This window comes from Betta splendens, chromosome 5, assembly GCF_900634795.4.
Source record: "Betta splendens chromosome 5, fBetSpl5.4, whole genome shotgun sequence".
Classification (NCBI taxonomy): Eukaryota; Metazoa; Chordata; class Actinopteri; order Anabantiformes; family Osphronemidae; genus Betta; species Betta splendens.
In genome coordinates this window covers 6243503-6387681 of record NC_040885.2, presented here as the reverse complement: position 1 = coordinate 6387681, position 144179 = coordinate 6243503, and the positions used below count along the sequence as shown (strand labels likewise).

General features: G+C 40.9%; 7 protein-coding genes across 41 annotated transcripts in view; 4 read left to right on the top strand and 3 right to left on the bottom strand.

Annotated features, from left to right (window-relative positions):
- The window catches only part of zbtb40 (zinc finger and BTB domain containing 40), a 5090-nt gene extending 1682 nt beyond the window's left edge, over nt 1–3408 (top strand). Inside the window, exons 5-12 of the mRNA XM_029150894.2 lie at nt 32–242; nt 328–723; nt 804–1010; nt 1177–1341; nt 1484–1698; nt 1798–1954; nt 2292–2497; nt 2833–3408. Of these exons, the coding sequence (XP_029006727.1) occupies nt 32–242; nt 328–723; nt 804–1010; nt 1177–1341; nt 1484–1698; nt 1798–1954; nt 2292–2497; nt 2833–3000 (1725 nt within the window). The 3' untranslated portion in view covers nt 3001–3408. The remainder of the gene's footprint in view (nt 1–31; nt 243–327; nt 724–803; nt 1011–1176; nt 1342–1483; nt 1699–1797; nt 1955–2291; nt 2498–2832) is intronic.
- LOC114855605 (probable transmembrane reductase CYB561D1) lies at nt 3077–7196 on the bottom strand. Of its 2 annotated transcripts, XM_029150897.3 has the most exons (3): nt 6558–7070; nt 6011–6048; nt 3077–4895 (listed from the first exon to the last, which is right to left on the bottom strand). In XM_029150897.3, the coding sequence occupies exons 1-3, from the start codon at nt 6712–6714 to the stop codon at nt 4392–4394; spliced, it is 699 nt and encodes a 232-aa protein (XP_029006730.1). In that variant the 5' UTR covers nt 6715–7070; the 3' UTR covers nt 3077–4391. The 2 variants fall into 2 exon arrangements, with proteins under 2 accessions (XP_029006730.1, XP_029006731.1); XM_029150898.3 differs by lacking the exon at nt 6011–6048 and having other exon boundaries at nt 3077–4855; nt 6558–7196.
- A 376-nt stretch (nt 7197–7572) lies between these two features.
- atxn7l2a (ataxin 7-like 2a) lies at nt 7573–18116 on the bottom strand. 2 transcript variants are annotated; one of them, XM_029150896.3, is made up of 10 exons: nt 17958–18116; nt 16925–16993; nt 15663–15996; nt 15084–15340; nt 13536–13618; nt 11989–12200; nt 11142–11322; nt 10578–10699; nt 8825–9773; nt 7576–8110 (listed from the first exon to the last, which is right to left on the bottom strand). In XM_029150896.3, exons 1-10 carry the CDS (start codon nt 18085–18087, stop codon nt 8093–8095), a joined length of 2355 nt encoding a protein of 784 aa, XP_029006729.1. In that variant the 5' UTR covers nt 18088–18116; the 3' UTR covers nt 7576–8092. The 2 variants fall into 2 exon arrangements, with proteins under 2 accessions (XP_040926708.1, XP_029006729.1); XM_041070774.2 differs by lacking the exon at nt 16925–16993 and having other exon boundaries at nt 7573–8110; nt 17958–18111.
- A 9321-nt stretch (nt 18117–27437) lies between these two features.
- sypl2a (synaptophysin-like 2a) lies at nt 27438–35981 on the bottom strand. The gene is made up of 6 exons (XM_029151438.3): nt 35766–35981; nt 35459–35533; nt 31230–31345; nt 30409–30607; nt 29406–29582; nt 27438–29023 (listed from the first exon to the last, which is right to left on the bottom strand). Exons 1-6 carry the CDS (start codon nt 35778–35780, stop codon nt 28898–28900), a joined length of 708 nt encoding a protein of 235 aa, XP_029007271.1. The 5' UTR covers nt 35781–35981; the 3' UTR covers nt 27438–28897.
- Nucleotides 35982–36752: 771 nt separating this feature from the next.
- On the top strand, nt 36753–44728 carry zc3h11a (zinc finger CCCH-type containing 11A). 6 transcript variants are annotated; one of them, XM_029150869.3, is made up of 17 exons: nt 36758–36873; nt 37167–37230; nt 38330–38400; nt 38650–38789; nt 38902–39021; nt 39255–39378; nt 39480–39662; nt 40178–40243; nt 40345–40521; nt 40786–40944; nt 41162–41224; nt 41331–41834; nt 41951–42018; nt 42097–42610; nt 42885–43039; nt 43211–43401; nt 43622–44728. In XM_029150869.3, the coding sequence occupies exons 4-17, from the start codon at nt 38736–38738 to the stop codon at nt 43842–43844; spliced, it is 2601 nt and encodes an 866-aa protein (XP_029006702.1). In that variant the 5' UTR covers nt 36758–36873; nt 37167–37230; nt 38330–38400; nt 38650–38735; the 3' UTR covers nt 43845–44728. The 6 variants fall into 6 exon arrangements, with proteins under 6 accessions (XP_029006706.1, XP_029006704.1, XP_029006702.1 ...); XM_029150873.3 differs by lacking the exon at nt 37167–37230 and having other exon boundaries at nt 36753–36873; nt 38654–38789; XM_029150871.3 differs by lacking the exon at nt 37167–37230 and having other exon boundaries at nt 36753–36873.
- A 664-nt stretch (nt 44729–45392) lies between these two features.
- Nucleotides 45393–47408, top strand: LOC114855588 (zinc finger protein 250-like). The gene is made up of 2 exons (XM_029150874.3): nt 45393–45683; nt 46497–47408. Exons 1-2 carry the CDS (start codon nt 45497–45499, stop codon nt 47270–47272), a joined length of 963 nt encoding a protein of 320 aa, XP_029006707.1. The 5' UTR covers nt 45393–45496; the 3' UTR covers nt 47273–47408.
- A 1833-nt stretch (nt 47409–49241) lies between these two features.
- On the top strand, nt 49242–139596 carry nfasca (neurofascin homolog (chicken) a). 28 transcript variants are annotated; one of them, XM_055508755.1, is made up of 36 exons: nt 49257–49397; nt 69597–69708; nt 85916–85964; nt 91640–91800; nt 99950–99967; nt 101377–101482; nt 103677–103873; nt 103971–104093; nt 105355–105525; nt 106487–106534; nt 109036–109147; nt 109245–109429; nt 109594–109725; nt 110574–110723; nt 111011–111122; nt 111246–111412; nt 116216–116363; nt 116558–116682; nt 117276–117320; nt 117785–117886; nt 118072–118269; nt 118425–118495; nt 118598–118820; nt 119000–119115; nt 119213–119423; nt 119621–119743; nt 120278–120451; nt 121381–121407; nt 123863–124126; nt 124707–124829; nt 127782–127931; nt 128670–128798; nt 129226–129258; nt 129665–129734; nt 131025–131066; nt 135077–139596. In XM_055508755.1, exons 4-36 carry the CDS (start codon nt 91707–91709, stop codon nt 135303–135305), a joined length of 4218 nt encoding a protein of 1405 aa, XP_055364730.1. In that variant the 5' UTR covers nt 49257–49397; nt 69597–69708; nt 85916–85964; nt 91640–91706; the 3' UTR covers nt 135306–139596. The 28 variants fall into 28 exon arrangements, 25 of the variants coding, with proteins under 25 accessions (XP_055364729.1, XP_055364733.1, XP_055364736.1 ...); XM_055508754.1 differs by lacking the exon at nt 69597–69708 and having other exon boundaries at nt 49242–49397; XM_055508756.1 differs by lacking the exon at nt 69597–69708 and having other exon boundaries at nt 49257–49490.
- Nucleotides 139597–144179: the final 4583 nt, after the last annotated feature.

Here is a 144179-nt window from a genome sequence, read left to right as displayed (position 1 = left end):
AAGGAAATAATAAAACATCTGCTCTGGCCAGGTTGTGATTCACTGCTGTAACAAGGCAGATCCCAGCTCAGCGTTGGAGAGCCTCATAAGCAGAGTGAAAGAAGGGAAGGTCAGTGAGGGAGCACTCTGTAAGCTGCTACAGACTGTCCAGAACAACGCTTTTTCCACCTTCCCTCCATCACTGGTTCCTCTGCTCAAGGACAAGGAAAACACACAAACGCCAATCAGTGACGAAACGAAAGGTGAGGAAGTGCACAATGATGTTGAATTCATTTGTTGTTTTGGGGGTACTGCTCTGAATCAGTTGTGTAATCTTTTATTCTATAGTGGAGTCAGTTCAGCAGAATGGATCCACCAGTGAAATAAATCAGATGGAGGAGGGAGAAGAAGCAAACACCAAGGAGGATACCGGAAATGAAGACAAAGAAACAAACTCTGCATCAGACTCCTCTTCGCCTCCTCCATCTTCGTCCCAGTCGTCCTCCAAACCTTTCTCCTGTCGCTGGTGTAAGAAGGATTTTGCCTACAAGTGTCGGATGCTGGCCCATGTGAAGCGCTGCTCCATGTCTCAGGAGCGCAAGCAGCAGTGTCCACAGTGTCCAAAGAAGTTGCCCAATCCCCGCGCCCTGCTGCGCCATCAGGTTGAAGCTCACCGCAACACTGCTCGTGTCAAGAAGAAGGTGGCCTGTGACCTGTGTGGGCGCACCTTTGCCCACCCCTCAGGTAAGAACAAGCTGCTTTGGAAACCGCAAAACCTGGAACACAAACTTAAGTTGCTGTCGGCCCGTCCCATCACGTTGCAGGTATGATTTACCACAAACGAACTGAGCACTTTGAGGAGAAGCCATTTGTCTGTGAGGAATGTGGTGCAAAGTTTGGTGCCAACTCATCCCTGAAGAATCACATGCGTCTGCACACTGGAGAGAAACCGTACCACTGCAAACACTGCGACATGAGCTTCAGCGTGGCTGCAGCGCTCGCTTACCACACCAAGAAGAAACACTCAGAGGGTAAAATACACACACCAACTGCAGTCTACCGTCCCAGTTAATTGTGATGATGTGTTAACTTTATTTATTTCAGAACTAAATCTGTGCATTGAGCCATGTCTTGCCTGTAATATTTGTACTTGTCCAGCCAGTGCTGATGCTTACTTTACTTTTGCATTACTTTAAGGGAAGATGTACGTGTGTCAGTACTGCAAGGCCGTCTTTGCCCAGTCCATTGAGCTGACGCGTCACGTGCGAACACACACCGGTGATCGGCCTTACGTGTGTCGGGAATGTGGCAAAGGATACAGTCAGGCCAGTGGACTCACTGTTCACCTGCACACGTTCCACAGTACGAGCGCACAATCACTCATTCATTTGTCACATAAATTAGAAAAAGGAGAAAAAGAACAACAATATTATATTTCACATAAATTTCTAAACACATGTGAATAGTAATACTGTTTGATAACCTGGTGCCCACACATTTTCAGACTTGTCAGAGCCCCACGACTGTCAGAAGTGCTGCTTCAGCTTCTCATCACTGGAGGAGCATCGGCAGCATATTCAGGAGTTCCACCCGAAGGAGTTTCACAAATGCCCCATCTGCAACAAGGTGTTCACCAGCGTCAGTCTTCTCGACAAACACAAGGTCACACACATGGGAAACAAGCCCTTTAGCTGTGACATCTGTAACAAGTCCTACCAGGTGGGTTGCACTTGCTCAGCCTCATTGCCAGGTTTTACGTTAATCACACAAAGCATTATGTTCTTTCATCAATATGTTTGTCCCTCTGTTTTACCACAGCAACTATCAGGTCTGTGGTATCATAACAGGACCAACCACCCTGATGTGTTTGCTAACCACACTCGGCAGCTCAAGACCCTGGTCCAGTGTGATGTTTGTTTCAAGTTCTTCCCCAGCACTGCCAGTTTGGCCAAACATCAAGCTGCTGAGCACCAAGGTGAGGACAGGCAAGCTTTTACCACAGGTCCACATAATACTGATAAAGTATAACAGTTTGATAACTGAGAATTATATTAATCAGACCGTTTTAGGCTGTTGTTTTAATACGAGAAGCTTGGCTTCTGTACTTTTATTATAAGCTTTGTTGAGCCAAGAGGTTCACAGTTCTCAGCAACTGATGACTTCTTCACTTGGGTCCTTTTTGTATCAACTGATCTGAGACATAACACCGGAGGCATTACAATGAGATGTAATAAATCAGATGGATACTTATGATGGAACCGTATTCAGTAGACGGTTCTTACACAGCAGCTGTTCTTCCCTTACTTATCCAGGCTCAGCTACATCAACGGGCAAAGAAGAGGAGATGCAGGAGCACAACAGCCAGCACCAGAGCCAGAGTGGAGATCCTGTAAGGTGCCCCCTCTGCCCTATGGCACTCACGTCCCAATGTGAACTGCAGAAGCACCTGCTCTGCTGCCACGTGGAGACCCAGGAGGAGCCGGAGACCACGGAGGAGCAGGCTTCCACCTCCAGCACCGTAAGGAACTCTGTCTGCACTATGTATATACAACTTCAAAAATCTTGTTTAACCAGTGGCTCAAGTGCTAGAGCAGCCTCTCAGCAATTATAGAACCTGTGTTCAGTTCCTTTTACAGTTCCGCTGTTCATGAGGTAAAGTGTCACTGGGCAGGACACGGGGGCTCCAAGAGGCCCCAGTGTGTCAGGCTCTATAATCTGTGTGAATGCATGGCTGCTTGCATGTATGAGTGGGTGAATGAAAAGCAGTGTCAAAGGCAGAAAAGTGCTACATACTGTAAGGTACACCACAGACCGCATCTAATAGAACATCACGATTTTGTCTCACTTAAACAGGTGAATTCAGCAGATGATGGCGGGGCGGTCATTTCTGAGGAGCATGTGCAGCAGGTGCTAGTAGCCCTGGCAGGTGCAGGAGAGAGTGGCTCATCCACAGAGGTGGTGGAGGTCAACATGTACGACCTACTCAACAGCTCCGTCACCTTCATCTGTCCCACCCCCTGAACAATGAGCTTTGACCTCCGGAGCATCATGTTCTGTATCATCTCCTTTGATTACAAATGAACTGACACAGACTGGCTCATTGTTTTCTGCACTTTATTGGCTTTTTGACTGACCTGGATTTTCTTTGTTGTGTGTGATGCTAAATGTGAGGGAAAAATACAAAATACTACCTTAAAATGATACCAGCAAAACTAAAAGGAGTGTGGTGAAACAGGGTGGCTATAGGTCCATATTTTAAATATTACAATTGCAAATGTATTTTATTGTTTATTACAGAAGCCAAGGTCTAGTAGCAACCTGCTTAAACAGAGGAATAAAAACCTATAGTTTCAAACTGTCTGTGGGATATATTCACATGAGCAGGTTTAGGATTCACACTAGAACATTAAAGACTGATCTTTGACAGGAGTTTGTCTCTCTATATGTTGTACTGAAATGCTAGATGTGAAGCCCAGTGTTCATGTATATAATGCTGAAGGTTAAGGAAGACAAGGTTTTACAGATATTACATGTCAGGGTTGGTCAGAAACAAAATGATGACCTGTTTGCGGCAATAGCATTTGTGCCTTTGGCTCTTTAACAAGCACCCGTGTTGTTTCCTCAGATAATAAAACCAAACAAGTGAGGAACATGGGTCAGATGTGGTGACACCATGAACCCAAGGTATGCTGTGTAGTTTCCACGGTTTATTTCAAGGTGTATCCTTTACATCAACCGATCCCACAGAACCCCTCTTGTGTTCATAATAAAGGCTTACATCCTTTGTTAAATGATGTAAACTTTCTAAAGAAATTGCTGATATAAGCAGCTCTTGCATATTAAAACATGAAAACCCACCGACTTTGACACGAGGAAACTGATGAACTAATGTTCGGGCTTGATGACAAAAGAACCAATGTAACTGTACTCGTAAAAGGCTTTACATGGCAGCCATAAGTAGTCAAAACACAAACCAGCCTCATCACAGATAGATAAATAAGTACAAGGTACAGGCTGGAATAGAAATACGGTTCCAAAGCTTGATTCACCCTCAGAAACCAGATTACACTTAGTAATTAGTGCAAATATGTGTCTGGACAGGCAGCTGACTCTACCCTGGGCAGGAACCATGACAACCGTCCTCTGTGAGCCGTTTTCTAGCACAGTAACCTGTGTCTGTACTTATTTCAGCAAAGTTTAGGTTCTTCACTGAGCACTATGTGGCGACTCCAACTAAACTATTCAAGAGTCCAGGAGGAACATGAGCAATACTATGAAGCATTTGGGTACAAAACATCCATCAACCTCAAGATTTCAACCCAGAATGTATTAGCCATAACATGCTTATTGCATTCTCCTCATCACTTGATGCCACAGTAACAGATGAAAGCGGATGTCCTTTTCTGTGCTTCTTAGGTGGTTATCTTCTTGCGGGGCAGGTAGGCATTAGTGATCTGGGTCATCACCACCAGGGCAGGAAAAAGTGGGAGGAGGAGGAACGCCCACCAAGCAACCCCTCGCACGGTCGCCTGGAACCAGTCTGAGAACATGGCCAACATCACTGTCGCCGTGGCCAGCAGATAGACGACCAGGCCGCAGGTGGCGTGGTACAGCTTCAGCCGGGGCGGAGACGACGGGCGCAGCAGCTTGGGGAACAGCACGCACATGCCGCACGCTGCCTGGAGCACGGTGGCAGCCAAGGTGCACACGCCCAGCAGGCTGTGCCAGCTGACCAGGTGGGAGCGCTGGGACACGTTCTTACTGGCCACCATGAAGCCCAGTCCGGTGGCTGCAGCTATCAGGGCCAGAGCCTGGCAGAACCAGTGGAGGCGGATTTTACCGTTCCGAGATCTGAAGCAGAAGAGAGCGCCCTCCACTGAGAAGAGGAGGACACCTTCAGTCATACACAGGCAGTACTGCAGGAGGGAGAAGAAAGGACGCGTTAACACACTGTGTCCTTTAAGGCTCCCGCAGGTCATTATTACACAGGAGACCTGTGCTCAGAACTACGTCCAGTGTGTTTTACTTGCATTTTTCCATCATGTCTATTTGTTTGATCTTTCAGTGAGTCAGAAACACACTGTGTGAACGCGGTGGTTACAATTAAGGAATTTAATTAGGTGCATTGAAAAACACTGAAACAATAACACTTGTGTAAGTTATACCACCTTTTACACATTTCAAATATGGAGAAATGGCACCTCCAAGTGGAGCTGTCACAGCAGCCCATCAGACACAGGGTCAGAGGTCAGTAGGAGTCAATCAGGCATAATTGTCTTTTACTATAGATGATTTGAAGAAAGGCTGATATGTCAAATGTTTACACCTTAAAAGGAAGAACGGTTTCCACATGTGATCCGCCAACCTACTGTGATGATGCTCAACTGCAGTGGCTAAAGCATCATCACATTGGACTGTAGTGTAACACTATCTGACAATGATGTAACACGACCGGTTGCACTCTCTTCTATCTATTATTCAAAGTGGAAAAAAGACACATGAGATGTAAAGTTTTACAGCTTAGACTTTGCCTGAGGAAATACTAGTTGACATGTAAAAGATAAAACTATATGCTAAAAAAAATATCAATAGTATTTATTTTCAGCCAGTGTTTAATTAGTTTTATTTAGCTGTCAATTCAGTTTAATTCTCTTGTTTGATACTCATTTTAGTAAACATCCATGAGACAAAACTACGTCCATGCCCTGTCTACAGGTGCAGAACCAAACTTGTTAACATGGGACCAGATTACAGTCAATATTATATTATGAAAGTATCTTTCTTTCAATTACACTGATACGAGCCAGCAACGTTTTTTACTGTGGTCAACATGCTGACTCTTGAGGCAGATCTACAAAGAATGCAGAAGTAGAAAATATGAAGTTAAAGCAGGTTATAAAACCTGCTAGTTTAAGACGGCGGGTGAAAGCAAGTTAACACGGGTGCAAATGACCCACTACATATAAACTGTACTATAACATCAATATACCGTCTGTACGTGATAATGGGATACGGAGTAACGTGAACTTACAGCTACAGACATACACACTGGATGCCAGGAAAACAGGCCTGCAACAGAGAAGAATATCAGTATCAGCAGCTTCAAGTAGCTACAAAAGTGTTGAAAGTTGAGAATCCAGGTTTTCTACAAGATAAAAGGCTCCATTAACATTTGATCACCTAAGGGACAATCACAATACCTTCAGAACGCGACCACACTGCTGAAGGAACAGTGGGAGCAGGTTTCAAGTGACTGCACATCATCTCGAATGGCACCTTGTGCCCTAATTGCATGAAGCTTCACCACCGTTCACGGATCCAAACGGGAGAAGGGTTCAGTTGCTACTTACTGGGATAAGAACCATTGTTTAAGCCCAATGAAAATAACTAATTAGTTCCTAGAACTTGACATATTTAATGGCGTTTCAAACGATGCACTGAACAAATCCAAAATACGCAAGCGGGTTCGATTGCTTTAACTTCAGTGTTCTTATTACTCGCTCTTAAAATGACACACCGAACCTCCGCATGCGTCCGCCCGTGTGCTGGTCATCAACTCAAAGCGTGTATTTACTCACTGGTTCCAGGTCTAGACAGCAGAGAGACTGTGAGCGTCAGGCCCAGGCCGGTGACATGAGCCGCGACCACCGCCGCCCTCCGCAGCCACACGTAGAGCCAGAACTCCCGCATCCCCAGCCCCTCTCCCACCGGACTGTACGGGACGTCGGACCGCATCCCGCTGAGCCAGCTGAGGCTACCTGCCGCTAGCTGCGCGTGCGCGAGGCGCTACTGCTGTAGAGGGACTCGACAATAAGCTGCACGAGCTCCATGATCACCCAGCGTCCTCAATATGAGTGTGGACCTACGGCACATCCGTAAACAACAATTGTCAAGCTGCAAACTTTACTTCCGGTATGGTGCGTTTGCGTTCATAATAGTGCTGCTCTTGCCACACAATTCCACAGCAAGTAAAAATAGGATGTTTATGGGAGAGTTTTCTTTACAATGATAATGAATTTGCCATCCTAGATTTCTGACAAGTCTAGTTAGGAAACAACGCTGGCAACGCAATCAAGTCCAGTTTTACCGGATTGGCCGGTTTGACACACGTCATCACGCAGAGACGAAAGAGCGCGGGATCGTACGCTGCCACTGCGAGCAGGTCGAACGTCTCCGAGTCAAACGCCGGCTGCTCTCCGACATCCCTTTCCTGATAATCGTGCGTATATTTCGGACTTTTACCAGGTGTATGTATATATGTAAATGTATATTTAGTAAATCTGTTTGTTAACCAGGACGATGGTCTTATTAGGTAGTTTGTTATACGTCCGGTGTACGTATTTGCTAAATCTTGTGGCATAAAGATTAACTAATTAGTATCTGCATTTTGATTGTTTGTCAAAGGAATGTTAATGGAATAAAGTATTAAAAACACAAAATTATTCACCTCTATATTAACTTAAACACATTTTAGTGAGTTAACCAGCTCATAAGCATCTAAAGGACATATTTAATTTTGTGTAGACAAAATCGATGAATAATAAAAATCTGCATGAAAGGTGATAAAATTACTAGGTAACAAATGTACTAACAGCTGCTCTAATGATATATCTCCTTAACCCTTTTAAGTTTACGGTGGGAAAAGGCTTAAAAAAATCTTTCCCAAACAGCTTGAATAAAGTGAGCTACAAGTGTGTGCTAAAAAATTAATAAGTAACTTACTACGAAGGCGTAGGAATCTAAAAATAAGACACAAAGGGCAAGTGTAAAGGACATTTTAATTCATTTTTATAAACCAACATTTTTAATTTAGCAGCATAACCGATGGTCTTGAGGTATTTCTAAATCCTTACTCAGAATTTAATCCCACCCTCCCACTCCCTGTTCTCCCACATTCATCCAGACAACAGCAAACACACACACACAGACCCACACACCTACTGTGATTCACACCCACAGATCCAAACTCTGCACATACAGACACCTGAAATACTCATACTTGAGCTTGTGTTCAATAGACAAAAGAGACACACGCATACATTTGAGTCCTGTTGCCTCAGTCTTGAACTGAGCAGAGCTGGCTCCCTTTTAGTGGCTTGTAAGGCAGGCACACTTAATGGTGCAATTTTGGCTGTGGGGAAAAAAAATTAAAAGTTGTAATTACGTTAAATATACATTTACTTTCTGAACTGAAAATGCGAGGAAAGAAAGGTGATATCCAGAATCAGATACGTGGAAAAACACATTTGCTTCACATTGAGCTGATATTTAAAAGCATAAAAACAAAACTTGGAAATTTAAAAACTAGATATGAGAGGTACAGAAAAACCTTTAGGCTCTGCTTAGCAGGAAGTTAACGTTACTATGTTTTGCATATGTTAAACGTATTTAGCAGCAAGACTAATGTTGGCATAACTGGAGTCATTACGCTTTAAACAGTGGCTCACAGGCCACAAAGCACATATTCACCTTTTTTAATTAGATGAAAAAAAAGTAGGAAATTAATTGTAGTCATGCAATTACTATTAATTTAATTGTTAAATGTCTGTGCTGTTTATGAAACTTGACAGTCTACCCTTTAAATGCTTTTTGATTTCTACACCTCCTAAAGTGGGGAAACATAGAAGAAAAACCTAGTAATGTTTTGAACAGATTAGTTATACTTACAATCCAGGAAAAGGCAACACCTAAATGTTATTTAATTGTACTCACTGGTTGTCTCTTCTCTGCCCAGAAAAGTGTGACATTGACTAATTTTCAAATGTCATGTTCACCTTGGAACTTTTTATCAAACAAATAAATACATTTTTTATCACCGTGTGATTTGTCACTTCCCCAAACTCACCTTCTGTGTGCCCAATTTCTTCTCCACGCATCCAGTCAGGCCCCCACCTTTACTATCCTTCCAAGAGTAGAAGTTAGAGCGTGGGGACGGGGAGGGGGCAGAGCTGGAGGAGGACGAGGGCAGGCGGTGCGCTGAGGGTTTGGAAGGAGACAAGTGCTCCTCCATATTTGCCGCTTTGCGTTTCTTCATCAACCCCTGGTGCTCAAAGCCCCTTCCACTGCCCTGTCCGTGCAGTCCTGAGTCCCCCACAGCAACCCGGCTATGAGAGTTGTTGGTGGAGGCAGAGAGGTCTGGGGGCGATGAATGGCCAAAAGCAGAGTGTGTCCGTTTATAGGTCCAGACTGCCTTGGCAGCTGATGAGTGGGACTCTGAGGGAGAGGGCTGGAGGCGGGGTTTGCTGCCAGGGGAGAGTGTGCCGTTAGTTTGTCCGTGTGGGAGAGATGAGGGAATAGGGGCTTTAGAAGAGGATGAGGGCGTGGAGGTTGAGGGTGGGCGGCCCCTGTCTTGAAGGATGATGCAGTTCCTGTCAGGGCCAGAGTGCTCCCCTTCCTGGGAAGGGGCCTTTCGCTTGCGAAGAGCGGCTGCAGCAGCAGCCTCCTCTCGTAGCTTCAGCATTTGCTTGCTGGGGCGCCCAACCGGGTTTTTGGGTCGTCCAGGACCCACCTGACGAACTGCGACTGGCTTTCCTGGGGACACTAAATGACCACCACCAATGCTGCCGCCACTGGTCCCACGGTTCTCTAACTGTACAGCTGCTGGGGGTCTACCTGGACCACGACTGGAAGAAGATGAAGAAGTCACTTTGAGGGAAGAACTTATGTGACTTCCTGTGCGGACCTTAGGATGTAATGAAGATGAGGACATGGCAGATATGGAGGAGGTACATGGGGAAGGAATGGCCTTAGCTGAGAGAGGTGAAGACTGAAGATCTGTGGCTTGAGGTATTTTCCTGGATAGAAAGGAAAAACGATTGTTAGAGAAACAATTTCCCCTCTATAAATCTTAATCGCACCTAATTTATGACAAAATTATAAACAAGGATCCTTTCATGTCCTTTTATTTTAGGTAATAATAAAAGGTTACTTGAATTTATAACTATCTTAGTTTAATGATGATAATGATGTGCAGAGGAAATCAGTTTTTTTGGACGTGTACAGTACTGACTGAACAGCCTTGTAAACTTCTGAAAACATACTGTACAGAGAATTTAAAATAAAAATTTACTACTCTACTACTAAAGGCTACTGTCACAGCAGTTTATACACATGTCTCAGTTGACCAAGCAGAATGGTTCCCTGTGCAGAATAAATTATTAAGACCTGGTTCATATGTCAATATTTCAGACAAAGGCATAAAATGTATTAAAACATGTGTTTGAATGTTTTCTATATTTTAATTTTGTTAATCAAACAAAGACTGACTTCAAGAGCAGAGACCTACATAGTGTAGGTCTGATACTCTAGTTCACTAATCAGTTTTGTGGAAGAGCGGTTTTTAGACCTTATTTCTTAGGTTTAAACAAGTATAAGGATGACAAAATGCTACGTTAAAATATTCAAACTGCTGCTTTATGTCTTCTTTACATGATCACTACACCTAGATTTAGGCAATTCAACAGCCAAGGTCCAACAGACTGGACGGAAAGTGTCTTAACTGTAACCTTCAGTTTACACCATACATGTTTTTTGAGGATGAAGTCATAAAAAAATAGTAGTTGTCTGTGCTCAAATCCCCTATGAGCAGACTGTCTTACTTCCAAAGATGGGCGCTAATGTGCTGCTCCAGCATGCTACTGAGGGCCGACCTCAGGTGGTGAAGTCTCCTGTCGAACGTATAGATGCCGTGACCCAATGCATGGCTGCCAAATGAACACACCTGGAAACACAAGTTGTAAAGATTTCTTAATAATAATGGGTACTATGTAACTTAGCATATAGGATAACAATGAGTATGTGTCCTTTTAGACTATTTACTAAAAATGACTTTTTTCTAGCTGTGTACTGAGTGTGAACAATTTGAGGACAATGTTTTCCAGGATTTTTGCTGGTTTGTTGTAACATCTCAAAACTGTAGTAATATTTTCACCATGCCTGTCAACAGTTGCAATTGTGTTCTTTCAATGAGCTAAATACCATAGAATTTTTAATTGTACGTGGATAGAAAATATGGACCAGAGTTTGCACAAGAGAAGATGCTTTCAACACTGCCACTTATAGAGCTCAGAAAATGCTTATGGCAGCTTTTAATAATCAATCCAGATTTTAATGGCGCATCAACTATGTTCTATTAAAACAAACCTCACCCTTGAACTACTTACTGCTAAAGGTTTGGGATGTGCAGTAGAAAAGGGGAGCTCAATGGGCTCCTCAGGTCCTTCTGCATCACTTTCATCACTGGAAATTCTTCCTTGGACCAGAGGAGAAGGAGCTTGGGGGCCCCCTTCATCCTGACACTGCTTCTCCTCCTCTGGGGTGCAGTTTGATACAGCTGTAGATCGACTGTGAAATAAACATATGTAGCTGTTGGTTATCCCTCTTTCACTAATGCCATGTTCACAACATTATACATTGCCCATTAGACCTTATATGTTAAGACTAAAACATGTGAGACATGTGGCCTGGTAGCTCACTAGGTAGCGCATTGGCCTGGAAAGAACTTTGATCCCCTACTCGGGCACCAGGTGTGTCCTTGAGCAAGACAAGTCACATTAGTTACCTGGGCGCTGCACGCAGTTCTCAAGTAATAATAAATTATTAGAATTATGTTAACTGCTTACCTTTAAATTGGCAATCTAAGATTTTGCCTAATTACCTTCAATCAGCCAAACATCTAATAAATAAATAATGTGGTCAGCCTGTATGTCTCTACTGCCAGTGGAATTTTACCAATTCCTGTGTGGCTGGTTGTAGATTAATCGCTTATACACTAATATTGACATTTCACATTGCCCACAACAGGAGAAAAAAAAAAAAGAGAATGACTGTGTCAAAGTACAAGAAAAAGTAGCTAAATGGCAGTCCTTATGTAATGTAATGGTTTAACAGTAAATTGACTGGGAGAAGAGTTCAGATGAATTTAACCTAGACAGTTTATAATGTCTTGAATTGCACTTGTGATCACATTGAACATTCACGTATGTATTAGCTTCAGTAAAGCTTGCTAACCTGAAAGCTGGAAGGCTAGCCAAAGGTCTTCTGCAGTGGGGAGCCCCAGCCTGCTCCCTGGGCGCCTCTGGGCTGGGGGATCTGCCTGTGGAGGTGCTTCCATCCAGCAAATGGGTGCCTTTCTCTCGAACTTTTGTTTTGAGTTCAGCCACCAGCTGGTCAAAGTTCTTGCTGCGGCCCACCACCTTCCTCCGCTGATGAATGGAATGGATCTGAAGATCAGAACACAGGCAGTTAGGCTGGATGCAAAGGGCAGACAGGCGTCATGCAGTATCATAGAGAAAACACTGATTTAAAGTGGAATTAATTTTAAACAGAAGCCCAAGGGTCCATGAACAGAAACAGTGTCACCATGTTACTGCAGTAAATTCCCCCAATTATTTGGACTAGATTTTTAATTTTACAAGAATTATTGTTATTTTTGTTAATTTTATTGGAATACTGAATTGTTTAAATGTAAACCTTCCTGGTAACAGATAGATGTTCCTCTCAGTAACACGTATAGGATCCAACCCACTTTTCTTGTCACTCATCTTGTAGATTTTCTGCACGTGGCCTCTTTCACCCACTTCCTCCTTTACACACTCACCATAAAAGGGCTCTTCCTGTGAAGGGAGCTATTTCATTGCAGTAACAGGAAGGGGCTGTAACTACAGCTTCATTCATTCCAGAACATTATCTTGCATTACTGTGCTTTGCTCTTCCAGTGGTTGATGTCGATTCTATTTTTCCTTTGGTGTGAACCTTTGATCTTATCCAGCCATATAATTTCACCCCAAGTAAAGGATGTGTGAAGTGTCACTATCCACCCACTATCACATAATCAGGAGTGTGAAGTCTAGACTAATCATGAGAACCCAATAATCACACTACACAGGCCTCAGAAATGGCTTAATTCTTTTAGTACAAAATGATACATGTTAGCATGTAGAGATAGCCCAGGTCAACCTTACACTATCATTATGACCTGCTTGTTCGACTGCATTTCTGTAGTTACATACAATTGTCAGTAAGCTACAGGTGTGTACGTACTTAAAGCTTGAAATTTAAAGCAGGATCCTGCAAAGGACATCTGTAAATTGGCAATGATCCGTTGAGCTATTGCCTGCATTATCTCACCGATTCCTTTTAGTTCAAAGTCTAGTAAAAAAAAAAAATCCTTTATCACCCTTATCGTGCAGACTATGATGTAGAAGTAATGGGACAACGTGAGTCAGTTCAGCTGATCAAAAAAAAAGGGGGGCGCAGCAGGAATGGTTTAGTTCACATGCTTTTCAATTTAACACAATGGTCCACTTAAGGACTAGGAATAATTCTTATTTTTATTATGGTTTTATTTGATCAATTTTTCAAATGTTGCCTTGTTGTAATGTTTGGTTAATGCATGAAAACATGAAAATATGACAGAAAATCTTGAAGACTTAGTAAGCCACCTCTTCTGAGTCTATGCATTCAATATAATCTGTGAACTCGAAATTAAGATCAAAATAGAGTAGAAATGAGATTACACTTCTGCTGTATATAAACAGGGTGTGTTTGAAGCTTACGTTGCAAGTCAGGAGGCGTGTGCAGACTTTCTTTCTGTCAGGGTCGAGGACACCACAGTGTTTGTCCAAGTCACACTCCCTTTCTAAGGGCACAAACAAAGCATCTTAACAATAATCATCACGCAAGCTAGAACCAAACTTTTTTTAAAGACATGTCAACATTTCTTCCAGTGTAGATGCCATTGTTATGGAAGGATGGATGGATGTTTTTGACTCCTTAGTATTGGCAAATGGGAAATGGTTGTCCAACCCTAATGTCACTGGTTTGCGACCAGTTGCCTCGCTGCCATTTGGCCAAGTGTCCCTAAACAAGACACTAAACCCCTGTGGTAACTTCCCATTCAGTGCAATCTAAGTAAAAACTAGGGTTGTGCTCAGATGCTTGGAAAAATTCACTGTCTGCATTAAATGTATTGAACAGAAAGTTGTGTTAAAAAGAAAAGATTTTAAACATTCAATCATGCATACAGGTTGGTGGATGATTTTCTTTTTTTCCCCACGTCCGTCCTGGGTGTTGACGTGTGATAACACTGCCACAGATCAACATATTTATTTTATATGCATTTATTGAGAGATAATAAAAAGGACTTAAAAAGCTGAAAAAGGCAGAATTTTTTTTTGCAGAATACCTTAGAATAATGAAAATCTAAAGGGTAGTTCTTCATTTCACTAGCAGTGTTGTTAACCAGTTTTATTTAATTATTGATGGTTATCAATATAATTCTTACTAATAGCACATGATAGGTAAAGGACTAGGTAAAAGTGATGCTTTGTTGCCTGTAACTGGTGTGAAAGGAGTGAGAATGACAGTAAAGAGGGCTGTGTTGAGTGTAATTGCCAATCTTGAGAGAAGCAACCCAAAAAGCACCACATGACAGACCCACAAAAGGCAAACAACTAATTACTACAAAAATAAACAGCACCATCATTCTTGAAGACTTTTGTTTGTAGCTCATCAAATTTAAAATGATGACATGCTTTGAAAATCCAGTTCCTTATAATTCTTGTCTCTTTAAAAGTTGTGGCACCTTTCCTATTTTCTCACATGCAGAGTCTGACTGTGTACCTAGTGAAGTTCCTTTTCACCTGGCTCATTCTTTTCTCCTGCCTGCTGTCTGATAGGTAGACGAGCTGTGATCTCCTATGGTTCTTAGTGCAAAGACAAAAAAAGTCTGCAGCACAATCACTAAAACTGTGTTGTCATGTCAGCTGCTGTGTTTATACTGAATTTTTCACTTTGCCTAAAATGTTAGTCTCTGTCTATTTGGCAGATTGCAAGATTTTAGAACTGACAGTTAAGATGACAATGGTAGCTTGATCCATGGTGATACAATGTAGACACAAGCTTGGATCAAGAGAGCAAAGTGCACCTTTTGCCTGACTAAAACTTAGATTTGAACACAGATCCTACCTTTTGAGAAAACTAAATAGTTATTAGACAGGTAATCTGAACAACAACAAAGAACAAAGTACACAACAAATACTCCTATACAGCTCATTTGATTTCATCATGTACCTGTATTACTGCAGTGCTCCATCTGTACTCACTTGAGGCCACTTTGTTGTAGGGTCTTGGAATGCGATGGCCTGGGACCACAGAAGATAAAGAATCCTTCCTCTGGCTCTGGGTGGGGGGCCTGTCACTGTGGGGAAGCCTACCAGGTGGGGTGGCTCCATGTGGCCAGGGGGGATCTCTGAGTGATGGAGGTGGAGAGCTCATTGGTGGCTCCAGAGGAGGTGGTTGCTTGAATACTGATGGTTCTGTATGGCTGCCCTGGGAGGACAATTTTTCCAGTGGAGAATGTCTGGATTATGGGAAAAACAAGCACAAAATACAGACATTTTTGAAAGGTTTCAGAAGGAACAAAAACAGCCTATCTGTTTACCTACATTTTAAGTCTCAATATGAAGCCCGATGTTTACTGGATAATTTTCTTTCAATTTAAGTCTCCGTGCCCTACTATGTTTGTTCCCTAAATGCTACAACAATTTAAATGCAATTCACTATAACCTTTTTAAGGTCAGCAGATTGATTGTAGCACGTTACATGTGTATCTAGTTCTAGTACGAAGTGTATTTTGTGACCTCACGTATATTTCTCCCCCGGTCCCGTCAGTCAGCTCTTACCGTAATCCATCCTTCGAGGATTTGGAGTGTTTGTACTGGGGAGGGGTAGAAGGTGAAGGCGGGGCTGCCCGTAGTTGCCCAATGCCCTGGCCTCGACTTTCCCAGGATGAAGCAGCGTTGGTTCCATGGGAAGGAGAATGACTGTGGTGAGACCTCTGCTGGGGCTGAGGTGCAGGAGTGGGAGAGCGTAGCCTGGCGTATAACTTAGCCAGAGGGCCGTGTCTCCGCTCGCAGTGCTTCTCAAATGCCTGTGGCTTCACTACTTGACTACAATGGCTGCAGACCACCAAGTAGAAGTCATCATGGCCAGGATACAGGCCAAAGATGGACATGTCTGGGGGAGAGACAGAAGTAGTGACAACAGAAATGAATACAGTGGACACACACTGAACTGAAGATGATGCCAATGCAATTCCTCTCTTCATAGCTGATATCTGTTTTGAAAAAAAAGCCTACATTTGGCTGCAAAAATTGTGATGAATTAATATCTGGCTTGACAGAAAAAAGGAAGTAAAAACATGCGTCGAAGTTAAACTAAACAAACTTCAAATGTAAATGTGTTGACTCCAGCTTATTTGTCCAGATTGCAATGTCCATGACTTTCTTGTCTTTGGCTCTACACAAATAAATAGAATACAGGCTACAGGCCACAGTTCGTTCGAATCAAACTCTAGTCTCTTTCCTTCATGTATACTGCTACTTTTGTTTAGTGATCGCACTCAAATCGCCAATATAACCAGTCTGAGACCCCCCACCCCCAACGAAAGGTGATCTGGATTGGAATCATTGTGAACTCTGGTGCGGTCTTCCTGTTGAAAAAACATACCACAGCAAAGGCACAATGGGGGGGGTCATTGGAATATATGTGAACTATATATGAATAACATGCTACAGGATCATTTGCAAACAAGCACAGCTTCAAGTGATCCATGTTGATACATTCGGAACACTTAGTTAGTTCTATTTTCAAAAACAAAGAGGAAAATGCTCATTTGGACCAAAGCAAATACACAAAGGTGTGAAATGGCTTCAGACGAGGTGCCAGAAGGTACCTCAACACGACACAATCTGGCTTGTATGGTTTCTGTGGTACTGTAACTATCACTAAATGTGTCTCAACAAGTATAGAGACCAAAGGCCAACAAAAGAGGAGTTGATTTTCATGCATACATGCACAATAATGTGAGGACACACATACACAAAGTGAATCAGTTTGTGCTCTCTTTTTTTTAGATTGTATATACATCCTATATGTGACTTACCTTCTTTGCTGAGTGACATGGCCTCAGCAGCCTTTTTGCCATTTTTGCTGTAGTCATCCAAATCAGCCCCTGAAACACCACAGTTTTAGGTACACATTTGAAAATCCATTTGAGATTGAGTGTTTTCCAAAACTTCTCTGTCAGGATCAACCCAATATTCTGCACCTAAACAGACCTTTAGGCTGTGTTATGTGATTTTCAGATCAACTGCTTTTCTACTGACTACTGCTGGTCAGTGTTGAATGCCTTAGTTTGCTAACAGGAACTAGCTTAGGGTGGTGGTAGAGGACTTTATTTTCTACTTATGAGCAGAGTGGCACTTGAAGGAATGCCAGACAATGAGTGAGCGCACATACTTAAATCTGGGAAAAGAATGAGCACTTTTGAGGCAGAAGTCACAGTTGTGTTGTTTCCTGACGCATAAAGAAATGTTAGGAACAGTTCAATGGATGCTATTCCGTTGGTAGTCAAAGAAGATAATGAATATGAAGCGCATAAAACAGAGTAACGTTGGCGAATATCAAAGGCTGGGCCGGGATTTACATGGTGGCAACAGCAGCAGACTCCTCCTCCGTCACCGGCGTCTACTCTGAATCCTCCCGCTGCTACCGTTAGCATGCTAAAGCTAAACCTCCTCGTCTCGTCTGGCTTTTTGCTAGCTGGCTAGCTAGCTTTCCACAGCAAGAAGTTGCTCGCCCAACCATCCACACTGCCCTCCTTCCGCTCTGATGCCATCGCTAACCGGCTAATTTTCCTCAGAATTAAACGCTGACAGCTTGAGTCATGGTCACAACTTTAGGGCACACAATGTAATAACTATATCTTAATAATTATCACTTATATCTCTTGAACACAGCGTATACAGACAGACCTGGGAAGGAGCAACATGTTACCCACCCAGCGCTAGGACCCGGCAGGGTCTTTGTTTGGGTAACATGGTTAGCTCGGTCCTCCGTTTCCACGAAAATAAACCCAGCTGCTTTATTTAAATTGTTTTGCCGTTGTCAGCGATTGCATCAAGTTGTTTCCTTACCATCAGCCGCTGACACGCCGGCCCACTCGGCCCAGGCAGTCCAGCTTTGACCCACGAAATCATCGAGGCTGGGCACCCGCCGATCCAGAGCAGCCATTACTTTTGCTGCGCGTTCACGCACCGCCATCATCACTGCGCGGCAAGCCACTTACGTCATATCTCGCGTTCTCGACAGGATGGGAACTTCCTGCGTGCGCGTTCTTGGGACACCCACACAGATGCTGGAACCTGGAACACAAAGCTTCTTAAATTATATCATTGTTGTCGTTTTAACCACTTTAATTAACTTACCATTTAAAAACTCGGTCCAAAATGCAAGTTGGCTAATAGGCATAATATATATATATATATATATATATATATATATATATATACACACACTCTATTCTCACCCTCCGCGGGTGGTCTCATCCACTTTCCAAGCTCGGGTCCTCTACCAGAGGCCAGGGAGCTTGAGGGTTCTGCGCAGTATCCTTGCTGTTCCTAGGACTGCACTTTTCTGGACTGAGATTTCGGATGTTTTTCCAGGGATCTGTCGTAGCCACTCCTCCAGTTTGGGGGTCACAGCCCCTAGTGCTCCGATCACCACAGGCACCACTGTGGCCTTCACCTTCCAAGCCTTCTCCAGTTCTTCTCTGAGCCCTTGGTATTTCTCTAGTTTCTCATGTTCCTTTTTCCTGATGTTGCCATCGCTTGGTATTGCCACATCCACCACTACGGCTTTCCTCTGCTCTTTATCCACCACCACAATGTCTGGTTGGTTCGCCATTACCATTCTGTCAGTCTGGATCTGGAAGTCCCACAGGATCTTGGCTCGCTTGTTCTCTACCACCTTGGGAGGTGTTTCCCACTTTGACCTTGGGGTTTCCAGTCCATACTCCGCGCAGATGTTCCTGTATACTATGCCAGCCACTTGGTTATGGCGTTCCATGTATGCTTTGCCTGCCAGCATCTTACACCCTGCAGTTATGTGCTGGACCGTCTCTGGGGCCTCTTTGCACAGTCTACACCTTGGGTCTTGTCTGGTGTGGTAGATCTGGGCTTCTATGGCTCTGGTGCTCAGGGCCTGCTCCTGTGCAGCCAGGATGAGTGCCTCTGTGCTGTCCTTCAGCCCAGCCCTTTCAAGCCATTGATAGGATTTGTTGAGATCAGCCACTTCAGTTATGTTCCGGTGGTACATCCCGTACAAGGGCTTGTCCTCCCATGATGGTCCCTCTTCCAGCATCTCATCCTCTGTTCTCCACTGCCTGAGACATTCACTCAGCACGTCATCTGTCGGGGCCTTATCCTTGATGTACTTATGGATCTTGGATGTTTCATCCTGGATAGTGGCTCTCACGCTCACTAGTCCTCGGCCTCCTTCCTTGCGGCTAGCGTACAGTCTCAGGGTGCTGGATTTGGGGTGGAACCCTCCATGCATGGTGAGGAGCTTTCGTGTCTTAACATCTGTGGTCTGTATCTCTTCCTTTGGCCACCTTATTATTCCAGCAGGGTATCTGATCACTGGCAGAGCGTAGCTGTTTATTGCCCGGGATTTGTTCTTGCCATTGAGCTGGCTTCTTAGGACTTGCCTTACTCGTTGGAGGTATTTGGCTGTTGCCGCATTCCTTGTTGCCTGTTCAAGGTTGCCGTTTGCCTGTGGTATTCCAAGGTACTTGTAATTGTCCTCAATGTCTGCTATTGTTCCTTCTGGGAGTGAGACCCCTTCTGTGTGGATTACCTTGCCTCTCTTTGTCACCATCCTCCCACATTTCTCGAGTCCGAATGACATCCCGATGTCCGAGCTGTAGATCCTGGTGGTGTGGATCAGCGAGTCGATGTCTCGCTCACTCTTGGCGTACAGCTTGATGTCATCCATGTAGAGGAGGTGACTTATGGTGGCCCCGTTCCGGAGTCGGTATCCATAGCCAGTCTTGTTTATTATTTGGCTGAGGGGGTTTAGACCTATGCAGAACAGCAGTGGGGACAGTGCATCTCCTTGGTATATGCCACATTTGATGGATACTTGGGCAAGTGGCTTCCCATTGGCTTCAAGGGTGGTTCTCCACAACCTCATCGAGTTTGCAATGAAGGCCCTTAGAGTTCTGTTGATGTTGTACAGCTCCAAGCATTCAGTGATCCATGTGTGTGGCATTGAGTCATAGGCTTTCTTGTAGTCGATCCAGGCTGTGCACAGGTTGGTGTGTCGCATTCTGCAGTCTTGGGCGACTGTTCTGTCTACCAGGAGTTGGTGTTTGGCTCCTCTGGTATCCTTACCAATGCCCTTCTGTGCTTCGCTCATGTATTGACTCATGTGCCCACTTATCTTAGCTGCGATGATGCCTGACATGAGCTTCCATGTTGTGGAGAGGCAGGTTATTGGCCGGTAGTTGGGTGGGACTGCACCCTTTGAGGGATCCTTCATTATCAGGATCGTTCGCCCTTCGGTTAGCCATTCAGGGTGAGTCCCATCCCTTAGCAGCTGGTTCATTTGTGCTGCCAGGCGCTCATGGATTGCAGTGAGCTTCTTTAGCCAGTAGGCGTGGATCATGTCAGGGCCGGGTGCTGTCCAGTTTTTCATACCTGAGACTCTTTGTTGGATGTCTGCCACTGTGATAGTCACTGGATTCTGTTCAGGGAGGTTGCTGTGGTCTTCCCTCAGATCCACCAGCCACTGTGCATCTCTGTTGTGTGATGCCTCCCTCTCCCATATCTCTTTCCAGTACTGTTCAGTTTCCAGCCTTGGTGGGTCTGCTCTGCTGTTATTACCCTGCCATTGAGAGTACACTTTCGCAGGTTGTGTTGCGAACAGCCGGTTTATTCGTCTGGCTTCGTTATCTCTGGTGTATCTCTTTAGGCGGCTGGCCAAGGCTTGTAGCCTTTGCTTGGCAGTTTCGAGTACTTCAGGTATGGGCATCTGGCTGTACCTCTTGGGCATCGGTCTTTTCATTGCACCTCTCTGGGCCTCTGTCATTTGGCTCACTTCCCTCCGAGCTGCCTTGATTTTTGCCTCCAACCTTCGTTTCCATGGTGGGTATTGTTTCTCATGGCTCCCATGTTTGCTCTTATGGCCAAGCACCTCTAGGATCACTGATGCTGAAGCGTATATCAGCTTGTATCTCGTCAATCTCAAGTTGTGATAGCAGTTGCCGTTTGTGGATGTTGGAACACTGAGCTACTAGTTGCTTCGCAGTCAGTCTTGAATGTGGGTTTCTCCGTTCCCATTCGCCGCACATTCTTTTCATGTAACCCCTCTGACTAGGGTTACTTGAGTAGTAGCATTCCAACAGTTCTCTGTTCTTGCATCTTTGCCATTTCTTTCTTGTTCCAGTAGCCCATTTCTCGTCAAGGTGCTCTGGTTCCCCAACACTTGACGCAGACCTTGTTAGACCGGGCGACGTCTGAGCCGGTATCTCATGTGGTTCATTGTCTCTCATGATATGAGGTAGGCGGTAGCTTGAAGGGTCTTGCCCAAGGACCCACACTGGATGCTTATTTTGCCCTAACGGGGATATCTATATATATATATCTATATATATATATATATATAGATAGATATATATTCAGCTCACTGGATAGCTCAATCGGTATATATATAACTCACTTACTCATCATCATTTTATATATATATATATATATGTATATATATATAGATATATATATATATCCAGCTCACTGGATAGCTCAATCGGTATATATATATATATACAGCCAGATGCCCATACCTGAAGCACTCGAAACTGCCAAGCAAAGGCTACAAGCCTTGGCCAGCCGCCTAAAGAGATACACCAGAGATAACGAAGCCAGACGAATAAACCGGCTGTTCACAACACAACCTGCGAAAGTGTACTCTCAATGGCAGGGTAATAACAACAGAGCAGACCCACCAAGGCTGGAAACTGAACAGTACTGGAAGGGCATATGGGAAAGGGAGGCGTCACACAACAGTGATGCACAGTGGCTGGTGGATCTGAGGGAAGACCACAGCAACCTCCCTGAACAGAATCCAGTGACTATCACAGTGGCAGACATCCAACATAGAGTCTCAGGTATGAAAAACTGGACAGCACCTGGCCCTGACATGATCCACGCCTACTGGCTAAAGAAGCTCACTGCAATCCATGAGCGCCTGGCAGCACAAATGAACCAGCTGCTAAGGGATGGGACTCACCCTGAATGGCTAACCGAAGGGCGAACGATCCTGATAATGAAGGATCCCTCAAAGGGTACAGTCCCATCCAACTACCGGCCAATAACCTGTCTCTCCACAACATGGAAGCTCATGTCAGGCATCATCGCAGCTAAGATAAGTGGGCACATGAGTCAATACATGAGCGAAGCACAGAAGGGCATTGGTAAGGATACCAGAGGAGCCAAACACCAACTCCTGGTAGACAGAACAGTCGCCCAAGACTGCAGAATGCGACACACCAACCTGTGCACAGCCTGGATCGACTACAAGAAAGCCTATGACTCAATGCCACACACATGGATCACTGAATGCTTGGAGCTGTACAACATCAACAGAACTCTAAGGGCCTTCATTGCAAACTCGATGAGGTTGTGGAGAACCACCCTTGAAGCCAATGGGAAGCCACTTGCCCAAGTATCCATCAAATGTGGCATATACCAAGGAGATGCACTGTCCCCACTGCTGTTCTGCATAGGTCTGAACCCCCTCAGCCAAATAATAAACAAGACTGGCTATGGATACCGACTCCGGAACGGGGCCACCATAAGTCACCTCCTCTACATGGATGACATCAAGCTGTACGCCAAGAGTGAACGCGACATCGACTCGCTGATCCACACCACCAGGATCTACAGCTCGGACATCGGGATGTCATTCGGGCTCGAGAAATGTGGGAGGATGGTGACAAAGAGAGGCAAGGTAATCCACACAGAAGGGGTCTCACTCCCAGAAGGAAGAATAGCAGACATTGAGGACAATTACAAGTACCTTGGAATACCACAGGCAAACGGCAACCTTGAACGGGCAACAAGGAATGCGGCAACAGCCAAATACCTCCAACGAGTAAGGCAAGTCTTAAGAAGCCAGCTCAATGGCAAGAACAAATCCCGGGCAATAAACAGCTACGCTCTGCCAGTGATCAGATACCCTGCGGGAATAATAAGGTGGCCAAAGGAAGAGATACAGACCACAGATGTTAAGACACGAAAGCTCCTCACCATGCATGGAGGGTTCCACCCCAAATCCAGCACCCTGAGACTGTACGCTAGCCGCAAGGAAGGAGGCCGAGGACTAGTGAGCGTGAGAGCCACTATCCAGGATGAAACATCCAAGATCCATAAGTACATCAAGGATAAGGCCCCGACAGATGACGTGCTGAGTGAATGTCTCAGGCAGTGGAGAACAGAGGATGAGATGCTGGAAGAGGGACCATCATGGGAGGACAAGCCCTTACATGGGATGTACCACCGGAACATAACTGAAGTGGCTGATCTCAACAAATCCTACCAATGGCTTGAAAGGGCTGGGCTGAAGGACAGCACAGAGGCACTCATCCTGGCCGCACAGGAGCAGGCCCTGAGCACCAGAGCCATAGAGGCCCAGATCTACCACACCAGACAAGACCCAAGGTGTAGACTGTGCAAAGAGGCCCCAGAGACGGTCCAGCACATAACTGCAGGGTGTAAGATGCTGGCAGGCAAAGCATACATGGAACGCCATAACCAAGTGGCTGGCATAGTATACAGGAACATCTGCGCGGAGTATGGACTGGAAACCCCAAGGTCAAAGTGGAAAACACCTCCCAAGGTGGTAGAGAACGAGCGAGCCAAGATCCTGTGGGACTTCCAGATCCAGACTGACAGAATGGTAATGGCGAACCAACCAGACATTGTGGTGGTGGATAAAGAGCAGAGGAAAGCCGTAGTGGTGGATGTGGCAATACCAAGCGATGGCAACATCAGGAAAAAGGAACATGAGAAACTAGAGAAATACCAAGGGCTCAGAGAAGAACTGGAGAAGGCTTGGAAGGTGAAGGCCACAGTGGTGCCTGTGGTGATCGGAGCACTAGGGGCTGTGACCCCCAAACTGGAGGAGTGGCTACGACAGATCCCTGGAAAAACATCCGAAATCTCAGTCCAGAAAAGTGCAGTCCTAGGAACAGCAAGGATACTGCGCAGAACCCTCAAGCTTCCTGGCCTCTGGTAGAGGACCCGAGCTTGGAAAGTGGATGAGACCACCCGCGGAGGGTGAGAATAGAGTGTATATATAAAATGATAATGAGTAAGTGAGTTTTCATGTTGATAGAAGTTTCTGTACAAACACTGCCCTCTTCAGTTTTTTCTTGGGGTTTCCCTTCAGTAAAGTTAATGTTATTTTATGCTGTTAAACAGAAAATTGCATGTATTTTACTTAAAGGAATACTTTACCAATTTTCAATGGGGGTCAAGAAGTATTGAAAAAGTGAAAGGACACTCAGATTCCTCCATAGTTTCAATGCGTAGAATTGATAATTTTTCCTCCACCGAGGCATCTCAGAGGATTGAGGGTTGCGGACTCAGAGTAATACTAGTGCCTTCTGGTTTTCTCTGCTACTTTGCTCTCTGCTGTTTTCTCTACTTGTCCCAACAGCGGTCAGTCTGAGAGGGGGCGGGGTCAGTCTGACATGGGGCGGGGCCAGACCGAGAGGGGGCGGAGCCAGGCTGCAGGAGCTGAAGTGCCCTTTCCACCATTGTTCATCCTCGCATACATGTACAGCACTAATATTCAATGGCCGGAGGTCCTACTCTGGATTATTTATAATAATAATAATATCGGCCTGTCGTGTATCATCACAGAGACTCAGAACAACAGTCTTGTTTTTCCAACCACTAACAGCAGATGAAGAAAAGAAGAGGGATTTGGCTAAATGAAGAATCTGTGGCTTTGGCTATGCAGAAAGAATACTATTTTTCAAACACACCCTTAAAATATAACCTTTTGTTAAAAACGTAAGGAAAACGTAACCCTAACCTCACAGTGGGGTGACTCAGATATGTCCAGTGTTACCAGATGGGAAATAAAGAAATATGGTACTGTTGCTTTAAAATTATTATTTTTTTGACCCAAACTATGGTATCAACTAAAACAACTTTAAAAATCACAGCGCATTTAAAAAGCTTTGAGTGAAAGTGAAAGGACATACAAACATGATAAACGGTGGTGTTAAACCATTGTATATTGGCTCTATGATTTCGCAGATCACAGACCCCCAACCTATCTGGTGAAATATGGTTAATTCCATTGGCTGCAGCTCGGGAGATTCGTCAGAGCGCAATGTATGGGTGTTGTAGGATTTGACCATCTTCAACCACAACACATAATACCAGACCGCTTTTTCCTGTTTTCTCTGGACACAGACCACCAATGTTAATCATTTTTGCACATTTTGGCTAATAAAATATTAAGTGATCCCTTTAATATATACATTTTGAGGTACTACTATTTCTCTCCATTATAATTTATAAATACGCAAACTATACGCAAACTAAAATTAAGTAAAAATGATGATGGACCAATATCGATTAACCACCTGGCTCTACACACTGGTCTAAATTAGCTAAATTTTTACTGCAGAATTAGCAATTACAAATTTGTACATTGACAATTATAGTCTCATAATGTTTATTTGTGTGAAACGAATCATTTATATTAGTAATAAAGCAATTCAATGCTCTCAGTGATACCAAATCACCTTGTTAGCCTGTCCTCCAGTTACATCATTAATTACACTCATTCACCTTGGGGGGTAAGGGGCTTTTAAAATCTTTTCTTCGCTACATGAACCCCAATTTTAAGTGCATTATGCACACGTCTGTGTAGGGATTTGGGGGCTGCTTCTCCAGAGTTGCTTGGTGGGTGGTGTCTATACCCTGAGGCCCGCCTCAGGGAATTGACATCCTCATAATGTCCTACACATTTCATTACAAGAGAGTGGTCTTTCTGATTGGGGTTAGAAAGGTGGGAATCTTGTAGAGATGATCACCACCCAGTTTTAATTACTGATACACCTTTGGAGACACAATCTCTAATGCACTCTCAGTGAGTGGTCTACCCTCACCATGAATATGAATGACTGCAGCTTGTGTGAGTATGGGTGGGTTCACATATGGATGGTTGTGGGTGTGTAAAGGTTTGAGTATCAGTGTATGTGTGATAAGTCTTACCACAGACAAAAGACCATGACAATACCATAGATTCCATTCAGATCCAAATAGTCCCTCAACCCAAATCACACACTTTGAAGTAACAAGTGTGACTTCAAAGTTCCAACTGACAGCTGATTGGACATGGTACTGAGCAGAGGCTAATTATGTCACAGAATAACTTTACTGTTTCACTGACACTGTCACTGTAACTCCCAAAGCAACGCCAGATTGCTGTAAGAGAGCAGCTTTCGTTGACCCTTTTGATCACTTGATAAGTGTGTAGCCCGTTCACCTGATGAGAACAGATTTTACACAAGAACTGCTTCATGATTATGTCAGAATGCTAGAATGATCATCTTTGCCAGCTTGTTCCGGCTGTCTTCAGCTGCGTTTAACACAACAATCAAATTATAGACAATTATGATTTATCAATATTCAGATATGGTAAATATGAATACATACATACAGCTAAAAGCAATAGTATTTTATTACTAATTTTTTATCGTTTCTTTCATTTAAGCAGGAAGAGTATGTACAGTATGTAAGATGTAATATAATAATAACTTTATTGTCAGCATCAGGACTGGACAGTTGAATATATATATATATATATATACAGTATAGCTACATATAATGGCTAGGACTAGTTATAAACAACTGAATATTTCCACATACAGTATGCCACTGAAGACACAAAGCATGTCAGTCAACACTAATCTAACTAATCAAACTCAAACCCTGGGCATCACACTTTACAATATTCCATCCATCCATTCATCCATTTTCTTAACCGCTTACTCCCTAGTGCGGGGTCACGGGGGTGCCGGAGCCTATCCCAGCTGGCTACGGGCGAGAGGCAGGGTACACCCTGGACGGGTCGCCAGTCTATCGCAGGGCAACACATAGACAGACAACCATTCACACACACACTCACACCTACGGGCAATGGAGAGAAGCCAATCAACCTAATACAAAAACAATATTCCATTCACGTTAAAATGCACTTGTGTGTATGCTAGTCTATATTATACTACTATATGTATTACTAACATCACTGTGGTCTCAACACTATGATTAGAACATTTGATTTCAAAATCTCACACTTACGTTGACTTTTCAGACAATTCACTAATTTCAGGCACCTGATCTCAGAGGATACAACTGTTAAATGACCTAAGAGAATGTGTGCTATATATAGTATAAGCTTGTTTCACACGCCCCATCTGACTAATCTAAAGGTGTTAATGATCAAATCCTGCACAGACTGAAATCTTTGTGGGTGGGTCAATGAGCAGACATGTACTAAATAATTAACTCACTGAGATATAATGAGAACAGATTCCAGCGGTTGCAGCTCGATTTTATTAAACATCAAAACAAAAAAAAAAAACATTCCTTTATATATGCTTTTCAACTAACATGTCATAAAATTAAGCCTAATGTCAATAAAAAAACAACAACATATGGCAAAGGGTTGAATAAACCAAAACTTATCTTTTAAAACTGAAGTAACTTTACTTTTGGTGACCGACAGTCATTAATTCCCTACAAAAGGTGATGGCCATGAAGCTGAAATCAAAATAATCTAATAAAGCAAATGTACTTCATACAGATCACTGGATCCCATTTTGTGCAAAGCATTTAGTCAATATGTACTCATCAACAGTGACTTGGAACCACCAGATCCTTCTAAAGTATGACAGTCATGTAGTATGTAGAACAGAACTATGAGCAGGGGTCATAAACACAGCTAAACACTATCAGCCTGGTGTCCACATTTGAACATTTGTTGCTTTAACTCGTCATCAAGAAAGAATTGAGCCATAACAGCAAATCTGAACATTTTACAAAACAATTTGAAAATCAGTTAACTATACAGTGACATGTGGGGAAACATGAACCGAACCGTTTTAAGCTAAATGTGCAAGGCCAATTAATGGAGATAAAAAGATATTAAATTCTATATAAATAACGTTATTGCAAGTCAACTTTTGAAACAAGAATACGCCCTATTGTTAGAGAGTAGTGTAAATGTGACAGTTTGAACAAACACAAAGCACAGCTTTATTCATATCCACCATGAAATCATACTCCAGGCAGTAAACATGTAGTGAGCCTGTCTTGTTATAGATACATGCTAAAAATAGTTGTCACAAATTAAAACATATTTTGACAATAGGGCTATGAATCCTGTATTGAAAGAAAGTGGCAGTTTTAGAGTTGCAGTACTTCTGTATTATGGCACTTCTTCCCAGAGATTGCATAACAGAAAAAGTAAAGTCTACTGATTTCTGGTGTGTATTTGCTCCCATTTTAAATGTTGTTTCCCATGGCAACACTTGATGTATTGGATGTGAGGCATGTTTGATTCCCTGGCTGAAGACCAGCAGAAATCTAGGTGCCTTACATCACATACTCATCTGTAGGTGGGTGCCTGAGGGCAAATATCAATGGAGAACAATGTGTTAATATGTAAGCAAATGCACAGCAGGTGCAACACAGACATAAGGTTTTAGGTTCAGAGTCAGGCCACATTACAGCAGCACTTAGTGTTAAGGTATTTTGGTTTGTATAGGCACATATTGATTAAGGCACGGGGAATACAAAGGTTTTCTGGTCACTATGGGTAATTTATCTAGGCTAACCACGTTCTGACTAATGATGAATGATGAAACTTATGATGAACTGCTTTTAGTTTAGTTTGAACTTCTACATGTTAACATTATGGACCAGTGTTTAGCACAAAGCAACGACAGCAGAATTGCTGGGGTACTGGGAAATTCTTAAGGTCCTCAGTGATGTAGTTATGGCACAGGTGCCACCCCTTCCTCTGCAGAGACTGGTGGGTTGGGATCCTTATGGAAAGGAGTCTCCTTGTAGATGAACCAGCAGTTACCTGCCCACAGGATCAGGTTCAAAAACCCAAAGGTCTGTACAAAGGAAGAAAAATAATTACTGGAGGAAGGTAGAGGCACAAATATTGTTTACTACACTCCTTTACTGCTTTACAGGAACACATTAAATTGAATAGTACCAACATTCAAATTTAAACTATTACTACACAGTTACAGTTGTACATAATACTTATCACTGCCGTGTAAGACTACACTTAGATTTGTAAGTGCAAATGCTATTTTGCATTCTGTTGTGCAGAAATGCTTCACCAGAAGCAGAACAGAGTACACTCGCTGTACTCTGATAATTATGGTGAAGAATAATTAACTATGAGCCACCCCTTGCTAGGCCCTTAGAAGTTCCTCAAGAAGGAGTTCATAACATTAGCAGCAAGTGAATTGTTTCAGCATGTCTCACCACAGAGGCGTTAAGACGGCCCATGGAAGGAAACTCTCCTGCTTTACAAAGCTTTTGTGGGCATTGCGCTGCCAGGTTTTCGGGGTTTGTGGCCCATTTGACATCAGTCAAACCTTTGCCCCAAGCTGAGGATGACACAAGCCACAGGAAGGCAAAAGCAGCAGTCACCACCAGGTCCTGGCAAAGAGTGCACAGTCAAAACTCAGCATGTTTACACAGACATTAACACTTAAAGTTCACATCATAGAAACATTCTCACACAGCATGGCCTCAAGGCAACTTTCGTCAAACTTTACACCTAACCTGGATGAATCAGGATCTTCACCAAAACAATCACACAGTTTCCTACTTTGTTGAATTTCTATATAAACATAGAAAAGTGAGGATTACATTGTGTGTAGAGCTTTTGACTTTACTCGTTCGATTTTTCATTTGATTTTTCACCATTTTAATTTGATTTGTGATAACTTATAACTGATAAAATGTGCTCCAAACCAAATTGGCCTGTCTAAAATACAGCAAAAAATGAAATCATGTAAAAATACATAAAATAATCTAATGAAATCAAGCACTGTATAAATTAAAATCACATATTGTAAGAATAAGCTAACTAAAAACATGATTAAACATATTACTGTAATAATAAGGTAATAATTACTGAACTGTTATTGATCCCACATTGGGTAAATTTATCTCTGCATTTAACCCATCTCCTGGGGGAGCAGTGGGCAGCCGCATGCAGCACCCATGGAGCTAGTGAGAGGTGTCCAAGTCAAGGAGACACGCCTGATACTAGAGATGGGGGAATCAAACCGAGGACCTTCTGCTTTTCAGACTTAAAAAATAAATAAATAATCAGTAAACATCTACCATTTACATGTTTACTCACTAAGGATTCTCTTGTAGTCCATAGTTCTGTCTTATTCTGAATTTTGCTCCCATGATTTAGTCTAACCCTAGCTTGTTTGAGGCATTAAGAGTAAAAGAAAGGGTGTCTACTCACAATTATAGGGCCACGGCTTGTCTGGCGGTAGACAGTCTGGTAACCCAGATAGAGGATCAGTGTGGCTGTGCAATAAAGAAACCCAAACACACCAACACACACAAAGAACTCTGCAGAGGAGGTGAAGTCACCCTGCAGGTAGGTGGTGTTGGCTGAACTGCCATCACATGATGGTATGTTGTATGGGTGCGCTGACAACCTAAAAGGAAGGCACAACAGAGGAGATGAACTTTACAAACGAGCGTTATGTTTGTGTACATATACCGTAACATATAAACAACTCCTCACCTGTTTTACTCTTATCCGTGGAGTGCAAGTGGAGAGAATAAAAGAATCATCCAAGACTGGTCAGATTTTAATAAAGACTGTGTGTATAACCAAGTGTAACCTTCATCTATGATTTATTAATTTTAGTAAAAACATCCTAAAATTTTTTTGTGCAAATTTAGGATTTGATTTTACAAATTGCTTATACAAAACAACTAACACCAGAAGAATTTAAGTCTTCTCACCAGACACTTACCAATAGGAACCATGGGAACACACTTTAAACTTAAAACAATGACATTAATCAGTGAAATCAAGTTATAGAATTACAGAAAGCCACAATAAGGGCCATGAATGACAAAATACTGCTTATGTAAGTTCGCAGAATAAATGCCTACATCTAACATAGTTTACATAGTGGTGTTTTAGTGCAGATTCAGTTTGAGGGGAAAAAAAGACAGAAACTCATGCTTCACAGGTTTATGGCAATCAAGAGCTTTTTGGCAACAATGTGGATATAGATTTAATGGTAGTGCTTTTCAGCTAAGCAGTACCTGAATGGGTAGCCAAAAATAGGATCCACTTTTTCTTCAGAACTTTGACACATGACTTTGAAGTGGGTCGTCCCCGAGTAACCTCCAGTGGTGGCGAAGGCAAAGATCGTGAAGACCTGCAGATGTGGAAACATAACAGAAAATAATCATTTTTAATGGAAGGATTTACTATCCTACTTTAATTTTTCCCAAAAGAAAAAGGAATTTTACTGTGACTTCTCAACTTCACTATCACCCACTCTCTTCCCTGCAATTGGCACATCCTTTTTCCGTACAGGAAACTTTCTCTCTCCCTCTCAGAAAACTAAAAGCAAATGTAGCATAACAGCTTTACATGAAGCTGGCAAAACAAAGACCTACTTCAACCTTCCCGGCTCTTAAAACCTCCCATAATTTTACTGTTTGTATGTGATGTAGGTCAAAACCTACAAATAATATACTGTACACCCACCTTTTAATGAGGCATTTCTTCTACAGTTACGCTTAGTACACATAGTTAGATAAATATGTAGTAGCTTGGCACTCCCCCACATGTCCCATGACGCTCCTGACAACTTATTCAATATTTTATTTGAAATGTTTATTCTATTCTGCTTCAATGAAAGTCCCAACAAGTTTGTACTAAGGTCTAATATCATGGAAAGTGACATTTTTTTCTAACAGAGATTCCCTCATCCAATGCGTGTTTGGTTGATGACATTTAGATGACTGTAACATACCGAAGTCACAAGGTAATACTATAATATGGCACAATGCTATGCTGCACTTACTCTTTATTACTTTTTATTGCACAAGAATGAGTGTCAGCAAAGTGTTTCTTCTCAAAGAAACAATGGATACCAACAATGCTGACAATGCAGGACAAATGGAAAGCAGCGGGGACCCTCCCCATTTCCTTTACTCTCTAACATAAACTGACTGTGCACAAATCTGTTGTTACACCAGGTTCACCAAAGAGTCAACGGTGGTACATTAGCCAAACAAGTTTTGGTTTACTTTCAAGGCCCCTGATTAAACCCACCAGGATTTTTAGAACTGTTCTGCAACTCAAGCAGTCCACAACCTCTAGGACAATCAGAGTATATCTGTTTACCTCAGATCCAATTTTGTTGAGAGTCTGATGGAGTAGTTTGAAACCAAGAGAAGGCATTAGGTGCTAAAATTAAATAGAAACTGTCCACAGTTTCTGTCCCACACATTACAAAGATCTCACTCTGTAAACAAGAGGTAATGTGTTTCCAGAATGCCCCCCCATATAATCAAAAGGTTGTGTGAGACAATACAATACAGTTAGTAGAAACACTACTATATGTGATATGGAGCACCCTCTCTGAACATCCTTCCTCCAATGAAAAGCTTCTTATTTTGGCATGTGAATGTTGCTTCCGTACTTTCTCTCAAGAATAATGCCTTTTGTTCTCTTACACCCACATCTACCAAAGCACATTCTCAAATTATCAGGGCCCTTTTAGATACAGAACAGATGAATACATTGGGCCAAAGTCAGGCCAGACACTGAGGTGGACAATCACAGACACACACGGGGTGCAGTATTAAGCAAGTTGGAAGCCTGGAGAAGATTTTCAGGAATGGGTTTCGTCTTTCAGGTGTCTCTACAGCGCTCCACAACATTTCTCATCTTTCACCTCAGCCCGTTAGACACACCCAGGTCAACGTTTCAGCCCTACAAATAAAATTTCTCCAGACAGGGCGGGAATTCCCTGTCCAGAGTCCAGTGTCCCACCCAACCTTCAATAGATCAACTGAAGCATTTCACACTAGCTCTACTGGTGAAGGAGTGGCACAACAGATAAGAGGAGCCTGCATATATTTAACATGTTACATATTAACTTCTATTTGCATATCACAGACATAATAAAATAATGTATTTGACACAGGCCGCAACAACAGCCACACCAGCACCAATTACCACCCTTCAGCTAACACAAAACTGCTAATAATGTTGATGTTAGCATGCTTTGGCCTACAAACCAGTTTGATATTTAATGAATTCAATTATAAAAATCTTCAAGGAGCATGTAGGTGGCTATTTCTACCGGGGCTGAAACTCCTCATCCCAGAAGTATTCAGCACAGCATAGACAATTTTATATTTTTGATGAAAAACCAGGGAAACTCTCCAATGCAAAACTAGAAAATCATAGAACTGTGTTGTTATTTCTTTAAAACCTCCAGTTTCTACATCAGGCATTACATGTCTATTAAACAGTCTACATGCAAGCCTTAACAGAACTTGTCAGAGTCAGAGTGGGATACCTAACCTGCTCTGAATTAAGAAGTGATTCTACAACTGCATTCTACTTTGGGGGAGGGGCCGATTTCACGCTAGTGCAATTTAGTGTTCTTAACAGAACTCAGCTGTGAATAATTTTAAATATGATATAACTACTTGGATCAGTAGTGGAAAAAAGGTAACTCTTTTTTAAAGTTTCCAGCTGTCAAAAAATATCTAAAAATGTTAGTATATGAGACAATCTTATTTAAATATGATTTAAATAAAAAAAATTTTTAAAGTGCTCATAAAAAAAAAACAAGCATAAAGTTTGCTTTGTTTCAAATTGACATAAAATCTAAAGTTCAGAAGTACAAATCCATCCTCTTCTAAGCCGCTCATTCACCGCGGGGTCACGGTGTGCTGGAGCCTAACCCAGCTGGCTACGGGCGAGAGGCAGGGTCCACCCTGGACGGCAACACAGAGACAGACAACCATTCACACACACACATTCACACCTACAGGCAATGGAGAGAGTCCAATCAACCTAATGCACGTCTTTGGACTGTGGGAGGAAGCCGGAGAACCCGGAGACAACCCACGCAAGCACGGGGAGAACGTGCAAACTCCACACAGAAAGGCACCAGGACCGCCTCCGGGAATCGAACCCAGAACTTTCTTGCTGTGAGGCGACGATGCTACCCACCGCACCACCGTGCCGCCCCCAGAAGTACAAATGTTTAGATTATTAAAAAGGTGTTTATAACATGAATAAAACGACAAAATTTAGCACTTTCGCTTTTGTACCACACACACTGAAGGCAGAGCTGCTATACAGCTTAAGCTGACAATCAATCCTCTGATTATATTTGGTGGGTGACTGCTTTACCTCTTGAGCTACTGCTGTGCTGTTTTGAGTACTGATAGCTGTTCAATCTGTGAACAAGTAGCTCCAAGCTATGTTCAAGCACATTTACTTAGTTACTTACTACTGCTCAACCGCAATAATGATACCTCTATTTGTGAGTTACCAACCGGATGCAGTTGCTCCACAAACCAACGCCTTAAATACACACATGCACGATTGTAAACGTACAGTTATCATCCATTAAGCAGAAGCATTGAGCACTGCCAGTATTGGCAGTCACATATGACTGTGCATTCCTTAACCGTCTTCTGTTTTCAGTAATCACTCCCCACCTGATTAGTTGTTATGAAGCCAGTCGCGCATACTGTAGCAGTGATATTTAGAGCATGTTCTACTGCGCAGTAGCATGCGCATCCATACTATATTATTCCCAACAGCTGTCATTCCTCTCATCTGGCAGAGTAGTTCAAAAAAGCCCCAACAGTATCACTCTGCCCACCTGCATCAGAAACAAGCGCACTGTGATACAAGTTAGTTAATGCTGACTCACTGTCTGAAAGACATAAACAACAACTGCCTAACAGGCCTATTCATTGTAGAAACTAGTGCAAACTATTCTATAGCTCCAATAACTTGCTAGTAATTGACCTAATTTCCAGTTTGGTCCAGTGATACTGCTAGTCTTACTATACTCAGTTTTACTATAGAAAAGCTGATAGGGCTTAGTGCGGCAGCACTTTTTCAGTGTAACAAGGTTAGTTGCTGTAAAGCAGCAAGGTATGTCAAAAATCAGTGAACCAGGGCAGAAAACAAAGTCCCTTTAGCCATTAACAGAAACATTGTTCATCAAGCTTTTTCTGGTGGTTGCACTTCAGCCTATGGACACATTTAGCTATAGTATGACTAACTTACTTTAGCAGTTAAGGTTGTTTCTAGAAGTGGTGATATTCATCACTACTAACCACATATTGACACGAGAATCAAATGGCAGCCATATAAGTAGAATGCAGAATGAATATGGAGTCTAATCTTAAACACAAAAATGCCAACGTTAAATTTATCAATGCGGTCAGATTAACGCTACCTGGTCCGTTATAGGTAGTGTAAACAATGTTTTGCCTTTACTTACCCATTCAAGGACACGAATAAACCCAAGAGGTTCCTTCAGTGGTCCTAGGTCCAGAGTAAATCCAGACACCAATTTCTGGTGATAAAAAAACAAACCGGATTTAAAGGGAACGCCAGAACATACCGTTAACCGTGTGCACACGAATCGACGCTAACCAGAGTTAATTAACATTTCTAAACTATGCTTGTTACATGTTTTTCCATTTCGGCTAAATGGCCCTGCCCATGTTAGCCAACGGCTGCTAGCAGCATGCTACTACTGGTTGACATTATGTCAGTTTAGCTTTCGTTAGCGTGAACTCCCCTACCTGTGCAGTGTCCATTTAGATGTACAAAACGGAGAAACTGTAATAACTGTCTCTTGAGGTTATGAAATTTTATATAAAGCTGAGTTCAAGTTATGCCGTCTGCAGTTGTCTTACTCCATGCGACGCAAGAGCTACTGTCAGCGAGCTACTGAAAATTTAACAGCCAACCAACCACTATTAAGGCTACTGTCAAACCCCGCACAACACAACCGTAGTGTTACTGAAAATGAAACCGACACTTCCGGTAGATTTTCAAAACAGTGACTATCGGTAAATGTTTGTGGGATTACATACAAAAATTGTCAGTGGCTGTTGATGCTACCCTGTCAATTGTGTTCTTATTTTTCCTCCTTAAATATAAAAATACTAGACATAAAGATATACATTACTAACTTTCATATTTTATGCGCTATGAATTATGTTACGGTGGTTCCATTCAGTTAAAAAAGAATAATACAAATCTCCTAAAACACAAGAAGAAACATTGTTTGCAAAACTGGAAAGTTCTTTTAGTGAACGCACAAAACACCGTGCAGATACTTTGTGCACAAAACAAGGGCTGTTCAGAATATGACTAAAGGTACCTTAACATCCGTTTTACCTATCTAGCAAATTGTACATTTCACTGCTCTAATAACCTCGCAACAAGAACTGCTCATTTTTGCACTTTGGTTTTTTACATTTCATTGTTTAAGACGGTTTCAAACAAACAGTGCTGAAATCAAAACGCGTATAACTACCATGTTATGTCGTTTTTTATTGTTTGATCATTTAGGAATTGAAATAAGGTTTGCAGCACCTGTTATATTTATAGTTACCTACGCAAGCTATAATAAGAGTCTTTTGTAGCGGAGACGGGTTTAGTATTAAGTTTTTTTTAACCAACAATTCATACTCCAAAACAGAAGATGGCGGTAATGTTCTACTAAGACTGACAACCACCAATAACCCAAAGAAGGAGGAAGAAGAAGATCGTCAGCGTCTGCGTAGATATTTCTTCTCCGGCCGCCATTTTGCATTAGTGTGAAAGCGGTTTCGACAGTCATCGACTTGGATGTGTTTTTCTTCGTTACACAACATTTTTTTAATCTTTTAAAACTCGATACTGGTAAATAACATCACATACCTTAATTGTACAGCACATTGGTTATGTGGCACGGTAAATGTAACGTTTAAGTGAATACCACGGTATTTACAACACGAATTGATGTCGTAACAGTGCTGACGTTAGCCAAGGAAAGTATGGTGAGATATTTGTGTTGCAGTTAGGCCTCTGCTGTGTCACACAACTTATAGGATAAGTAACCCTAGTTCAGATGGTGGGAATAATAACGAGGATACATATAAGAGTAAGAGTTGAGTATTCCGAACAGAAACTAACACTAGTTGTCTGACGCATAGTCTTTTCAGTCACGCGTGGGAATCTCGTTTCGCTTCAGCTAGCTTTGGGCTATATGACTGTCCAGTAAGTATGTGATTTCTTATCTCTTTTGATTAGCGGGTACAATATACACAATTGCACAATCCCGTATCGTGTGTTATTATTCAGGGAATGGTAATTTTAATTAGATGTTCCTGATAATTAGCTCGAAACCTAAAGTAGCATCAAGAAAGCTATTGTTGTGTACAGTAATGCCAAGGATTTGCCTTTTGGGTCGTTATTTTTGTGCATTTCCTGCGTTTTAGGGTCCCGTTCTCACTTAAAGGACATCATATTTTGTGGTCCAAAAGATGAAGGAGAACCCGTTTTTTGGCTGCAGTAAATAAATAATTTATGCTCAGGTTCCCCCCAAAAATTGTGTTCTGCTCTTTGTCCTGGCTTAGATACGTGATTCAAGCAACAGATTTAATAAACCAGTGTAATGACATTTCACTAAACCGAATCCTTGTTGGCCCTAGTATTATTGCATTCTAGTTTGCACTGGAGCTGTTATTTGTCTCATGATCTTCTATGTCTGTGTGCAAAGATTCAGCTGTCTGTCTTGTATTTGTGCACATTATTTTGTATGTTAATAATCTGTTTCAGTTCTTCTCGGGAGTGGTGTTTTTGTTACTGATTTTGTAGGTTTAAATACATGTTCCTGGCCATTTGTTGGGATCTCTGGATTTGGATAGCTTTCCTATTCAAAATACATTGGCAGAAGATTTTTTTCCCCTCATCAGTGGTGTCAGCTGAAAATCTCTAGAAGTTTGAATATGGCTAATTTTTGCTTGTTATCACCAAAACCTCCAAGCCCAAGAAGAAGCAGCGGATGTTTTTTCCCCACCCACCATCGCATGTTATTCCCATTTTTTCCACCCCAGTTAAAAAGCTTTTGGATCTCTTTTTTTCTTTACTGGTTGTTTATGTCCCCCTGTTTATTTCCTTCATAAGTGAATAATCTAATCAAATAAAAAAAGAGATACCCAAAGGACTTTGTTGCTTCCAACATCAGTAATATTTAGTTCTCTGGTGGAGATAAAGATGTCAAAGAGAGTCTCAGAGGGATGTCATAGGAAGAAAAATATCTCTGGGCGCTCCAACTCCCTTTTCCTGTTATCTTATGGATCAAGTGTTCCTTCAGGACTTCATACCAACAAGGAGACACCTACCAACAGTGCACTCGAGAGGGAGAAATCTTCTCAGCTACCTCAGGTAAAGTTGGCACCATGCTATACACCCAGTTAAATAAATGTAGCGCAGTACTAGTGTTTTGAAGTAACTTTGAGAGGTCACATCACTCAAAATATTTGACTGGAGTCTAAATGTGCATAGGCCATTTTGAAAGAAATTAAAATTAATGAATTAATAAGAATTAAAAAACTTCAAATGCCTATAATTTATGTAAGTTGCTGTAATGGAATGTTTCCCTTACTGATGTTTTGCTGGACTGTTTGTTGTTAGACAGAGTCCTGTTGGCCTTGAAGAGAACCAGCTGCTGAGGCTATCATTGATAACCTTAACACTAAGACCAGTTCAGACGGGCTACCATGACCAGCAATGGAGATGATTGCTACTTCTTTTACTATTCCACCTGTACTAAGGTAAGCAAATGTTTACCTCAAATCTCACACATAGGCTTTGCCTTGAAAGGTGACTGGTGATTAAAATAAATGCATTAAGAATCATCATCATTTCTCATCATATATCCTGCAGGGCGACAGTTGCCCTTTTCGACACTGTGAAGCAGCAATGGGCAATGAGACCGTTTGCAACCTGTGGCAGGAAGGACGCTGCTTTCGTACTGTCTGCAAGTTTCGCCACATGGAGATAACAGTAAGTTAAATTAAAATGGTTTGTCCAATTAAAGGAAGGCTGCATCTTTAGTGGCCATTTTTGGGGAAAAATCATGTCTTGTGTCACAGACTCAACTTGATTTGCTTCTGACCCGTTAGAAGAAACTAAAATCAATTATACTTACATTCAGCTTTTCGTTTGATAAATGAGATATAATCAGCCTCTGTCCTCCTATACATTCTACTATGTTTTTATATACTATATTTCAACAGAAAAACCGAAAGGAGATACCTTGTTATTGGGAGAACCAGCCGGCTGGCTGCCAGAAGCCTCACTGTGCCTTCTCTCATGAAAAGCCCCGGTACATTGATGGCGTCTTTGTCCCACCTAATAAAAGTAAATAGACATGTTTTTTCATACACACCTAAATTGAAATTCAGATTGTTTAATCATTTGGCATCCATCTGTAGGTAATTTCATAATTGTAATTGCCTTAGGTCTGAGCAAGAATGATGAACAGCCAGACGAGGAACCAGCTCCACCCCCAGCTGCCCCTATTCCCACTCCAGCTAATCCTCAGATCAGAGGGGTAATGAAGACGGAAACACAGGAGCCAGTACCGAGCCCCACTCACCCTCCAGTGGTGATCAATCCAGCAGATGATGATGAGGATGAAGATGGTTAGTTAGAGTTAATGTGGTGATTTTACTTAGGTAACTAGATTACTCAAAGACATCAGGGTTCTTTGGTTATCGTTAATTAGGGAACAACTGGACATGGGTTGATGGCCAGATTACTGTCAATTTGTGCAGCAGAAGAGTAGTCGGATTTCTCATCTACCTCAGGCTTATTTTGAAGGTGTTGTTCAAAACCAGAAAACTAATCTTCATTCTTTGTCTTTTTGGAAAAATGTGTGGCACCCGTGCAGTGATTGCACTTTTTATCACTTATTTGGGTCTTGTAAAAACCTGATTAAAATATGGCAGGGGGATCTGTTCTTTATCTAAAATTCTTGAGTTCTTTATTTCCCTGTCCCAATAACAAAAATTCATTCCTGTTCACATGACACTTAAGTAGCCAACTTTCTTAAGAAAGATGTCTGTAACCTGGTTACATGCGTGCATGTTACACAGATTGTGTCCTGGTGAGGTGAAAAAATGTATGTGATTCTTAGCACCCTTGTGTTTGTTTTCAGATCAGTTCTCGGAGGAGGGAGAAGAGAGCAAGCTTGCTCTTTCTCCTAAGAAGATACCAAAGTCAGGTGAGACTGAAGCCAGATGCAAATATTTGCACAAATCTGTAAAATTCAAAATTGTTAATGACTGTTTTTATATTAATGTATGTTTATTTTGTGCATTACAGATGACTGCCTGAACTTTGGAGTGAGCACTCTAGAGGAGATCCGCCTAAGGAAGGCTCTGAAGGCCAGCATGAAGAGAGCTGGCTATCCCATCCAGAGTGCTAACACTTCAGCTAATGGAGAGAAAGAAAACATACATTTGACATTTTTTCAAGAAGCTCTTTTTGATGTTCGAGAAGGTAAAAAGCAGCAACTTGTATAGTCAGAATATCTGGATACACAAATTCGTATTTTTCACATCAGATGTTGATGATTTTGATATCTAATTTAAGTTGTTGTTTATGCATATACATTGTATACATATTGGGTTAGAAATGTTCTTTTTTGGCAAAAGTACTACTTTGCTCACTATTTTGGCAACAATCCACTGTACATCAACTTCTTTTTGTGATTGTAACCTGTACTTCATACATATTTTAACCTAGGCACACTTGTCTCCACAGAAACTGGGAGATCACGGCCCAGCATGACTGACAGGCTTGGCAGGAAGCTACCTAGTGCTGGTAAAAAAAGTGGAGAAGGTTTTCCACTAAAAAGGAGTCTGGCCGAGCGCCTTGGCAGAGTTGTGGCAGAGGAAGAGTCATCAGTGCCCCCTCCGAAAGGTGAGTTGTGTTAAATCACTGCTATTCACTGGGGTATAACCTTTTACTGTGCTCGTTAAGGATGTTCTGTTTTCTGTAAGGTCAGAAGGAAAATGTATTTTTGAGATCTCTTAGTTGACCTTATGTTTGTCTACAGACACCAGTTTTGTTTTTATGGGGTTGATATTTTAAAACTCCGGATTGGAAATATTGATTAAAATCCTTTTTATCCTTTCAGCTTTGAAGCCTGTTAGGCAAAGAATTGGATTGCCTGCCAGTGCTGCCACACCCACTAAAATAGGTAGGAAGCCGAAAAGTGTAATAATCTTTTAACATTGTACAGTCTCTTATCGAAGAACAAGATTCAATCACAATGACTTATTTTTGTCTCTGAATGTTCACAACAGGTCAGACCAACATTGATTCCAACAAACCTTCAGAGCAGATTTACATCAAAACTCTGGAGGAGATTAGACAGGAGAAAGCAGCAAAATCTCAGTTTGTGGATCATGCTGATGGCTCTTCAGCTGTTGTTCCAGAAATCAGTAAAACCATCAATACTAAAGGAGAAAAAGGTTCCAAACGAGCCATCACTGTCGGAGATGACTCTATTGGTCAAATCAAGATGTTCACTGAGATTGCTCCCACAAAGAAACGAAAGCAGGAGGATCAAAACATCAGCATTAAGAGCCAGGGAGATTTGAATGCAGTGGGGTCTTCTTCTGAGGCTGCGAACATAGGGGAGGTTAGAGTAAAGACCCTGGAGGAGATCCGTAAGGAGAAGGCAGCAAGGATGCAGGGTCATTCGCCTCAACAGACTGAGGAAGCTGGAAACAAAAGGAGCTCTGAAACTGAGGAAAATTGTGATACAAAGCCTCGGCTACTGCGCGTCAACAAACTGGCTTCACAAAGTAAGTGAGCATTGACCCATGTTGAGAAATAGTTTAATTCAATTAAATTTACAATGCTCCACTCCTAATGTACCATGTTTGAGTTTAAAACCTGAATGTTGTGTTTATTTTATAAGGAAATGCCACACCAGAGACCCCTGAGAGCACAGAAATGCCTGTGAAAACTTGCACCGCTGTTCCAGAGGTGAGTTGTTAATTATTGCAATAAAAGATGAGGTTACTAGTTATTCTGTCACCACAACAATTTTTCCTGTCTTTCTAGACCAGTTCTGCCTGTAGTAACATTATCAAGGTCAAGACATTTGATGAGATCATGCAAGAGAAACGCCTTCGCAAGCAGAAAATAGAGAATCGGACAAGAACCTCAGCAGAGGCCAAACCTTCTGAGGAACAAGCTTCTGATGTAACCCTGAAGAGGAAAGCTCCTGCTGAGATCAATTCTGCATCACCAAGCTCTTTATCAACTTCCTCTAACACCCCTGACATTAACTCTGTCATCCAAAAGCTTCCTATTCGTAAGCTGATTCCCCTAAAATCCAAGACTGGATCATCTGTGAACAGTTTTGTAACTTCAGATACAGCAGCAGCAAGTGTGACCTCAGTCTCTGTGGAGCAGAGTGAACCTGAAAACCATTTACAAAGCTCTAGGGAGGTCCCAGACAAAAAAACAAGCAAAACCCTAATATTGTCACTTGCCACTGATAGAAACCCTACTGCTGATACAATACATAACAAAAATCAGAAGACATCTTCAAAAAGCTCTACAAACACCAAAGGTAAGTCATGTCTAATGCTGGCTTGATGGAAATACACCACTGACCATTATACCACAAAGAAACCACATACTCTCCAATTTAAAAAAAAAATGCTCCATAAATATACAAGACAGTTATCTGTTCTAATTATTTTTGACATGACATGATAATGTGTAAGTAACAACAACTCGTGTTGCCATATTTGACAAATCAACTTTACAGCAACATAATAGTTCTATTTATTATATAAGAACAATAAATTTTTTTTTAATCTATATTTTTGCTTCCTTTTCAGTGAGGCCAAAACTAAATGTGAAGCCTTCTGTCGTAAAGCCTGCAGTGCAGGTGAAGCCAGGTCAGAAGAGGAAGGGAGCTGAGCGGTCTGCCGTCGCTGCTGTGAAACCACTAAACAGCACCCCCACAGTTCAGGAGCCAATAAAGGAAAGCCAGGTAGGTCTATTAGGAACATGGGCTGGGGTCTCTGGATGATGCAATCTTCTTAAAATTTACATTTCTCAGTGATTTTTCTTTTACATGTCAGACCAAAATGTAATGTTACATCTAGTTTTACACTAAAATATATAAAATATGATACAAAATCTGTGATCTCTGTGTTGCCAGGTGTTCCCATCCTTCACTGCAGATGCTCAGCTCAGCTCTGCTGTTCCCCACACTCCCAGCACCTTACTGGACTCAGGTTCCAACTCCAGCCCTCTGAAAGAGGAGCTCCAGACGGTTCCTGTTTTCAAACAAAGTCCAAGCCACGAAGCCAAGCAGGCTGTCAGTGTTGCTGCCTGCACTGTTCCCCAAAGGTAGGGTTCACAAGGTTTACTCTAAACTTCATAGAATGTCAGACATTAGTAGTTACACTCGTAGGCTGGAGAGTGAATTATTAAAGTTGGTCGTATTCTTTCTCTGTTGTTTGGTTAATGCTATAAAGTGCTTTTAGTTACTCTGGGAGATAAACCCAGTGACACAAATGCAGGCCTGTCTGTCATTAAGTTAAATAACACGGCTTTTTCTCCATGTCAGCCCAATCCTGAAGAGTCCTGTTCAAGCTCCTAAAACTCGGAGACAGAGCATGGGCATGTCCCGCACCACCTCCGCTTCTGGTGCTGCTGCCTCCTCCTCAGCTGTAGATGATTTTGAGGAGCTGATAAGTGAGTTTGCTGACGACCATCTGGAGGAAGACATTGACCCGGGCCTTGGAGAAGACGACCTGCTGCAGGAGCTGTCAGAGATGATTGACAGCTGAGGACTTCAGCACAATTGAAATCCATACCCCAGTTTCTAACTCATGAACTTGAAGTAATTGATTTTACAAAGGGGAAGCCCATCAAGCAATATCTACCTAGGACTTTTTAAAGGTTTATCATTTTCCTTAAGTTGCACTCATTGTGCTATACTTAAAAGATGTGGTTCTCTACGTTTTAAACCTCTTCAAATATAAAATTGTCTTCAAATTCCTGCCTTTACGGTCATCTTGTCACCCAGAATAGAGAGACTGGTGGTGCTGTGAGAATTCAGGAACATTGAGTTCTCATTAATTGTCGGAGGATGTGAAATGTTGGAAATGACTACATCATTTTAGAAAGTAGTCGTATGTGTGTACTGTGTATGCAAAGGGCAAAGTGACTATAGAATTGATGAATGCTGCACTTAATGAGCTGGCTCTAGCAACTTGTGGTTTTGGTTCTTTAAATCTTGGTTAATGTATCTGTCTATTCATCTAGTTTTCAGCTGATGTTTGTATGTGTACATTTTAATTTAATGAGGACCCAGTCAACAAAGATCACGACTTATAGTTAGGAAATCATTTCTATAGCCTGTCACTCATGTTTAACATGGCAGTGGTGTGTTACAGTGTGTATGCTGCTTGTCTCTTTTAATCTTTGACATTGTCACTGTTGTGATAGTTCCTCTCTAGTCTTTGTTACTGAACACCTCAGGGACTCTTGATGTTTGTATGTTCGTATACCCTGACAAACACTGTATTTCAGTTAAAATGCTGTCCCTTCTTGTCTTTGTTTTGGCAGTATTGTTTGTTTGCTCTGTCCTGCCCTTTTCTCCACACGCTTACTGTTCAGAGCGACTTGTAAATGACTGTAAATAAAATAATGCTTTTAATGAGCAGTCCAATCGATAATCAAGTGTTCATTCAAAATAGAATTTAATTACTTTTCTGCCACGTTTTGTAACAACCAATGAAGCTTTTAATAAAGTACTAGTAATAAACTAGTAATAAGTAATAAAGTTATCCTGTGCATGAATGACAAAGTGAAAGAGATTTATACACCACTTATAGTATACTAATATAGTGAATAAATCATCTGTGAACAGCACATCTGGTTATTTGTTCTGTAGGACAGTAGTCTATATAAAGACATTTCCCTGGTTCTAACAGGCGCATACAGAAACGCTGCTCGACAGGTGATCAAAATGTTAGTACTAGTCACTGTATTTAATGCTTGCCTTATTTGTTCTGAAATTATTAAGTGACAAATCCAACTGTGTCCTTTGTCTTGTTTTTGCTGTCTGTTCTCATGAGTGATATACTGATTCACATTAGGTGAACGTATTATGGCAAACAAGGTGTAAACTTTAGGTCCTGTTGAGGTGTAACCATTATTTAATTATTTAACTTAAGACTTAGAGCATTGCTTTAAAAACATTAATTATGCTGTCACATCAGCAGTGTACATCCTGAGGGCCTTTGCACAAAACCAAGACAAGTGATGAGGCAAGCAGGATCCAGTTCTTCGAGTCTGCAGTTCAGTCATCCGATCAGCAGGTGGCGCGATGAAACGCGACTGTCGGTGTAGAACGTGGAAGCAGACGGCTCAAAGCCGGGTCAGCGTCTGTTTCCAGGTCAGTGGATGTAAACAGAGAGACGGCAGCGGCGGAACCATGACCAAACTGGAGCTGCTCAACGCTTTTCTTAATGACAGGTTGACCGCGGCCGCCGAGGAGATTTTCCGCGCGGTCAAAGAAACGGTGGCAGAATATCAGAGTGAAGTAGTGCGTTCGAAGGAGGAGAACGAGCGTCTGCGACGGCTCCTAGACGTGGCGCTCCAGCGGCTCCTGTTGCATCCAGGTGAGCAGAGCAGCGGCGTCTGACGGCGTCCGCCGAGCTCCGGTCGAAACGCAGCCTTTAGACACGGAGGCCCCGCCCACACGCGCACGTGCCACTGATTTCAGTGGAAACTGTCCGTGTAACAACAGCAGAGGAAGAAAGCGGCAGCAACAGCTGCACATCAAAGCATGAGTGGTTCGGTGGCTGAGCGGTGATTGATTATTGTATCAGTTCTATCATCAAGCGATCTGAGTTTTCCCAATTCTTCTTTAAGGCTCATCTTTTCCCCAAGATTCTACAGCAGCAATATAAATGCATTTGTACGAATAGAGCCTTTGTGGTAAATTATCCAGTAGCATTTGTGTGAGGCAAAAATGTGTAAACTTTGGACTGCTGGTTTAGATGGTGGGGAGTCCATTCAGGTGTTTAGATACAAAAGGCAGCGATAGTTTGATAATCAGAAGTTTTTAGTAAGACGCCAGGAGCAATGCATTCAAACACAACATACCTCCCCTTGAAAAAGAAGTGAAGTAGCTGTATAAACTAAAAAACCTGAACCAAAACACAATCACAGTAACAGTACAGTACAGTCAGACCACAGAGCCATCTTTGAACTGTGTCATAGATGGTGCACTAATTATTGTTTTGGGGGGATTTTGGTCACATTCATACAGTTCCAGATATAATAATAATTTTAACTGTAGCTAGTGTTTTATTGCAGATTCACAGAATAGAAATCTTCTAGGCCAGGCTTGGGTATGACTTGAACAACACTAACAGTAGTATATTTTTACAAAGCCAGCCAGCGTGACTGTGCCAGTTATTATTTTTCAGAACCCCCATCTCTCCAGCCCCAAGAGGCCAGACAACTCTGTGACTCTGAGTGGGAGAGCAGTGTGGAACTACAGGCACAAGTTAAAAGAGAACCCAAACCCCCAAACACTCATTCGGATCATTCAAATGAAACAAGAGACTTGGAGGAAGGAAACCCAACTCGCATTGAGCCACTACATGTCCCACCAGCTGAGCGTGTGTGCAGCAGTGTGTTCCCAACGTCCCAGGAGATCAAAGCAGAGAGCAGCAGAGAGGAGCGGCTGGCCAGCTTAGCTTTGTCTGTCGGGGTTCATTCAGACCTTAGAGTGGCTCAGAGTGTTTCGTGTCCCAGCACCACCAGGACTCACAAAAGTGGAAAAGCAGAACAGCAGATGAAAGGGCCACTTCGCTCGAACGGAAAGCAGAGCACACATATACTGCAGGTCAAGAATACCAAATGTCCAAAGTCATCTGCACCGCGCTCACCTCATCCAAACCAGAGCATCCAGAGGTGGCACAGCTGTAAAGAGTGTGGGAAGTGCTTCAGCTTTGCCTGCCAACTGGAGGTCCACATGCGCTGGCACACCAAAGAGAAACCATACAGCTGCGCAGTGTGTCGGAAGAGCTTCACCACAGTCAGTATGCTGAAGAGGCATCACCGCATCCACACGGGGGAGAAACCCTTTCATTGCCACGTCTGTGGGAAATGTTTTAACCAGTCGGCACATCTCAACACACACTTCAGGCTCCACACAAGGGAGAGGGCCAGCTGGAGCCGAGCGCCACACACCAAGTAAAATACGACTTTAAACAGGAAATGAAGCTGTAAATGTAGACATGCTTAAAATGCAGAACTGTCACGTTCAGTTAGTGTGCAATGGTATTTCATTGTATGTCTTATTGTTGTGCAATAAAGTGTATGACACCAGTGAACTTGGTGTTTGTCATTCAGGGATGAATCATCATTTTCTTGCCAGTGACATTCATTGTGATATGAATTACAGGAACAAAGCAACAGGAAGACTAATTAAGTAGGAAAGAAAATGATATTTCCAAAATTTTCAAATCAATATTAGAAATAATATTTCTTCTACAGCTCTGACGTCTTCTGTTGGTACTAGCAGTAAAAGAAACCTTCTTTTCTGTTTCCAACCCTCAGAGGACGTAGCACAAATTTAAAATTATGATATTTAAATGTATTCATTTATTCATTGGTACGAATGAAACATCCCAGCCGTGAGTATAGTGGACAAAGACATCCATTAAACTTATCCTGGTTTATAGATTAATCCAGAATATTAAGGAGCTTCTAAATCAGCATTGGTGTAGATTGCTGGATTAAACTGCTGAATCTGATTAAAGTGGGTGAAACTTCATCCACAGAGCAGCTAATTGTTGGAGGCATGAGGTGGAGAGGTGGAGCAACGAGTAATTGCAAACACAAGGTCATTTACAGTAATCTAACACTGGTTTTGTTTTTTTGTTGGGAATTTGTCTTGTTTTGAGTTAGGTACAAGGTGTGAGTTGCCAAATATAAGTTTTATAATTTTATAATAATTTCAGTAAAGTCAGTCATAAAGTCAGAGGCAGTGCACAACCTGAACATGTTTCCAATACCGTCACTCACCTGCATGGGCCATTTACATTCACCAGTCAACCTGCAGGTTTTAAGAGTGGGAGGGAACCTGGAGGCCTCACTTTCCAGCATGTTAAAACCAGGACCTTCTTCTGTGGAGCAACAGCCGACCAACCTGTTTCACTAAAGCTGTTCCAGGGGCACCTGAATGACCCTTTGATATGTGGCAACCAACCGCAGCTGTCACAGTGGTTCAGAAGCTGGATACTGTTTTCCCTCTGGCGGTGCTTTGAACCCCTCCATCATTTAGAACTCATGACAAGGAACAATTAACAACAATTGCGTTTAACAATTTAAAAACAAAAAACCTCAGAGGAGAAGTGGCTTCTTGAAAAGCAGGAACATGCACTGACAGTAACACTGTGCTTTCATTTACAAAGCCAAGATACTGGTTCTTGGTAATGAAATGAGCGTCCCCACTTAAAAACAGCTTCACAAGCCTGCACAGAATACTGAAAATCTTTCAAAAGAGTATAATTATCCTCTAAAACGTAAAACTTTTAAACAACACAGCAGTCAAAAATACCATTACTAATGAACAGATGCAGTCCTGACATTTAGCCCTGGTTCTATTACACTGACTTGCTGTAACTCACTGACTTACATTCATGTGTTATAAAATTAAAAAAAGATACAAATTATAGTCTGGCAATAAACACGCTGCCTGACAGATTGCAGCAATTGAAGGCTTTTATAAATGCCCCTTCCTTTATTATTTTTATTCTTGCTTTTAAGAAATGTAAAAATAAAGTAACCTGAAGTAAGTAAACTTCAGGGTTTCCTGATTTTTTTTATTCTGGACCCGTCAATTTAAGTGGAAGGTCTTCATTTAGTATTGCAGGATCGATTAGCAAAGACGTTAATAAATACACGTTGTATAGTCTTGTCAAATATGTACAGTATGATTATATATATCGACACGATATAAATATTTGAAATGTCAAATATTTATTGTTTTACATGGTCGATTGTACATTTGTCTTCTATATAATGTTCAACCCTCGGTCACCAACCATTTCCTACCGGTCAACGCGCGGCAGAACATCTGAAAGAGGGCGGAGAGTCCACGGTGTGTGTGTGTGTGCGTGTGCGTGTGTGTGTGTGTGTGAGCGAGTGGGAGAGAGAAACAGAGAGGGGGGGGGACGTGCACCGCATTGTCAGGAAATACGGAGTCGGAGCTCCGGTAACACCGACATCACGGAGGAGGAGGTGGATCCTTCGTGATGCCACTGCGGAGCTGACGTTGCCCGGTGCAGCATCTTGGAGGGAGCGACGGAGCAGCGCAGGTAAGCGGACACTCGCCTCCTCAGCCGTCGCTGCGTGCTCGTCCCGCCGTCCCCGGACGCATCGGGCGGCGCCCGGTTCTGGCGGCGGAGGCGGTAAGTGGAGCATGAAAACGCCAGCGGGCGGTGATGTGAGCAGCCGCTTATGTTCCCCTCGTGCCTCTGCTGCGTCCTCCAGGCCCCGTTCACGCGGCCCCCGCCTCTCTGCGCATCTTCTGGATGATGCTGCGGTTTTGTGGCGTTTCTGTTGCTGCTCTGCGCAAGTCGCGGATAAGTGTACGGGTAGAATGACCGGGCCGGACGGGCCTCGCCGTCTGCATCTGCAGAGGCCTGTGTTGTAAGATGGGCCAGTGTCATTGTGGACGGTCGACATTTGAATGCTGTCAAGTTGCTCTTGTGTGTTTAGTGCAGAGATGCACATGAGTGACGTGTCAGGTCTGGTCTCACTCAATCAAAGCTCTAGTCAAAGTGAGGGAGGCTCCTTTATTACATTACGCTGCAGAATGAACTCACCTTCATGCAAAGTCTTATTCTGCAGCAATAGTGTATGTATTTACTGCTTAATTCACATGGTGGTGTTTGGATTTTAGTAATGTTAATTAGTTGCCAACCTTATTCAAGTTGGAACGCTTCCAGGTTGAGGTCTGTCCTTTAACCTGATGTTTTATTGACTTCAGCAGAATTATTCGGGTTCCACAAACCTTGACTTGCCAAACTCACACACACACACACACACACACACACACACACACACACACACACACACACACACACACACACACACACACACACACACACACACACACACAGACTCTTCCCATTTGAATGTGCACAGAAGATTCCTGGTCGTAGAGAGTTTCAGGGATTTCCAGAGGATTAACTACTCTACATGACTTAAAGAATAGGACTAGTGAACTCACAACCTATACATTTGTTAGAATGGTGTAATGTGAACACTGGTGTGACTGTCAGAGAGGTCTGCCTTTGATGCTGAAAAGGTGAACTTTGCAAGTCAGCGTTGTGCAGAGTCACAAACTGTTTAGCAAAGCGACACTGCATGCTGTATGTGAGGCAAAACACACCACCATGATAATCGTAATAATCAAAAGGTTATTTCTTACAAACTGCCACAGCAAATTCCCTCTTGTACCATTTAGTACATGTAGTAAAATAAGATTATTGCCCCTGAACTAGCGAATGTTAAAAATGCAGATGCCCATTCATCAGGCGTCATAATAGTAGGTGAAAACATGTTTTTTCACATATGTAAAAAGGTCATAAACAAAAGTACTAAACTATCTAAACCATGGTACAATATACATTAAAATATCTAGCGGCTAACGTCTCCAGGTTTATTTTGCTCTCTTTGTTGCTCTCCAGATGCTTTAGTAAGTTTAACCTTCCTTCACTTTTACAACTAAATCTGTTTGTTTAAAGCAACATGCAAATGTTGTCTTCCAGGACAAAAATGATATGTATTATTATCCAAACTTTTAATGTAATGTAATAGATGGTGCGTTTACTGACTTGGGGCTAGCTATACTGTACTATAGGTTCCTCCTTTCGGATGAAGGTAATATAATTGATTCTCATGTTTTTGTCTACTAGACCAAGAAAGCACATTTGAAACTACAAATAAAAAGGGCTTCAAAGTTTGACACAGTTACAGATAATAAATATGAATACAGATCTAAGAGCTTTGGAAGTTGCAGATCTAAAATAGCCTAATAAAACATGTCCTGCTTCTGAATGGAATATCTTTTTTTTCCACCATGAATTAAATATGTCAGGGCAGTGGGAATGTGACCTGAAGCCCAGCCTTGTTTTTTAGGCTTGGGAAAAATTAAAGATTCGCTTCCACTTGTCACTTCCAAAATGTGCAAGTGATGCTGCATGTGTCATTAGATTAGATACAACGTAATGTAACGCGTGCAAAGATGCTATGAGACATTTTAACACTATAAGATACATGGAGTGCAGTCAACAAGTAAAGCAGCAGAAAGAGACAGGACACACCTCTGCGAGGCAGCAGGAGAGAGACAACTGAAGGACTAAAGGGCTGCAGCCAAACCTCTATCCTTTAAAATACATTAGCAAGGTTTGAAGACAGCTGGTATCAGAGGATACGTACTTAAACCTTATATAAAACCCTCTTATGCAACGCTGTGAGTCCAGCACAGGCTGCTACGTCTGCTGCTGCTTTGAATGTCCGCCCGCCCGCCCGCCCGCCCGTCCGCCCGCCCGTCCGTCCGTCCGTCCGTCCGTCCGTCCGTCCGTCCATCCATCCATCCATCCATCCATCCATCCATCCATCCATCCATCCATTTTCTACCACTTATTCCCATGCGGGGTGCGGGGGTGCTGGAGCCACAGGGTACATCCTGGAAAGGTCACCAGCCCAGCAAGCTTTGAATGTTCACTTAACATGAAAACATATTAGTGCTGTTTGAACAGTTTACATTTTGTCATTTGAATTGAATTATTATTTTACCATTTTGAATTGTTAGGAAGCTAAATTCCTGATATCTAGCCCAGTGTGTGGGTTGCAACCAGACATGAACACAGCACCAAAGTTCATTTCTTGAGACCACCAACAGTTGTTAGAACTGGGACAATTTCCTACATCCTAATATGTTCTACAGAGTAACAATGCTTCAGAGGTTATACACTGACATCACATGTGTGTCTTTCTGACACCAGCACCATCTGAAGATCACACCCCGTTAGTTGTATGTGTTCTAAGACTGAGGCCCATCACTCTGATTCATACAAAGGTGCAGTTCATCACAGCAACTTCTCTTTTGCCTCTCCATCTCCATGCAGTGATATGGTGTATTTTTATCTATGGCGGTAGGTTCTGTTGTACCAAGAATCTGCTCTCCAAGATGTTTGTGGCACCTGCTTGAACAGGTCAAGATTGAATTATGTGTCAACTTGGAGAACTTTTTATATCAATATTTTATAACTTCACCTTGATCTGTGACTTTTCAGACTTTTTTCGACGGCTATAAATTCCATGTAATTTGACACTGATTTGTGGTTTTATGATGACCTGGAAGAAGGGAAAGGTTGTGTGTGTGTGGAATAAGGAGCCATAATCCTGTAATACCATTCCCAAAGCCTCTTACTGAACCCCTGGGTTTCTGCTGAAAGCTGTTTGAGTTTTTGGCTGTTTGGCCACAAGATGTCAGGATTTTACCACAACCTCGGAATCATCTGTAGTGGTACTGTCTGCGTGAGGGCTTTACTGTGTACATGTGTGCAAATACACAAACATTTGTGCTGTACACTGTTAACATAAAGGTCATAACACATGAAACATGAACATAACATTTTCATATTTTAAAGCGTGCAAGAAACTGTAAACAATGTATGGTTCCACCCAAACGACACACACTGAACAGGTCAGAGAAGGGTATCAGTCCATAGACAGCAGCAGCACTCACCCATGCAGTTAAATGGATCAGGCAGAGTCGATAGCTCGTGGAGTGTGGGTAACTTGGGCGGTGCCCAGTGAAAGCCCATAGTCATCAGCAGCATGTCTGGCAGCAACGTTCACATATGCCTCAGCTCTGAACCCCAGGTGAGCATCTGCACCTGAGATCAACAGAGAAGTCAGTGTCGAGTTGGTTCTGCTGTGTCTGAATGCAGTGTACTATATGGGTTTAACCTGCTGCAGTTGTTTTGCTCATGGTAGATGGTTTCCACCTGAAGAGAACTTAATATAAATGTGATTTCTTTAAATATTTTTATTACGTTGCAGGAACTCTACCAAGAGGTGAAGGAGACAAAGGTGACCACAGTATAACTGTTATTATTATGATTCTTGAACCTGTTTCCTTCTTACCCCCTCCCCTCTGTGCTATCTTAACTGTGTCCATGGTGTTGTTTTTCAGCAGCTTCTATTTTTACATGCCTCACTGAGGCTGCTGTCTCCTCTAGGGCAGAAAAGGATCAGAGTAGAGAGAGAGAACAAATAGGTGAGTGATGAGGAAGGAACAGAGGGAAGAAATGAATAAAAATACTAAAATAAAAGACTGAATGTGTGGAGTGATAACTGAAGAGAATAAATATAGGGTGCAGTGATCAGAGGAGTGGAGGCGTCCTGAAGTCTGTGCTTTAGGCTTCAGTCTCCACTGAGAGTTCAGGCTGGATAAACGGAGCACAGGCAGGAGACTATGTCTGAATGATATGATTCCAGAGCTTCCAGAGCATTTCTATTAATACTAACGTACCATAAGGTTAGTGAGGAAGAAAATTCTGTTGGCCATTACAGTTTGCAGGTTTCCTCCTCAATTGGTCGCAATGTGACGTGCAGAGCAGACTGATGGAACAAACCAGACTTATATTCGGTCGTGGTGCAAACTATGAAGTGTGAGAGACGAGCCTGAAGGCAGGTTACAGCGTCTCAACAGGCAGCTGCTCCACGGTGAAGATAAAACAGTCGTGCTCTAACGCTGATGTGTGTGCATTTTTTGGATCATTTCAGTTGTGCTTTTGTTGTGGTTAGGCTGTGTGATGTGTGTGTGCATTTGCATGGCAGGATATGGGAAGCAGAAGCCTCATGATTGAATTAGGCATTGCTGTAACTTGTCTGTTCACTGGTCCACGGGCAACATGTTCCTAATGGTGACCAAAGCAAGTGTAGAATCCGGCTTGTGTGCTGCTTTTCAAGTCTAGTGACACGAATCATCTAAAAAACGCAATGACAGGTAATGAGTCATATCATGAAGCGTCAGTCTGTAACTTAGGTCTGTTCTTCTGTCTGTTTGAAAATTTGACTTTTTTTATTTTTACCTAAAATAGCGTCAAAAGATCACAAATATTATTTTCAATTTAGCAAGTGTCCAATTAAGTTCCTTACTGTGAACCACACTTAATACATATGTGCCATAAATCTGACTAGCAAAGACAAGCAGTTAGTAGCAGTAGAGGCCCTAGATAGTTTAAATGTCTGGACAGTGCCATACATTTTTATATATCAATGTTAATATTTACATAAAGAAACGTTGACAGGATTTAATACTTAGTCTCTGGGCCTGAGCCTGGTCAGAGTGTAACTTAAAGCTGAATGCCCAGAGGCTGTTCCCACCATCTGTCGCTGCTGAGTGACTTCCTGCAGCCAATTTCTTGAATCAGACCGGCAGGTGAGGAGTGTCTGTAACAAAAGATGGTCTTATTATGAAGCTGGGCCACTTAAACCTGTTAACAAAGCACAGGCTTCCTGCTTGCTGCAGGAGCCCTGCAGGGTATTCCCACTGCTGTCTGCCTGGCTGTCACTGTCCTGTTGATCACAGTTCACCCACCCAGCTTGTCCAACTTGTCTTTGACGTATTAGAGCTGCAGTGAAACCACATTTTTTGTGACAGGAATGAACACACACACTGTATAGACACATGAAGACAACACACATTGGGCGAAACAGGGAGAAAATAATGAATGTGACCCAAAGTTGTTCAAATTTGAGAGAGAGAGGGCACAAAGAAAATGATAATGATGCCAGTAGTGATGATGAAGGTAAGAGAGAAAATGTAAAATATTCTATGTATGAATATGTTCTTCTAATATGCTAATAGTCTGAACTGAAAGTAAACAGATTTTTTCAAAGTAATGATGTTGCCAATCTATAAAACACAACCCACCATATACAATTTTGTCAAACAGCTGATTTTACAGTATTACTAACAAACACCTATGATGTGTCTGCAGTGATTCAAAATGACCTGCAGTTTATTAACAGTGATGTAGACACACAATGCTGAAAAAGCTGGAAGGATTTTGAGAGAAGCTGATTTGAATTAGTCCTAGTTTGAACATTGGAGGAATACACCACTTTAATGGGACTATGTCACTATGACAAACAAATTTTGTTCAAAGCATGCGTGCATTTAGTTGGTTCTCCAGCTCTACAACACACAGAACATTAACACACAGTGTTAATGGCTAGTGATGAGCTGGGGTCAGAGGTCATCTCTTCTCCATTAGTGAGCTACGTGTTAGCAGGGAGCAGATGTGTCTTCTCCAAAGCCACACACAAACAGCAGATGTTGTGCTACAGATACATAACCTGCTTCATTCTGTTGCAGTAACAAAGGTCCTATGAAGCTTAATAAGACATCTAAGGTAACTTCAAGTCAAAATCATGTTTTTCTATATTTATGTTAGAAATAAATGTATTTATCTTGGACATTCGCAAATAGGCCATATGGTCATCAGCACCTGGTTCTCTGTGGTGCACAGAGGTCGCATAGGACGAATGAAAGCCTTTTTGTTTTTGACAAATCATGTGGGAGAAAGTGTTGAACATACTATTCTTCCTTAAACATGGTGGAGATGAGGCTCCCTCCATCTCCACCATGACCCCAAACATAAAGTGTGGAGCAGTTTAGATCAAAGTCTTCATGTGTTTGAGGTTGAGCTTGCAGCATTTAATCCATGGCTCTAAAAGTACTGATTCATAGGGGTGGAGACTAATGTGACTGGTGTAAATGATTAATACGTGAAGACTTAAGCAGTATCATTTTCACCGTAGTTGTTTAGAAACAAATGACTACAGGAGTTAAAGATTCAACACATGGTGGTCATGGATGTCCACATGCAGGGTTCTGTTTTTGCATTTTGGCTCTAATGCCAACAAACTGTCAGTGTCTGACAGTTGCATACATTAACAGCACAGCAGGCTGTTCCATACTGGAGTTCTGCTAAAGCTTCCACTGTGTTTACACACTACACTATACATGGTACAATCACAATACAGTGCTGTTTGCATATATCTGGACAGCAGCTACAGTACAAACTGTGTCCCTGACAGACAACACTGTGGCATCACAATACATAACATGATCTCACTTCCACACAAGCAACAACAAAATATTTGTTTTCATCCCTTTACTTTACTAGAAAATGTCTCATGGGTTATTACATACAGTTGCCATCAGGGCCAGGAAAGCCCCCATATATTTTTCATTCCTAAATATAGTCAGTGAGCTTCTTCCACTGTTGAACACTGTGTGTATTTTTTTTTTATCCAATCATTTTTCAGCAGCCTGTGTCGTCAGGTTCGATTAATGTGCCTGAGGCTTTAGAAGCAGAGCAGCTACTGTGGCTGTAGGTGAACTGACCCAGTCAGTAGCGATAGCCAATCAGATCTGGAGTCTGTGACACCAAGGCCTCACGCGACCTGTGATTGTATGTGCTGCTGAAGGAGAAGAGATAGATTTGGTTGCAGATATTCTTTCTCTGCCGTCCTTTCCTTTCACCAAAAGAAAAAGAAACAAATCTAATGGCGCCTCCCCAGGCTGAAGGACTTAATAGTCGCACAATGCTGTGTTTAAAGTTAATTTGTTTCGCCCTCCTCTCTTGACCACACATCCTGGGAATCTACTGTAGGTAATAACATTAGGCATAAACCACAGACATAAGTTCATGCCTTCAATTGATTTCTGTCATTTAGTTTACTTAGGACCAAACACTAGGCAAACAATTGCCTTTAAGTAATTAACAACTTCAAATCAGAGTTGATTTGTAAATCTTACTGATTTCAGGACTCTTTACACAGACTTGCTCAAAATTATATTAGAGACTTGATGATGCTGTGATAGGAAACTGTGGAAATGGCTTGTGCTTCCTGAGCAGCTGGTTTTAAATGATGCCTGAATACATATCTGTACAGGACAGATGTTTATAACCACTCTTTGTATCTTGGCTGTCATTTCTTGTTTATAATGTTTATATTTCAGTTGTACTTTACTTTTGTAAAGGACATGGTAATTATCCAGCATTTTGTAACCTTGTTTTTTGAAGTGCTTTACAAATAATATTCATTATCAACCTAGTTAGCAACAAAACCACAGATAAGGACTGTGTGAATGGTCACAGTGATCCAAAGCTGTGGACAATCACCTCCTGGACTTTGTACGCAATTACAATGCAATGATGTGCATTCATACTATGAAGACAGAGACGATGCTAACGTACAACCATCCGAATTTTAAAAATACACACACATGCACAGGTGTGTTTTTACATCTAAGTGGGGACATACCATTGAAATAATGTCTTCCCTAGCCCCTCACTCTAACCCCAACCATCACCACTAAAGGCAGATGTCTAATCCGAACCAAACCTCAATTCTAACCTTAGCCCTAAAATCACACCTTGACCCTCAAAAAGGCCTTTAAAGTTGTGGGGCAGAGCCAAAGGGCCCCACTTGGGTAGGAAAATAAGGATTTAAGGACATATTAGGACACACACACACACACACACACACACACGCGCACACACACACGCGCACACACACACACACACACACACACACACACACACACACACACACACACACACACACACACACACACACACACACACACACACAGCGATTACTCTCTCTGCAGTCTGCCAGTTCTTCACTAACCCCCTCCTTCTTTTCAGCACCTCAACAGATGGGCAATAGTGCTCGCTCTCTCTGTCTCTCTCACACTCCCTCTCAGAGGGGAGCAAGCTTTTGATAGTAGTCCTGCCCCTGCAATCGACATCCCCTCCCATCGCCTCAGGGGCTCACTCGTCATTGTCTCCATTGTTTTCTCCTGAAAGTGGGTTAAAAAAAGACAGCAGCCGCAGACAGAAGGAACAGAGAAGATGGGCAGGTGGGGGTGAGGGGGGAGGACTGACCAGATCACCATGGAAAGGGGTGTCTGATTATATGCATAAAACACAAGGAGATGATGAGCTGGTGCGGAGGGGGCCGTGGTTAATAGCTGGTCATTTCATCTACAGTGCGTCGTTACATCGTAAGCAGGAGAAACCCTGAATTTCAATGAATTTCCAGGGAGCAGCATGTCTTGCTGGTTCCACACACACTGGGCACTGAGTCACTGCTGCTGCTTTTTGTATTACAGATGTGAGTTGTAATACTTCTCTAGCAGGTTCTAAGGTTCTTCAGATGAAGAACAGAATGCTGTAAAACTCAGATGCAGCTGGGACACATTTTAAAAGTCAGTAAAGTAAAAGTTGAGCCAACGTCAGACCTCTGATTTCAAGATTTAATATTCAAAAAACTTTATTAATCCCAGGAGGAAATTATTTTGGGTTCTGTGCAGAACCTATTACTGATCAGCCTCTGGCTGAAGGTGCTCCTCTGTCCAGCCACACACTGTGTGGGGGTGGAGGTGTTGTCTATAGAGAGGAGTTGGACCAGCATCCTCCTCTCAGCTACAGCATGTAGGGGGTCCAGCTCCACCCCCAGAACAGAACCAGCCCTCCTCATCACTTTGTCCAGTCTGTTACTGTCTGCTCCATTCATGCTGCTGCCCCACAGACCACAGCCTAAAACACTGGACCCACAGACTCATAGAACATCCTCAGCATGGAGCTGTAGACGTCAAAGGACCCATTGGCCCTGTCCTTGGACCCCTCAGTCACTGGCTGCTGGACTTGTAGCAGTGATGGTCCTCATGCTCCTCCACACTTCCCCGGTGTTGTTGTTATCATCCAGTAACATTTAGTTTCTGAAGCTGAAGAACAGTCACATTTTATTGTTTACCCTTTCAAGGAATGAGCGGCCAAGATAATAAGTGAGGCCAAGCAAAGGTTCTGTGATTAATTAAGGTCCTAATCACACTTTAAGCCCTGTGCTTAATTTCTGAAGTGTGTCACAGACATTAAAGAGGCCACTGAGCAAATTTGTACTGTGGTTGATTCATTCACTCAGCAACTAATCCCATGACTAATCTGTTTCCCTGGTTGTCAGTTGTCACAGGAGGCTGCAGTTTGTGTGTGTGTGTGTGTGTGTGTGTGTGTGTGTGTGTGTGTGTGTGTGTGTGTGTGTGTGTGTGTGTGTGTGTGTGTGTGTGTGTGTGTGTGTTTGTGCGCTCATGTACTCTTCATTGAGTATTCATATGTGGGAGTGTATCAGTGCTATGAGTTCAGTCTCGCCTGAGGCGATGAGCTGTCATGACAGTCTGTGTGAATGGACTCAGGGTTATATGCTTGGTTCCTTCCTTATGTTCCTGTCATCTTATTAATTACTAAGTGGTTGTGTCTTTGTATTTTATGTATGTGTATTGTTATTCATTTATTCAGTAAAGATCCTTTTTGTCACTTAGCACTTTGTTTACACTTCATTTAAACTATTTGTGCTTACACTGACAAGTTGAATGACGTCAAATATATAGACAGATTTAAATTTCTGTGAGTGTCAACTGTGTGTGTGTGTTTTTGTTGCCAAGTAATACCTTTTAATGTAAACGGGTGGATTTGATCTGAAATCTGAGTCAGCAGATGTATTGTCCCATCTGTCCTGGTTAATGTGAGTGGCTGCAACAGCAATGAACTGGGATCAAATGCTGTTTGTGTGTGGACAGAAACCATAACCAATAAAGGAAACACTGCATATCAAATATTTTCAAGTTAGCTAAAGCTTTTAGGACCTTTCTCTTTCTCCACTCCTTTTGTCTGTTTATTTATTACGTAAAAGATGCTCCTGGACAGTGTTTTAGAGCTGCTTTCATATTTTACATATCAGCTGGACATGCTCGCTTTACACAACACTAAAGTCCAGTGACCTTTAGTTTTATAGCATTAATTTCAGCAGAGTTTACAATATAACTTTCTAGTTGGCACCTATTAACTTCTACATTAATCAGAATGTGCCTTCACCCCAACAAATAATGAACCCCTTCATCCCTATCAACGTTTCACTGAAGAATCCAACCTGTGCTGTGATGTATCCACCATTACTGGGGCCAGAGCTTTGTTCCATCAAATTATTAGATGGGACTGTTCTTATTAGGCACACTGCGGAAATGAGATCCAGGGGAAAACAAGTAGGTGAGGAGCACAGAAACATGTGGGTGACCTCTTTGAGAATGAATTTGCTTTCATGTTATCTCTTCAGCAGGGCAGTGACTCAGAAAAGAAATATATATATACTAAGTATACTGAGAACTCCAGAAACCCTTAGCTTTCAATTAATCAATTAAACCAAATGGCTCTGTGCAAAAATACTAATTTAATATTTTTCCTCTGTGGTACCTTGTTTTGTGGCTATATTTGTAAGTTATCAGCCTTTAATACAGATTTGAGCCAAGCTTTAATGGCTCTACAACCCTAACACCTTTGCACAATGCTTCCATAGGTTGATCAGGGATTAGACCACCTGGCCTGTTGGCATAGTTCATAGATGTGAGTGAGGTTCCTACTATGACCTCCCTCGTCCCAAACTCTTAAGGGTTTTTTAGTGAGGTTTGAGTTTGATACCAGAAATACAGCATGATTTGTGAGAGATTTTCCAAGTTGAAAACTGTTTTAAGCAACTCTGCAAAGTCAACTCAAATTCATAACTATAGGAATGACACAGCCTTGAACATTTCTAAGTCGTGCTAAGAAGCAAATTGTAGCATAGAAAAGCGTGTCAAGTTTGGTAGCAATGACCAAAGCAATTGTTATGTAGGTTCAGTTTTTTTTCTCATGTAATTTTGCAAATAAAAACTCATATGGGAGGCGATATGGGCTTCACACTGCCTCCATCCATTTTTTACACAATCCACCCACTAACACTGAACTAAACTAAAAGGAGTGCAATTAACATAATGTGTACAGTATGATTGTAAAATTAATGATAAAATATGATCGCAGAAAAGAAATTTGAAAATTGTCCTGTCTGAACAAAGTGTCAATTCTAAGCTTCTTGGACTAATTAAAGGCTTGAGTGCATGTATAATACACAGACAAGCTAATGTGTGTGCATGTGCATGTGCGTGTGTGTACTGCGTGCTTCTTGGATCTTCTTGAATCAATGGACCATGGCGGGTTACAGTGAAATGCCACGGCTGGGATTAGAGTGGAGTCAGGGACATTAAAGCACATGTTCGCCTTCAGCAAACATGACTCAGTGTTGACAGGGTAACAACGTGTGAATAATATAGGTCAGCCTTAATAGACTGATACTTCTGTGCCATTCAGAGTAACACATGTAAAAGTAATGTAGTTCTGCACTGACCAGTACATAGTATTTTTCCATTTATTTGGTGCCTTTGGTTGTTTTAAGTTGACTGTTTGAAGGTTTTCAGATTTCATATGGTTTATAAAAAAAAATCTACACTGAGCAAAACAAAGCGCTGAATGCTTAAGAACAATTCATATGTTCTTGAAATGTTCCCTTTAGGTTTTTATTTATTAGGATATCGTGTTTTAGAGTAGTGCTGTACATTTGAAGCTTTTTACTTATCTGTTAATTAAGTCCTTCCTAATATTTAAAAATAAATGTACATGCTCTTTGTCCCTGGAGGACAAAGAGTACTTTGCATTGGTCCATGTCAAAACTTCTTTTCCAAAAGTCTTTACACAGTTGGTGCTTGTTTATTTAATTTAGTTAGATTTCTTAATCTATCTTTCAATAATGTTTTATATAGAAATTTGGAATAATTGCACATCACTGCTTTACTACATTCATATTGTTTTTAATAATATATAGACATATATAATAAAATAACAATAATTTAACATTTTTAGTGGCTTGATAGACGCGATGAATGTACTGTAGCTATCATCACACTCACTGAGTGGTCAGTGTAAAATCTTTTATTGTCTGGTTCAGCTGGTTGATGATGCCAGTTGGGAGAAGAATGAAGAGATCTCTGGCTGCTCAGTAGTTCGATGTGTCCAGGTTAGATGTTTGTTCAATAACCAGGTCACACACTGTACATAGCTTTGTGTAATGTGCTCTACTAAATCTGTGGATTTGCATTCTACCAAATGCACATACTATTAATTATTTTCAGATGGAGCACAGCCCATTGTAATTTGACTTGTGCCATTTCTTTGCCCATGAACCTTTTAAATTTGTCAATGTTCATAGTTTGAACTTTTAAACCTAAAGCAGTGTTTTCTTTTCAAATGATCAATCAAAAAATGTTATACCTGCAGACAGAAGAAATGGACAGTTCAGCAAATACTTTTACTTTGTGTGGACGATTGTTTAACATATGTGAAGCTACATATGCAGCTGCATGATGTCACGTGTGCTGTGGATCGACACGGATGTTCCACGGTGGCCTCTATGCCACAGATGGCTCAAGACGTCTTCTGTTGTTCCTAAGGCTTCTTGGCACATCATTAGACAAACAGGAGCTTCTCTATGTTCTGTGTGCGTGCGGCGTGTTGACCAGCTGCTTCTTGAAGCTATTGTGTCACCAGCAGCCAGGACTGTTTGCCTGTGTATGTGTGTGTGTGTGTGTGTCTAGATGTAGATGATGGGTGTGGGAGTGCGGATGCTAGTCTTGGCGGGCTTTTATGATGTTTCATCACTGCAGTGTGTGTTTGTGTGTGTGTGTGTGTGTGTGTGTGTGTGTGTGTGTGTGTGTGTGTGTGTGTGTGTGTGTGTTTAAGGTCTTAACACACACATACACACGCTTACACTCCTACAGCCTTGTCCTTCTGTCACTCTGTCTAGTCTGCTTTTGTGCCCCTGACCGTTTTTTTTACCTTTTATTACTTTCTAGGTTAGAAAATAACTTTTCAATTCATGCTATATTAACGGCGGGAAAACAAAAGGAATCTAAACACTGTAGTGTGATGGAATACCACACACCATTCAACCAAGTTTTAGCTCAATTTTAGAATTTATTCCTAACAATGAATGTTCCTCTGGAAGACAGAGGAAGAATGTGGACTGCAGAGTAAAAAGCGGAGGGGCAGAAGGCCCCCATCACAGGGTCTGGGTCCTACATCATCGAATTCTTTCCCTGTGTATAATATACATTTGAGTCATGTCCTCTGCCATCACAATAGTATGGAAAACATCAGTGTAGCTCATACCGTACATACAGATTATTATTGTTTCTAATCTCGCAGTAAAGCATAGTGTGTAGGATGCTGTATCAGATTTGGGCCAACCCACAAAACCCACCATCAGAACATCCACAAAGGCATTTCTGCATCATGACATGGAGCATAGATACATATTCATAAAGCTCTATCTTTAGAGGTGAGAAGAACAAGGAGTCCTGCAACAGATGGTTTGGCCCCCACAGAGGCCAGACCTCATCATGGAGCCAGGGTGGGATTACAAAAAGAGACAGAAGATGCTGAGAAAGACTCTAAAGAAAGACACTCTCCCAGAATTGTTGACGTTAAAACTCTGCTCCCAAATATATGGGGTGCGGAATGTAAAAGGAGCACCTATAACCAGTTTTTTCACAATCAACTAAATGCCACATTTTCTCACATTTAGTTAAATGTGCAAAAGTCTAAATGTAAATGTTAAATGTTAAATGGAAATGTAAATGTTAAATGTAAATGTTAAATGTAAATGTTAAATGCTAAATGTAAATGTAAATGTAAATGTAAATGTAAATGTTAAATGTAAATGTACATGTAAATGTACATGCAAATGTTAAATGTAAATGTTAAATGTTAAATGTTAAATATAAATATAAATGTTAAATATAAATGTTAAATGTAAATGTTAAATGATCGGCGGGTGTAAAACTGAATATTTAAGTAGACTCCACCCCCTATGATCCTAGATCAGTGACGCAGACTCATACACGTCAAACAGTACGCATAGCTCCGCCCACATCTGATTTTGGATCGGTGCACGAAAATACTGGAGAGAAGCCTGAAGTCGAAGCCATCATGGCCGCCAGCTCCGACTCCCTCCCGTTGGGGGAGATTAAACGGGCTGTAACGGCAGGTGTGCGGGCTGAGGCTCCGCTTCAAACTGCCGTTCTGTCGTAAACACCATTAATGAGGAGTCAAGTAGGTTTAAAAAGAATATTTCTGTGGCGCCGGTGGAGAATTAGTTGGCTAACTATACTAGCTAGCCGAAGTTACGTCCAGGCTAAAAACAAAAGTTTCCAGATCAGATGTGGGTGGCGTTTGCACGCACTGTTGGAGGTGTTTGAGTTCATGTCTCTGATCTGAGACCAGCGCTGTTTGAGGGTAGGGATGGAGTCTACTTGCCCATTCATGAATATTCAGTTTTACACTCGGAGAACATTTAACATTTACATTTAACATTTAACATTTACGATTAACTTTTACATTTAACATTTACATTTGACATTTAACATTTAACATTTACATTTAACATTTAACATTTAACATTTACATTTAACATTTACATTTAGACTTTTGCACATTTAACTAAATGTGAGAAAACATGTTGTGTTATTTAGTTAAATGTGAGAAAACTAGTTATAGGTGCTCCTTTTAAATTCAGCACCCATAATATAAAAATAACTGGACTTATGGAAGAAAACGTTGATTCTTACTTCTTGCTGACCTGTAAATGAACTAGTGGACATGCAATGACTAATTGACCCAAATGAAAACAAACCATTTATTATATAAATCACATACTGTTTTATGTGTTTTTACCCTGTGCCCACCTTCTGTTAAGCACGGCTCTTGTGTCTGGGGTTGGGTATGGGCAGATAATCATCACCAGTGTAGCCATGGCAACAGCTGTTCAATTACCTGTGTGTTTACCTCCACACAGTGAGCCTCTCCCCTTCCCTTACTGTCTGTAGCAGCTGCTCCCTTTCACCACTCACCACCGTCTCCTGCTATCGCTCGCTTCCTTATCGCGCTATTTTGTAATTACAGTCTGTCTGTCGACTCTTAATTTTGCATCTGACACTAAACTAAGCACATTCAAACTTTACTCAGCTGCTGCTGAAGAAGCCTGATAACAGAAAGTTAAGTCTTTTGCCATATTTTCATTAAAAATTTGAAAGAAATTTGGGGATATGGAAACTAACCATGATTCTGTTTAAAGTATGTGGTTATTAGCTAGTCGTGATGTGATACAGGGTGATAGATATTCAGACTAAAGGTGTTATTGCTCTTCAATGAAGAACACTTTGGGTTTCCTCTGTCTAAAGTTGAGTTGATTCAGTCCCAAATAAATTTGGTTAACACCCAAAAACATATTACTTTTTATTGTGTGACAAGAAATTTTACAACAAATTGAAGGAAGGAGCAAGGATCTCGCTATCGGAGGTTGCTTTTTTCTTCTTTCAGCTTTTCTCATCAGGGGCCACCAGAGCGAATGATGATTTACACGTTTGTTGTTGGCAGGTTTTTACACCTTATGCCTTTACTGACACAACCCCTCTATTTGCCCGGGCAAAGAAGTCACTAGCTTTCAAATCTCAGGACAAGAATTGAACCATGACGATTTGTTTAGATATTTTCCAATAACACAAGTGATTATAAAAAGTAAAGGCACAGTTCTTCTAGGTCAAAGATGATTCCTTTCCCACTGGCAGCAGGGAAACGAACATGTCTTACAGCACCACTTCATCAGTTATAACTATGTGCACTATGGCACCAGAGCAGCCCTCACTGGAGGCTGGAGCCTGGAAGGTCATGGAGGCTTCGTCTGTCTCACCTCTAGCATTTAGCAGTTAAGGGTGAATAGTACAGAACATACTGTAATGCGTGTGCGAGAAGAATGGAACCCTAACCTTAGCCCTAATGCCTTTTCTAATATTTTATAAAAGTCTAACCTTTATTTTATCCTTAGGTCATTCTAACATTCACAATAAGGTCAAACTGAGCATCAGCCAAAAAACTAAAGTGTGTCCACACAGAAACATCCTGTCATTGTTTGTACTAATGAAGCTGGACCGCTTGATTTGAGCAAACCAAGCAACAGAGGATTGTGGGAGGAACAGTGTGTCCTTTTATCATGGCCACGTTTCCCCCAACACACTCGCCCTCTTATTCACTTGTGTCACTGTAAATTTTTTATCATCTCAGTTCATGCGTTACCTGATCCGGGTGACGGAGGCTCGTTCGTGACCATGATGCCTTTGACTGACAGTGTGTGCAGCACAAAGGTTCTGTTCTGAGGCCACTGGACTCTTTACCTTTTATCCAGAAGGCTTCTTCGGTTCTGACAGACTGACTGCAGCAGGTTTATATACCGAATCCAGTCACCACTGAACAAAGCCTGTGGGATAAACATGACCTGGATGAATAAAAACATGCAAAAATAGAAACACATCTGTTTGACTTCACTTGGATCAGAAGTCAGTTTAAGTCTTTGTTTTAAAAAAATTAAAAATCTCTATGTGTGGAAACAATAGACATTGCAGTCTGTGATAGAAACATTAGTTATACTTTCTCTGGAATAGCTGCCTTTCAGAAAATCTCTTGGACATATATACAGTATATATATATAAGATTGTGAGTCTTGTCTAGTGGGATGCTCCTGTGTGTTATTTGAGAGGGAGAAGATGAGGACACTGTACAATAGTTGAAGTCATGATGCTTGACTCAGTCTGCGAAGCACAAAGCCGTATTGATTGTAGCCCACATGCTGCATCTGGAAACTACTGGACTTTTTGTATTTGGGAAGTTGCCATGCCACTTAACAAAGACTGGTTTTGTTGTGTTTCCATTTCAAATAGATCTTAACACATATTTTAGTGACTTCACTGCCTCAGTCATTGCACTTAAGTTCACCCTATTTCTACATTTTGCTGTCATCTCAGTATCAAACTGAACTCTGCCAGTGCCCAGGGTCACGATCAATAACCACAGGACTGACTGGACAGTGTGTGGCTGTGTGTATCTTAATTAACACATTGCTCCCTGTGGCATTTGCTGGAATGAGTCCACTTACTGTCTAGTTATAGTATGAAGCTGTCCCCATTGTTTCTGTCCTTCGACATGAACCTCTGTTCACCCAGACGTGCTACATTTACTGTATGTATGAATGCCAATATATATATGCCAATATATATATATATATATATATATATATATATATATATATATATATATATATATATATATATATATATATATATATATATATATATATATATATATATATATATATATATATATATATATATATATATATATATATATATATTTGTGCTGATCTTCCTGATCTTCCTGTTGTTTCATTTATATTTTATAAACTTTGTTGTTTCATTTATATTTTATAAACTTTTTTACTTTTGGAAACACAAGTCCAAACAGGTGCTATCGTTTATAAAATCTGTAAACATAAAATCTTTCATTCTTTAAGAAGAATGAAGCTTAAACTTATCTGTTTGTCTGCCTGTCTTAACTGCTTTTTTCATATCATATTATAATATTGTCTGTTTATTTTAACTGAGCCTAGATATATGTTGTTGATTCTTGTTAATTAATTACGTCATGTTTTGTTGACTCCTGTGTGTTAATAATCAAACAACATTATCATTGTGAGTTAATGTTTATGTTAGTGGAAATTATGTGGCACAAGCTGTAAGCTTCAATTCTGAGGAAGGAAACTTAGATTTGCATCATTGTGTGCGTGTACATGTGGGGCTCGTCTCTGTGTCCACAGCTTGTCTGTTCCAGATCTGAGGTCAACTGACTGGAGTCCATCTGGACATTAGTTGAAGTTGTTCTTGCTTTTGTTTTTACATGTCTTGGCACATGTCTTAAGGAAAGGAAGGGGTCTCAATCCTCATCCCATTGTTGTCAGGGCATATGTTTTAATGATATGCGAGGGTCATTTGCATGTCATAGCTAACGGCAATGGATTGTGGAGAGGGCATTATTGATTATGCGGGGGAATGGCAGGAGGCAGAAGGGAGCTTGAATGCTGGCTGAGGTGAGAAGGTCAAGCGAAGACACACACAACCACCAATGCACAATACCAGAAAAATTACGCTGCAGCCTCTCTATTACTGCAGCAAAACATTCTTGATACACTACAGTAAATAAGCCTTATTTGTCTTTATTAATATATATGTAGCATGAATTCAGGCTGTTGTAATTCATATTAGCCTCTATGCCCCTGGGATGCCTTTATTTGAGGCCTTTCTTGATTCGGCCCCTGATGTTGTAAAAGAATTTTAAATATCCTGTCCTCATTGAAGCCTTTGCCATGTTTGCACTGACATCCATCAGACCAGCAGACGCTGGAATGCTTAGAAAATGATACTACTTTTTGCTCCCACCTACACAGAAATCAGCCCCCTTTTTTCTGACCGACCTTGCTTCCAGTCATGTCTCGTCTATGAGAAAACTCAGATAGCCTCCAGCTGAGTGGGGGGTTCCGCGCCCGTGCTGCATCCATGCACAGTCTCAGACCTTTTGATGTGTGTGTGTGTGTGTGTGTGTGTGTGTGTGTGTGTGTGTGTGTGTGTGTGTGTGTGTGTGTGTGTGTGTGTGTGTGTGTGTGGGTGTTTCTGTGTACTCTGCATTCATGCATGATCGTCCTTGTCTTCTCTGTGACCTGTGTGTAAATGTGCTCATGCGTGTCTGACTTGTATGTTTGAGCTTTTATGGGTTATGTGCACAAAAATGGAAGGTGGAGAAAAAATGCATACTTTTGAGTCTTGCATATTGTAAATACCAAAAAATAAGATAATTACAAAAGACTGCTTTAGACCCTCGACTGTATTTGCTGCTGACTTGTGCTAATATCTGACCTAATTTCTCTAATTATTGCTGATTGCTTTTATGGTCATGTTCTGATGTTGCTAGTTCAACACAGCTTACAAACCCTCTTTGCTAATGCATACAGTAGTAATGCTTCACGCACATTTTTATGTAATTTCAACAGTGTCATTTTGCTGATATCCTTTTGTGTTAAAACAGCTTCAATGGTGTATAATATAAAGTTTAAGCTATAACAGCAGAAGCAGTCATGTAATGCCATCACTACCAAGATTAACACAGCTGTGTGTGACCTTGTGTGGCTTGGATTGTGGACAGTTTTCAGTTGTTACTGCGTAGAGCTTTGCATCTTGAACTATGGCCTCTACGTTTTTTCTTCTCAGTGGTGTATTTTGTATTTTTCGTCAGCAGTTGTTGTTTTCTGGTCATTTCTGTGTGAGTGCTGCAGCCCGTTTGGCTGAATAGTCTGAGCTAAGGTCAGTAAAGATGATGTTCAGTGTGAGTGAGAGATTATGTGCGTGTGTTTGACAGCAGTGCAGCGCGTGTGTGTGTCTGAGGCTCATTAATAATGTATGAAGTGGGAGGGGTGATGGAGAGGGGGAGGCGACAGATGGAGAATCAGTGTGCATGAGAGAGGCGGAGAGAGGACACGCTCCGAGAAACAGTGACAGAACAGAGACGGGGAGAAAGACTCAGCAAGAGTGAAAACCATGGACAGACTTTAATGTTTGCCATCAGTTCTTACGGTAACGTCTGCTCTCTCTGTGTCTCTGTGGTCTGTCTGACTGACAGTTCTTGCTGTTTGCCTCTTGGTTTTTTGGATGTGGAAGGATTGATAAAGATGGAAATACAACAGTCATTCAGCACAGCTGTTCACCTGGACACAGGAGCTGCAGTAACTGAGGTACTCGAGCAGTCTATGTCTGTATGTGTCAACCTGTATGTGGTGGTGAGAGACGAAGCCCTGCTAAAATATCAGGCTTACACTTAACCGTGTGAATGTGCTGTATCAACCTCAATGACTCCTCTTTGTTCTGCCAGTGTTGTCCAACATTACTGAACCTTCTAACTGAATCTGATCCTGTTACACCTGTAAATGCAGTTTTGAAACTTTATGCATTGTGTTTTTTGCTGTGGATGGAGTTTATGTTGCAGCAGCTATTTTTTTCCATACATTCATAATTAGATTTTAAGATTTCTTTCTTTTTTGGCTTCAAAGTAATTAAGCCTGTTGAAGAGCCATGCAATCTGACTGCATCTGTCACTACATCACACACACACACACACACACACACACACACACACACACACACACACACACACACACACACACACACACACACACACACACACACACACACACACACACACACACACACACACACTGGCTGGTCTGTCTGCCACACTTGACTAAGTATTGATTGTTTCTTGTTATTAAGTCGACCCCAGTTTCTTTAAAAACAACTTTTATTCAGTTGTTATTAATAACTTTCTGTGTTTTACTCCTTTGATGCGCCTTTGATTTTCAATGATTTATTTATAGCTTTAATTTAAATGGCTGATTGCTTTAGTTAATATTGACTTGTAGATATTTAACTGTCCCATTTTCACACCTTAATAAAACAGCTAATTTGTCAAGTTAACAGTCGATTCCCTGATTTCACCTTATTAAAGGGGCTTGAGCAGGTTTACACATGAATATGCAGTTCTAGCAGCAGCAGCATGTTCAGAGTATTCGTATGTAACGCATTCACACTCATCGTTGTTCACAGCTCTTTGTGCACTTTGCTGTCTGTGGTGTCTGAACATGTTTGTTCTAAACAAATCATAATTGCACATTTTTATCAGACAACACTCCCACAGATGTTTTTGCATGTGCGTATGTATGTGTGCCTGTGTCTAGAAATAGACAAACACAAATACAGTTCTGCTTTTGTTCAGGAGCATTGTAAAGAAGGTTAATGCACCCAGAAAACAGAGAGAGAGAGAGAGAGAGAGAGAGAGAGAGAGAGAGAGAGAGAGAGAGAGAGAGAGAGATCCCATCCCCCTTCCTCTCTCACTCTTTTTCCCTCTTCTCCCCCTTGTACCCTTGTGCAAAGAGAGATGATCAGACCACATTGTCACTGTGATCTGCCCACGTTGTGTTGCTTTTATTTTCTAGGCAGCAACACTTAATGCCGTACATGTGATGCCACTCTTGCTGGATATCAGGGAGCAGATGTGAATTAGATTTAGGCCTCTTGAGTGAATCATTTTGACAGCAGTAATCATTACCAGTAACCATTTAGAGACATCATTATATCCTGTGTACAAACAAGATCAGATCTGAGAAGACGTGTTGCCTCCGATAGCTGCTCAGCTGCTCAGTGCAGGGCTCGTATTCAGTGTCATTGTGTTGGACAGGGTAACGTCAGCCTGATGAGTCTCTGTTCCTGTCCTCTGTTCTGTGTGTGTGTATGTTTGTGTGTGTGTGTGTATTCCTGCTTGTGTTCCTAAGCAGGATAGTCAAACCAAAAACACTGCTTTCACAGAATCTGAATCATGTCCTTTGAGACAAGTATTAAATAGAGTAAAAGGCGTGTCCTGATGAACAAAGCAGGACGCTGAGCTTTAAGTATAAAGTAACACTTGTAATTACTTTTATACTGTAACATCCAGCTATGGGTGAACATTAAGTGAGACAGATATATGTATACTTTGCTCCACTACGGTGAGAAATGTAATGAACAACATTTGTCATTTAAAGATCAGTGTCTCTGTTACTCTGACACTTCCTTGGCCGCCTAATGAAAGGTGTTTTGACAAATAATCTTTTCAACTTAGAAATGTGGTAAAACACTCATGTTACATTGCAAGTACACCTACACAACCAAGTAAACTATTTGATTAAAGTAAAAACAAAGATGGAAGTATGACATAAGAGTTGAAGACCTTGCTAGATTGCTAGATGTTATACTGTGTTGTGGAAGTCTTGTTCCAAAGAAATCTACTGGAGATCATCAGTGTGATAAACCATCTCAAGGTTTACTAGTGGAACACAATTACAGTACATCTAAGACACATCTTACTACAGAGTATCCACTGAAGGACTGAGGACACAAGGCCTGTATTTATACCCTGTTACAACCCTCCCAAATGAATTTTGCATGGGATTCAGTGGTAGAAAATGGATGGATGGAATTTGGTATTTTTTTTCTTATGCCCTAAATTTCAACAACTTCCCCCAGACATTAAACAGCTACAGTGACATTACACTGCACTGGTACAGTAGAGAAACTAATGGCAGCCAAGGCTTTTAGGTGTTTAGCACCAAAAATAATGTGGAACAACATTGTGTCAGTACTTTTTCTTTACCATTTACCAATTAAATATCATATTAGTGCATTCCTGTTGAAAAGAAAAAAATGTCCTGATGTGACTGGTCAAAGGTAACATAAATAGTGAAGATCATGACAGGGGCAATCAGTAATAGACACTATGACTTAAATGTGTCACTGACGAATCTGATGAGGCTGGTGAATCTACAGGATGAAACAAAAACATCTCTTCGAGAATGTAATGACCACTGAGCCACATGGTGACCACCGTAGGAAATATGTACATGTCTGCTTGTTGATTTTAAACAGGTCATAAATCCAGTGGACAGTATGATGGCTGCTCTCAGCCTGACCGCCTATTTGCAGCATGTTGTCATGTATTTTTCCACTCAGTGATTCTGCTGATTAGTGAAGGCTCGGGGCTCAGCTTGCCATTGGCCTTTCAACCACTCACTCGTGAAATGGTTCCTTTAATTTGTGCTGAAGGTGGTTATGTTTCATCCTCCCTTACTTCATTTTAGTTACCAAGGCGATGTAGATCATTGTATATAGATATGATCTGACCTTTGTGTTGTATGAAGCAGTAAGGGTTAGACTATATTCACCACTTCTGAACAACAGTAGAAGTGGTTGGCTCTGTATATAACATATGTTTATCAGCAGTAAAAGGATTTTATAAAAATATGAAACATTTAAAAACTTCAATCAACCGCTCTTAAAACAAAATTGGTAGCGAATCTTGTGGAGGAAGTGAATGATTTTCTTTCCACCAATACAAATGACAGTGAGATGTACTTAGTGTTTGCTGTTTACAGGTCCCTTATGAAAGAACCACAAACACAACAAAACAAAAAAGAAAGCCCTCCCTAAAATGATGATTCTGATATTAAAATGTACAGTTCAGCATTTGGGAGTAAATGTTATTAATTATTTAGCTAGTTCTGAGTGTGTGTGTGTGTGTGTGTGTGTGTGTGTGTGTGTGTGTGTGTGTTTTGTACCAAATATCTCTAGTGTTAATTACAGTAGATTTGCAACCTCAGCAAACACTACACCAGCCCTCTTAGTTTTCAAAGCACTGACAGACTAAATACACTCGGTTAGCATGCAAAGCACGCACACACACACACACACACACACACACACACACACACACACACACACACACACACACACACACACACACACACACACACACACACACACACACACACACCTTTTATGTAGCAATACTACCTTTAGTAGTAGTGAGTGAGCACAGTAATCACTACTCACACCCGTCATTTCAGTCATTTTAACACCATGGTCCCTTGGGTGGGGGGAGAAGGGGGGGGGAGTTCACACGCGCTTACACACACATCACACATGTACTCAAGCATACAAACATACAGATACTCAGATACGCTAAGCTGTTGTGTCTAGTGGAAGCCATGGGCAGCTAAGTGGTTGTAACAAAGAGCACATGTGGTTCCTCAGCACAGTATAACATGCTGTAAATCACCACTGCACAGGCAGAATGAAAAAGAATGACAGCAACAAGAGATGAGGTTCAAATGAACTGTGTAGATCCTTTAAAAAAACAGACCAGATGTTTTCTATAAAAAAAGGTTGGAATCATGGATGAATATAGAAGAGGCCGCTTTGTCTGCTGACTCACACCCCCTATTAAACCAACTGTCACTTTTACAGCTTGTTCATCTGAAATACAATAGAGAGGGAGAGAGATCTGAGAAAATAAAATTGACAGAAATATTGTGACTATTTGTGTGTGTTAGTGTGAGGCTGCAGAAAAAAGCAGCCAATAGCAAAATGACTTCAATCACTATTGGAGAGTAAAGATGAAATCACACTTTCACACTCAGTATCTGTAGTTAAGTTCTATCCATCCATCCATCCATCCATCCATCCATCCATCCATCCATCCATCCATCCATCCATCCATCCATCCATCCATCCATCCATCCATCCATCCATCCATCCATCCATCCATCCATCCATCCATCCATTTTCATCCGGAAGGGGCCGGGTCGTGGGGGCAGCAACTGGCTCCTCTCGATGTGGAGGAGCAGCGACTCTACTCCGAGCTCCTCCAGGGTAATAGAGCTCCTCACCTTCTCTCTAAGGGAGCGCCCAGCCACCCTGCGGAGGAAGCTCATTTCAGCTGCTTGTATCCGTGACCTTGCCCTTTCGGTCATGACCCAAAGCTCATGACCATAGGTGAGGGTAGGAACGTAGATTGACCGGTAAATTGAGAGCTTTGCCTTTCGGCTCAGCTCCCTCTTCACCACGACGGACCGTGTCACCACGACAGCAGAAACTCTCCTCCAACCTGGAGAGAGCAAACCACCTTTTACCGGTCGAGAACCATGGCCTCAGATTTGGAGGAACTGATTCTCATCCCAGCTGCTTCACACTCAGCAGCAAACCGCACCAGCGCATGCTGGAGGTCCTGGCCCAATAAAGCCAACAGGACAACATCCTCTGCAAAAAGCAGAGATGCTATCCTGTGGTCCCTGAACCAGACCCCCTCTGGCCCCTGGCTGCGCCTAGAAATTCTGTCCATCAAAATAATGAACAGAACCGGTGACAAAGGGCAGCCCTGCTAAAGTCCAACATGCACCGGGAACAGGTCTGACTTATTGCTGGCAATGCGAACCAAGCCCCTGCTCCGGTTGTACAGAGACCAAACAGCCCTTAGCAAAGAGCCTTGGACTCCATACTCCCAGAACACCCCCCACAAGATGTCGCGAGGGACACGGTTGAATGTCTTCTCCAGGTCCACAAAGCACATGTAGACTGTTTGGGCAAACTCCCACAATCCTTCAAGCACCCTGCTGAGGCTAGAAAGCTGGTCCAGCGTTCCACGACCAGGCCGAAAACCACATTGTTCCTCCTGTATCCGAGGTTCGACTATCGGCCGAATTCTCCTCCCTAGTACCCTGGCATAGACTTTCCCAGGGAGGCTGAGAAGTGTGATCCCCCTATAGTTGGAACACACTCTCCTGTCCCCCTTTTTGTGAAGAGGGACAACCACCCCGGTTGTTCAGTCCAGAGGAACTGTCCCCCTTGCCCACGCGATGTTGCAGTGGCGTGTCACCCAAGGCAGCCCCACAACATCCAGAGACTAGAGGTACTCAGGACGGATCTCATCCACCCCCGCTGCTCTGCCACCGAGGAGCTTACTAACTACCTCGGTGACCTCAGCCTGGGTGATGGGCGAGTCCACCTCTGAGTCCCCTGCCTCTGCTTCCTCAGCAGAAGGCGTGTCAAAGGGGTTGAGGAGATCCTTAAAATACTCCTTCCACCGTCCAATAACATCCCCAGTCGAGGTCATCAACTCCCCACCTCCACTGAAAACAGAGTTGGTGAAGAATTGCTTCTCCCTCCTGAGGCGTCGAATGGTTTGCCAGAATCTCTTTGAGGCTGAGACTGGGTTTTTGCCTCCGCAATGGCACGGGCTGCAGCACGCTTGGCCCGTCGGTACCCATCAGCTGCCTCAGGAGTCCCACAGGTCAACAAGAACTTATAGGACTCCTTCTTTACCTGACAATGGAGGCGGCGAACATGGTCCACTCAGACTCTATGTCTCTAATCTCCCTTGGAATCTGGTCGAAGCTTTCCCCGGAGGTGTGAATTAAAGGTCTGTCTGACAGAGGTTATGGCCAGACATTCTCAACAGACCCTCACAATTAATTTCCCTGCCAGCAGATCCTACTCACCACCAGGTGGTGATCAGTTGACAGCTCAGCCCCTCTCTTCACCTGAGTGTTCAAAACATATGGCCGAAGGTCAGGTGAAATGACTACAAAGTTGTCAATTCAAGGAGTTGGGTTCCAGAGCCCAGGCAGTGTGTGGAGGTGAGACCGACTATTTCTAGTCGGTACCGCTCAACCTCCTGCACAAGCTCAGGCTCCTCCCCCCTCCAGTGATGTAACATTGGGTCGCCTAAGCTCCCGCCTTCAACTGCTGCCCAATCAACTATGCACCGGCCCCCTACGGATGGTGGGTCTGAGTGTAGTAAAGTTGTGTTATAAATATTGGATATTTTAATAGCACATTAATGGTCTGTGTCCAGCGAAAGCGATAACATAAGATAAGAAAAACCTTTAATAGTCCCACAGCGGGGAAATTACTTCACACAACAGCAAATTACAAAGCAAAGAATACAGCGACATAATCAAAAACATTTGAAAAAGACACTTTGTACAACACAGTACAGTACAGGTAGAGTGAGTATGAGGTCATTAGAAGGGTTATTGCACAGTAATAAATAAATATAAATCTTGTACCTTGTACAGCAAAAGTGGCAGTATTATGTGTTGTGGCTGAAAATGGTCATCCTTCAACACCCAGAATGCATTGCGCTTGGACAAACCTCCTGACCTGCTGTGATTGATTGGCCCTACCTGATCCTGAGGGCGTGTTACTCCTCCGATTTACAGATAAACGTTTAACAGTATTTCTAAGCCACAGATTCCTCATTTAACCAAAACCCTCGTCTTTTCCTCATCTGATGTACAGTAAGTGGCTTGAAAGTGGCTGTCACGGGAGCAGGGAGTTGCTGCCAGGCTAATACACAAGCTAATGTTAGCAATGTTAGCAATGTAAGACAACGATAATTCAGACAGTCCAAAAGAGATAAGCAGCAGCTCGTAACTGTACTCAAACTTCACAGTGCAAGCTAAAACAATAAAAGGTTGAATATATTTTTTACTCAGTGCTCATTCCTCCGTTCTGTCCCAACTATCTTTTAATGGCTTGTCTGTGCTGCACTCTGGGCCATAAAAGTAACCACGAATATCAGGCTATATTAATACATGGTAGAACTTGCTATATTATAAATAATCCAGAGCTTCGGCCATTGAATATTAATTGTGTACGTGTAGTCGAGGAAAAACAATGGCAGACTGAGCAGTTTAGCTCCAGCAGACTGGCTCCGCCCCCTCTCTGACTGACCACTGTTGGGACAAGTACACAAAAAAACCAGGAAGCATTAGTTCTAGTCTGTGAGCCCATGGCAATCAATCCGTCGAGATGCCTTAGCAGAGGAATAAATTATAAATTCTCTGAAATTAAAATTTATTATCTCTCCAGAAATTATGGAGGAATCTGAGTGTCCCTCATTCAAATACTACTCAATATGTTTTTTGTCAGCCGCTATTGAAAATTGGTGTGTTAAAGTATTCCTTTAAGGTGTGTAATGTTCACACATCAAACTAAAAACAGAGCACTTTGTCAGCAAATGTGGAACATTCCCAACTGAAGTGTAAACAGAAACATGTGCAGCTGTAGTGTGAAGGTCAAAGAACTATGATCAATGAGCTGAGAAGGAACTTATCAAAACGTACAAATACAAACACTGGAAAGAAGACTGCATAAAGGGAAAAGTGAGCATGAATTTTAAAAGGCTCATGCAACCTGCTCATAACTTATTAATGAAAGCCCCACACATGACCATTGACGAATCATACATTAATGTCTTTGTGTGTGTATGTCAGTATGATGCAAGTTGAGTTTCTTTTTCTCAAATTACTACACATAACCATAAATATTAGTCTTAACCTGGAATTAAAACAAATGTTCCTGCTCTTTACAGTCTCTGTGGTAAGTGAAGCTAACTGAATGTAGTCTGTAACAGATGTGAGAGTGGTATCAGAAACATTGTTTTCTGTAAACTGTTGATGCCAAAAGCACAGTCACCAGACTTTTATCTCACTAGGGTGTTGCTTTTATCTATTCATCCTTTTTTCACCACTTCAGTCAGTATGTTTAGAACAACTGAAGTGTTACGAAGACACAACATATACATTAGCATCACTTCTTGTAGTTAATGCATATGGAATGGCGTTCCCTAGGGGTTATGGAGTCTTTTGAGATAAGATCCAGCCTATACAACAGTATACATCAAATGTATGCATCAAATAGTACCACTTGATCAAATTTTTAATGCCTTTTTTTTTTGGTTTTTATATTATACAATTTACATTAAAATAGGTTTTATTATAGACTCAACACTTAAAATCTGTAGTATTTATTATTGTCCATAACAATATGTAATTTGCCCAATTTTGAAGAAAGAATACTGATGGGTCTTTTCAAAATAAAAAATAAAACAAAAAAACAGGTCATCAATAAAACTTGATGCAGTAAGTAAAGTATAAAAATCTACACGGTGAAAGTGATTTTTCATTCTGTGATCTAACAGCTATTTAGAGGATTAAAATGATCTGGACATGCAAACTTAAACAAATCAAGTTTGTAAAAGTGCAATATATATTAATCTTTTGGGAGTGTACATGTATGGGTCTGTAAACATACTGTAACAATTTATAAAAATCTATTTTTTTAATCTGTGTGATACATATTCAAATTTACGACTAGAACTGATTCTAGTTAAACGGTGGATGCAATTAAAGCAGCATAAATTTTAAATAAAACAGCTGAAAAAATTTGGCTTCAGTCTGTTCATGTTCATAACAAACAATAGAACCAGTAATAAAACTGAACAAAGCCAGAGGGTTTAGGTTTATGCCACTCTTTAAATATAAAGGGAACATGAACAGTTCATGTTTATTCATAAACACGAGGCTTCTTGTGTATGAGCTATTAGGCTGATTTTTAATTCATTAGAAACTTTTTATGACAAGGTTATTGTCTACAGAGTGTTAGCAATAAAGCATCACTGCAGGGCGTTACTGTTGGCTGCTCCTTGTTCTTTTAGTTTCATTGTAATACAGTTGTGAACACACATGCACTTTGGATTATTTCTACAGTTTTTCAGTTTTTTTCATTTAATCTTCAAATTCTTTGATAATGGCAAAATCACCTCCAGCCTCACGCTCCCAGTGGGTTTGATCTCCCCATTCACCTCCTCCTCTTCTCATCTTCAAACCATTCTTAGCCAATATACCCCCACCCCCTGCACCATATATCCACCCCTCCACCACCTCCATTCCTCCTTCCGCTTGTGGGGTTGTTGCTAAGGAGCCCTAGAGACAAGGGAGTTTTCTCATTGGACGAAGAGAGGAGAAAAGAGAAGGGATGGAAGTGCAAAAGGTTGGAGGAGGAGCACAAAGTGAGACCCATATGTGCTAATGAGGCAAAAAGGACAAGAATGTAGGCTGGAGGGATTGATGGATAGATGGAAAAAGCCTTGAGAGATTACAGGAAGCAATCATACTGTAAGAAGAGTAAAAAAACATGGACGATGAGATTTAAATGATTCAGTAAGACAGAAAATTAAGTACGTTACAAAGTTAATGAAGAGAGAAACAGCAGCACGATAATGAGACTGATGAAATCATGTTGGCAGAGAACAAAAGATTGGATTGACAGGAATTAGAATAAATGAGAAGAGTAGAGGAATAAAGGAAAACAGTAAGAGGTCTTGAAAGCAGCATGGGGAGTGGGAAGGAACAGCACACCTGCAGATTACAATTAAGTCAATATTATCAATTATAATAAAATACATTTGAAAAATGTTTTCTGCTTCATCAACATATCTAAATGTTGTAGTTGGGCATTTGTTTGTTATTTTGTACAAGACTCTGGGCTTCTACAGTATCATTAGGGACTTGTTTATTACCATTGCAAGGATATAGTTTCATAGCATTAGGTAGCTGCTTACAAAATTAAAAGTCATAATTGGGATTAATTGTTCACTAAGGTATGTACATCATCCATCATTTGAGTCATTGAGTGTAGAGAGTATATTTTGCCATTAGGGACATTTTGAAGAGATGCTTCCTTGGTTTAAATGAGAATGTACAGACTTACAATATGTGGGTGCATAGGAAAGGCTTTGCCTATCAATAAATAAAACAGGGGTTAAATTAGGTTCTTTTCAAAATCCAGCTGTGGTCTGTTTGGCCTCAGGGTTTAACCCTAATTTTGTTTATGCTACAAGATGGTGACATAGGAAGTGATATCTAATTTGTGCAGACATGCTCCATTTAACAGACCAGTGAAGACTCACCGTCATCCTACAAATCATTTGTCAGACTGTATCAGCAGCATCATAATCAGCCTTTTCCTCGCTACACAGAACGTTGTCTGTGAAGACACACGCACGCACGCACGCACGCACGCACGCACGCACGCACGCACGCACGCACGCACGCACGCACGCACGCACGCACGCACGCACGCACGCACGCACGCACAGGTACTGTAGGCAGGGCAATGAGGATTCAGCCTTAATAAGCCTTTTTCAGAGGAGCAGGGCTGCAGTTCCTGTCATAAGCCTCTGGCTGAGCCCACAGACTTGACCTACCATTGGTTTAACCTCCAGCTGACTGCAACAATCTCATCTGCTGCACTACATGCTCACTGATTCAATACTGCTGCTTTCTGAAGGCCAGCGTACGTTGACTCTAACTTAAAACATATTCATTTCAGTAAAACGCTGTAGTGAACATTTGACACTGTAATGAGACAGACATGTACTGTAATATTATCTGATTGAACTGCATTAATCATTGATAGTTTTTATTATTTGCATATTAGCATTTGTAGAGCGGAACATATTTGGGCCGCTGCCAGCTCCCAGTGGGTGGGTATGGTTCTTGGCTGTGAACAGTGTGCGCCTGGAGGGATCACTAAATGGCCTCTTTGTATGTCATGAATATGTGATGTTCTGACAAAGGTGAGAGGCGGTGTCTTCAGTGATTTGACTGTCAGCAGGACATTTTTAATATTTCAAATGTGTAATAGGGACAGAGGCTTCTTTGTTTAGTCATGTAGAGATGTACGGTACCAACCCAGACAAGTGTTTTGTTTCTAACTGATGGGCACATGCATCTGCCTCACGGCTGCCTGCACTGTGACATCATGTCTACTAAAAAAACAAGTACAATGTACACAAGTTACATACGTTTTGTGCCGTTACTGTTATATTCAGCTTCATTGTACTAATTCGGAGTTGAATCTACTTAAACCTGCGTAGCCGTTTCTAAACCTGAGGATCGTACCAGCCAGACGTACAATAATTATCATATTTATGCAATTGTTTTGGGGTCTATACAACATTCTAGAGAAAATATTTGATAGTTCTTCATATTTTGATGTTGATTGGACTGACGTGCACATCCCTAGAAACTGTTTTTACTTGTAGCTGGTTGGCTCCTCGCCCCTGTTAATCACAGCCGCAGCACTGCTGATTGGTTTGATGATCTGCTCGTGTGTTTAGTTTTTCATAATTTCGGTGGTCTGGTTTAATGATTTCAATTGAATTTAGAAAATATATGTAACAGTAAAACTATATGTTTTCTACACATAATTACAGTAAATAATAAAGTTACTTACTGTTTTTGTTTAGATTAACAGTAACAAAGTGTATGTATTATAGTGTGGTACTGTACGGTAATATTCTGTTGCTATTGAACAGTATCATTTTCACAGACATTTATTATATCCACTTAAATTTATAGTTTAAAACCTTTTACCACGCATTTAACTAAACCTTATTGTTAAATGTTAATTTCAAAACAAAATACATGTTTACTGTTTATACTGTACTGTTGTTATTTGTCCTTATTGACCTTATGCTACTGTAAGATTAGGTTAACTTACAATAGTGTATTGTAAAAATGAAAACAGATTCATTTCTTTTAACCAATCCAAGTCTTCTGGGCTTCTTGGCTGATTTCAGACAGAGGGGACTTGAGAACTAGTCTCTATTTGTAAGACCAGCTTTAGCTCCTGTGGTGAATGAGGCCTTTTACTTTGTATGGCACGAGGTATTTGTAGCCAACACTTTACCCATGCTGCAGGGTAGCGGTGGGATCTATTGTATTGCTGCTACCACCCTTTAACGCTGGGTATCCAGTAAAAATGGTTTTCAGTTTTAAAAAAGAATTACTGAATGAAAGTAGAAGTAAAATTCAATTCAATTCAATTTTAAAGTTTTGAAGTAAATTTGAACATTGAGTGAAGTATTCTGTTATTCTAATGATGAGCAAATCTGTAAAACTGATTAAAGCAGGATTTAAAGTTTTAAAAACAACATAAAACTTCACTGAGGGTCTAATTGAACATCTACACCTCTCTATACTTTAGAATAAGTATGAATTGTGAAAAACACTGTACATAAAAGATATGTCCCTTCAAGACCAAATATGTTCCTTAGGTGAGATATAAATGCTGATAAAATGTAAAATATGGCCAGTAGTAACATGCATTCCGACAATTAAATTGTGAAAAATACACATTTTTAAGGTATTATAATTGTATAATCTGACTCAGATGCCTTTGTGCCTCACCAGCCATGAACCTGACTGTCGCCACTGCAGGCAATGGTTTGTAATTCCCTTCCTCTCCTTTGTGTCTGCGCTTTCTGCTAGTCTCTGTCCACAGGTTTCACCGCTCGTCCTCCTGCCACTCCCTTTCCTCAGCCTCCCCCTCTCTGCCTGCCTCCATCCTGCCTCTGTAGATTTGAAGGTTGAAAACCCAACTGATTGGGATTCCACCGCCTCTTCTATTTCCCGTTCAGACAGCGTGAAGTCACTTTGCTTTCTTTGGACTCGGCTGGCTTGGTGTGGGCCTTTTTTGTATTGTTTGTTTGGTGTATATGGGAACATGCAGTTTTGTTGCGTATGTGGTTACCAAGTTAGCATCCAAAGCAAAATTGCACATATGGGTAATGGAGATGAAATACAGTGGTTACAGTAAGTATAGTGGCAGCTCTTCATTCCTGTTTAGTGATAGTGATACTGTTCTCATATAGTATAGCGCTATCGTACTGAATTGAATCAGACCGCAGAGGTGTAATAAAGAGTGTAATAAACGGTAATAAAGTGGCCCATGAGTGTACAATATGTGGTCATCACCAATTAAGAACCCTCAGAAAAGAGCCTGTTTTCATTGGTCACCTCTCCAGCCAGCCTTCCTTCCTGCTGTTGTTATCCTGTAAACTAAAACCAATAATCCTGATCCTGATCATCTTCCTGCTGCATCTTCATTTTGTCTACTCTGCTCCTCCACTATTTTCAATCACCCTTTCTCTCGATTAAAAGTAGGTCATTCTGCAACGTTGAGCCATAGCTCCTGCCAAGCATGACACACACACACGCACGCACGCGTACACACACACACACACACACACACACACACACACACACACACACACACACACACACACACACACACACACACACACACACATCCCCTGGCGACCGTGCTTTCATACTGCACCCCCTTCTCTCTACCATGCTTCCCTCCATCTTACCTTCCCCTGAGGTTGTGCGTGGCGCATGGTCTTGAATTTTGACACCTTTATCTTTCGACCTCACTCTCCTTCCACAGAGGGTTGGAAGGTTCAATGAGTAGGACTTTGAAAGGTTAATTTCTTACGCTGAGTTAAGTGCTCCAGACAGACTATTTTGCATAATGTAAAAAACAACTACAGCACTACACTGGGTTTATGACATTTATAGATTGACCGGCTCATTGAAAAGTTACAATTACACTAATCTGCATGACACTTATAACATTGCAGAAATGCCAGGAACAACCAATGATCTAACAAGAGACCTGATTACACTTTCAATCATTTATGTAACAATAAACTCAAACATGAAACCTCCGCATTCGGCAGGACTCAAAATAATGACACAGGTGAGTAACACCTAAACATAAATCCTCTGCAACAGAAGACTGAACTGAAAACCACTGCGACCGCAGGAGAAAACAATACAAACCGTATACTAACTAACCACAACTTTTCCTAAAGGCTTTAATAACTCAACTTAACACAGCATGGAATACTACAGGCGTGGACCATGGGCAACATAAACCTAAACATAGAGGACAGAAATAGTGAGAAACCTTCACAAAAGACAATAAACAGGACATCCATGACCCAGAAACTCCACAGACTCAAAATCTCCTTCTTACCGTTTGAACGTCCACTTTAACAACAACACCAAAAGCTGTCTTAAATACCAAAACTACACAGATGAGTCAAATCACTGGAAAGTGGAAGCACACACAGGAAATGATGTCAACGGCAAACCAAACACATCACGGAGGACGTGGAGACAAAAACCAGGAGAAAAGCCCATTGTAACAACTGTCAGACAGAGTTCCCCCTAAAACATGAGCCCTGACCTTAGTGTGACCTTACTGTGTGAACATACAGTATACACACACATGCAAAAACAAATCACAACAAATGGAACGTATTTGAACCCAGAGATTGAGGTAAACATTTACCATCACTGTCCACTTTTAAGAATTTGCTGTACAACTGAAACTACCTTCATTTTCTTGATGACATTTAAACATTTAGAGACATTTTATTATTTAACCTTTGTAATAACAGCTGTGACCATCACACTACGTCCACTAGATGTCAAAATGATTCTAATTAAACATTATTAACCAGGCTTTTCCTCTATATACAGTGCATTTAAAGCCTGTACTGATCTCAGAGAAACTGGACCTTCAGCTAATTTTAATACTGTTTCAGACTGATTTGTACTCAGGTACCTTTTGGATCCAGAAGAGCTTGTTTTGGATATTTGTAGGGCACACACCTGGCAAGTCAGCTTTACTGTAGCACAATGTTATAGTGCAGTACATCAGAAAGTTGTCTGAGTCTTCCTTAACACTGATTACTGTTATACCCCATATGTTCCTTTTAAGCTATACAGCATATCTCCTCCTGTCCTCAGTTCAGCACATATAGAAGAATTGTAGAATTGTCTAACTAGGCTAAGTGCATTGCCAAAGGGCACAGTAGCAGTATGCTCTACTTCAGAATATGTATGTGAAAAAGATTCTAGCACAGAATTTACAGCAAAGTCTCTTCTCAAGCAGCATTAAAGAAGAGCTGGAACAGCATTTCAAGATCCTATGAAATATCATTAATAATGATTGAATAATATAAGTAATAAACTACACCTGAAGCCTTCAGGGAATTAATCTGTAGTCTAGCGGTAGTTACTATGGGCCTGAGTCACATGTATTGTGTTTGAACCTGTTTGTTAAATGTGAAATCATTGTTGATCTGTTCATTTATTTTAGAATGATTTCTTTATTTTAACTGCTGTTACAAGAAGAAGCATGGTCTACAAAGCAAATGCTTGGACTGGTTATATTCTTATTGGGTAACATTGTGTCTCTTCTTCTTCTTGTTAAAATCATGTGGGAGGTCGTTATCACCTGCAGTAAATATTTAAAAGGCTTTAAAATGTTTACTGAAATAATTAAAATTTAACATAGTTTCCAGTAAAGATCGAACTCCTTCTTGTGTGAATAACGGATGATGCTGTTGACCTCCATCAAACACACCTCAGTTTATCTTTTTATGGCCTGCTTTCAGGATTGTCATGGGACGTGTGTGTTTGTGTGTGGGTTTGTTTTGGTGTCACTCTGATATACAGTCTATCACGTTATTCCCAGCTGATCTTAAACAGGTCTGGCACTTCAGTTCACTCATCAATCTCCCAAGTGTGTGTTCTTGTACGAAAAGATTTTTCTATCACAGTGAGGACATTTTCAAAAAGTCAACACATTTTGACTGGACCTCACAACTTTCCAGGTCAGTTTGAAGGTTGGAATGGATGGAAATTCAAATAAAATGAAGGATATGTTAGTATGTGTGTGCAGCATTAGTAACACAGGCAAGAAGAAGAAAGAAAAACAAGGAAAGAGCATTAGTAACCCTGAGGGCATTGACTGGCACACAAACAACTTACAAACACATGCCTAGTTAGAAAAATAGTTGATCCTTCCCACTATGGGATGAAGGAAGGATTATCTTATATCATCTTATGTTATCTCCTTTTGCCCACTTAGGTCTGTTAAGTGGCCACCACGGAGTGGGTGAACAGACAGCGAAGCAAAGGTAAGTCGGTGCCTTTATATATTCATGCCATTCAAAATATCCTTCAGTATAAAGTGCAAATATTTCATTTATACAGTATGTAAATGTGTTGCTTCTGTGTGGGGGTTTTTGCATACAACACTACATGTTGTACTAGATCTGTGGTGCTGGGGGTAATTTAATGTGATGTGTGGGCCACTATTTTAGGTTTGTCATACTGTGTTGAGGCTACATTATACACGGAGGTCATAGAAGTGGTTGAAGGGGCAGATTATGTGTTAATGCCTCCAGCACTGCCACAGTCTCAGACTGCAAATGTAGAGGCATGATCACGGTAACTAAGAAAACTACTTGCACCAAGATTAGCTTTGCCATCTGGGAAAAAAAACAGAAAACCTTAAAATTACATTGGAGTAAAAATCATAGGGATTTTTTCATGTCCAAAGACGTGCATTAGGTTGATTGGCCTCTCTCCATTGCCCGTAGGTGTGAGTGTGTGTGAATGGTTGTGTGTCTCTGTGTTGCCCTACGATGGACTGGCGACCCGTCCAGGGTGGACCCTGCCTCTCACCCGTAGCCAGCTGGGTTAGGCTCCAGCAGCCCGCGACCCCACATAAAGGAATAAGCAGCTTGGAAAATGGGTGGATGGATGGATTTTTTCATGTTGCCATTTTTAAGGATGGATCAAAAATCTGCTGGTCTCTGGATCAATAACAACACCCTGAAACATAAAAAGGTGCTGGTTCGAACAGAGTTCATGACTAGCTCTAGCTTAACATGGTTTGACTACCACTGTTTTTGGGCTCACTATGCTTCTTCTGCTTATGGAGGCTCACTGATCAGTTCACACTGACACACAGTTCATACGTTTGCACATAAAACACAGAAGCATGTTCATTATAAATGTCCTGCACAAGAGACCTACTATTTGTGTCCTGAATGAGGCTGCCCCATGACTCTGCCTACAGAAGCTTTGACCTGGTTGTGTTCTGGATTTCCTATTAGGTCACCATGTGCATGTATAAACTAAAATATGTAAGATCGGTCACATGAGAAAAAGCATACAGCTGCCAGAGCAGCCAGCCAAAGCAAACCTGCCAGCTCCATCCACACGTGTGTGTGAACGTCTGTTTCCCCCACACTTTAAACTGTTGCCCTACATACTGAGCTACTACAACAAGCACAGCTGCTGCAGCTCCACTCTGCCTCAAAGCAGCGCTACAGATGTTGCTTTCCTTCGGCTGGACTTGGAGGCAACATTGCTAGATGGTCCTGTAGATAACTATTCTTCATGTTTGGTGCTACAGTACAGCTCTCTATCTAGTCCTTGGTCTGAGAGGGTGATGTGGCTTTATATCCTCTGTCCTGATTAAACCACTTCATCAAACATATCTATCACAGACCTTTTTATGACATTTACCTTCATACCTATGTTCTTTCACTGGCCTTACTCCGATTAAAATATAAATATATATTAAAATATATATATATATACAATCTACTTAAGAATAATGTGATCAGTGCAGAATTTTGTGTGTATGGCTACAAAAAAGGTAAAACGACTCGTTAGAAGGTGATGTTTAAGTCTCTATGTTGTAGAAAGCTGCCTACTGTATTGCTTACAGAACTTACTTCTGTAGCAAGAAAGACATTAGTTTGTTTATTTATTCATGTGAATCAATATTTGTTCCTGGCAGAAATCAGTTTGCTGCTTAGAAGCATGAACTTGCCTCTCTCATATATATATAGAGTGTATATATATATATATATATATATATATATATATATATATATATATATACACACACTCTCTATTCTCCACTTTCCAAGCTCGGGTCCTCTAGTGGGGACAGTGCATCTCCTTGGTATATGCCACATTTGATGGATACTTGGGCAAGTGGCTTCCCATTGGCTTCAAGGGTGGTTCTCCACAACCTCATCGAGTTTGCAATGAAGGCCCTTAGAGTTCTGTTGATGTTGTACAGCTCCAAGCATTCGGTGATCCATGTGTGTGGCATTGAGTCATAGGCTTTCTTGTAGTCGATCCAGGCTGTGCACAGGTCGGTGTGTCATCCACGGGGCGTGTCATCACGAATCATATGAGTTGGGGGCGTGTCTTGTGCTTTGACCTCCGCCGAACCCCTGAGACCGAGTCCCCCTGAGACTAGTAAAGAAACACTGAACCTTTAGCTTTATACAAAAAGGCAGAACATGCATGTTTCCAAGCACGTGCATTCCCATTTTTATGTGAACTTCATGAAATTCGTATGTATATTTTTGTATTGTACGGTATTATTGACAGATGAGCTTGTTTTTCATTTCGTTTGTTTAGCACTCACCTGCCACATCCTGTTAATATTATTTCCCGCACTAATGGTCATTAAGCCCAATGCTCTGCACTAATCAATGGATGTCTTTTATTTGGCCCTGTCAGATATAGACTCAAGCATGTTCACTTCACTGGATTCTGGTGATGATGTAACAAAATATCATTTAGTTTGAATTGTTGTATTTAATAATTTTGTTTCTACTGACATTTTGATTCAGATTTTCAGATTGTATCTACCCGATGCTCGTCTGTTAGGTGGTCACTTTGTATTAGTCTTTCCCTTGTATGACTCTATTTTTCAAGCAATTTGCTAATGCGGTGTTTTTAAGTTAAGTACTTTGTTCTCTGGTTGTAGGTTTGGCTTCTTGCCTTTTGCTTTGTAGTGTGTTACGGAAAGTGTTGCACTTTGAAAACCACTTAGAAAAGGATGCTCTAAGTATAAGTTTGTTCATCCATTAATATATGAATAAAAATAAATATTATTTATTTAATATTATAAATTTATTTAATATTATAAAATAAATATTGGCAATACAATGGTTTGGGAACCATTTCTAATTTTATTATTTATTATAAATTATTATAAATTTTATTATTTATTATAAAAGTTATTTTTGATGTTTGTGAAAAATCTGGGGTTTAGCATTTTCTAGTTGCTTTGTTTTTCCACCTTTTAATTAGGTGGGTGACTTTTATGATCTGAATCTTCTTAGTTTATAGTTAATATTTAGTTTGTTCTGTAACAAAACTGATTTGTTAGTGTCTCTTTGATATAACTATATAATGTATTTTATCCATTCATTCCACCACAATAACAACAATAAGCCTCCTAGCTTTTAGGGAAAGTAGTGTTATAGTAGCAAGTGTTACAGCTAATGTGGTAATTTTGTGGAATAAATCCAAAATAAATAAAGAGCTACATTAAACTATGGACATGTACTGTATGAGATTTGCAAGCGTTAAAGCCAAGAAGACTCTAAATTAATCCTCTGTTGACTGGGCAAAGAGACATAATCCCATCTGCTGCTTTCCATTGCCATGTGAGGACATTTGTATTTGTATATATATACATATGCAATTTATCCTCAGACCAAATTCAAGCTTTCATGTAGTTTCTGTCCTGTTTTCTGATTTGTGACATACAGTAGGGCTCATATTGATCGTGTGTTTTACTCTGTCTAATCCCTTTACGCTTCCTCTGTGTAATTTCTGTGAGATCAGTAATTTACAGAGTTACAATAGTAGTGGTAAGATTTCACAACAGCTGTGTTCAGAGATGTGACGTCATCCACGTTTAACCATGTAATGTTCCTCCCTGTGCATCCATGTGTTACATGTTCTGTGATGACCACCTTATGCCAAAAATGCTCCCCCAAGACAGATGAGCTATTTAGTTAGTTAGTGTATGAACTGTTCAACTGACATAGCACCAGATGGTTAAAAAGTATGTGTGTGTGTGTGTGTGTGTGTGTGTGTGTGTGTGTGTGTGTGTGTGTGTGTGTGTGTGTGTGTGTGTGTGTGTGTGTGTGTGGTAGGTGTTCACAGGTTTTGGGTGAAATCTGACAACTGCCCCTCAGGCCGGAGAGCTGTTGTCTCTTTTCCTGAGTAAAATCCTTCTTTTCACTGCTAATTTAAGAATTTAAGGAAGTGGTTCATCTAAACTGTTTATAGCGCAGTCAAGTTTAAACAATATAATGAAATAGTAATAGACCATAAACTTTATGGAATCCATGTCACATTTGCATTCTCCCTCTTTTGCTCCATCAGTCTGAACCAGCTGCCTATTTAACCCTACATGTCTGCTATTGAATGCGTAAACCCCCTAACCATTCATTAACCCAATCAGGAGAAGTTTACTCACCTCTGTTCCCCACTGAGCAAAATAAAAAAAAAGATAAGATAAGATAAGATAAGATAAGATAAGATAAGATAAGATAAGATAAGATAAGATAAGATAAGATAAGATAAGATAAGATAAGATAAGATAAGATAAGATAAGATAAGACCTTTATTTGTCCCACAATGGGGAATGTCCATGTTGCGGCAGCAGTGCAAAACAAGAAGAAGAATCAGAATCAAAATTATGTACAATTTAAGTAAAATTAAAAATGTATTCTATACAGTATATACACACATGCACACTGAGGTGATGGGTAATTCCACCATGGATTGACTGGATATTGCACAGGATAAAAGATTGCCCAAACATTTGTATAGTGACCACAGTATAAGGTGGTCACTATACAAATTGTAGCAGCAGTTACAATAACAGTGATTTACTAGGAGCAGCTTAGGTTGTAAAGTTTTACAGCAGCAGGTAGAAACGGCCTCCGGTGTCGCTCCTTCAGACACTTAGGATGTATCAGTCTGTCAGTGAAGGAGCTGCATAGTGATGACACCGTTTCATACAGGGGGTGGGCAAATGAGTAGTTAACATACTGTATAGCTATTAACTACAGTTCAGTCTCCAAAAAGAAGGGAAGCTTGGTGTCCCAGAGAAAATATCACTGGTCATGGGAGACAATGATTGACCACTGAATTAGCAGCAGTTTACGATGATAATGTAAAGCGTTTGTAAAATATATCCTCTTACATTTTTCATTCACGTTTCTCACAATTGTCATGAAGATTGGGATGGTAAACACCCTCCCCCATATATTATGGTTCTAGTTTATCCTCTGTTGTCATTTGAAGCAGCGTGAAGGTTTGATCCTGGTGGGGGATTTCAGCATGTGAAGCAGGGATTAACAGTGAGCAGGTGGTCTTGAAATGGTTCTCAGTGTGCAGACTGGGCTCTGATCTGAAGGTGGTAAGGAGTGAATGAGAAGGATGTGGCATGTGAGCTGGCAGCTGTTCGGACACAAACCTCAACAATTCAGTGGTTAGAATCAACCACCAAGCAATGGTTTTTAATTTAGACGTATCACATTTAGATATCTTGAGAACTGTACATTAGATACACACACATACATCAAGACAATTCATTTTAAATATGTATGTTAAATGTCTTTCTTATTTTTAACAGACATGTTGAGTTCACATAGTGACAAATAACCATAAGCAAACAAGACCAGTCTGAAGTGACCAGTTAAGCTGCGTGCATGTCTATGACAGTCTGTGACAGGCCTCATCCTGCTTCAACCAGAGCCACAGAGCTTCTCCTTGGCTTCATTTCTAGTGTGTTCTCTCTAGAGAGCCACGCAGCGGCTCAGCTGCAAAAGTAGGCCAGTCACACTGTCTCTCATGCCACAACACATATACATACTGTACGGCTGCACTCTTATCCACAAATCCCTCAATTTGTACTGTACATTCAGCGCAGGCTGCACAATGGTGGCTTTATTGTCTCTTTTTGCTTCTATTGAAGGTCCTCAGTGTGGTTGTCAGTGAAGGAGCGGAGGTGAAGGGCGAGGCCGGCCAAGCAGAGCGGAGCGATGTTGGGGCAGGGCAAGCATGCAACGCCTGCTCTCATGTTATTCCTGCTGCTGCTGACACACGAAGCAGCCAACATTGAAGTCCCGCAAGACCGTGAGTCTCACTCAGATGTTACTGTTATGTTACAGAAACGACAGATGCCTCTAACACAGCGTTAAACTCTTAATTCTGCTAATACAAACTGACACAGAACAAGAAGACTGTTCCAGTTTGCCTCGTCACATTAAAAGTTGTTCTCCCTACCCTTTTACTAAAGGCCACATTCTTACAAAGTGTTTTTCAAGTTCATTACATAACTTTCAATGTTTACTTACTTACTGTGTAAGACCAGCATCTATACTCTCACCTCTTATAAATTAAAGCCTCTATTTATTTTAGCATGGACAGTGCTGTTTTTATCATAGTACGACCCACACTAGGAACCTAAAGTCAAAATGCCGCAATAGTGTCGCTACTGTGTTAACCTGCTATTAGTATGTACCATATTTACTATAGATAGGAAACAATAATTTGTCTTTATGTAGATACAGTGTGGCTGTAAAGTCTCTTAAAACCACTTATTTTAGTTTATACAGGCTTTCCTTTACATATCAGCCAGTCAGTACTGTGTGTGCCTCTTCTGGATTCACTGAGGTTGTGCCCACTAACACATCCAATTGTGATGTTGGCCATGGTTCACTGAATTGGTAGAATCTGAAGCCCAAAGCTTGGCAGCTACTAAACTACTAAACAACTAAAGAGGTGATGCACAAAAACTACTATAAGTTTGGTTGTAAAGATGAATACAAACTTCTGTTCTTACTACCAGAGCCACATGAATGTGAAATGGTTACATTTCATTTACAAAAAATCTGCATTTTGATAATGACTGCTTTGCAAACAAGAGCTCATTCAACACTGCATTTTTCTCATATTTAAAGCTGAAAGTCTTTATCAATATCTATTTTTTATGTTAATCTAGGCTAGAATTAATCTGTTTACCAGAACAATTTATTAGCAGCATTTTACAACGGGTCACATATATTTTTACCCCAGATCACACATTTTTAATTCACAGTGCACACACACATGCAAACACATTTTTTTTACAGCTGAGATGAATGTTTCACTAATTCAATGAAATATGTTTTGATAGTCAGAGAGTTGCAAGGACACGTGTCTTATACACATCTACACACACTCTTAACCGAAATTATTTGACATCACTTGAAATTTCATGTTAACATGTTAAGTTTTGTTAACATATTATTTCATTTGTATCTGTTAAGCAAAGCAAATAGACATCTGCTCTGGTGGTTAAAGTAAAGTGTTGGTATAGGAAGCAGAAGGTGGTTGAATCAAACCTGGATGATCCCACCAACTGAAGACACTTCACACCATGTGGCTACTACCTCTACCTTATTTGATACTACTTATTTGAAACTACTTTAAATTATTTCTTAATTATTTACAATCCTTTTTCTTTGTAATTTAGAATATGAAGAGAGACAACAAACAAATGTTTCTATGTATTTTATTGTTCTCATAAAGCAAGCAAGCACTTCAAATGTGTTACTGCAAAAACATACTTCAATGTCAATCAAGACAAAAACTGATTAAATCGCTCGGTTAATTAAAAAAAACGTGTATACAGTTTACAGTGTAGAATACAAAGCACAGCATTCAATAGTATTTGCTGTGAATGGCATGCATCAAAAGCAGATGTCACACTTTACTGGAAAAGCACAGATCTGTGAGAACAGATTTCTTCAAATCAGACTTAACCTTCAAGCTGCTTTTTCAATGTCTGTAGCTTGGGTTTTTGTTCACTGTGGCCCAACATTAGCAGGACATGTTGGATGAAAATGAATGTGTTCTTCACAGACTTTGGGTAGTTGAGATGTAGTGCAAATGCAAGTCCAAACAGAAGGCACGAGCTTCTGGCAGGTTATGAATGTTGTCCATCGCGATTTTGAGCCAGGGCTGAGATGAAGCGCAGCACCTTAGTCCTAGCAGTATAAAATACAATCATGACATTCCTTATATATAACCTAAATAACCTCACCAAATTACATAGAAACCCATGTAATGGTCAAATTGTGCCAATTAAACATTAAACTAAAGCTTTTTTAGAGGTTAATTACAGAGCATAGTGTGTAAATGATTGCAGGTTTGTGCATTTTGATTGTGTTGTACGACCAGTAAAGTAGTGCATGTAGTCATTACATAAAAACAATGCAATGCTAGTGTAAATAAGGATTTGAACTAACCCTTGTCTGATGTAAAAGCTGTCAACAGCTGTTTAATGTTCCTCATCTGTTCCTATCTCATATTAGATGATGACTGTGTCGATTAATGCCCTCATGGAAATCCTGCTTGAGGTTTTTGCTCTGTTGAACTTCATGTACACCTGAAAAACAAATGAAAACACAGAAAAGTAAATGTTCTAGCGTTGCAGCCATGTTTTACCCTGTAATGTTTAACTAGTAAAACCTTTTTACAAAGACCTGTGAAACCAGAACACAACTTTAGCTCAACAACTCAGTTGCAATTATGTGCAAACTCGACTGAACACAGTAGCTAAGCATTATTTTCTTATGCTACTGTAATGTTAACGTTAACATTAACCAACATAAACCTGCAGGATAAATCACAATCATGCGTGGTTAACTTATTTAAAAGAAAAAAGTAAGTAAAGTGACCTGAAGTGACTTCCACCAGAGTGGCCTTATGAGTAAGCTAACATGTTTTCCTATGTGATTAAGATACAGTATGTCAGATAATCAACAGTAAATTCTCACAATTCCATTCGGCATGTCGTCACCTTCAAATATTTAACTGAGGCTCCAGAACGAGAGGATGCTGCTCTGCGCTCAGTGCTCAGACACACTTAAAAAATATGATTTTTTGATCCTGTAAATGTTGTATACAAATAACAAGAAATAGTAAATAAGATAATTCATTGTTTTAACCTCTGAAATCAAGTAATGTGTGTCACAGCTCATGTCATTCAGTCACTGTTTCTGATCATTACCGGTTTTATTTTGTTATTTTGTATTTTGTCACTTCCTGTCCAGTACTCTTGCTCAGAATATCCAGCTTTCGATTCTTGTTTAACTCACCTGTGTATCATTAGTAATCTACTAATCACCTGTATTTAAGCTCCAGTCTTGCCATAGTGAGTTTTGACCATTGTCTGTTTTTTAACTTTGTTTCGCCCACACCTTGTCGGATCTTGTTTTTGCCTATACTGTTTATGACCTCTGCCTGCCTGACCTCGATAGCATTAAACTACCATTCTTACTCAAGTCACGCTGTGCATTTGGGTCCTTCTTTCCGAAGTGTTGTGACAATGTGACTTGGGTGATAAAAGTAAATCTGGCAACCCTCAGTGAATGACGTAACTTCAGAGGCATGAGATTTTCATGTACAATGGACATTTGGCCTCTAAGGCCATCTTCGTACATAAACCCATCTAAAATCAGCACATTATTTGTATTTTTGAGTGAAATTGTAATATGTATCAGGTGTAAGACAAAACTGTTTATTTTTATAGGATTTGTGGTATTATTGAACTGTATTCTTACTGATCAAGTGTTAAACTTGTTAATCTTAAGTACATTCATTTGTACACTTTATTTAAGCTATTGTAGCGTGCCAGGGGCTTAGATTCTACCTGAGCCGCTGAGGCTCATGGGAAAAATGACGGTTTCTGTGTTCTTAACGTTAAAGTTAAAGATAGGAGTTGTTTGGCATTATAAGTTTGGTGGAATTGAATCAGTGAAGTGTTCATGTGTGTTTATAATGTGTTCTGCGTACGCGTGTACGCGAGTACGTGTGTAACTGACCCTCAGTGGACAGTGATGCAATTTATTGTGTTAAAAATATGTGGCTTTGCCTTTGTCTTGCAGAGCTAACTCAGGAAGACGTATGCTTTTTGTATTTTTTTCAGTGTACTCAATGTCATTTTATCTTCCTCAAAGCAAACTCTTGACCTTTACTGATGTGAGCATTCTGAGCATCCCTTCAATGCACACACACACACACACACACACACACACACACACACACACACACACACACACACACACACACACACACACACACACACACACACACACACACACACACACACACACACACACACACACACACACTATATCTTTCAAATGAAAAAGAATACCATGATTAATGCCATTTAATTGGAGCACTTTTTGGGGAAAACCTGGGCTAATTAGAAGAGACGCAGTCTTACACACCTCTTTGCACGTTCTCTACAGCCGCGACCCACTCTTAGTCTTAGTTATCGCATAGAGACTGTGTCTGCTCCCCGACCACCTAAACTATACAAGTCACAAACAAATCAAAGAGAAGTGACTTACCAGAATTTAATAAACATCAAAACAGTTCCTCTTACAGAACAAAGTAACAGTAAGCTAATAAAGTGTGGTTTATTAAATATCAGATCTCTCTCATCTAAATCCTTGTTAATAAATGACTTGATAAGTAACCATCATATAGATCTGTTCTGTCTCACTGAAACCTGGCTGCAGCAGGATGAATATGTTACTTTAAATGAGTCGACTACAATGAGTCACATCAACTATCATGTTCAAAGAAGTACAGGTAGAGGTGGAGGAGTAGTAGCAATTTATAAATCAGATTTATTAATTACTCCTAAACCTTAACATAGTTATAACTCATTTGAGAGCCTCACTCTGAGCCTTTCTCACCCAGACTCTAAAACTCAGAAGCCAGTTGTGTTTTGTATTGTTTACCGTCCTCCTGCTACATATTCGGAGTTCTTAACTGAATTCTCTGAATTCTTATCTGACTTAGTTCTTAGCACAGATAAAGTCATTGTAGTGGGAGACTTTAACATTCATGTAGATGTTGACAGCAACTGTCTCAGCACTGCTTTTAACTCCTTAATAGACACTATTGGTTTTACACAGCAGGTAAATGAACCCACTCATCGTTTTAACCATACCCTCGATCTTGTCCTGACATATGGGGTTGAAATTGATAATTTAATAGTTCTTCCCCAAAACCCTCTGTTATCTGACCATTTCTTATTAACTTTGAATTTAGCACAATTGACCCTACAATAGCTGGAAAGAAATGTTACTATAGCAGATGTTTATCTGGGAACGCTGTTGCCAGATTCAAGCAGATGATTCCATCATCTTTTGCCTCAATGTCTTGTAGATACACAGAGAACAGTCACCTTAATCCTTATGAACAGGTTGACTGTCTTGTAGAGGATGCTGCAGCTTCTCTACGTATAATGTTAGACACAGTGGCTCCTTTGAAGAAGAAGACATTGAATCAGAGGAGGTTAGCTCCGTGGTATAACTCAGAGATCCGCAGCCTAAAGCACAGGACTAGACAACTAGAAAGACAGTGGCGTTCCAACAAAATAAATGTAAACTGCATTGCATGGAAGCACAGTCTAATGAAATATAAAAAAAGCACTTTGTGCTGCTAGAAAAACATATTATTCCTCCCTAATTGAGGAAAACAAAAACAACCCCAGGTTTCTTTTCAGCACTGTAGCCAGGCTGACTAAGAGTCATAGCTGTGTTGAGTCTACTATCCCTTTAAATCTCAGCAGCAATGACTTTATGAACTACTTTACTAATAAAATTATCATCATTAGAAAAAACATTCAGCAGCGACTTCTTCCAAATGACAGAAAGCACTGTCTAGATCTTCTATTAGCTTCGGACAGTGGTCTAGTTTCTGTCCTTGTCCTGTTAGATCTTAGTGCTGCATTTGATACAGTTGATCATAACATTCTATTACAGACACTAGAACATAGAATCGGGATTAATGGAACAGCATTGGGATGGTTTAAATCCTATTTGTTGAACAGATTCCAGTTTGTTTATGTTAATGATGAATTCTCCACATGCACAAGGATTAGCTATGGAGTACCACAGGGTTCTGTGCTGGGTTCAATTTTGTTTAGTCTTACATGTCTCCTCTAGGTGAGATTATTAGAAAGCATTCTATTAATTTTCATTTTTACGCAGGTGATACTCAGCTACTGTATATATGTCCTTGGAACCAAATGAAACAGATCAACTAGTCAAAATTCAGGGTTGTTTAAAAGACATCAAATCCTGGATGTCCCAAAACTTCCTTCAACAAAACTCAGATAAAACTGAGATTCTTATTGTTGGGCCTAAAAATCTGAGAGAGACACTATTGAGTCAGATAGCCACCCTGGATGGCATAACATTAGCTTCAGATTCTACTGTGAGGAACCTTGGTGTCATGTTTGACCAGGATCTCTCTTTTACATCATACATTAAACAAATCTCACGAACCGCCTACTTCCACCTTAGAAATATAGTTAAAATCAGAAGCATCCTCTCTCAGAGCGATGCAGAGAAACTGATCCATGCATTTGTTACCTCTAGGCTGGACTACTGTAACTCCTTACTCATAGGATGTCCTAACAGCTCCTTAAAAGCCTACAGCTTATTCAAAATGCTGCAGCCAGAGTTCTGACAGGACTTAGAAAGAGAGATCACATTTCTCCTACATTAGCTTCTCTGCACTGGCTGCCTGTAAAATGTAGGATAGAATTTAAAATTCTCCTACTTACCTACAAAGTACTTAATGATAAAGCTCCTTCTTATCTTAAAGACCTCATAGTTCCTTATGCTCCCAGCAGAACACTTTGTTCTCAGAGGGCTGGGCTACTTGTGGTTCCTAGAGTGTTTAAATGTAGAACAGGGGGCAGAGCTTTTAGCTACCAAGCTCCTCTCCTCTGGAACCAGCTCTCTCTTAAGGTTCGAGAAGCTGACACACTCTCCACCTTTAAATTAGGCTTAAAACCTTCCTTTTTGATAAAGCTTATAGTTAGAGATGGTTCAGGTCACTGGCAATTATTGTTAGTCACAGGAACCATCTCTTAGTTAAGCTGCAATAGACATGGACTGCTGGGGGACTTAATTTATACACTGAGCTCCTCTGTTTCCTTCTACCTCCTCTGTCCAATAACCTACAGCTACAGGTATCATAGGACTCAAAGTTTGGTGTCTGTGATGGGCAGCTGCGGATCCAACCATTCTGCCTGTATCCAGTCCCTGGTCCAACCGTCCTGCCTGTGCTCTGTTGTTGCTTGTTGTTGCTTGTTGCTGTTGCTGTGCTTTTCTCTCTCTCTATCCTCTCACCCCAACCGGTCGAGGCAGATGGCCGCCCACATCCAGTCTGGTTCTGCTGGAGGTTTCTTCCTCGTTAGAGAGGGAGTTTTTCCTCTCCACTGTTGCTGTCAAATTAAATGCTTGCTGTATGTGGGATTTGTTGGGTTTAGTTGTGTGAGGTTTTAAACCTTACTTTGTAAAGTGCCTTGAAATAACTTTGTTGTGATTTGGCGCTATAAATAAAATTGAATTGAATTGAATTGAATTAAATTAGGGCTGTAGCGTAAGTCTGTGGCACTTTGCTTGACAAAATCCCCCGCCCGAATACTTAAAACTGAAGCTGAGGTGTAAAATGCTGTGATGTAATATTGCAGACTGCACATATCCAAACAAGATCAGGATTCTCAGGGTTGCTTCCTTATTGTCTGTGCATGTATTATTACAAGTAAATCACAAGTTCTTACAATATTTATATAATTTAAAGCTTATAGCTTAGAATATATCAAGTAACAAAGAATGATGAATTATTTAATATGGCTATTTTTACATAGAATGCTTTACATTACTTACTGTTAGTCATAAAATAGTATGTATAGTAACAATAAAAAAAACAATGAAAACAGACCCGTCATTTTAAATGGAACTAAAGCTGAGTACTCTTTTTTTTTCTTCTTTTCCTGATTATAAATGAAATGAATAACTCTGTAACACACACAGTGTATAATCCAAACCCTAACTGGTATGTTGTTCTTTTTTCCTCACTGCATATCCTGTTAATGTGGGAACTCCTTACAGGTGAGTCCTCCGTCATTGCCGGTGTCTTTCATTCAGTGGATCACAGCTCTCTTACCTTTGTTTGTGTAGTTAAACTAATGGACTAGTATAACCAATGTTGTAAATTACATAATAATCCCATCTACTCCATTGTCAGAGTGCTATTGCTAAAATATAATATAGGAATGATTTTGCTCATGACTCATTTAAGAAGTTAGGAACCATTCGGCTGTAACATGATAACTTGATTAATGCAATTTTCTTCTAATTTAACTAACATTACCAATTGTCCATTCATTTCTCTGCCTCTCTTTGGCTTTACATTGGACTAACAGAAAAGATCCTGCAAGAATGTAAGTTTTTCTTGGTAACATTCATAAACAATAATAATATGTATCAATTGTAATGTTTCTGTCCTGCTGATTGAGGGTGATTTCACACCGTAATTTGTTTGCTTTGTTCCAAATGAGTTGGTGAGTTTGTAAACTTGTAGCAATTTCTCCTTGGTTCAGTTTCGTTTTACACAGAAAATCCAAGCAAACCAAAATACATCACTTCAAACTACATAAGAACGTTGTCTCCACGTATTGGTCAGATGTGTCTGCCGTGGGAACAAAAAGTAAATATGGGAAGAAGGTCCAGTGTTGTGGACAACTGCACGTTTCTGTAACAAGAGAGTCAGTTTGACGGTGGAGGTCACCGTCCGGGGGCGCTTCTTGTCCCGATGATTGTTTGTTACATTTCTTGCATTTACCATTTCACACAAATCTTACAGTTTGAAAATGAAGCGCATTACGGCTGGAAAAAATTCATTGATTCCCTGGAGTCGCTGCACCAGGACCGCACCAGAGTTCGCCATTTGATGGGGATCGAGATCCCCTCATATTGGGGTCTGTGTGCGGTTGTTTTGGTTCGCACTCCAGAGCGATGACCGTGTTCTCACCACATAAACAAACCGCACCAAGAGGGAAAACGAACTTGAATTCCAATGAATCAAACTAAATCATGTCGATGTGAAATCACCCTTAGTTGTTAATAGCACCAGCTCTGGCTTGTAAGAAGACTTTCTAGAGATTCAACACACTTGTGAATATATGTGTACAGTATATGTATAAAATGTGTATGTAAAATACAGGCAAATGTAACACTATAAAATGTGTTTATGGCTGCCATAGCAACTGGAATAAAATGTATAATACAATGCTGAGATTAGCTAAAAGGGCTTCAATGATGAAGGGAAGCTCTCTACCCTGTATTCTGTGTTCAGCCGCTTGTTAACTTTGTGCAGTTACAGTATGTCACCGAGAGGAAAATGTGTGTTATAATCAAAGGCCTGCAGGGCCCAGTGCACCAAACATGCAAACAAGTAACGGAATGGTGCTAGTGTGTCTGACATGATTTAATGTTACATAAGCAAAATGATCAAAACTGAAGATTTCAGGAGCTACTGTATTATCTACAGTATTTGTCTCTGTCCTCATGTTGTGAACAGTTGCTGATCAATGTTCAGTCAAGCACAACCTGCAGTGGGTACGTACTGTATGGTGGGTATCACAGGGTAGGCCAGGAATAGGCAGACTGGGGTAGGAACAGGTAGGGAAAGCAAGGAATACATCAATAACGTAAAAACGCCTGTGTGTTTTACACAAGTATGTTTTAGTACTGTACCCTAAATGTATTTCTTAATTAGGATTCCATACATCTTGATGTGTCTATGATGTATAATCCTCTAACCTTCTCCTTATTTCCCACCCTTCCGCAGTGAAGCAACCCCCCACTATAATCAAACAGTCAGCGAAAGACTTCATTGTGGACCCCAGAGATAACATCATCATAGAGTGTGAAGCCAAGGGCAACCCAGTGCCAACGTAAGCAGTACACACACAAAGACAATGCTTGTCTGTCCTCTGCTCATTACTTTGAGTCTTGATTGATCCAGTTGCAGGCAGACACAGGCAGATAATACATACTTTGACCCACAAACTAAACTCCTTGCTTTCCATTTTAAAATCTTACCTTAAACCAAATCTTCAAACTGAAATTTTTTCCTTGACTCAAGAAAGCAGATTTTTTGCTAGTTAAGTAGCAGTGAAGATCATTCAGAAAATCCCAGTGACAGTGACGTGACTCCTCCAATCAGCTGTGACTAGGATTTCCAAAGGAATTGTATGCGATGCAGATCATGTCCCTGTAAGATAGAGTTTCTCCCCTCCTCCTTTTCTCGTTCTTTCATCCCTTCTTTTCTTTCATTCCTTCTTTTTCCACGCGCCTATTGTGTTCCTGTGTTTCTGCCTTTCTCCCTCTGTTGTTGTTGTTCTCCTGTCTCTCTCAACCTTTTTATCTACGCTGTCTCTCTGTCAGAGTTACTGTAGATTGACAGTGACACACAGATGTGCCTTCCTGCCTCTCCTCACCCATCAGTCTGTCTGTTTTAGATGCACCGTCACAGTTTCACTTTAGACGACCTTTGCTTTTCTAGTGACCCCTTCTCCTGCCACGTTATATGAATGGTTTCTTGCCTCCAAGCTGATCCCCTGCCCCCTAACAGCCCTACAAATTCAGTGACATCCATCTGCCTGCCCTCTGCAGACTAAGCCTGACAAGTGTGCTACTGTGTGGGTTTCTGCTCTTTCTCTTCCTCCTACTCGCTGTGCTCTCCATTTCACTACCACCTTTCACTGAACAAAACAAATGCAACACTCTTATAAATAGACACTTGAATCAACACTAATTTGGGCTTTTCTGTTTTTTGTTTTTTTTGTGCTTAGCTCTCTGGACACACACACACACACACACACACACACACACACACACACACACACACACACACACACACACACACACACACACACACACACACACACACACACACACACACACACACACACATACACACTTCTATGCTCTTATGTACATATCTGCATTAAAACATTTACATAATTCATGATCAGGAGTAGGCTCACAGTGTTACACCCACAGAACCCCAGACACACAGACTCTGCAGTGGTTACATCACCAGGGCTGTGACCCACTCAGGACAGTGCTACATTGTTTATTTGGAGACAGATTGGCTTTACATAAGCCACAAACCCTCATACACACAATGTACCTGCACACCCAACCAGATTCTTGTGTACACACACATTTACACAGTCTTACAATAAGGCACTCACAGTCTCTCTCCCTACACAAACTTGCTCTCCCCTTCCCAGGACAAGGCATTGTGTGCTCCAATAATGCACTTGGATGGCTATTCATGCTCATGAAACATTCAGCAAAAAGGGATCAGTCACTTATTCACTCACCCATTGGTTTCTCACTAGGCAACACAAATAGTGCTTCATCAGTAACTCTGTGTTCATGTTTGGTTTGTGTGGAACTTACTGAAAAAAGACAGCATCTTTTTAATATCCTCAACACATACTAAAAATAGAGGTGGGTTACGTGAGCATGAGTTTTTCATTAATCAGGGGAGTCACCACATGGAACAGGAATATGCTACAATGCTATTACATGCACATGGTGAGCATGTGGTATTTAAGATGTACTGTATGAGCCGCTAATGAATCTCCAACATTCCCTGTGAGAGAAACACTATCGTACATTGTGCTGAGCTACATTCAGCTTTGTTTGAGTTGAAGCTATTGGTTTTAACTCAATGATGACCATACAGCACCTTTACTTTATTCATTATGTTCCATTCTATATTTATATTATTTATAAGTCGTGAATATTCTATTATCAGATCAAGCCAGTAATGCTACGCGACCAGTACCTGTGTAGAGCAAACACCAGATTATTAAGGCTTCTTGTGGCGTGGTTATACCTACAAGACTGACAATACTGTACATTTATGTGGTCCTGGACAGTGGAGGGGCACTCACACTATAATTGTTTTGAATTAATTATCTATTCAGATGTGCTCAGAGAATCGCTTAAAAACACCATCTAAATAATAATAGCATCAGGCTTCATTGATGATTCATCACAAAAGTGAAATCCATGAATGAATTGAACACTATTATAATTGGTACCTGCAACTCTGTTGAATTTGTGTCTCAGCTTCTCATGGAGGAGGAATGGAAAATTTTTCAACATTGGGAAAGATCCCAGGGTGACCATGCGAAAACGCTCAGGAACCCTGGAGATTGGCTTCCGTAATGGAGGACGACCTGAAGATTACGAAGGAGAATACCAGTGTTTTGCCACTAATGATTTGGGAGTAGCTCTGTCTAATAAAATCTTGCTTCGGGTCTCTAGTAAGAAAACATATGTATACTTACGATTTATACCCACCTAGGTTTTAATGTTATATCATTTTGCTCAGCCTTTTCTCTGCCACTCTCCTTCCACCAGAGGCTCCACTGTGGCCTAAGGAGGTGCTGGATGCAGTGAAGGTTACAGAAGGGTTCCCGCTGGTTTTATCCTGTAACCCCCCACCAGGCCTGCCTCCTCCGATCACCTTCTGGATGGACAGTGGTGAGTCTCAGTTATGCATAAATGCACAGAAAGTGAATTTCTTCCCGTTTCCAGTGCAAATGACCAAAATGCCATTTTGAAGTGTAGCAAATGTCTTAACAACAACGTCTTTTCTCTTCTCAACCTACTATTGCTGTGGCAGTGGTTCATCCTTTCCATAAATGTCTTATAAGGCAGAAGTGCTAAATCACTGTATTTATTCAAGGGCAGACTTCATGACGTTCAGCATTACCACTTCCAGCAATGGAGAGTCACTCCATAGGACTTTATAAAAATAAAAGGTTACATGGCACGTGATAATATACTGTACAACGGCAGTAGATTACATCAATTTGCCAAGTAGCTCAGACATTGTAACACACTGTCTGGCCACTGACTGGACCTGAGGCACCGTCTTGGCAATGATACAGCTCATGTCAGTTTGATTGTGGATAATTTTCTGCTGAGCAAGTTTGCCTTTAGTGACTGTGGGATGATACGTTGGTAGGTTGTCAGAGCTAAATTGATCAGATATGAAATGTATCAGAGAAAGCGGTGTACACATTAAACAATACAACCTAGTGATTTGTCCTAAGTGCAACTCAATTAAAGCGTACATGTAAAATATGTACAGGTTAATTGTGGTGGTCCACGGGCCTGGGTTCGTAACAGTGGGAAATTGGGATGTCCTACTCCTCATTCTGTTGTAGACAAGAACAACTAAAACAAACATGTGCAAACATATACAGTAAGACATTTCAGAAAGACATGTCATTTATAAACAATGATATAAGACCTACACAAAAAAAAATCCCTGAATAAATAAGTCTAAAACTTGGACTTTCAATGACATGTGAATTTGTCATGTTCTCTGCATCTTATATGTCACTGGTTATAACAAGCAGCACATCCAGGAGTTAGTGTGAAATTTCTTACTCAAGGAACTTGCTAGCTTTTATATGTATATAATACTTAAAAATTATAAATATGTTTTATCAGTGTCAAGAATCACACATGTACTGTACTTGATATAGCCGTGCTAAATTAGAATGCATACACTTACAGCTCTGTGTTATTGAAGCTACAGTATTTAGCCCTGGAAACCCAAAGAAAAGCATTTGCCTCTGTGTAATAAATCAATTTTCCTGTCACTGCTGTCTTTAAATCTTTAAATCTTTAATGAGTGTTATTTATTAGCTGTTGTACAAATCATTTATGTAGTTGTATTATCTGTCTTTTTTCCCCTTCTCCATTCTGCTTGTGCTCCTCCTGGATCTTCTAGATATGAGTCCGATCCCTCAGGATAAAAGAGTGTCAATGGGTTTGAATGGGGACCTGTACTTTTCCAATGTTCTGGCCTCAGATGCTGACACAGATTATAGCTGCAATGCTCGCTTCCTCTTCACACACACCATCCAGCAGAAGAACCCCTTCACACTTAAAGTTCAAACCAGTGAGTAGAAAACACCAAATGCACACGTCATTACAGTTTTTATTGGTTGCTTTGACCTGTTTTGCTTAACTAGGTTCCACTTATTTTAATCATCACTATTCCAGCAGTGCATCAGACACATGTAGCAAATGTGTAAACCCGTTCTCATTGGATTGACACATTCTCTCCTCCTTTTTGCAAAACAGTTAACACTGACGTAATTCAATCAGTCCAAACTCCATTGTTTTAGCTTTGGTGATGAAAGAGAAACTATCTGTTCCTAACTATCAGAAACCAGTAAGACCAGTATGAACTCACCATAGCACCAGTTTAAACTCTCCACAAAAATCAGTCTTTAGGCCTTAAAAATGGTGCCAGGTCTGTGTTGGTCTTTACAGCGTAGATGGAGGAGGTCTAAAGCAGAGACTGACTATTAACGGTGGCTGTGTCTCATCCTCCAATAGACTTGACTCTACTGTATGTTGGTTTACAGGTATTTTCGTTAATATTTACAATATTTCAGTTTTTCAGTTTTCTGTTATGACTGATTGGATGTGTTCGTGTACTTGGTTAAAAGTTGTATTGTTTGAAGACAAAATGAGTTTTTGCTGCGCAGTTCAAATGCTTTGACACAGTTAAGGCCTGTTGCAAACAAAGCCATTGTTTATCATTATGACATTGGAGCAGCTGTTTAGACCTGTGTGGGAACTGTTAAGAGAATGTGTCAAAGCGACCGATAAAACCTGTAATGCAAATGAACCAACTCCAGTAACTTCATGTTTTGACGTACAGTGACACATCTTCATTTTTTAATAATATTTCTGTTATAGATTGTTATAGGAATGAAATGGTGTGACACATTGGATTTTTTAAAATATAATGGGAAATCTCATCATTATGAAAAGGTCACCATATTCATAGGGTGCTGTGTGTTTTTGTGTTTTGGGAACGTGATTTTTTTATTATATACCTGTGTTTTCAGCGGAGCCATATAATGACACCTCTTATAATGCCACAAAGCCCTATGGTGGTGAGTTACTTCCTGCCTGAGCACAACCAATAACGTCTCTTTTCTAAAGTCAAGTCAATACAATAACATGGCTAGCACGCTAACATCATGCCTTACTAAAGCTCAAGCCATCCACTCCCTCAGATGGATATGACATACTAATTCAACATCCTCACTTTCATGTGGAGTCCTGGGTTTGGTCACTGTCTTTCAAAGACCCACTGTACTTTGGTATTAAATCTGTCTGTAAGGACTTTGTGTGATAGAGCCCATTAAGATGCAAGACACAGAGTACAGAGAAAACCCAGGAAAAATTATTGTCAAAAGCCCAATGAACAGGAACAAAACTGGAGCACTTCAGTTCACAGATCAGGGAAAGAACCTACGTTACAGGGTTGAATGTGATTGCTATGGTCAACAGCAAATTTGGAAGGGGGAAAAATGATGCATAAAACTGGAATCATGACTGAGTTTGTGTATGTGTCAAGTTTGTCTTTTTTAGTCTTGTTTAAAATGTGGAAGTCTTGTTTAAAATGTGGAAGCTAAAACATAAACTAAATGTTGTTTATATATTTGTAGTTAGACTCAATACTGTGCAAAAATTATTAAATAAACTATTGTTTATAAAAAATTTATATTATATTAAAGAACACGAGCTGTGGGAAAAATAACAGGAATAGATAAGTGCTGTTCAAATTTCAGTGCCACAGAAGAAAGGAGAGAGAACATTTACTAATGCATTGCCATACTTATTGGTGCCGATTCACCCACATTCATACTGTAAATTAAACATAAAATATGTCTGTGGTAGACATATAAATGAAAAAATGTGATTCCTGATAAAGATTCTTTCTTAGGCTTTCATTAAAATACAAAACATAATATTGTTATTGTGGAGGGGAGCAATGCTGCTTGTACTGTATACATGCAGGAGATTTAAATATGCTTGCTCATATTAAAACTGACGTTACATGGTGCAGCAGGGTCAAATCTCTTAATCAAGTGAGGTGCCATTCTTTTTAAATGACCTCATAAGCCTGACTTGACATTCACACTGTACAAATAGGTATTCATGTCAAGAATTTTCCACGTTTCCTTCTATGTTAAATGTGGGCACATAATGAATAAACCCATTGTAATTAACACACAAATTACCTTCAATTTACACATATTATAAAAGAAGAATTACATCTGGGTATTATACACCCAGTGAATGAGCATATAACTTGAGGGGACAGATTAGCAAAAGTAGAAGCATATGCTTGGGGGGTGAGAGAGCACGCTCCCTGTGAGGGTTGGGCCTTTGAGGCCCACTGGGATTGAAGAAAGCGATGAGGCTCTGGCGCAGATGATGATTAGATCACATGATGAATATTCACTCTGGAGCCATGCTGTGATCATTAATAGCAATATATTTATGTAAATAAGGTGGTTTTCCTCACTCTCTTATAAGTGACTGCGAAAGTGTGGAAGACTGACTGCAGTTATACAATTGTTCACATGCTCATGCACCAACCAACTTACCTCCCTACTACCAGACTCCTTCACATCTTTGTCTATTTTTGTGTGTGTAGGGGATCTGTCTCTGCAAGGCAGCATTGCTGTGTGGTAGCTGTATAATGTCTGTGTAAACAAGCTCTTTGTGTCTCATTTATTAGCATTAACTCTAAGGGTGTTTCTCTTTTGTATGTTTCCTCCTCATGTTATTGTTCTGTCACCAAGAATCCTCTTCACCCACTGCTGTGTGGATCATTGCAGGAGCTAACTTAACAGATGCTTCAGTCCCACAGATCTGCATCACAATAGAGACTATTGCTAATTTAAGCTCACACAACTTTTACCAGACTGATACAATGTTCTGTTCACAATGTTGATGATATTTGTGTTAAAACTGGAACCGATTAGAAATATCCAGTGAAATAGAGATTCCTCCTTTTGCCTAAATCGCTTAAGATGTAAACATTGGGTCTGCTATCGTGAAACGTGCTGTTCCTACTATGAAGAAATCATGTAGATCCTTCATGATGTTTAGTTCTCTTTATTGAAGACTCTAAACTTTGATAGTAATGGCATTAATGTGTAAGTGTTAGCATAGTCATTAGCGTAAATGCAGTAAATGCGTTAGCACTAAAGCAGTTTATGGCTGACCAACTTTTGCACTCTCCTCCTTTTCTCCACCTGAGCACATGTGAGCGGGTGACTATTAAGGAACTTGGTCACAAACACGTCATCAAAATAAATCAATAAACAATATAGTAGCATATGGCTCTTACATAGAGTCTAAAATTAAGTAGTACTAGTAAAATGGTGGACCAAAGACCAAGCAGAAAGCTTAAGATGAGCTGTATGACAGGTTAGACACATATATTAATATTTGCCATCTCTGCTCCCCTGGAAAACAAAACTCAAGATCAACAACCCTGTTTTTATTTCCACACATCTTAATATCCTCCTGTGAGAGGTGCTTGTGGGATTTGATTCTGTTTTGTGTTTATTTTGTGTTTATTCATTCCTCTTTCCAGACCGTAACTTAGTTGAGTCCAAGCCCACCTTACTCTCACCATCAGGAAAGGAAAGCTCAAAGCTGGTGCTCCGAGATGAGAGACTGCTGCTGGAGTGTATTGCTGCTGGCCTGTGAGCTTCATGCACACACACATACAACACATTCAGTACATGCAGTTCAGCTGAGAGTAGTCAAAATGATTCTGTATGCATCTCTCGATCCCTACAGTCCAACCCCTACTGTCAAGTGGATTAAGATGGGTGCGGAACTGTCTGAACACAAAGTGAAGTTCGAGAACTACAACAAGACCCTTAAGATTATCAACGTGTCAGAGGAGGATGCTGGAGTGTATGAGTGCATGGCCAACAATCATTTAGGGAGTGTACGCCACTCCATCACGGTCGAGGTCAAAGGTGAGGAACTGCCATGAGATTTGCAATGTTGCAAGAGACTCAATACACTGAAGGAGAATATTACTGAACAAAAGATAAAGAAATAAGTAATAAAGCATAGTAGAATGTTATTCACATTATAAAGCTACTCTGTATGTTGGAGTGAACATTTCTCTCTCTCACAGCTGCTCCTTATTGGCTGGACAAACCTACAGACCTGGTGCTAGCCCCCGATGAAAGCGGGCGTCTAGTGTGTCGGGCCAATGGCAACCCTAAGGCTAACATCCAGTGGCTAATCAATGGACAGCCGATTGACAGTATGTATAGCCTCTGTCTGGTGTGAGGGATTTGTGGAATGAGTTCAGAGTAATAGCTGGCACAATGGATATTTTTAGAAAAAAGATGTTACAGGACATAGATAGTAGATATAATGTAAAACAGAAAAGAACTACACTACCGTTCACTACCGTTCTCCAGCAACTGTCACTGCAGTGTAGTAATGGTACAATGTGTCTGACATTGCGTCAGAAGGCCCAGATTACCAGATTACCTCAACACATTAACATCCAGATGCCAAAGGCCTGCAATGCTGTGATTGCTGCAAATGGAGGATTCTTTGACGAGAGCAAAGTTTGATGATTAAAAAAATATTATTTCAAATACAAATCATTATTTTTAACAATTTTAATGAGACTATATTTTCTATTAATTTTACAACTCATGCTGGTAAATAAAAGTGTGACTTTTAATGGCAAACACAAAATTGTATGGGTGACCCCAAACTTTTGAACGGTGGTGTAGAATATATAGCGACGACTTTTGATTTAACCAGATGAAACCAGATTGACAAACAGACGCTTGACAGACTAGAAATAGTGTAGGGCAGGTCAGGGTTGGTCCAGGTGAAAAGAGGTTGGTCTACAACAAAAACATGACAAACAGGTGACAGGACTAATGTGAATGTGTGTGTAAATAAATAACAAGATGTACTACAAGAACAAAAGACAAGACTTTTTTTAATATGACAAACAAACAGAGAAGAAATGGGGGGGGGGGGGATTATTATAGTCTTGTAATAGGTAGTGCATGACCGTATGGTGCATACATATATGTACATATATGCACTCCTTTCTCAATAATTTATGGCCTTTGATCTTTTCACCAGCCCCAGGTGCTCTCCCAAATCCTAGCAGAGAAGTGGAAGGTGACATCATCATGTTCCGCTCTGTGCAGATGGGAAGCAGCGCTGTCTACCAGTGTAACGCCTCCAACGAGCACGGCTACCTGCTGGCCAATGCCTTTGTCAGTGTTCTTGGTGAGAAACAGCATTGGGTTGTGCAGTTCTTCACATTGGCTTCAGTGTAAATGTTTAAGGTTGTAAGGTTTGCTCTTGCGCATACATTTCAAGATGTCGTTATGATTCCTCTGCTCTACTACTGTATTTTATACTATACACAGACAGACAGACAGACAGACAGACAGACAGACAGACAGACAGACAGACAGACAGACAGACAGACAGAACAACTTGTTCAGTAATTTTGTTATGTACCCCCAAGTGAAGTTTCTGCACGGTGTAACCCACTATCCATCTGCCTGTAGACATGAGTCCAAGGATCCTGGGCCCTAAAAATCAGCTAATTAAAGTCATCAGGAACAACCGCACCCTTCTCGATTGTCCCTTCTTTGGTTCCCCTCTGCCAGAGCTACGCTGGTGAATATACTTTTTTGTGTCCTTGAAACTAGGAAGGGTTTTGACATCATCTTAGCCCACTGATAACAGTAAGGTGGGTTTCAGGTGATCAATACCTGTGTCACATATCTTGTCTGTGCTCAGGTTTAAGAACGGACAGGGCAGTGGGTTGGATGGAGGTCAGTATCGTGTTTACGTCAACGGCACCCTGGAAATCAAGCGGGCTCAAGCAGAGGATGTGGGGACCTACACCTGTGTGGCCAGCAGCATCCTGGGCACAGTTAACAACCAGGTTCGCCTAGAGGTCAAAGGTTAGACATCATTTTACTGCACTTATCTAAGGAATCCTCACAATGAGCCCAAGTTGAAAAGTCAGTATATTGCTTAAAAATGTAATCATTTTCATTCCAAACAGCTTATGCTACTGGACTGAATGTGCCTTTTTAGAATTTCTTCCTTCTTTTCATCCTCTGTTCACATACGTGTACTGTATATTTGTAGTGGCTGCAACTGTCTTTATCTGATCTTAAAAATGTCATCTTAAAAACCTTAAATGAAAAATAATATCCCACCATCTTGGCAGTTTAGGGAGAATTATTATTGCAAGGTTTGAACTACCTGCATGTTTGCCTTGAACACAATGGGCATCAAAGACCTTTTAACACTATTAAATCTCCCATCACTATAAAAACAGTTTCAAAGCCAATAATTCTTCAGCATAGTGTGTTTATAGTTTCATGGTTTTGCAACGTGGTATTTTTGTTCTGCCACAAACGTAACCTTAGTCCATGTGGTAAATTTAATTTGACCAATCGTATAATAGTTTTCATTTGTCAAATCTACATGTTCCAAAATAAACTCATTAGGGCTGCAACTAACGATTATTTTGATAATTGATTAATCTGTAGATTATTTTTTTGATTAATCAGGTAAAAAATATTATTTGATGTTTTACTTTTTAGAAATCAGGTTTTTTTTAACTAAATATTCATTTTGGCTCATTAAATCTCAAACAAAACAAAATCCAGCGTTTGATGAATAAACCTGAATATACAAATATAAATAAACAAAGCAAGCATAGAGTTTTGTTCCAACGTGAAGATCTGCAGCAGCTCCAGTCAATCTGACTGTGGGAGAAAACCCACGAAGACACGGGAGACAATGTAAACTCTACACAGATTCCTGGGCTCCTTCTGGGTCTGAGGCAGTGACAACCACTAAAAACCATGCTGTGATATTTTAATGCTTTTGTTACATTTAGTGTCTGCACCGTTTAGGTTGTGCTGTTCTGTGGTGGCGCCGTTCATCCCTATGTAGTGAACGAGATGATGCGCAGTCAGCTGACGCTCGCAGCGGAGCAGATTAAGTAACAAAGTAACATTTAACACAGCACGTAATGAAGAGTCCTCACGTGATGATGAACAGCGTTTGTTCTCGCTGCTACATCCGGGACACCAGTGTTTCATTGTTACGTTCTCCTGTGTCGCTGTAGTATTCCCAAACCACCAGCTGAACTTTGTATGACTTGCAGGTTAACGTTGTCTTTGTTTGATATTTAATGCTAATATGAAGAAATTATGGCGCAGCCTTTCTTTTGCTGCCACTTGGTTTGTTTTCTCCAGCATTTCGCCAGCGGCTGCGTTATTTTGCCGCCGTGCTGCGCAGTAAAATGAGCAGCCCAACTAATTGATAACGGCAAATCATTATCGATACATTTCCGTCAATGATTCGTTGTTGCAGCCCTAAAACTGATACATCTAACTAAAATCACGGGACAGACAGAGCTCCTGTACTGAATATCTGCTCAGCTGAGATGCGCTAAAGCTCAGTTCTGACCGGCGGGTTGTTCCCGGCCTCCAGTCCCGCATCAGAGAGATTCTGTCCGGCTGTGGCTGTTGTCATGTTGTGCGTTGGGTTAAATAGCGACAAGTTCTAGATTAGCAACACATCTAATTTACCACTTTACTTTTTTTTTTTTTTTTCTTGTTCTGTCCAGCAGTTTAGCAAGCAGCATATATTACGCTGAATGCCACATTGTGATGGACAGCTTTGCTTTAACAAGAAGAGTATATATAGAATATATATACTCTTCCTGATTTATGGTTTATTTAATGGTTTATTTAGCTAATCCAAAATGTGTGTGATGTTGCTGTGTTGGTGGACAGGTTAGGTTTCTGCTTTAGGGTGTGTATGCGGGAGGGGGGGGGGGGGGGGGGGGGGGGTTAAGGGGTGCAACCAGCTGCTGAAACCAAGCAAATCTGTTAAATAAACAATCGGAGCAAAAAAAAATAATAAATAAATAAGAAGCATGGATGTACCTTAGGCTAACACATTCATAACTAAACAATTTTTGTACTGTGGTTTACCTTGGAGATTAATACTAATACCAATAATAGTGCTAAGGTATGTGCACATACTAATACAAACATATACATACAATATACATACATATGTGCATTATTATACATATCCCATACTACTTAATAAAAGTCATGACATACAACACCACAAATTCCATATTCACACATTATTCATATTGGTAGTGATAAGTATCAATAATACTTACAGTTGGATTTGGAAAGTGTCCCACTACAAGGTTAGTAAGGCTGTAGCTTAACATTATTCACCCAAAGGATGAGGCAGACGTTGGTGCATGAACAATGCCACTTGTGGAAGCCAGGGTGATGTGAGGGGCTCCGCCCCTACGCCCATCCAGCAAGCAGAGGAAAGAATCCTAGCAGCCAGGGAGCCCACACACCTTCAGTTCCAGGAGGGCAGGTGTTGCAACCCAAGCCGCCCACACAGAGCCCCCCAGGCAGAGCTGCAGCAGCCACAGAGACAGCACCCGAGGCCAGAGTGGGCCACCGGGGGTCAACGCTGTCCGCCCCATGAGAACCAGGGGCAAACACTCCCCCCGGCGGGAGGGTCGGCCTGAAAGAGTAGAGCCCGAGGACCCACGGTCCGTAGGGAGCCCGCCAGAAGATGCCCCCGCGCCCAGAGTGGGGCCCGCCCCCAGTCCACCACCCCCACATGGGCGGAGCGGGGCCTACCCCATCGGCCCGACCTCATCCCCTGGTGCTACAGCGGCCTGCAACACAAGGCCAGCAATTGGTGGGGTCAGCAGAAAAGAGACCACCCAGGCAGACGATCATCGTACCCCGGGCGAAAACTGGACCCCCCACACTTCAACCGCACCACACGCATACCAACTCACACAAACACAGACGCATACACCCACCCACATGTGCAACACACATCATCACATCAACACACACACACACCATAGACTCTCTCACAACAAACTAGTCAATCATATGTGAACCAATGCACTCTCAGATACATTCTCACACCCACACCATTCGCTTGATCACATTCGTGGGGAGGGTAGGTCTCCGGCCTGCCGTCCATGTGGCCCCAGGCAGGGACCGCAGCTCCTCCCGAGCCCCGACCAACCCCCCCAACCCGGGGGAGGCAGAGGGCAGCAACAAAAGGTCCCCCAGAACCCTGAAACCCAGCTTGGACGTGAGTGTGTGGAACTAAAGTGCACTGAAGGTGGGTGACACCTCCAGGAGCACAACCGCTGGCTGACGGTGTGTCCCCCGGACAGTGCCCCCCCTCGCCCTAAATGTCTTTTTGCAGTTAAAACTGGGTGGTGATCTCTCCATCAGGGCCAGTGGCCGAGGCCACAACTGGCCTCAGCCCCAGGCCCCAGTGAAAGAGCCCACCCCCGGCCCTAAATGTATGTGTATGTAGCTAAGTATGAGGAACTTTGGGAGATACCCAATTCTCCGGGGGGTCCAGCAGACAGAGCCATCAATGGGAAGGCTCCGTCTACTGGCCCCCCCGGAAGGAGCCCCCAGATTCCTGGACAAGTATGTATGACTAATGCAATTAAAACTGCAGAGCATCCCACTTGGAAGGGACAGAACCACTTCCCAGTAGCCCCGGTCCCTCCATCAGCAGGACACCCCTTGCAGACCTAAGTGGATGAATGCGGAGAAATGTAGTTGGAAAGCAGAGCGCCAGGGTCCGCAGAGCCAGGTTCCCGACTGGCTCTGCTACCTATCCCACCACCCCCCACAACCCCCAGCCAGGAAGGGACAGCCGAGACCCAGGGACCGCAGTACTACTGCCCAGGCGCCACACGCAGCACAGCCAGAGCCATCCTCACCCTTCTTTCACACTTACCCATTCTCTCGCTCAAGTATGCCCATGCTCGCCCCGTGTAGTGTGACACTCAAACCCACACACATACTCTGCGGTTGTGCATTGAGGGCCAGCCTCCGCCCAGGGCCCAATGAAGGTTCTAGCCTGAGTAGTACGCCAACCCCCCCTGCAACAGGCCCGAGCAGTTACCAGAGGGCGTCGGACCGCTAGGGCAGGCAGCACCCCACCCGAGCAGGGGCAGCGCCCCAGGGGAGAGACACCCCTCCGGGCACAGGCAGGCACCCCCAGAGGGAGTCCCCCGGACGCAGGTCACCCAGGTCTCCACCCCCAGGTCCGCCCCCGCACACCGGCAGGGAGGCCCGCCTCCAGCTCCCCGGAGACAGGCACACGCCAACCCTCAAAATGGTCCCACCCCGGCACAGGGCCGCCGGTCTCAGCAGTCACCACACCCCCGCCGCAGGGGACCCATGCGGCCAGCCCAGAGTCCACCAACCCGTTGTCCACTTACCACTTTACAACCACCTCTCTTAACACCTTCCCACCTCATAAGTCTCCCTTCCTACTTTCCTTCACAATAAAAGTGTATATAAAACAAAACTGGTGGTAGTCACATGCTGGGTGACGTCTGGGTCATACTACTATAGAAGCAGCACCAGCTGTCCACCACCAACCACAGCTGTGCATAAGCTGTCTGATGCTGGACTCAACGCTGCTATGGCCATAGGAAAAGTAATTAAGCTTTCAGTTTCAAATCATTATATACCGGTAGTCGACCCAGAATCATGTCTCTAGTGTTAATCTGTTTCCATCAGGGTTTTTCATCATGTTTTATTGTTTATTGGTGTGATGCGCCTCCAGTGGAAACATCTTCAGCTCCTTGCATCCTCTGTTCATGTGTAAATGGAATATGTGCATGTGTGTATGTGTGTGTCCTCACTCCAACCCAGAACCAACTCGTATAGTTCAAGGACCAACGCATCAGTCGGTTAACCGGGGCTCTGCAGCTCGATTTGACTGTAAGGTGACATCTGATCCAAACCTGTCAATCACTGTAACCTGGACCAAGGATGACAAGCCTCCCTATGTTGGATGGAGGTAATTATTAACAACCAGCATCTCCTCTCAGACGTCTGTAAGGTGAAAGGACAGTTACTATATGGAGAGTTTTTCCACTTTGGATTAAACTGTCATAATTACCCTTCAGTACTTTAAGGAACTCTTATAATGTGGAGGTTTTTGTAATGAGGATGTAATGAGGCTATTCTCATGTGTGCCTGTTTGTCTTGCAGGCTGAAGAAGGACGATGAGTCGCTGACCATCCACAATGTGAATGAGGGCGATGAGGGAACATACACCTGTACTGTTAAATCTGAGCTAGACCAGGACTCAGCCTCAGCCCGCCTCACTGTGTTAGGTACACTTAGCCAACAGACTAGTGCCGTAGGACTTCACAGTCATTACAAGCACCTGTTTGAAACTCACTCCGTAACTCAATTAAAATGTCCTGAAAAAATGTTGCAAAGATTGTGTTTTAGCATTTTTTACCTTTCTTTCTTTCCAACTACAGTATAAAATTGAAGAAAATGCTTTTTTCTTGCCTCAATGTTAATGATCTCTTTAAAACATTTCAACCCGCCTTTAGTTGCTTTTAGACATTACTGTTTCACAAGCATATCTTCCAGTGGATAACATGCACCAGCTACTGTTTCTACAGTTTCATGAATACTTACCTGCTATAGGTCAGCTTTAACTCCAGTGCTGCTAATTTGAATGTGTGTATCAAGATACTGTAGTGGTGTGTGGACAGAACTGTAGTTTCAGTTTGATAATCCTGGCAAAATTGTCAAATGTAGCAACAATATTTGCACGTTGGTCTCAAACTGCAGCTGCAGACTGTGTCTTACACATAATACATGCCTTTTTAATGATTCTGCTCCCTTACAAGTAGACTAACCTGCAAACTCTAACCTCTATACCCACTTCCTGGTCCCTGACCTCGCTCCACAGACGAAGCATCCCTCGACCCCCCACTCTCTAGTGCCTTGCCTCCAGGTAACACATGGCTTGGGTGAAAAACTTCATTCTTCCTTTATTTCCTCTCTACAATTTCGTGGTTTGTCATTTTTCTATGTTTCTGTTCTAGCATGTGCCTTGGTTATATTTTAATAGTGCCCTTTAGATAGGTTTTCAATATACAATGTTATTTCATGCAGCCACCAAAAGTCATCCTGTCAGGTTCCATTCCTCATCAATTACTTAATGTAAGGTTGCATCATAAATTTGGTGATGTGGAATATTTTATTACTGTTTCTAATTTTAATTTAAAATTTTGTGGAATTCTTTTGGAGTGGAATTCTGTAAATTTGAAAGATGATGATGACATTTAATTTAATAAGTGACTTAGGATTAAATAGCATGCATTGTGGTAAAGAAGTCACACATGTTGCAGCCTTTGCCATGTGTGTGTATGTATGTTTTTAGCATGTTTGGCGTGACGTTTCCCTGCTTCTTTGTAGACCGTCCAGATCCTCCCATGGATCTGGATCTGTCAGATCCAGCAGCTCGCAGTGTTCGCCTCACTTGGATCCCTGGAAATGACCACAGGAGCCCCATCACAGGTTCAAATTTACACAGTACTTACTGTTATTTTGAGACGTACTTGAATGTGTATCTTGATGGTTCATCATGAGTTTAAGCAAAAGGTGGAGTTTCTCAAGTCAGCATGTTTAAAAAGGAAAGGAATTTCTTTCCAGTCTTTCAGCAGTAACAGATCTGCTTTTGTCTCTGCATATTGTCTTAACAGAGTTTTTGGTCCAGTTTGAGGAGAACCGCTGGGAGCCAGGCAGGTGGCAGGACCTGGCCACATATCCTGGAGACCTAAACTCTGTCATCCTGCAGCTTGCCCCCTTTGTCAACTACCAGTTCAGGGTCATCGCCATTAACTCAGTGGGCCAAAGTGAGCCAAGCCGCCCATCGCCAAGATACAAGACCACTGGGGCTAGTAAGAAGCAAAGCATTAGCATTAGTGTTCAGTCCAGATATACTGTATTGTAGTTCACTTACTATACCGAATGTATGTACGTATAATTTTAAAGTTAACTTCATTTGTGTTGGATTTAATGTTTGACCTACGTGTGTTGTGCATGTCAAATAAAGCCCCAGATGCCATTCCCAGAGGTCTGAGAGGTTGGGGCTCCCAAAAAGATAATATGGAGATCACATGGGAGGTAAGCTTTGTAAATAACAGCATCTACTGTATGAACTGATTTAGGTACCGTTCCATCCAACTATCAGTTTTTGTGTAATTAAAGTGAGTTTTTATCCTATAGCCCTTGCTTGATCTGGAGAGACACGGTCGGAACCTTCACTACATGGTGTGGTGGAGACGGAAGGATTTGGGGGAAGACTGGAGTAATGTGACCACGCTCACGTCCAAACATGTTGTTCAAAACACAGAAACCTATGTGCCTTATGAAATAAAAATTCAGGCCAGGAATGAATATGGAGCAGGACCTGAGTCTAATGTGATTATTGGCTACTCTGGAGAGGACAGTAAGTAGATTCACATTAAATGTAATAGATAGTTAGCAGTTATACGTAGCAGGTTCTGATGCTTTTTAACCCTTAGCAGTGAATTGTTTCTCTTTTGCTGTGACCATATTAGAGAAAACCAAACTGTTCTCACAAAGGCATATACTGTATCATACTATATAGTGTCTCTTCTTATTTAGAGCCCACTGATGCTCCCACTGAGCTTCGGGTGTCAAAGGTCAACAGCACAAAAGCAAATGTTCACTGGAAGCCAGTAAACCTGAATTCTGTCCAGGGAGAGTTCAAGGAATACAGGGTGAGAATGGATATTATTTTTCTCTCCTGAGCAGTTTGTTTATTCTCCCTTTCCACAATCATCCATTGTTCATTAATAACTTTCTTCTCTGTCCTAGCTCTACTATTGGCGTGAGTCCAGTCTGGTTCCAAATCTTGTGGTCAGTAAAGAGAACAAAATCAAAGGGTTCTACAGCACTGTGGCTGAGCCATCTGGCATCCTCAGTGACCTGGTACCGTACTCAAAATACAAGATGTTCATGGTTGTGGCTAACAGCCGCTTTGAGGGTCCCCCCAGCAACACAGTGGAGTTCACCACCAAAGAGGGGGGTGAGCAAAGAATTTAGTTTCTCTCAATTTAAAGCAAATGTGTAGGAGTAAATGTGAGTGATTTTTTGTCTATGTATGTGGCCCTGTGATTAGCTCCAGAAAATAATAGTGTAGAAGTGAACTACTTTGCAGGTAGTGATTCACTCTAGTGGCCATTAGTGGTACTCTATTTATAATCATCCTGCTTATGTTTGTAGTTCCTGATGCTCCAAAGTTCTTCAGGATCAACAGGAGGAGCTTTGACAGCATCTACTTGGAGTGGGACAAACCATTGGAGCCCAATGGCATTTTGATAGGATACCAGCTCAAGTTTCAAACAGGTGAGCTGAAAAATGTTTACCTTGTACAAGTGTCAGTTTTAGGATTTAGGAATTTGAGTATAAACTTTAAAATAAGGTAGTTTTATTAAGTTGCCTATCACCTCTGGGACATTATTTTATGTTTGTCCTGTCCAAAGTCTTTTTCAACACACTACACCTGCCACTTCATTGTCTATTTCCCCGTTCATTTTTTGCTCTGTTTGTCTGCTCCCACATTAGGGAAATGAATGCATTGTTACCCATCCCCTTAGGGGAACAGTGGGCAGCCACAGTACGGCGCCCGGGGAGCTAGTGTAAAGTGTCTTGCTCAAGGACACACCTGGTGCCAGAAACAGACTTTTATTTATTTTTATATATTTTGTATTATTATAGTTTTCTTCTGTAAGTGCTGGTTTCAGTGGTCTGAACAAATGGGCATTTCTTATTTCGCAGTGACACTGAAGCTGAAGATTGGTCACAAGAATAACTGACTGTTCACTGTTCATGTGTATCCCTCTATTGATCATTTGATCATCTGTCTTTATTTGTGTGTAGTCAATGGCTCTACGCTGGGTAAGACTCAGATGCAAACCTTCTCCCGTAACATGACCAATTACACGGTGCGCCTGCCGGACCGCTCCACCCGCTACAAGTTCTACCTGTCAGCACGCACACAGGTGGGAGCAGGGGAGGTCTATGCTGAGGAGTCTCCACACTTTGCCAATGAGGGTGAGTGTGTCTACATTGCGATTATACATAGCTGTATGGTTGTAGCCTACTGGTGCCACACACACTGCGTCCTACGACCTGTGTGCATTGGCATCCATCATGACGCTGAACATGGTGCAGATAGATTGTGGCATACAAAGGACTGTGCCCCGGCTGCTCTTTTAAAGCTTAGCCTCAAATGCAGCCCGTGTCCTTTAAACAAGAAAAGAAATGGCCAGAGCCTTGAAACATATATATTCTAAAACTTGTGAACCATTGTAAAAATGACATGTCTGCCAAAAACCGACAGTTAAGGCCAGAATTACTGTACTGAAAAGGAGAATGATACAGAACAGAACTTATCTCTAACCCTCACCACATCTGACTGACCCAGTGGAACATTTCCTCACGCTGGTTCCTTATACTAACTGAACCTTCACTGTGTGTCCTTTAGGAACTGTAATTTTCTTTCATTTGCTCTGCATGGGAACTAGTTTGATTCAATAGTAGCTCAAACCTACGTGTAGGAATAAGACAGACAGTGAAACAGGTTGTCACTGCTTAGGAAACACAGGCCTCTTTGTCAGGTTATTAGATGGAGAAAGACAGGACAGAGCTTGTCTTTCTTGGAGGGACTGTTCACACAGTGCACAGCCGACGTTACATTGGAATTACCAATGCAAATGTGCAAATGCTGACCTCAGCTTTTTAGATTCTGTTCATCTACAGTGTACTGGATGTGAACAAAGCTGTTTTTGTGCAGCCTACAAAACGTTAAAATCTGCTGCCCTTCTATGGATAGTGCAATATTGTTTGTTTCTCTATTACCAGTTCAGTTGTCGAAGCGGTAAGTGAGAGAACCTGTGGAACTAACTGCAGTCTACTGTGCAGTTCTTCTTTCTTACGCATTTCTCTTTTCTTCTGTCTTTTTTTATTGTTTCTGCTGGCAGAAAACTTTACTGATGCCACAGGTCTAGGTAATGGGAAATGAGAAGTGCTGTGTCTGCTTGTTACCTTCCCTGACCCATCCCCACCTACCCTGTCATGTCTGTCTCTATCTCCGTCCATCTAAACATGCAGCAGCCTCGCAGTCCTCCTTCATTTTCCCTCTGGATAGTCCAATAAACTGCAGTTGCACCAATTACTGCAGTTCATACACTAGACAAGAGAGAGAGCTGTTGCATTAGTTTTAACCTAAAATGATGGCTTCAGCACCTACAAATAGAAAGCACTACATATACTCTGTATTTAATGTCAGAACAAGCCAATGATCCCAAACAGTAAGTTAGCAGCATCATGGTTCCAGACAAACAAGGTTAATGTTTTAAAGTGAGCAGCCGATGACCAGACTTAAGTTCAATAGAGAACATCTAGTGTAATATAGAAAATACTGTCAAAACCAAGAATACAGTCGCCTCCAGGCACACACACACGTACACACAAATTTATAGGAAATCTGAATTGAGGGAGCTTCCAATCTAATGGTTACATAAAGATATAATAAATCTCTCCTTAAATTATGAAACTGAATTCTGATGAGTTGACGAGCATGGACAGTGGCATAAAAGGTCCAAAGTTCTAAATGACAACCAACCTGACTGTTTTTGCTGTTGGACTGAACTGCTGCATGTAGAGTTTTCCATTCTTTCTCCTCCACCTCTTCTCATCTCTGCTTGTCTGCTGCTCCGTGCCTTCTGGAATGGAATAGGACCACTCAATGGGCTGCTGAAGTTTCGTCTTCACATGTCATCACATGTTACTATGCAGCTCAATTATTTGCTTACATATAATAGCAGACTGTGTATTTCAGTCATTTCAGTTTTGTTTTTGGTTCTGCAGGGCACCCCACCCAGACAACTGCTGTACAATATTCCATGTAGCTCCTTGTCTTTTGTTTAAATTTTTTTCCACTCTCACAGAATTATAGCCTCTTCCTCTCAGGGGCAGGATACAAGAAACATCTGTAACTGATATACAGATATATATATATTTTTATTTTTTATATATATATATATTTTTTTGGATGTGGGGTGGAATGAGATGCACGTGCTTGCATCACAGTGTCCGTAGAAAACATTTTGATGACTAATGCCCCTTGTTGAGTGTGCTGTGGTGATTAAACAGGACATCAGTCGGCTTGCCCATTCACAACCCGGCTTTAAAATTTTGCTTCTGAGCATTTTCACGATCCATGTCACTCAAGCCATCTTCACCCATCAATTCCTTCACTGGCTCACTAGTACACACTTGGCCTGACAGGTAAGCTGACTTGAAGCCCTGGCCTGCTCTGACCTCTGATCTAACTGGGTTGTAATGTTGTAATCATAACCCTAATCTAACCTATCCTACCACAGACTGTAGTACATGGTTGATACAAACAAGAGTTTGTGGGTGTGCGGTTGTTGTATGAGCAGCCATTTGGGGTTAGAGGGGCTTTGGTAGAGGCACACGTCACTGACAGGAGAAGACCTCGACATCAAGGTACTGTACAGTGAGAGTGAGGTGTAAATTAGTGGAAGAGGAAGCAGTATTTCCCTTACAGAGGGCCATAAGATCACAAAGGAGAATAACATGAAGCTGGCCATTTCAATATTTAGTACACTAGCACTAGCACGGTATAATGCCTGAGTTTAATGACAATGCAGTGATGGAAAATTAAGAAAGACTTTAAGTCCAGATTTCTGCAAAGCTGTTGTGCTGCTACTAAAATGTTTTGGTATGAATTCTCCATGGTACAGAATCTCTAGAATATGGTATACCTGCCCTATATGGAGTAAACTATATAAGAAAAGAGATCAGTATACACTAGATGTACAACAGGACAAATATAGGACCTGTCAGTGTAGGTTTTAATGCAATAACAAGTAAAGAGACAGAGGACTGCATGAATGACATGTGGTCTGTGTTGCCAAGACCTCTGGTGGCTGGTATGAGCTATTTTATCTTTTTCACAAATTTGAATTTTTTAGCTGCATTGTGATGGGATGATGACTTTATCTATACTAGTATTTAGTAACACATGAAACCAGTAGAGTGGGCTTTAAAATCCTCAAGGAACACAATAAAACACAGTCATTTTGTGGCCTTTCTGAAACTACAAGTAAAATACAGTGAAGCAAGCCAACCCACTCCTCTGCAGTGTTTGACGGACTGATTCTAATGCCAGCCTTTGTCCTCTTGGTGGCAGTGGCATCCACAGATTTTACAGCCCAGTGATGGTGAAGTGTGTTTTAGTCCCAACAGAGGCTAAATGAAAAATGCCATATGAACTGTGTGATCTCTTACTGACTGATGAACTTCAGGTGTGGGATGTGCTTGGTGAGGAGAGCTGCTTGTGGGTGGATCATGGTCTCTGTCCTGTGTGTGACTGCCTGTTTGATGTTTGTTGCTTTGTGTTTAACCCTCTGCTCTCTCCCACCTCCTTCCTTGTAGTTGAGCTGACCAATGCCCCTGTGGCTTCAGCTTTCACTCCTACTCCTCCTCCTCTTGCTCCTCTTCCTCCTACTACAATTGCTCTTACAACTATTAGCACCTCAACTACTTCTTTTCCTTCAACTACAACAACTACTGCTACTACTATTAACGCGACCACCATCACTACTAGTACAACGACTACTACCACCACAACTGAGGCGACTACTACCACTACTCCACCTGTGCTGGTCACCACCAAGCGTGTCGATCAGAATGTGCTGGGTACATCTTGCTCTCCCATTGTGGATTTTAGTATTTGTAGTATTTTTTAAATAAACAAATTACAGTTTAATTTATATCAAAACATGATTGTCTTCTCCCACCTGACGAAACAGGAAACTACATCTGTGCTGCATTCCAATAAGCTGTGCTGTACCTGCTTAACAAAAAGTGAGGGATTACTTCAGAATATTGGGATGCAGCTAGCGCATATCCTGGTCAGGAAGTGAGACTCAATACTTTTTCCTAATCCTAAAAGTACATTTTACTCTTTACTCTATTTAAATTGAGGCAAGTTTACCATTTTGTTTTTGGTGTTTTGGACCTAATAAATTTTGGATGTTTAAACCAGAAGTAAGCACTGTAATTAAGTAAACAACGATGAAAAAGAAAGTCATTGGTAATTCAAGCATTTACTTCTGACTTTGAGCTCAACATGATCAGAAGTAGTTCATTAGGAAAACATCTTTAGTGTTCGCACCTTGAGTTGGTCTAAACTGAGCCCTGTGTGTAATTGTTGTAATTGTAATGCACTCTCTGCCCCTGACCTTTAACCCCTTACCCTCAACCCTCCTTTGTGTAGTGTCCCCTGAGCGCGAGATCTGGAATCTGACGGTGGAGCCTAACAGTAACTACGCTAACGTCAGCTGGAGTCACAACTTCCCGGCCGGCAGCAGCGAGTTTGTGCTAGAGTTCACACTGGACAGTAAGAAACCAGATCAAGCCCAGCTTCAAGCGATTAAAACCTAACAGTAGCGACGAGATTATCAGCAAGTACTGTAGTGCAGTGGTCCCCAACCTCTTTGCGCAGTGTAAAAAAGGGCAAGGGATGAGACAAAAGAGGAGCCTACAACTACAGAGAAAAAAGAAAGCTGCATTGAGCAGACAGTACCAGGAGTCCTACTTGAAACATGGACTTATTGCGAAAGGTTGTTCCCACTCACCAAGCCCACTCTGCATAATATGCAGCGACCAGCTCTGACGAGGCAATCTAACTGCTTAGCCACTTACACACCAGGCATTCTACATGTCATGCTATGTTACAATGATGCTGCTACTAAAGCTGCATACACAGTGGATTCTCGTTTATTGTTACATTTAGAAAGAAAATGTTTCAATGCCGGTTGTATAATTTATTTTGTTGTACATTTCTGCCACACAGTAAAGATTGAAAAAAAAATTGTGTGACATTAAACTTGTACGTGGCACAAAAAAGTTTGGGGACCGCTGCTTTAGTGGATAATAGGAGGCATTATATAAGAAAGTAGGCAAAATCATTTCAGAATTGATTTTTAATGAGCAGGGGGTCAAGTGGCAGCGTTAGGTGATCACAACTTTTTTCATTGTTATTTGCTGTATGGAACGTTTTTGAGCTTACTGCTGTTTCCATGTTTTGCGGCTCATGTTTCTCTAACCAAAAATCCACACAAAAATGCAATTTCTGGCTAAACTATGTTTCTCTTCAGTAAAATTCTTTCATGAAAAATCTATATAATGGCCTTGCTAAAGATGGATCCAGTGTCTTTGTCTGTAAATAATTCATGTTGTTTTGCTAGCACTTCAGTTACCCCTCAGTAGAAGGTTCCATTAAATTCCTTGCTTCCTTGTATATCTTGCTCATCGCAGAAACAAGTTTAGATTTTAGACAGGACAAAGTGCTGGTGAAAATGTTTGCGGTGTTTGAAAAAACAAGGCTAAAACACAGGAAACAGCATAAAACAAAGCAAACACAAGCATGGGGTAAAAAGATAATTTTGGCCTAAAATTAACAAAACAACAGGCGATATACTGTATCATTCTAGTGGAATAGGCCTCAGTTGTCGCAGCAGCTGCTGCGACAACTGAGGCCTATCTTTTTTGTTTGAGGGTTAGTAAGCCTGTACATACCACAGTTGTTTGTGCTTGTCGATCCGTTTTTCTTTATTGGCTGTTAAATGTTAGACAATGTTGTCTTGATGCTATACTAAGCTCCTGTGTAGAGCGCCGTGACACTGCCTGGCTTTGAATGGCTTTTGTTGGACCTGCTTGTGAATGAGCCGTTTGCTGTTTGAATGTGTTTTTGGGGCATCCACTCTTTCATAATCACATGCTTTCACTTTGGATTAGATGTGACTTCTGAAGCCGGGTTTTCTAAAACACATTCTCTCTCCATTTCCAGAATCCTATATACTAGTTGAGTGTGACTGTAGACTTGTTTGTTATGCCTTTTTACTAATTCAATTGTCTCTGATTCTTTATAATAGATGGAATAAAGGGAGAATGTAGTTTCTCTTTTTTCTTTATGATGTGACTAAATGTAAATAGGAGAAGGAGAGGGGGTGGATGAGACTGATCTAATGGTCTCCACCCACCACCACCATCCAGCTGTTCTCTAAGCCCATACCTGAAAGCTATGGTCAAAGAGGCGCTGATTGTCCTCCACGTCCCATAATTATCCCTCCACCCCCCCGTCTTCCTGATTATAAATCAGAAGCCTCCTCATATCTGTATGAGGAGCAATTTATTGTGAGTGGCTTGGGTGTAGGAACCTTGGAATATCTAAATTAGAAAAGGGTAGGAAAGAGAATTTGTAAAAAGGAATGAAAGACTGTGTGGGCATTAATTATTGAATTGTGAAATTAGTTTGATGTCTTTGAAGGACACAAGCGTCTAGTTTTGGCAAATCTTCTCTGGTTATTATATAAATACTTGCACATATACGCTTATAGATTTATAGAACTTATATATATTCTCTGCCTGACACGTGCCAATGATTTGACCCTTCTCAAACAGACTAAAGACCACGGGATATGTCTTTCTATATGGTCATTTAAGAAATAAAAAGCAACTTATTGCACCAGTTGGGGTTCAATAACTTGTTGCCAGGCAGTGTATGTTTTGTACTGCAGTTATTCAGAACATGCATTGTGCTGTATGTGTTGGCGACACAAGCTAAAAATCTGCAAATAGTGTATATTATTACTATTACTGTACAGTCTGCTATAGCCACACTTCACTGCCTTTGTCTAAGGGACTGGCATGTCTTCCCTTGTTTGGGCTGGTTTTCATAGAGTAGCATGGCTTCCAAATAAGTTTTGTTGGACTGACATCCACATTACCAAATGGTTGATAGCATGGTGCATGATGTCACCACTATGTGCCTTCTCCCTTCACTTCCACCTCAGAGTCATGCCCATAGCTCAGCCTTGTTATGACTGATGCATCTTTCCACTGGAAAGACGCAAGTTGTTTGCTGTTTTTTCCTGATCTTGCAGAGATAAGCATGGGCCTGTGAGTGATTGAGAAGCAGCAATGCTTTGCACATTAGCCCCTGATGTTATGTTATGGCCAGAATGATGAAAAGAAGCTAAAGACATAGTTGATTAATGTTTGAATAATAATAATATTACAATATTGTGTTTCACGGTATCATTTCCCCCGATTCTTGACACAAATTTTGATATTGAGGGGCTTTTGTAGTTTTAAGAGGTGACCAATTTCTTATTGTAGAATTGGGCACTGCATTGTTATTTGTCTCAATTTACTTCAACAACCCTGCTTTTGCTCACTAACAGTCTAGCTGCAAAGCATCTTGATGCTGTGATATTTGTCAGCTATTACTCTGGAACGAAGGCCACACCCCCTAGATCATGTTTGGCCCCTTTCTCGTTTCTCCAAGGCGACAAGACGTTGAAAGTTGTACCAGTGAAACAGCAGCCTCCGATTACGGTGGCCGATCTGATCGCAGGTGCCAAGTACCAACTGAGGGTTTACTCCCATGAGCTCAACAGCGTCAGCAGCAAAAATGTCACCTTTAAGACCAAACCAGGTGAGACCACACCTGGCTGTGTGGAATGGGCTTCCAGCCAGGTGGGCTACTCTGGGTGCAAGTCGTATCAGCCGTTACTTGCTCTTCTCTTGGCTTGGCTTTTAGTGGCATGCCTGTTCTTCCAAAGGTTTCCTCAAGGCAACAACGCTTTTTGCATTCGGACACCATCAGACCTACTGTACAGTGCACTTGGTTGTCATAAGCAGCATCTGCAGCATTATCCCTTGGTGGTACTTTATTGTATGTGTAAAACATTATAAGTAATAGTAGCTGCATTCGGTAAAGTGTAGTCAGACATCATCCTAATCCTCTTACAGTATGTAATGTGGAGCTTTGAATTGAATGTCTGCATTTAAGTGGAATTTGAGAGATAGTTGCAAACTGTTGAAACTGTGTCATTTAATGTCATAATAAAACCTTTGATGTTTTCTAAAAGCAAAAATTCATTTCACAACTTGGACTTTGCTCTCTGTTCCTTGTCTTTGTGTTTAAAAGTCACACACTGTGTCATGGCAAACACCTAATGTTTTTGATGGAACCTTTTTTACACAATGATATTTCATCAGCTTTGGGAAATAAGATGTTCGTTTTGGGTTGTTTACTGCTGCTGATCACTGTGGGACATGAACTGGTGTCATTCCGGTGTATTACTGTAGCTCTAATGCATTATGGTCCACTAAAACATTCAGTGTTCTCTCTTTGTTCCTCCTACTTCTGCCCCACCCTGTGTGTCTCCAGCCTACATAGACCAAGTGGACATAGCAACACAGGGATGGTTCATTGGCTTGATGTGTGCCATAGCCCTCATCATACTGATCCTGCTCATCGTCTGCTTCATCAAGAGGAGCCGAGGAGGCAAATATCCAGGTAAAAAATGTGGTGTTAGCTGTTGTGTCACAGCAACCAGGAATAAAGTGTCCCACTGTATGCGGCAAACTGTTCTGAAATCTTGTGTCCTCAGCTGCACAGCACAAAGTCAGACTTCTGGTTGTCACAACCACAGCAATTTGAAAGAATTTGAATTTGAATGCTGTAAATGATGACTAACAATTAGCAAACAGGTAGAAAACAGGGAGTGATTTAATCACAACAGATGATGTTAGTATCATGTGTAGGATACTTTATCATGCTCCAATATGTTTCAAAACTTCAAAAGAGTAATACTGTATGCATTAAATACGGCAAGAACATTCTTCTCTTGTTTCAATGTTAGCATTGTTTGCTACACTTTGTGATAAAGTACTGGTTTAGAACAACAGCCATGTTAATGTTTTACAGTGTCTATAATGTCTAGGTGGTGGGCTCACTGGCTTGGCAAAATATCTAGGTAGGTGTAAAGGTTCATAACCAACTCCAGTGGAGTCAAATAAACATCTTAACAGACAGAGCTAACAGAAGACTAATGAGATGTGTCTCCAGTAATAACTAAAGCACTGGCATCCAAAACCAGATGTTACACTACTTCTACTAAAACAACTTGAGTTTGAAACACATTAATTACAAAGGCAGAAGATCAAAATAAAAAAAAATCTATATTAATAAGTGGGTTGATGTTTTACCTTGGCAGCATCTGAATTAGTTTGTTCTTTTATTATAGCAAACGTCATATAGGTTTTGTCATTACTTTACATTCGTCATTTGACAGTGTTATAAGTTTGATAAAAGTAGTCTGCAGACACGTGTCAACTTAGAGCAACATACCAAACATTTTATTCTTGATTTTCCCTCTTCAGTGCGTGATAAAAAAGATCTCCCCTTGGACCCAGTGGATCATAAAGACCAGGATGGATCCTTTGATTACCAGTAAGTATATTTTACACACACACACACACACACACACACACACACACACACACACACACACACACACACACACACACACACACACACACACAGAAAATTAGAATTAGAAATTTGAAAATTCATTATTAATATTGTTTGAGGAATAAGCCTAAAACTTTTAAATAATGCATGAATGTCACAGACTAAGTAGCTGGCCGTTTACTGTTGTGCAGTGGTACAGTTTGTATGATATACTGAATGGACATTAATGATAAGTATTTGGACAATAGCTAAACGGTTTTTACCTGTATTGACAACAACCAGATATCATATTTTTGACAGTAGTAACTGTCTGACATCTGAAAGCAAAGAACATGGCCAGTTTCCTTCCTGCTGTTGCTTTACTGTTGCTTTACTGCAGGGGCGTTCTATTGCTGTTTGTTTGTATTGTGACTCTTTGTGTCTGTCAGCCTTTAGCTTCTTTCACATGCACTAAAATCTCTTTGGACCTTGTATTTGTAGCTCCAGTTAAACAACTGCCAAGTTTCAAGTATGAGTTTCAGACATTTTATCGGATTCATTTATTGTGAAGTAATAGGAGATTGGTCCAAATACAAACATGCAGGTGCTTGAAAGGCTGTAACACCCAAATTGTAGATGATTACATTTTGATTATCCCATTGTTTTATGCAATGTCAGGATAAACAGTTTATTTAGTGACTTTAGTGACTGTGTTGTAAAGTGACCTATCTTTTACTCCTTCTAGGTCCCACCGATCCAGAACCTTTTTCTCTAACATGCTGAATTTACTGTAACTTGTTTTTTTGTTCTAACTTAGACTTGTGAAAGCTGTGCTACCCTGAGTTATTGACACTGTACAGTGAAATGGACTAAACATTCTACTGATCAAAAGACAGAAGTAAATACTTACATATTAATACAGTAATCATTTTATAACACAGGTGTAAAGATTCTGAAACTGTAAACTGGTTACAAGAGCATAAGAATAACTGAGGTGAGAGCAAAATTTACTAACATGGGAGCTGTTCAGCCTAATCCTGTGTGACTCATCCATCTCGACTGTGGGAGTTTTGTTTATTAATCAACATATAATTAATTCTTAAGCTCTTTGAGTGAGGGTCAGTGCCTTAATGATTTGGAAGCAGGCTTCCTCTCTAGTTCATTGAATCCAGTCAGCTTTGTGTGTTTGTCTGTATGTGTCATGTGGAGCTTCTCTCCTCCTTCTTGGCTCTATGCCTTCTCTGTCTTCCCCGTTACCTTACGTGTCATCCCTCTCTCTCCCCTACGCTGAAATGGGTCGTCTGTCCCTGACAGGAACGAAAATGAGAACAGGTACTTTGGTTTCAGCATGGCATCTCTCTTGGCCTGCGCATGTCAAGGGGGGAATGCAGGTTTCCTCTGGGGAGTGGGGGTTGGGGGGCACTGGCTAGCTTGTATGGGGAGCCTACAGGACAATCAGCCTGCATTGTTTGTTCTTTGTAAAGTGTGCAAAGAGCGATTTTTGATGTCTAGGCAGCCTGCTTTAGCTTTTAAAGCATTATTTAAACAGTGTGATAGTCAGAGAGTAACTGACATCATACTGTAACTGTACTGTCTACTTTATGATTAACAGAGAGAAGGACAGTGTCCAGTTGAATGGGAGGTTCTGGTTTCTAATGGGTGTCTGGGGTCATACAATGGTTGAGAGTTGGGCAGCACAACATTTGGTATGCTCAGGCATGTCGGTACTAATCCTGGCAAACTCACTGTGCTGAAACCCTTTGGGGAAGCTCACACACAGCGATCAGCTGCCCCTAAAACCACACTTTTATTGCATGAATGACTCAACAGAAATAAATGGAGTTGACTGAGGATCCATGTACAGTAGATTCATTCATCAACTGTACAGCCAGTTCTTATAGCTTCAGTTTCTTATGCTAAGCTAACACAAGCTTAACCTTCCAATGAGGTGCGTATAAAATCCTTCTTCCCTATTCCTTTAAAAACGCAGACAGTGTTGACATTTAAATTCTTTTTTTGCATTTGTCTTGCACTGAGCCTGCGTTGACAAACCACTGCAGTTAAATATTAACTTCCTTCATGATGAATAGAACAAGCCCACCTGTGAATTAACTTTGAACTTTGAACTAAAACAAAGTAAGGTTTATATGAATTACTTATGATATGAAAATTCTAAAGCTAGGTACACACACGCACACAATACAGTGGTGTTGCAACTAGGAGTGAATAAATATATAACAAAATTCATCCTTTAATGAAAATATTTCTTATTTATCAGTAATTATGTCGTAAATGTTTTTTTCTGTGTTAACATAAATGTTTTAATATTACTCATTCCATACTGATGTTGTTAAACGTTTTCTGTTTTTTTTTTTGATTTAATTTTGTCATTAATCATTGTTTGAGTCTATATATTGTATATAGGCACTAAAAGATGTTTTCATCTTTTAGTGCGTATATATAGACTTAATTTCCTTGATATTTGGACCATGTCCAATCCTAGCCTGTTAAAAGTGTCAATTGTTTCGCTGGTTTGCTTTTTTTCTCATGCTCTATTGTTTTTAATGCATTGTCACACAGATCTTCATCCATTTTTATTAACACGTATGATTTGTAAACTGTCTCACTTGATGTGTTTGGGTACTAAAGCTTAGACCAGAGGACAGCGAGCCTGCAGGAAGATGTTGCATTCCTCAACTGCATTTTCTTGTGTTATGTTAATGATTTAATATAAAACAAGAAAGCTAATCCACAGCTTTTCTGTGTGCATGTTCAAGTCCTCTTTTTCCTAAACCAGGTTTTATGAACATGAAAGGAAGGAAGTTTTCATGGTTTTGATCTTATAACAGATCTTCCTGTAGCATGTACTGTATGCAGAAGTATTATTATAAGAATACTTATTATTAATAAGTATTCTTATAATAATATTATTCTACAAATCATCAAGTCATTTAGGTTGACATTATATGAGTTTAAGAATTTGATCAGGATAAAATATTATAGTGAGTCAAATATGTTAACTGAACATGAAAAACAGACCTGTTCAGTATACATGTAAACAATCTGTCTACATCTACATTAACCCTCATGCCATCTTCCAAAAATCTCCTTTTCGCCGCCTTTGTGGCCTTTTTTAATATAATTTTTTTTAATGCTTTTTGTTTTGTAAACCACTTAAACAATTTCAGACCTGTTCAAAGCTACCAAGCGTTTACATTTTTTTCAGGATTTTAACCCTTCAAATGCCAGTTTTCCTATGTGAAGTACTGGTTATTTTTCATCAAAAAAACACAAAACTCAAGTTTTTTCCATAAACTAAATAATAGAAGGACAGGTTTTGGTGGTGAATAAAGTCTATCATATGTCAAAGATACATATTAAAACTGGTTTGATTGCATTAGTATGTTTTATGTAGTGCCAGATACTCCCTCTGGAGATCTTTGTGGCCCAAAATGCCCCATAGGCCAGCAGGCACATCAACGTTGAATCATACTTGAATCATAGTTGAATCAGCGTCATATTATGGTTGAATGACCATTGGATTATGCATTGATTTTGAAAGGTGAATCAACGGTGATGGGCAACATTGATTCGGCGTTGATCAAGCGTCACAAAAACAACTGACAATATTTCAACGATAATTTAAAAGTATTCTGTTAACCTCTTTAAAACAATCAGCATTCAACATTGTTTCAATGTTGCATCAATGTCACAACAATAACTGACATTATTACAAACAAATTTTAACATTGAAGGTCGGTTGTGTACCTGCTTCAATGTAAACCACGTCTTTTAATCTCCCTGCCATTCCACTATAAAACCATGTGTGTGTGTGTGTGTGTGTGTGTGTGTGTGTGTTTTAGGGCCCCCTGCTAGTCACACACCTTCATAATAACTGGCAAAAGAATTTCATGCATTAGCCTACACACAGTGTTGAAATACAGTCACATTTTTAAATATCATAATATCAATATATCTACTTTGAAATGCTAACATCACAGAATGCATGGTTTTATTGTGGAATGGATGGGAGATTTAAAAAGAAAACACGGTTTACATTGTCTATGTCTATGTCTAAGTCTATGGGACATTTTTGGCCACGAAGGTCAGTGCGCAGCCCTGCTGCAGGACGCTTCGAAGGCCTCCAGAGGGAGTATCTGGCTCTACACAAAAAATACTAATGCAATCAAACCAATTTTGGTGTTAATCTTTGACATATCCAAGACTCTAATCACCATCAAACCTCACCCTCCTAATATTTAGTTTATGGAAAAAAAAATTGTTATTGTGTTTTTTTGATAAAAAAGTAAGCTGTACTTCACATAGCGAAACTTAGGAAGGCATTTGAAGGGTAAAATCATGAAAAAACTAAAAAGCTTGGTAGTTTTAGGCAGGTCTAAAGCTGTTTAAATGATTTACAAAGAAAAAAGCAAAAACAATATTAATGTACAGTATGATGATAATATAGCCAAATATTGCCATATATAATATTGCCAAAAAAGGCCCACTAAGGTCATGTAACACAGCCAAAATGATCAGCAACACCAAGAATGTACAAAAATGACCGAAGACAGCATCAGGGTTAACCATTTATAAAAATAGATTAAACTGTATTTATTATTTTTTTCCATTCTGGTCATGATGGCAACAGAATCTCAGAACAAAAATAATAATACTAAGTAAGTAAGTATGTACCGTAACTTCCAAACTATAAGCTACTTTTTCATTTCAATCTATTTTTATAGATTTATAGATTTCAAGATTTACTTTATGACTGAGTAATATTGAAATAATGAATTATGAACCCAATCATACTACTCTGTATTACATACTTTTTAAAAAATTTTTTAGAATACACTACAACTTTTTTGCGGGTCATCTGTGAGATGAACTAATGATGAAATTGAGAACACTGAAACGTGAAGTATAGGAAGTCTTTTTTGTGGGCAGTATATATAGAAGCCCCAGTGGTTTTTCACTTTACATGATAGCCAGAAACCTGAGGAAGTGCTTTATGATTCGACTGGTTGGGTCATTAAATTCCCCTATTATTTCCTCTCAAAGTGTGTGAATATTATACAGACTGTAAGACTCAAGAAAAGAAATCAAACAATAAAAAAATCTGTCAATTGAAATCAAAACTCTAAACTGATCTACTGTAGACAAAATAGCCTAAATTCAGCATTCTCACCAGTAAAATAGCTGAATTTAACAATATTTCTTTAACCATTTAATTTCCCCTTCTTTTGACTTGTGCTGCTGACAGGGATGACAGTTCCTGCTGATTCTGTGTAACTACACCCTGCTGCCATTTTAACTGTGCTATTTGTGTATCTTTGCAGCAGCGACGAGGACAACAAGCCACTGCAGGGCAGCCAGACTTCACTTGACGGCAATGTGAAGGAAAGTGATGACAGCTTGGTGGACTATGGTGAAGGTGGCGACGGCCAGTTCAATGAGGATGGTTCATTCATTGGCCAGTACACGGTTAAAAAAGATAAGGATGAGACAGAGGGCAACGAGAGCTCAGAGGCCACCTCACCCGTCAACGCCATCTACTCGCTGGCATAGCCTTGTTGCAGCATGTGAGGAAGTCATTGGCATCTTCTGGGTTGCGGACATGAGGCCAGTGCAACACACACCAGATACAGTACAACACACACATCAATCTATGAGCATAAGATACATAAAACACATAATGATTGCAGCGGGGCCTGTCCGGAGACTGTGTAGGAATAAGACAGGTAGTGGAATAAGACCACAAACCATTCCAGCTCCAAGAACAGCCCATTGGAAGTGATGTTTGGACAAAGCGGACAGTTCTTGTTTTCCTCCGTGCTCTACCTGCCCTTTGTCCACACAGACTTGAAGTGTGCCTTGAGGGCAGCACTTGGCATTTGGAGGCATCAACAAGTGTTCTTTCGAGTTTTTTCGTTGGTTTGTTTCTGCTCTGAACAGTTTCTGTGTCCTTGCTCTACTTCTTGATTCCGCCGCATACATATATTTCTGTAGCATCCCAATAGAGAACACACAAAAGCTACACACACAACCTGCACCCCTCCTGCAACATATCAGCTTCTAACCATCAGTTTCAACAGGATGCTGGCAGATATGTTTATCATATTGATATTTACACAATGAAAGATTTTAGTTTTTCCACGACTGGTAGATGAGCTATTGAATATTAATAAATGCTGTATACAGCGTTGGCACGCAGTTTAGTGCCCTGCAGAACTATGCACTATCATGTCCACCATACCATTTGGGCTTTAATCTGGTTAGTAAAAGTACACATTTTGGTTCTCGCTTAACCACTGAAAGGCTTGAAATCCCTTTGCCTTGTAAAACATTGTAGACATATTTTTCTTCACACTAATCCATTGTCATAGTTTAAATGTTAAGATGTGTCAAATGGCCACAGTAAGAAAAGCCATTTTTGCCACTAGCAGCAACAGCCGCTGCAGTGGAATTTTTAAAAGCTAACAAATAATGTTTTGGAGCATGGTAGTATCTGAGGCAGTAGAACGGAATGTTAGTCTTAAGAAACAACAGTAGACGACAACCCAGTGAAATCCCTAGTTAGCATGTAGGCCAGCGCTGAACCCACCAGAACTCTGGGAGTTTTTATCCAGCAGTCCAAAAAGCTCCTAATTTGTTTTTTAACTTCTGAGATGTGTTATGCCTATGTTGTCTCCGATGGTACCTGAATGCAGCATGAGAACCTGGAATCCTTAAGGTGTGTTCAGACTACATTTTCACTTGCCACTCTTCATACAACTTTAAACACTGACTTTTATTACAGTAAGTTTTAATTCTTTACAGCCAGTGTCCGGGTGTTGGCTAGGAGATAGATGTATTTATTTTCTTTCCTGTCTCAAGTAGCTTTTTCTCTCAAACTTGTTACTTGTTTCTTTATAGTCTGTACCTTACACCTCTCATTTTCTCCAATTTGTGTAAACTCAATTATTGTACTAATCGTCATAAAAAAAGAAAATATCAAATATTGAATAATTTGACAACAGTTATAGCATGAAGACATTTAAATCACAGCCACCTTTGAAATGGTACGCATCAGCGTAGTTCTTAGTTTGGGCAGAGGAAGAAATAAAAATGAAATAGTATGAGTGAGCGCTGAGTATTTTACTTGTCCAATAACTACTGTAGGTTTGATATGTAATCATTCTCTGATCATTCTCTGATTCTCTGATCTCTGACTGATCTCTGTATTAAAATCAGTGCAACTGTATGTGTTCACTGGTTTAACCTTAGCTACCTGCTACTAAACACCACTATATCAAGCCGTTCAAGTCAAATTTACATAGATCATAACTCTGGTTAGTGGCTGCAGTTGACTCTTTATTTTGAGATATTTATTTTATATTTTTATGACTATTTATTACGTTATGTGCATAGTATTAATATATTAGTTATATTATAATTGTTTAAACACTTACTTACTAAACACCTACTTATTTTGTCCTTTTACACCAGAAATTAGCCAAGACAGTGATGACTTCAGTGTCTCATCATGAGAGGTGTTAAACACCACAGAAAAATATTTTTGTAACCTCTGGCTTTTCTGCTGTAACCTAGGCAACAATGAAAAACAATTGTCATATATAAAAGGTTGTTATTATCTGTCCGTGTGCTGCTCTTCTCATACTCATGTTGTATTAATGTTTTTCTGTGTTGTTCTTCAGATTTATGTAATATAACAGAACCACCACATAAAATTATTATTGTTGCGTATCATTTATTTGTCATATTCCTTTATACATTGTCCTAAACCTCTATCTTTGTAAATATGTCATAGTTCATTTCCCCACAAATGCTTTATTTAATAAGGAATCAAAGAGTCACAAATCTGTAACCACAAAGCAAATGCGACAGGTGGATGTTTAGTTCTTCATGCACCTTTGTAATGTAAATTTGACTAACATTTGCAATCTGAGAAGATATCAAAAATAATCCATCACTCTATGTTCCCTTTGCTTTGACATTGTAATATATGGTACTGGCTGTGGCAAGTCTACCAATCAATTGTTTAATGAAGGTTTGGATTCGCTGTTGTGAAAGAGAAATAATTTAGATGTAAATAAGTGCTCCTGCAATATAATGTTTGTAGCATTTGTCGCACACTGCTAGTAGTCCTAAAAGAATTGCATTCACATGCTGAGTTATTGGAATATGCCATGATTCTCTCTGGATCTAGTCCTTATTCCCATATTTACTCTAATACTCCTATTGTTGTGTAGCCATTTCTCATTCAATGGTTACAGGTCAAGTCTCTTCACAAGTAAGACAGCTATGCCTCCTGCACAACATCAACAATAAGGCTGAATATTCTTTCCATATCTGTGTAACCACGAGGGTCCCTGAAATGCCAGTTGTGTGGATTTTGTGCGCTATAACCATGACAGATTTCTAAATTTTACCTTGTTTGTGACTGTTTTATAAATTCTAGAGGTGTCCATTTCTACCATTAGATGAAAAATGCAAGAGGAAAAAGTTAGTTATGATAAAATATGCAATTCTAATAAATAATAATAAAAGTAAATATGACAAAATTTAAAAATTGACTTAAATCAAATTCCAACTTTTTGTCATCTTATTATTTTCATAACAACATACTATCTGTTTTTGATTTTCCTTCTTAAGTAGTGGAAACTACACAATCTGAGGCTGATACTAGCTTGAACTTGAGCCCTTGAATTTTCAGCATAGGGACAAAGTTCAGTTAGTCAATCCACTTTGTAGTTTTAGCTACAAAGTGGATAGCTGAAGATATTGTCAGTGATTTTGGTTCACTTTTTTCCTGTACTTTTCTGGTGTCTGTGTACCCATTTCTGTTAGAATGGAATTGATCTGGAGCAACTGAACAGTGTCCTTATTCCAAAACTTATACTTAGACTTATTCCAAAAACTTGTTCTCAAAGCAAGTGGAGAACATTGTCTACAAAAGTGTGTTCTGGTAATCAGTGGAAAATGTGAAACAAAGTGGTCAGAAAAGTGATATCAGTATTGACACAGAACACGGATTAGATTAACGGTTCTGGCCTAGTATTGCTCATACCCTTCAAAACAAAGAAATGTCTCACTGTCAGTCATTGTGTCAACTAAAACTACTTTCAAACAGTCATGTTGGCTTTGTTTTCTGCACAATTTAAAGCAATATCTTCTCGGTTTTAATCAGCTACATCAGGTGATTTCTCTGATGCTTTTACAGTGTGTTGGCTATAACCACCGAGGACAGACATGTTAAAAAGCACGAGTCTGCTGTAGGAATGACAGCACTAAGCATCTTTTGTTTGGACTTTCAGTAGGTCAGAACCCCCACCGGACCTATTGGGAAGTGTTTATTTTAATTTAACATGTGGTTTCATGGCCTTCTGTTCCTTGTCTATCAAAGTGGGGGAGTAAACTGGCTCTGAAAAAAAGAAAAGAGAACTGAACCTGCTGATACACAATGCTTTCTTCTTGTGCATGCTGATTTAAGGTGTTGAGGTGAGTAGATCTCCTCAGCTGCCCTTTCATGGCAAATAAAAAGTCAATGCACAGTTCTACAGCTGTCTTCTTCTTCAAATTGCTGCAAAATTTAGACCGGTACACTGGTTTTTTTTTAAAACGATTCCATGCTGTTTGACTTTGTCTTTTTTTATATAAATTCTTATTTTCACGTCTTGCTTTCACCATGTATATTAGAGCAAAGTCTAGCTTCACCATGCAAAATAACAGCTTTTGTAAAAAAACACCTACTACTTAAAAAGGCATAAATATATTCACCATGTATGCGTGTATGATGAGATGTTGCAAATTCTGCTAGCGACGCCTTCTTTATAGTAAAGCTATGTTCTTTTCTCTACCTCCTGACTCTGGGTCTCTGTTCATCTCTTGGCTTTTGGTTTTTCTAATGCAGCATTTTGTTGTCATTTCAAAGTCTCCACAATACAATTGTTGTGATCATCAGTACCAAACAGGTCATGTGTCTACTTTTCCCCCATCATTCAATGTTTTAAATCTTTTTTTATATTACTAGTCTCTATTTACAGTACTTATGCTGTATAAAGATGAAGCCACTGACCAACACACATTTCTCGGTGCATTTAAAACGTACACCCATCTTGTATGACATCTAACACCTACTGCTTTTCAGGACAGTCATTGCACAGTCATTATAATGTCTGTAGGTGGTGCTCAGCTTTCAGTTAGAACATGCTGTGCATTCACACTGCATATTGATGTTATAATTTACATTAAATACATAAAATTAATAAAAATATCAAAATAATCATTTTATTAATTAATTCAAATTATCCGAACCTGACCTGACCTGATGGAGTGACACACGTTGCTCGGCTCTGTTAGTTTTGTCAAAAAATCAAACTAAACCTTGTTCTGTGACAGAGAACTCCTGTATTTATAAGAAACTGTGATGCCTATCACACAAAAGCGCTCGGCCGTAAACAGCTGGAAGCAAAGTTGCCAAACTGGAATGAAGTTGAAGTCTTGAATCTACTACAAATTGCCGTCACTCAGCAGGTGACAAGTAGCCAGGTCTGAGCCGACATTGGTCCTGCCTGACCCTGGACACACGACAATCATCAAAGTGACCACAAGGTACAAGCGCTTTGTTTTTACATGATGATTCTGTGTTTAGTTTAGGCCAGTGTGGGCAAATGTTGGTAAGATTGGAAAATCGGGCATTTGCCTGTTTTTTTTTCCAGTTTCCAGATTAGATAGGGAGGAAAAGAAGATGGCGCAGAGATAGAGTTAAGCACCGGGAAAGGAAATGGAGGTATAAGCCATACGTACCATCCGTTATTGTGGGAAATGTCTCTCTCTCAAGCTAGATAAACTAATGCGTCTGCAGTGCGTGTACCAGGAGAGCACTGGGAGAGGGCAAGGTGGGGGACTGGTGGTGTTTGTGAACGACAGATGGTGTAACCTGGATCACATCACAGTTAAAGAACAGCACAGTAGCAGGGACATTGAGCTGGTGGCAGTCAGCGTTCGGCCGTACTACCTCCCACACGAGTTCTCCCAGGTGCTGGTAGTCACCACTTACATCCCTCCGTCGACCGACGCCGCTGACGTGTGTGAGCGCATGCATAGCACAATGTCCCGGCTGCAGGCAGAGCACCCAAACGCCAAAAACGCATATATCTCAGCCTCCCTCCCACTTTTAGGATGCTCTGATCATAACCTGGTTCATCTCTCCTCTGCTTACACTCCAGTGGTGAAACAACAGACACCACAGGTAAAAACAATGAAGCTCTGGAGAGAGGAGGCAACAGAGCAACTAAAGGACTGTTTTAATACCACAGACTGGGATGATCTCTGGAGTCCACATGGGGAGGACATTGACAGGATCACACTTTGCATTACGGACTAAATACATTTTTGTGTGGAAAACACTGCCAACAAAGACAGTGAGGTGCTTTCTCTTATTAGGAGGAACTGCCCCTTAAATGACTTGATAAATGACCATCACATAGATCTGTTCTGTCTCACTGAAACCTGGCTGCAGCAGGAATATGTTAGTTTAAATGAGTCGACTCCAATGAGCCACATCAACTATCATGTTCCTAGTACAGGTAGAGGTGGAGGAGTAGCAGCAATTTATAACTCAGTAATTAATTACTTCTAACCCAAATATAGTTTTACAGTGGTAGCAGTTCAACCACCAGGGGTGCAAAGTTGTTTAGAAGCCTTCAATGCACTACAGCGTAACTGAGGTCCGACTGCTCATTTCTCCCTGTAGCATACATATATTGCACCAAACCTATTTCATGATGAAGTACCTGTTGTGTGCTCAAATGTGAGAAGTATGAAGCGCAGTGACTTGCTGTCAAATAAATATTGTCACATTCAAATTAAGTAATTATCCATGACTAGTTACATTCAGTCACACTTTCACATTCCCATATCCTCAGATAGCCCAGTGGTTAAAGTTGAGTGACTCTTGTTTTGGACGTGTGAGTCTGAGCCCTTGTCATCCCATTATTTTTCCAAACAACAAAGTTGATGTCTTAGTTATTTTCTGTTCAGGAAAGGAAAGGATAGGACTTTATTAATCCGAAAATGGGAAAACTTGTGTTTACAGCAGTAGCAAAATAGAGATGGGAAGTTCTGCTCTTGTAACTCACTCTGGTCTTTAAGTCTCAATCAGTAAAATGAACAAATCATTTCGAGTCATTCGTTCATTTCGTTCATTTACAGCAGGCGGCGCTGTGGGTGTTGTAATAATGGTTGCGGTTCTCAAACACTATATACTGAAGACAGCATGGTTTGCTTCGGTGGACAAATTATAATAACAAAATGCCACAAGTAATTCAAACCATGTGAAAACCTAGCAAATACACACAACATCAACGTGAATTATGTCCTGCATCTTCTTTGAGTAGCGAGTAATCGGCAAAGATCCGCAGGAACGAATCAGGAACGAACTGGAGCGCCTGCTGCTCGCTACAGAGCCTGCGCGGCTCCGCTGTCACGTGACAAGTGAACGAACGAACAAACGATCCATATGACAAATCCCAAAAGAACTGTAGTACTTGGTGCTCGCCACAGAGCCTGAGCTGTGAACTATGAACGAGAACGATGAACTAAACCGTGCAGCCCGAGCTGCCTATTACGTGACGGCTGATAAAGCAAAAGTAAAACAATTACTGAGACTTTTAAAGCAAAAAGTAACAATAACTTCCCTAAAATATTTACCTGGTGCATTCATTTTATCCAAAAATGTGACATTATTATTATTATATTTTATGATTGTGGCAGAGTATACAGGACCACAAAATCAACATGTTGATATAATGTTCGTAAGTATTGTTTTACAAACACACTTTACATTATGTACATGTGACAGGGCAGTGTAGGCCCGTCAGAAAGAGAAGATCACTAGGGGTCAGAAGATAAAAAAAAAAGGTGTTTTAAAAAGAATGGATTTTATTATACAATTTAAATCATAAAAAAATCATAAAAAACAACGACTAAAATAATACACTAAACAGGCAATGACCAATAGAAAAATTAAATCAAATTAATTTTAAACCACACCATGCATGAGAGAAAAGCAAAAAAAACTAGAAAAAGTAATTTCTCGAGAAATTACGTGGGAGAGCTGATCTGCTGCCGCAATGATGCCAAACGCTGATTAAGCTGCTGACGTCCAAAAGTTGACTACGGCAAAACGATGAAAACGATGAAAACGAGAAACGTTGACAAAGATTAAAACAATGACAAAAGATGGCGATTAAAAAGATGATGATTAAAAAGATGACCATGGTCACACTATGACAATATAAAAGAGATGACAACGATTCAAAAGTTGACCAAGGTTAAAAGATGTCAAGGATTAAAAAGTTGACCAAGGTGCATTGTTGACAATCATAAATAAGCTGACTAGCTTTTTGATTTGAAGAAGGTATTTGTAAATAATTACCTAACTGTGTAATAGTTTAATAACTAGTAGAAATTTACCAGTCAGAAACAAAAATCTTGCCATTTAAGGTAATAAATTATATTGGTGCTTTTATTTTGAAAGGATTTAGAGGTTGTGTGTGGGCGATTACTAAACTATAAAATAGTCATTAGATAGTCATAATTTATCATTCAATAGCAAGAATAGCCCTATTAAAGCAAAAGATTTAGATTTAGCCCTTTCAGAATAAAAGCACCCTAATAGGTTTGAGTGGCTATTTACTGAACTCTAAAATAGTCTCATTAACGATTGGTAAGTATTCAGAACCACAAATTTTCTAATCAATCTTGCCATTACAGGTAATAAATTGTAATTGGTGCTTTTATTTTGAAAGTATGTAGAGGAAGCATGTGTGGGTAATTACTAAACTGTTAATCTATCTTTAAATAGTCATAATTACCCATCTAAAAGCAGAAATATTGCTATTAAAGCTAATTATTTGGCTTGGTGCTTTTATTTTGAAAGGATCTAGAGGAAGTGTGTGCTTAGTTACTACACAATCCAATAGTGTAGTTGAGTAATCAGTAATAAGCATGGAACTGCTGTCTACACTGAGCATCAGGAGTTTGACCTGTCAGTGAAATCTGCAGCTGCGCCGTCGCCATGGAGACGAAAGGCGGAAAATCAGGCTCACTCTGCTCTGTAAAAGCAGAGTTTCACCCTGTATAAACAGGCTTGTTCCAGCTAAACCATGATAGTTATCACGAAAAATATTTCATTTCACGAGTCCCAAGGCTTCAATGAGCAAATGGTGTGAATTTTATGTTTAAGGACAAAAGCTTGTAGCCACAGTGGCAATTTCAAAATATGTCTCCTCTGTTTTTCTCCCCAGACGTCTGCCGAAAATTATCATTAGAGTCTATGGGAGAATTTCAGGATGTCTCTGTGCTTTGAGGTTGATAGCGACTAAAGTATAGGTCTGAGGGTATATCCAGACACATCATTAGAAAGAAGACAAGTAT

Bases quoted from the DNA above. Each gene is read 5' to 3' on its own strand.
- LOC114855605 (XM_029150897.3), bottom strand. From the start codon at position 6,714: ATGCGGTCCGACGTCCCGTACAGTCCGGTGGGAGAGGGGCTGGGGATG. The intron at 6,049-6,557 runs GTGAGTAAATAC...TCTCTGTTGCAG, and splicing joins GCTGTCTAGACCTGGAACCA to GCCTGTTTTCCTGGCATCCA. The intron at 4,896-6,010 runs GTAAGTTCACGT...TCCCTCCTGCAG, and splicing joins CAGTGTGTATGTCTGTAGCT to TACTGCCTGTGTATGACTGA.
- atxn7l2a (XM_029150896.3), bottom strand. From the start codon at position 18,087: ATGATGGCGGTGCGTGAACGCGCAGCAAAAGTAATGGCTGCTCTGGAT. The intron at 15,997-16,924 runs GTAAGTCACATA...TCTCTCCCCCAG, and splicing joins CATGTCACTCAGCAAAGAAG to ACATGTCCATCTTTGGCCTG. The intron at 12,201-13,535 runs GTAAGCTTCAAA...TCTGATCTTCAG, and splicing joins CACGCCTCCTGACTTGCAAC to ATCCATTCCATTCATCAGCG.
- sypl2a (XM_029151438.3), bottom strand. The intron at 29,583-30,408 runs GTGAGTAGACAC...ACTCTTTGCCAG, and splicing joins CAAGCCGTGGCCCTATAATT to GACCTGGTGGTGACTGCTGC. The intron at 29,024-29,405 runs GTGAGACATGCT...TCCTTTGTACAG, and splicing joins GCCGTCTTAACGCCTCTGTG to ACCTTTGGGTTTTTGAACCT.
- zc3h11a (XM_029150873.3), top strand. From the start codon at position 38,736: ATGACCAGCAATGGAGATGATTGCTACTTCTTTTACTATTCCACCTGT. The intron at 39,663-40,177 runs GTTAGTTAGAGT...GTTTGTTTTCAG, and splicing joins TGATGATGAGGATGAAGATG to ATCAGTTCTCGGAGGAGGGA. The intron at 42,611-42,884 runs GTAAGTCATGTC...CTTCCTTTTCAG, and splicing joins AAGCTCTACAAACACCAAAG to TGAGGCCAAAACTAAATGTG.
- LOC114855588 (XM_029150874.3), top strand. From the start codon at position 45,497: ATGACCAAACTGGAGCTGCTCAACGCTTTTCTTAATGACAGGTTGACC. The intron at 45,684-46,496 runs GTGAGCAGAGCA...ATTATTTTTCAG, and splicing joins GCGGCTCCTGTTGCATCCAG to AACCCCCATCTCTCCAGCCC.
- nfasca (XM_055508754.1), top strand. From the start codon at position 91,707: ATGTTGGGGCAGGGCAAGCATGCAACGCCTGCTCTCATGTTATTCCTG. The intron at 121,408-123,862 runs GTAATGGGAAAT...CCTTCCTTGTAG, and splicing joins TACTGATGCCACAGGTCTAG to TTGAGCTGACCAATGCCCCT. The intron at 131,067-135,076 runs GTACTTTGGTTT...GTATCTTTGCAG, and splicing joins AGGAACGAAAATGAGAACAG to CAGCGACGAGGACAACAAGC.